The 144,179-nt window shown below is 39.8% G+C and overlaps 2 protein-coding genes across 3 annotated transcripts in view; one reads left to right on the top strand and one right to left on the bottom strand.

Annotated features, from left to right (window-relative positions):
• The first annotated feature begins 737 nt into the window (after window positions 1-737).
• Window positions 738-63,504, top strand: LOC117427012 (uncharacterized). Of its 2 annotated transcripts, XM_034045347.3 has the most exons (15): window positions 738-1,018; window positions 1,408-1,429; window positions 5,843-5,914; window positions 6,677-6,807; window positions 7,239-7,341; window positions 28,182-28,297; window positions 39,907-39,985; window positions 42,164-42,322; window positions 48,618-48,713; window positions 49,656-49,698; window positions 51,033-51,097; window positions 52,001-52,111; window positions 60,438-60,525; window positions 62,461-62,542; window positions 63,154-63,504. In XM_034045347.3, the coding sequence occupies exons 1-15, from the start codon at window positions 960-962 to the stop codon at window positions 63,215-63,217; spliced, it is 1,290 nt and encodes a 429-aa protein (XP_033901238.3). In that variant the 5' UTR covers window positions 738-959; the 3' UTR covers window positions 63,218-63,504. The 2 variants fall into 2 exon arrangements, with proteins under 2 accessions (XP_033901238.3, XP_033901239.3); XM_034045348.3 differs by lacking the exon at window positions 52,001-52,111.
• Window positions 63,505-73,906: 10,402 nt separating this feature from the next.
• LOC117427011 (receptor tyrosine-protein kinase erbB-4-like) overlaps window positions 73,907-144,179 on the bottom strand; it is a 278,434-nt gene continuing 208,161 nt past the window's right edge. Inside the window, exons 10-28 of the mRNA XM_059034039.1 lie at window positions 142,789-142,862; window positions 142,226-142,316; window positions 139,412-139,611; window positions 138,188-138,320; window positions 134,687-134,780; window positions 132,183-132,337; window positions 129,239-129,313; window positions 122,693-122,825; window positions 119,772-119,894; window positions 119,340-119,438; window positions 115,894-116,079; window positions 91,059-91,214; window positions 89,714-89,789; window positions 89,253-89,399; window positions 86,429-86,526; window positions 85,382-85,552; window positions 82,972-83,019; window positions 81,789-82,089; window positions 73,907-81,346 (exon numbers count right to left, since the gene is read on the bottom strand). Coding sequence (XP_058890022.1) covers window positions 80,883-81,346; window positions 81,789-82,089; window positions 82,972-83,019; window positions 85,382-85,552; window positions 86,429-86,526; window positions 89,253-89,399; window positions 89,714-89,789; window positions 91,059-91,214; window positions 115,894-116,079; window positions 119,340-119,438; window positions 119,772-119,894; window positions 122,693-122,825; window positions 129,239-129,313; window positions 132,183-132,337; window positions 134,687-134,780; window positions 138,188-138,320; window positions 139,412-139,611; window positions 142,226-142,316; window positions 142,789-142,862 — 2,824 coding nt within the window. The 3' untranslated portion in view covers window positions 73,907-80,882. The remainder of the gene's footprint in view (window positions 81,347-81,788; window positions 82,090-82,971; window positions 83,020-85,381; window positions 85,553-86,428; window positions 86,527-89,252; window positions 89,400-89,713; window positions 89,790-91,058; window positions 91,215-115,893; window positions 116,080-119,339; window positions 119,439-119,771; window positions 119,895-122,692; window positions 122,826-129,238; window positions 129,314-132,182; window positions 132,338-134,686; window positions 134,781-138,187; window positions 138,321-139,411; window positions 139,612-142,225; window positions 142,317-142,788; window positions 142,863-144,179) is intronic.

Below are 144,179 nucleotides of genomic sequence, written 5' to 3' on the forward strand. Positions count from 1 at the left end.
ATTTTCCCAAGGTTATACTATGCATTTATCATTGTTTACTATGGTTTGCCATGCTGTTTTAATATGCTTTACCATACCTACATCTCTGGACTTTACAATGCACTGGACTTTACAATGCGTTATTACACTTTGCTGTGCATTTACTACGGTAAACTTTAGGGGTTGTTGTTAGTGATGAGGCTCAGGCGTTACAAACAGGGAGCTGTTGCTAACAACTGCACTGCATGGAATCTTGTTCAGTCAGTTAGAAAAGGCACAAAGTAATTGAACGCATGTCTATTTTCTGTCTGATATTTGCCAGACTGCAGTATTTACAGAATTTTCTTGTGTGTGCTATGGGAGTGTTTGAGCTGAATGTTGATGTCAGCATCTTGAATTTACTCAAACCAGTCTGATAGATCCAGGTCAGGACTGAAAAGGAAGGCGGGTACTGGGTGTAGGAAAACCAGTATCTCATAGTCATTTGTTTTTTGAGTCCAGGAGTTTTATACATTTAAATTACCAAGTTCTCCTGCCTTGTGTGTTCTTGAAATCTCTCTTTAAAACAAGAACCGTCAGATCATGCAGAGAATTGTTGCCAATAGGAGTGATACATTCCTAACACATAATTACGTGATAACATATGTAAAGACGTGCAACTAACACGTGATTACTTCATACGGTTGATGTATTATTTATTTCTCCACATGTGGCAGGAATGCGCTTCCGTAGTTGTCCCATAGTGACAGGACATAACAAAACAGCTTGCACAACAACAGAGCTTCACAGCACAAAACAGACCGCTGCACCTTAGAGACAAATTGAGATTTAATTAATTTTTAAAGAACCAAGGAATAAGAAAGCATTCTTTAATTGTAAAAGAGAGAGAGAGAGAGAGAGAGAGAGAGAGAGAGAGAGAGAGAGAGAGAGAGAGAATACCGTTTATTGTAAACTTTACGCTCAGAGGTGATATATTAAAAATGACGCACCAGTGTAGCTATCCCCAGCACTCCAGATATTACACATGGCTTGATTTAAGGTGAGGCATAAAAGAATGATGTTATTATTATTTTTTTTTACGCGTTTATTTTAATGGTTCCCTTAAGTCATTCGAAATAACATGCACAAGTTAACTGCTTTATTTCAATTCGTTTTTTTTCTTTCAGTTTTGATCTTGTAGCAGATGCAGCACAGATTCCCGTTGCTTTTTATTTATTTATTTTTTTACATCCATTTACAGGTTGTTGCTGCTCGTGCAGTTGTGTGTTCCATTCTACAGTAGTTTATTACCAACTTAAAAAACAAACAAACAAACAAAACAAACAAAAACACGGTTAGCGTTACAAAATAATGAAGTTATTTTTTTTACTTTGATGAAAAATAATAATAATATAAAATAAAATAAACAATTGCATTTTTTTCTTTCAGAATGTTGTCAAGAGCTCTCGGGGTAAGTAAATAATGGAATGTAGTGTTGGGACCGAGTGTTGTTCTGTGTATAGATCAAGGGTATTCCTACCGAAGCCTGGAATGCTGTCGACAGAGATAGGGACATGATCCGCTGGAACCAGCTATGCAATTGACTTAAATTAAGGCCATTGCACACTGGATCCGTACCGTCATTAATCATCCGTCATCTGAAAAAGTCATGCGTCAGTCAATTGCACACTAGATGCGTTAATATCGTACTTCAGAGCGCTGATGTGCAATGGAGGCTTTGTAGTAAATATACCTAGTTTTCAGTATTTTAATAAAAAATACAATTCTGTTGTACATAACTTTGAACACAAAAAAATGTCAAATGTACTACAAACTTAATAATCAGCAAACTACTAGATCTATAATAATGTTGTTACGCACTACATAATAACAAAAAATTAAAAAAAAATTAAATTGTTCAAATACTCGCTCCTGTAATAAATATATCTGAAGGTTGGGAAGCTAGCAATGAGCTACCGAAAGTACTTTACAACAATGACCTTCGACTACTCTGTGTATGGAGCCAGAAATACCAGCACTTTCATGTACTGCCCCTCTTTTCTGACTGTTAAGCCCTGACCGCTCTTGCTTGTCCTGTCACGCTTCTTTCTCTGTGTCTCCAGTTAGGCTATTGTTTCTTTACTTCCTCGACTACAATTGAAATAAAAAGTATATGCTTGTAATAACCTGTATGTTGTCAGTTCATAATTTCATGTTTTATAATACATATCATTCATGCCCAAGTCCGCGGCAATATATATTTTTTTCAAAGTCTTTGTAATCTTTGTTGGATTTATCATAAAGTAATTTTTGTTTGGCGACACACACAATTAGATTTTCCATTTTGTTCAGGGAACTGCAAGAATCCACAGGTCTTCCCAGTCTTTTCATTGGTCAGTGTAATTGTTAACGCACGTCAAATCGGATCAAATCGATTCCAAAATTGACGCATCACTGTCTACGACAAATACATTCTTTACTGCACCAATCAAGGTGCAATAGGGAATGCACATGATCGTTTTTTCTTAGACGCGTGTTAAAATCGGATGCATGATCGGATCCAGTGTGCAATGGCCTTTACACATCATTTTCTGCAGCCCACAACCAAACACATCCTTTGCAACTTTTTCATCAACCTGATTTTACGTTTTCAAAAATCTTAACATAACTGCTGTCACTTTCCCTTCCCAAAATCTAAGAACAATACAATGTAAACATTTTTCTTTCTTCGACTCTGACGTTGATCCATGCTGTTTCACACACTCCATATTATTTATTTATTTATTACTTTTTAAAATGAAATTTAGTAGTTGGCAATTGATTTTACCCCATTTTTCTCCCAATTTGAAATATCCAATTGTATTTTTAGGCTTAGCTCACCGCTACCACCCCTGTGCTGACTCGGGAGCGGCAAAGACGAACAGACGCTGTCCTCCGATGTGTGTGCCATCAGCCGACCGCTTCTTTTCACCAGGGCTACAGTGTCGGAGGACAACGCAGCTCTGGGCAGCTTACAGGCAAGCCCACAGGCGCCTGACCAGTCTACAGGGGTCTCTGGTGCGCGGTGAGCCGAGGACACCCTGGCTGACCTAAGCCCCCCCCCTCCGGGCGCCGCTCGGCCAATTGTGCGCCGCCCCATGGTCGGCAGTGGAATAGCCTTGACCTCCAGGCTATAGGGCGCATCCTGCACTCCACGCGGAGCGCCTTTACTGGATACGCCACATGGGAGCCCTCCACACTCCATATTTTAACCTTTATACAGTCAGCACTCACATATCCGACCCTGTAAAATTGACTTCAGTGACGGTTAAACGTGTGTGACGCATATCTGATTATTTCATTTTGGCCCGTTCCAACCCTTGTCCGTTTTTCAGGGAACACAAAAAAGATACAATATCAAAAATACATATCTGAAGACAGTGTTTTAAAATAAGTGGGCTTCCATGTTTGTTGGTATAGTACTATATTTTCAACAGAAGAAGTATTTTAATTGAGAACGATATGATTCCTGGATTGTAATACAGTACATACTTTTAAATCTGATACATATTGTAGCAGTATGTAGAATTCCCAGTTAACGACCCAGCAGCAGAATGAAATAACAATGTTACCCATGCACAGAATTGAATACAACATAAAAGGTAATGCAATTTAGCAAAAGATTTAAAATAAATAAACAACAATGCAGTTTCCAGAATTAAAACAGTATCCAAAGTCAGTATTCGAAATTGCACAATATAGTTCTCAAACAACTAAAGGTCACAGATTTAACAGAAATACATCACAGTATCTAAAACTGCTTAATTATTAACTGTTACATTACCCTAGCTTGTCTCTTTGCTTTGTTTTGGCTGCATTTTCGTCAGGTGAAACTGGAGGAAGCGCTGTGTAACTGCACAGGGGTCTCACTATTTACTGCAACCCCCCCAAAAAAATAAATAAATAAATAAATTTTAAAAAATGCAAACAGTAAAATATAAAGCAAATTACAGTAAAATACAATAAAGGTATAATTAAAGATAAAATATAAAGAAATTGCCACTGTCATGCATATTCATGAGCAGTCAAGACAGGGGCGTGGTTTGGTAGCGGGTAGGTTTATTGTCTATATCTATTGATTAATAGCAACTGTTTCAGACTAACATTGCAGAGATGGGCTTTGTATCATTAAACTGGTGAAGGGAAAGTGCATTCATTTGTTACATATATATATATATATAATGGGGATTGATTTTATTCTTATTACAAGGGTGGTAAAACGCGACTGGCGTGTATCTGGGTAACGGATATCCGAGTGCTGACTGTGTGTGTGTATACATATATATATATATATATATATTTTTTTTTTACAGCTTTGTACATACTTTTCCATGCTTTTGTAAGGTTGAATAGCGTCATTGTTTGCTTGCCGGCCTCTCAGACAAGTAGTGACTCAGGCCATGTTTTAGATCAATGTAATAGACCCCGCAGTATCCATGGTGTGGAGTTCTCTAGAATTAGGATGACAGTACACAGTTTCAATATTGTACAAACAATGCAAACCTACAATTCCCTTGACTGTATGACTCAGGCTGCACATAAAGAATCTCCTTAACCAGGTGATCCCTCAGGAATCATATTTCAGCCATTTCTTTGGGTAATTACTTCATTTGAAACTTGTGGATTGGATATGGCCATATAATAAGCAGCTGGTGAACTATTAAACCATAGTTTACTGTAGTCTTCCCCCAACATTGAATAGATTCTACTGAAACACGTATTGATTTTAATTATCTTTTTTTAAATGGTTTTTGAAACAGAAGCCCTAGTCTACTTGCTTGGTGTTTTTTTTTCTCTTTTTTTTAAATTGAAATCATTTGCTTTCACTGTAATTACTGCTGTTTAAAAGAACATGTTTTTCTTTTAATTTTTTTTAATTAGCGGGTACATGAAAAGAAGTCTCATTAAAGAAAACGTTTAGTCTTTTTTAAAAAGAAAAAGAAAGCTTAAATGTGTTTAAAATGATATAATTTCTATTAGCATAACAAAAGCCTTTACCAGTCTTATCAATTTCCTTTTTTAACAAAGCAACAGTTAGCTCTGATAGAAAATCTGTTTTGAAATTCAAGTGATGGATCTCGTTCCACCATCCAGTCTTATAAATTGATAAATCTGTGATACTACTTTTTAAAGGGATATTATCTACATGTGTTTTACTGTGTAATTGCTTCACTGTCTGCAATCCTATTTTGTGTTCTGTATAGTTCATGAATGTGGTTTCTGTTGAGACTATAGCATTGGCATGCTTGCTATTCCAGCAAAGGCAGGTTTTCTGAGGTGCGGTGGGGAAGCATGTTTGTGTTGCATGGGCTTGCTTCACCTATGGGTTTCACTGCACAGTGCTACGTTGTTAAGCTTCTCCTTTCTGGAGCAATTTTTGCTGAAATATTAAGCAAGCATGGCAAACAATGACCTAAGCAGAAACAGCAATAGATAATTGTACAGAACACACACAATAGGATATGAAAACAGGTAAGAAATCCATTATTCATTGATATTTTATAATCTTCGCATACAGTGTATTATTGTCATAAGAACCTTTTTCCCTTATAAAAGTTTCCCATAGTAAAAACATAGCCAAGTGAGTGTAATAAAGCACAGTGAAAGCATGGTAAAGCAAGCATTGTAAAGAATAGTGAGCTATGGTAAAGTGTATTAATAAAACATGGCAAACCAGGGTAAACTATGATAAAAGCATAGTATAACCATGGGAAAACTGCAAAAATAACACTGTAAACTTCTATAAGGGTTGCTACCGATTGTTCATTATTTACATGCAGTAGTAAAAGTTTGTAGTGCAGGTTTTTATCTTGTAAAGTGTTTTCGTGTGGTTCTCTGTGCTCAGTTTCCCAGTGATCTGCTCGTTGATTGCCTGCCGGCTGACACAGTTAAGAGAGCGGCGGGACTCTGCACTCAGGTAATTTGGGAGAGATTGCTGTTCTCGTAGGGTGCAGGCTACACATGGCTGTGCTCCCAGAGGTTACCATTGACAGCACTGACTGCTGTACTATTCATTTAAACTAAAAAGAAGCTCTGTTATAAAAATGTGTGTTTGCTTTATCAATACTTCTTGTTGATGTGTCTGTCTTATTTTAGTTTTCAGTTTAGATTTAGTGAATATCTTGAGAATCTAGGGCAGGGGGTTCCACTCCAGATTTAACTGGCGAAATGATCTAATTAACTACGCCAGGGTCTGGGTAAGGGTTTAATTGGTTCAATTAAACATTTTAGAACATGGTTGGTACAAAGACCAGGAGTGGAAGTGCCAACTTTGGACACCCAAGGCTGACCATCTCAGATTTCCTTCCCTTCCGAAGCATTAACCGCTAAAGGGAAAGTATTACCTACTCTAGCACCTGAGTGAAGAGTAATGGGTCAAAATGAACAACTGAGAAGATGGTTGGGTCAAATCTATATCGGAAGGTCCTGTTTTACCCATCCCAGTTCTCATTCTCTCTGCATGTTTTAGAGCCTTTTATTTTGGAACGTTTTATATAATATGTTTTTGACCTTTGTTTTAAAAACAAAACAACCACCAACAACGACAACAGAGTTACAAGTGAGGTGACAGTAATTATCACAAGAACTTATGAGATAAATAAATGCAATTAGAAATAAAAATATACTGTATGCATATGCAATTAATAGTATGCCATGCTGACGTCTCATTTTCCAATAGGATTTGCTGAAACGGATTGATTCTGGCTATTTCACTGCTGAACTGAATTTCTCCTATAACATGAAAAGTGGTCTCTACAATATTAAAGTCTTGAAGAAGAGTATCAGTCTATTAGACAGGCAGTTTCTTAGGTAAGTTATGATTAAAATTACTTTTATTAATTTATCTTGGTAGTGTTAAACATGATATAAAAATCATATTGCTACCTTCACATGCTTGCCACTACTTGTGTCAAGGAGATTTATGGCATTGTTCCACAAATAGTAGTCAATATTATTTGAATGAGGGGGTTCCATTATTACAGAGGAACACTCCACAGCAATGCCATTGTCATTATTCTACTACAAAGATATTTATTTATTTACCTTTCTTTTTCTGAAACAACCATTGACTGAAATGGCTCGAGCATCCGTGTGAAACGCTTCATCAGTAAGCAGTGGCATCTCTCAGCCGTGCTTTATTCACAGTAATAACAGAACGGCGCTCCTCCGTAGAAAGCAATGGGTGAGCAGTGGGTGTTGTATAATTGATCATGAATGATCATTCTGTTTTGATTTTCCAGTTTTGATGAGATTAAGGAGGTGAGGCTGTCGTTCTCTACCTATGAGGACCAGGATCAGAGAGGCATGCGGATCAACCAGCGGACCCTATTGAGGGCCCTCAAGGTAAGGGGCCCAGCTTAGCACAGTAAGCAGATTTGTATTGAACGCAACAGTTTTAATATCACAGACTGCTGCATCCTCCTTCAGTAAGCCTCACTGATCTACTTTCCATTGTGAGCTGCTGCCAACACAACATTTTGAAATTATCTACCTATATATATACCTTTTAAGACATGAAATTCAAATTGTGTGATACTATTTGTTATCAGTCTCCCCTTTGGTTAAAACAGGGGATTGACTCAAGCGGCTCTAGTTTAAACTTGTGAGTTTGAGAATGGGGGCAACAGCAAGATAAGACCATTATAAATAAATTAATACATAAATGTATTTGCTTACGATTGTAAGTCGCCCTGGATAAGGGCGTCTGCTAAGAAATAAATAATAATAATAATAATAATTAATGAATTAAAAGAAAGTTACCGCTGGTACACAGTAATGACATGCTTCTGTTATCTTATTTACCTTCTTTACATTATCACAGACCTACCTTTATATATTATCATAAAAATACCCTACAGTCCATTGGAATTGATTCATATCAGTCGCTCCTCTCCTTACTATCAGTATCACAAACTTCTACAGGTTTGCTTTCCCTGTCATCTGGAGAGAAAGAAAAAAAAAACTTGCTATCAAACTAGTACCTGTCTGCAAACCAACTCAAGAGGAATTAAAACTAAACAAACAAACCAGGTGTTTCCTTAAGATGCCATATGTTTGAGATTGAATATTTTGAAAAGGCAATGTGTTAAAGTGATAGAGGTGAGCATTAGAAGTCACAGCAACATTAACAGTCTGAGCCTGTTCGTTCTTGTTTTCTTTTCCACAAGTGGCTCCCAGTCTTTGATTTGTACAGTATAACCAATGTCTTTGATTAGTACAGTACAGTAATCCATTGCATATCCGACTGCAGTGGGACCAGAGTTAGGGCAGATATGTATAATGTCGAATTAATGAATCCTGTTTTAAATACTATTAAACAGAGCTGTAACAATTGCTATTATCACACAATTGAGATTCAGCTTTTATTAGGGAGCGCCCCTAAATCCCTTGTTTAGAAAGATTCAGGGTATTAATACTCGTGACAGAGTAGCCGTCTGCCGTGTGGGTGCGTGCATTTGCTGCTGAGTGACAGGCAGGAGATCAAGACGGAGGGTGAAGTTGATACGCCCCACCGGCAAACAGGATTTATTTACATATCAACACACTGAACAGCTCACGTGACACTACCAGCAATGGCAGTGCACAGAGAACATACAACACAGTGTACGAAAACTTTGGTAGGATCTTCTCCATTCAGTAATAAACTAACGTTGCTGAAGAGGTTGATCAAGATGGATAAACGGTTAGGGCAGACACGCGATGGATTATTGTATAGCCAATGTCTTCGATTAGTACAGTATAGCCAATTACAGGGAGAACAGTAAAGCGCTTGTAATGAAAAATGCGTTTCAGCAAACTCAAGTGTCTCCAGCAATGCTTATGTATACCTGCGAGATTGAAGTCAGCGACAGCATGCAAAGGGTTAAAACCACTTAGTCCAAGTGTCAGTGTCTGTGTTTGATAAGCCTGCGTCAGCAATGCGGTCAGCGGCTGGGCACTGGTAGATGTGGGTTGACACTGTAAATTTAAGGTGACGGATGAAAGTAGTCTATTTTCTGCTGTCTTTAAAGAATGCTGTAGCTTGTTTGATATGTGTCCTCTGTTAAACAAAAAAAAAGATGTTTATTACAGCCGGGGAAGAGGGGAAGAAAAGAGAATCGATAAATTGTTAGCTGCTGCCACCAAAGGGGGAATAAATGAGGGCTGCAAATATAATAGGGCTTGGGATTAACCCAGGTCAGGGCTGAGAATAAAATTGTAAAATACGTTTCCATCATGCCTGTACAGCTTTGTATTGTGCTGCAGTGTTCATTGATTTCCCTCAGAGGTCACTCTTTATATACATTTAGTGCCATCATGTTGCTGAATTCTTTCTTGCCTGCTTACAGTTGTATATTCACAAAAGAAGTATTAATTTTTTTGTATGGTTTGTAAGAGTGTTAGGGTACTATTAATGCAATTAGCATATTCAATTCAAGGTGCTCAGTATAATCCTATCCTTAATAGTTACTGAGTGTAATACATAATTAAAAATCACTGAAATCCAGTGGGTCCTTTGTAAAAATAACACAAAGGTTCTCATTTGCATTTTTTATTGATCGATTCCTGTTTAACGTGAAGTGTACCATTCTATGATTAAGCATTTATGAAATTATGGATGGGCAGTCTCATTTTATAATTTTGAAAGTTTCTTTTTAGTGAGACTGAACATGCTGTAGCTTCCATCAACACTTCCATCAGAAGGTCAAATAAAACACAGCTGAGAAAATGGTACTAATTAGTGACTGTTCTAAAAACAATGCTTCACACAAACAAAGATAACTAAACAAATAAATAACTTGAAATGGTTGTAGTTTCGTAGTGGTAATGACATTGCTGTGGCGTGTTCCTCGGTAATAACGGAACTTCCACATTCAAATAATGACTCTTCCATTATTACCTCATACCTTGTATAGGCCTTAATTAACGTGCTGACGTCAACACTGGATGCATTCAAAACAGGCAACTAGAACAAAGAGCAACTCCTGAAGACATTGTTAGTTAATAACACAGACTTAACAAAATGTGCAATTACAAGTAAGGAAACACAATTTAATGCTACCTACTCTTGAACAGCATGTTTGTAAAATATGGACATGTACAAGTCATGGATTCATTTAGAAAAGGCCCCCTGAAGGTGGTAAAGTGCCATGTTGTGATGTTAGGAACCTTACACAGCAGACATGGCCAGTGAATGTGAATGACATTCTGATCCCAAGTAAAGCGTGTGTTGCTTGGGTTCTGTTACATCCCATCCCATCTGTGACATGCTGCTTCTTTGTTTCCACTGGTGCCGGAAAAACAAAACACATAATACATTTCAGCGGTACTGAATGGTAGGTTCTTTGCGGTGCACTGGGAGAGTTTGCTGGTGTCAGCCTGGTCCCCTGTGGGATGGTTGTTCACATCTCAAAGCTGCAATGCAAGTCAGCATAAGCCTGTGATAGTGTAATAGTTATTGGGCCTTCACATTGCATGACAGGCGAGATACAAATATTTAAAAAAAAAAAAAACAATTAGCCTATTACTGCTATAATGGTCCTTTAGTTGCCACAAGCACTAAATACACCCCGTCCCCCACCCCCCCAGCCCCATATCCCTGCCTGCCCTGTATTCGCTAGTGGTCACATCCCTGGTGCTGTTGACCCCTCATCTTTATGTTCCAGCACCTGGCCCGTCTCTAATTGCCTGGCACTTCGAAGTGCAGATAGGGACAGGGCATGAAGTTAAGGTCATGAAGGTCATAACACCGAATTACAAAACAGCAAAGGTCATTGAAATGTCTATATAAATTAGCAATTTGTATATACTGAAGACATGAAAGGAGTTAGAACATGTATTCTACCATTGCATTTTAAAGTATTGCAATTGTAAGCCCGTTCTGTCACAATTCAATTTAATTCTGTCTAATCTCATCCTTTCTGCAGTACTGTACTTGACAACTTAAGTTCACATTATTAATAATAATAATAATAATAATAATAATAATAATAATAATAATAATAATAATAATACACGTGTGATTGAAAATATCTGGAAGCATGGTCATATGGAGCTCAGTCTAACAGCATCCCCCCCTCTGTTTGTCCGTCATTAACCAATGCTACAGTAAGTCTTTCCTGTGGCTTAGTGCTGGGAGGTGCACAGTAAAAGGCAACAATAATACATTATGATACTAACTCATTTTCTCGCAGGGTGAGATTAGACAAAATTCAATTAAATTGTGACAGAATGGTGACAGAAAGTTTGTGAATGGTTTGTAGATCAGATGTGTTGGTGCTGAGGGACACCAACGGCAATGACGGACAGGCTTGAGAGGTGTTACGGCAAGCAGCTTGGGCACTGCGGCAATTGCCGCCTGTGCCGTTGGTTGTTTTGCACCCTGTAGGGAGCACCAGGGGGGCACAGCAGAGATAAAGCGCTGACCAGAGCACTGGGAGCTGACGTATTAATATTTATAGTGATACAATTTGTTTTTAGCACAGCCAGCGAGCAGCCAAGAAAGAGATGCTTGTGAAATATGAGTTCGATTGTGGCGCTCAGTCAAGCAGAAAGTGAAATAGGCCATAATACTCCCTTTGAGTTATGAGCACTTTCATGGTCTCGGGCTGTTTACAGTTGTTCTATAATGCTGAAGGATAGCATTAGTGAAGCATTGAGATTTGGATTACCCCCTCCCCTCTCTCTCCCCAAACTCTCCCTCCCCACCAAACACTCCCTTCCCTTACCTGGCCCAATGCATTTCTATAGAGAGAATATGATGGCATCACAAAAGCACCATCCCTGACACACACACAGTATAATGCATTAGGTGGGTATATGAAAAAGATGATTTTTTATCTATTGTACAATCAGTGCACTAGCCTTTTGTTCTGAATTGTGATGAGTTTAGTGCCCATGAAAGAAGATGGATTGACGGCCCTGGAGATTGGAGTGCTGAACAGAAGCAGAGCCAGCTTCCCCAGTCCTCAGCCCTGCCCTGAGTGCTTGAGGAGTAGTTCTGTTCCCTCGCCTATTCCTCCTGTTCCAGTTGGCGATCCTGGGAAAATGTCATAAATCTTCTTGTCGCTTGGGTTTAGCTGGAAAAGCAGTGAGGATTTTACATGTCCTTATCCCATACAGTACAAACTGCACAAAAATAAGATATTAAAAGGGTTCCCTCGTTACACCTTGGTCTATATAATTCTATTGTAGGGTCATCATCGCATTTAGCATATTTGATTGACATCATCATAGATGTAATATAGACTCCTAACTTTTTTGGGGGGTGCCAGAGAATAAAAATGCAATACCGAACCGACAGCTAGCAGCATAGTCTCCAGTCTTGCTGAGTTATCGTTTTGTAGACGGCTTTAGACACAAATTTTACTTTTAATTTTACACAGTGTAGCTATAACGAACATTAACATTTATTACACTGCAGCCAGAAAGCATAAAGTCTAGCATCCTTGACAGCGCAGTTGGCAGAAGCTAATTCGGTTGAAGAGAAATGATTGCTGTTTGGAATAGGTGCAGTCTATCCAAGATGAAATACATACCTTTAATAATGGCTCAGAAGAACACATTGATTATGCAATGAAACAATATGGATGAGCAGCACCAGGTCTCTGTGCTTCCCTTGCAGTTTTTTATTTTATTTCGTATTTAGCTGCAGTGAATGAAAAAGATATCCGGGGAAAAAACTCCCAATCAGGCACTGTACTCTAAGCATAGCGACACTTCAGAAATCCTCATAGTCCACAAACAGTTTGCAGGTAACAGGTTCTAAATATAATCCAAGTAGTTTAGCTTTTTCATAGATACAATGTTTGAGAGCAATGTTTTCTACCATGTCAGTCCTATTAAACAAGCTTTTTTTTTGTTTTGTGTGTGTCAGAAGGGAGGGAGTCTGTATATTGTCACGACCACATAAACTGGCTGACTTCATATGTGGTAAAATTTGCAAATGGTTTCCCTGACTTGTATTCTGTGTGAATAGCTCACATCTTCCTCGCCGTCTGTATCAAAGTGAGTGTTGATTTCCCTGTACAATAATGCAGGAATCTGCACAGCGTTCAGGTGGTCAGCATTATTTAACTGACGGGGCATTGTGGTAGGAGATCCTTTGACCTTTACCAAACCAATTAAAAATTCCATTCGCTGCCACTGCCATCCATCACCATTATTACTATTTATTTCTTAGCAGACGCCCTTATCCAGGGTGACTTACAATTGTTACAAGATATCACATTATTTTTACATACAATGACATTATTTTTTTGCACATTATTTTACATACAATTACCCATTTATACAGTTGGGTTTTTACTGGAGTAATCCAGGTAAAGTACCTTGCTCAGGGGTACAGCAGCAATGTCCCTCACCTGGGATTGAACCCACGACCCTCTGGTCAAGAGTCCAGAGTGCTAACCACTACTCCACACTGCTGCCCCATGAAGAGAGCTTAAAAATTAAGTAAAACAGAAAAGGGAGTCTTTATTTCTAACGCATGGAGGGACCCTTTTATTAGGAAGATGTATACATTAAATTTCTCGAGCCAAGACAAATGGCATTCTGCGGCTTTAAATATAGGAACCATAGCTTCCTTTTCTGGAAATAATGCTTGATGACTTAACTCTACTTAAAAATAAATCTAGTTTTATCTCATAAGCAGCATGCGCAACTAACTGATCAATTGCTGACCAACCTAATTTCACTGCTGCCTCAATCCAATCCATCTCTGTCCAGCACCCTGTCACTGCAGCGCCTGACAGTAATAAAGAGCCCGGGAGACTCCTTTTACTCAGCAAACAAATGTGCTTCATAAGGCAAAGAAGAACGGAGTACTAAAATATAAGCTGGAGAGAATTCCTATTTGTTGCCAGGACCCAAGACAGCTCAGCCTTCACCCCACTCCCTTATTTATTTATTTGTTGGCAGCGCTGGTGAGCAGAGAATAGAGTGGTGATGACCCCTGAAACACTAGGCTTAAGTGCACAACCCTTTTGCACTGTGAGGAATCATTCCAGCATTAATGCCTGACATCCTGTATTCATCCACAGACCAGTCACACCCCTGACAAGAGCAATAGGAGGTCCTCTTCACTGTACCCCACCGGTATACCTCATTCCTGCCCTAGAGGAAACACTCTCTCAAAGAAAGAGAGGTTAGATCAGTGTCTCTTCATTCAGGATTTACAGTATTCAACTAGTAATATGTCTTGTTACATTGAATTACAGGCAGGAAAATACATTTTGGTCACTATTCGAGAGCAGACGCAGCATGATTGTTTTATTAACACATTTTCAAAAGTTATAAAGCAAACTAGACTGGGTGCAGGACAAGTGAATTCTGCCAGGATCCATAGTTAAAAACAGCTAGCAGATCTACAGGAGTTATGTTTGCTGCCTGACTGGGTTTGAAACAGCGATCTAGAGATGTTTCATATGCCACTGCAGTGGAACTTTGAGTTTAAACTTTCTGCTTGCTTTTTAGAAGTAAAGGCGTGAGATGCAGCTACAGCAGGCATCATTTGTTGGGGTGCCAGACAGGTAACATTCAAGACGTAAAAGTACAAGCTGGTCTGTGTGTTCATACGGTATGCTGTCTTCTAATGACAGCCAAGTAGACAGACATAAAAGAGAGGTCTCTCTCTCTCCTCTCCTCTCATATGTTGTTTTTTTTTCTATTCATTTCTGCAAACACTCCTGCTCTTCCCTGCTGAAGCAAGGACCGTGTTAATGAATGAACTAGCTTTTCAAATAGGTATTATCCCCTGCTGGGGAAGCATATGTCACTAGAGAACCACTTGTCTAGAGAACCACTTCTGCATTTTGAGATGCAACTTGCTAATGTTGCATCAGAACCTCGGGGTACATGAAGGTGACTGTCTCTGTCAGAATGTGCAGGAATAAGACGACATCTTTCCATGTCAAACTTTTAACGTGGGTGTTCGGTCACGCTAATCTAATTCTTCACGTTATTGGTGACTTATACATATTTCTTCTAGCTGCAGTGTCAGTTTATACAACAGTGTATTTTGTTCTTTTTATGAACAGCACAAGCCTTAAGGTTGATTTATACTTCTCTCGCAGACAAAAGCTATATGTCAGCTGCAGACACTAATACGGGTGCGCCAGAAGGACTGAAGCACCCCGGGGTTTGCAGACTTTTTGACGCAGCAAAATGGTCTTAGCTGTCGGTCATACTTTCAGCCAGTCTGTGTTACTGCCGGTGTCGACTTGTGACTAGGGTTGCCAACAGGCTCCACAATCCCACGACACTTTGAGACAGGATTTTAAAATTGCCCGTTTAATTTGATTCAGTTTAGAGGCAAGTTTAAAATCCTGTTCTGTTGTTCATGTTTATTTGGCTTCCTCAAAAACGTCCTCTATCGTGCTTCACTGGCTCTTTTTTCCATAGCAATCCCTTTCCTACAGGAGGGGATTAGCTGCTGAATTCTCTTATTAGCTGCTCCAGTTAACTGAACCCGAAAACGAGTGATCAATAGTTAAGCAGCATCATTACCAGGGCCTGTGTCTCCCTGCTACCTGCAGTTGTCTTGTCAGCTTGCTTTCTGGTTGCTCAGATTGTGAACCTGCCTGCAAAGGGAGACTGCAGCTAATCAATGAGCCAATGTGGACAACCCTCGAAGATACTTAATTAGGAACAAACAGAACTTTTATTAGATGTATATTTTTCTTGGGAGGGGGCTAATTTTAGGGCTTTCCATGCTCATAAAAGTTGTATTGTTTTCTAATCAATCGTTGTGTTGCAAAACTCATTACTAGGGCTCTAGTCCTGCTTCCCAAGTTAGTTACCCAGTGAAACCGCCACAAAACTGAACATATGTCTACTGAGCGCCAACCTGTAGACTGCCTCAAAAGGGCAGAGATGTCCCTCCAGAGCGGCAGGATTAAGGCATAATTCAAAGGCGATTTGTGGGTGGGGGGAAGCTTACACTGCCCTAGACAGCAAATAAGCAGATTCAGGAGTACTAAAATTCATATCACGCACTCACTTAAACACAATAAAACAAAATAAAAAGGAAACTTCGAGTGGATGATGTGTTTATTTGTGGCCAGTCAAGTCTCATGAAAAATGTATACAAGCATAGTTGGATAAAAAGCTATTTTCACTTGGAAGCCTTTTATCAGCGATAGTGGCTTGGACAGCCAAACAGGGACGATTGATTACATTGATTTTTTAAAAAAGAATAGGCACTTTCCTGCTGGAAAAGAAAACAACAATAACAACAACAGAGAACAAGGAAGGAAATCCATAAATCTTCTATAGCTTCTCTCCTGCATCATTGCAGCCCTTTTGTTTTGTGAAAGTCAAGAGCAATTCTTAATTGTTACATGAATTCCAAGCCCCCCGTAGGGGATTTGGCATCGGAATCCTTAGAAGCAGCGTTTTTTGGGCGTTTAGGCTTTTATAGGTATTTGGGAAAAGTGAGGCGTGTATTTAAATTAAACATGACTTTTAATTAGTTTCTTGCACTGTAATGTTCTTGCCGATGGCTGTGAATAGTGTGTTGGCAGTGCATAAGCAGTTTTTGAGCATGTGATGGATTTTTGGAGTTCCGGAATTCCAGTCACATACACATTCTGATCAGAGGGGGTGCCGTTCACACCATCATTTACATGGAGAGAGGAGATTGAAACTTCATTTTGGTAAAGAAAAACAAACGATCTAACAATAAATAAAAATGAAATGACATTTGAACCTACTTTCCCTTTAAGAAGCAACTTGGTGTTGGTGGGGAAAATCTTGAGTTATCCTAACTGATGTATTGTTCTTGTTGTTGATTTGTACGGTGTATCTTGAGTTATCCTAACTGATGTATTGTTCTTGTTGTTGATTTGCACGGTGTATCTTGAGTTATCCTAACTGATGTATTGTTCTTGTTGTTGATTTGTACGGTGTATCATTTTCATTTTTTCATCACATGCTGCTGACTTTTGAAACCCCTGTAGCCACAATTGAGCTCTCAATAGAGCTCTCAGAATTGTGTCTAAATAGATTTGGAGGCAAATGTGTTATTTCTTACATCCACTGGAGTGTTGCAGAGGGACAGGTTGCACTCTGGTGTACCAGATATACTCGGAGGTGAGACATGGTTTTGAGCTATGCTGAGGCTACAGGAGTGTGTTCAGACTTCATTAGGCTGTGATAACCGGACATGGGAATGCTACAAAAGAAGAATACTTGAGTGAAGATTACAGCAGCCATATTAACTTGGTCTTTATTAGTGTGTCATACCACAGCACAGACCACCCATGCACAGTAGAAACAGCATCATTACTTACTCACAGTGAACTTCCATAATAACAACTTTCTTAACTAATGCACAGACAGACTTACTGTTGAACACAGTCATGATCACTTCAGTACTGTACAATCTTCAGGAAGCTGATCAAAATTCAGAATCCCTTCTGTCAGTTGCTTGAGCAGCAGATTTTTCTCCTGTGAGTTTTTTAAAACTGTTTGAGGAGAAGGTATTTTTAAGTTTCCAAGATCAAACTGATGTTCAACGATTCAGATCATGGACAGATTCCCCATTAAGTTTTGAATCCAAAAGGCACTTCTGCTGTCTTTAAATTGAAAATTAGCATCTTATTTACAGATAACTTGTAGTTGTTCAGTAATTAGGTCCTTGGCATTGAGCGCTGATTCAGTGGAGCAGACTTTATGAAAGAGATTTATTAATGGACGACGTGAGAGAGGTTGCTAAACCGATAGAGGAGCTGGATCAGGAAATGGGCAGCCAAAATAGAGCTCATCAGCAAAAACGCTGCTGCAGAGGGTGAAATCAGGACAGTACACTGATTGAGAGGGTGGAAACCATGAACAAATTCCTTGAGTTCCTTGTGCTGTAAAAAATGTTGTCTCACTGCTTGAGAAATTGTTTAAATTAATATAAAATAATTCTGAATTGAAAGGGATTATGGGGTGTTTTGCACGAGGAGCAGGATAGATGACTCCGGGAAGCAGAGTGCTCCAATTGCTTTTACAACAAACCCACACCAGGTGTAGCAAAAAAAACTTACGGAACTTACTATTGTGAATGAGTTCACCAAGCAGAGCATTCTCTGTCCCTGACATGGAATCCAGAGCAAACCCCAGAAGAGGGGGCAGAGGGTGGCTACTGTACATTACCAGAACAGATTTCATGAAGCAGAAGTTTCCTATTTAAGGATCCACATTTGGTTTCTGCCTGCCTCTGCCTGTCTACTAGTGTACAAGTCCCTCTACGCGTCTTCATATAGGCTGCTGCGGTCATCCTATATTATATCTGCCTGCCTGCACAGGGAATGTCATTAATGTTTTCACCTTCATCTTAATTAGAAAGTATTAAAGCCCCCCCCCCGCTTGCAGCTCTAATTAATAGGTCTGGTCCAAGGGACAGCCCGATGCCTTTAGGATGCTCAATTGTTGACTGATTGGAGCTGACTGTTTGGGATGAGATGTGACAGGCTCTCTCCCCTGTTGCAATCAGATCTAAAGACTTACCCTGACAGCAATTAGAAACCGCCACACGCAGACGCTCAGAAATCATTGCGGTTCCCCTGATGAAATTTGTCAAGCTGTCCGCGGCTGTTTCATGACTTGGGCTGAGTAGTTTCATGTCAGCCTACCCTCTCTCTCTCTCTCTCTCTCTCTCTCTCTCTCTCTCTCTCTCTCTCTCTCTCTCTCTCTCTCTCTCTCTCTCTCTCTCTCTCTCTCTCTCTCCCCCCCTCCCCCTCCTCTCTCACAGAGCCATTTGATTCTGTTGGATCCGCTTAGAGACTGACCTAAACTAGCAAAGTTTAGTTATGTGAACACCAGTCCATTAGCAGCTGGGTTGAATTTAATTTCCCCACATAGTTGAATATTCCTGTTAAAAAATAAATGAATACATTTGTATTGCATGCTTGGAGCACTGTACCAAATTCTTTCCATTAAAATCTATGCAAAGAGAAGCTATACTGTTTACTGAACTTTACTGAGCACCAACTGATTTTGTGTGTGTGTGTGTGTGTGTGTTTATATATATATATATATATATATATATATATATATATATATATATATATATGGAATCACTTACAAATACTTCAAACAGCAGGGTAGTTTACCTCCTTTCCCAGGCAAAACATTTGCATGCACACGCACACAAGACTCCAGACTCTAAACTTGCAAGGCACACTTCATTGTACTTATTCATTCAAGGGATTAAATGGAAGATGCTCATTGAGATCAAACTGAAGCTATCCAGTGAGGTGTACTGTTGCGTGTAAATCAAGAAGGAGCTGATTTGCTCATAAATGATAAACCCTGAGGTCCCGGGAATGCAAAGCATCACCCCTCTATACATGTAAACGAGGAAGGGAGAGCCACTCCGCTCCAGAACGGCATGACAGTCTCATCCCTCTCTGTCTCCCTCCATCCATCTCACACTCCCTTGACAGGGCTAGCAAAGCAGAACGCTGCCCGCCAGGCAGGTAATTGATATTCACTACCTGCACCCTGCGATAGCGGGGGAAAAAAACAGATTGACTTTAATTTATAAAAAAGAAAGTTGTTTTATTTTGCACCTGGCAGTAAAGGCTAGTTCACTTATTGTATTTACTTTTTTAATGATTTTCATTGTGAGCGCAGAATACTGGCTTTGTAGCTACATCGATTTTAGAATGGAGCCTGATCAATTCAGTTAAAGTCTTCCCCTCTAAAGCAGCACAAGGCATTCTTCTGGCCTGGCACTGTTGGGAATTAAAGAAGGTGAATAGGGACTGTCTGACTCAATCTGTAGTTATTTAGAATGGAGGAAACACCACACACACACACAGGTCCCACTTAGCAGCACAATAAAGATGCATTAAAGAGATGCCGTTCCTTTCTCTTCTCATTAATTGGGGATCAAAGAAGCACTATCTTTCCCTGATCTTTGTTTACTCTGGTGGAATACACAATCACGCAAGCTAATTTATTTGTATACACATGTAGAATGTGAGATAAAGACCTTGGAACAAGCTCAGGGACTGATGCATTCACTGACCCAACACGAAGGGGGTCATTCGTCATTATGGGTTGGTTTGGGGAGTAAAAGGTTCAAGTCACTCTAAGAGACCTAAACCAAGTGATTTTTATATACGGTAAATATGCAAAAATGTTCACATTCCTGGGACCTTGGGGTTTATCATTTATGAACAAAGCCATTCTCTCTAAATTTACATGCAACGCACTTCGCTTGATAGCCGAGTTTTGTTTCAATAATCATTTTCTATTTAATCTCCCAAATTAATAACTATAGCTAAATGTGCCGTGCAGGTTTAAAGCCAGAAGCCTTTGTATTGTGTGGAGCACTGTTCTGCTATCTGAAATCCATCTACCCTAAAGTTTAGCATTAGTTATGTAAGCTAGTCATAACTGTTCACCCCAAAGAAGCTGACATAATTACAAATAGATTTTTAAAACGTTACCAATATTTAGTTTTGGCCTGAAAGCGAGCTGTGTTTTAAAAATCCTTTATCAGTTTATGTAATTGTGAAAGTAAATCCAGTGTGAGAAATGAGAAGTTCAGCCTGTGTGTACTCAAAGTGTAGATAATTTCCATCAGGTATATAAAGACTTTCAAGCTGCAACTCCCATAATGATCCAACAAAGCAACCATGAAGACGAAGGAGCTTTCGACACAAGTCAGGGATAAAGTGGTAGAGAGGCACAAAGCAGGAGAAGGGCACAAGAAAATTTCAAAGGCGCTGATGATCCCTCTCAGCACAGTGAAGTCCATCATTAAGAAGTGGAAGATGCATCATACCACCCAGACACTACACCGATCAGGTCACCCTCCCAAACTGAGCAGCTGGGCAAGCAGGAAACTGGTTTGGGATGTCACTCTGAAGCCAACAATGATCCTGAGAGATCTGCAAAGTTCTGTGTCTGAGATGGGAGTCAGTGTTCACACATCAACAATAAGCTGATCCCTACACAAAGCTGGCCTGTATGTACGGGTGGCAAGAAAGAAGCCATTACTCAAAAAGCCTCATCTTAAAACATGTATGGAGTTTGCAAAAAAGCATGTAGATGATACTGCAGACATGTGGAAAAAGGTTTTGTGGTCAGACGAGACAAAAATTGAACTTTTCGGTCTAAATTCCAAGCGTTACGTCTGGTGCAAGCCCAACACTGCACATCACCCAGTCAACGCCATCCCAACTGTCAAGCATTGTGGTGGCAGTATCATGCTATGGGGATGCTTCTCTTCAGCAGGGACTGGGAAGCTTGTCAGGATAGAGGGGAGAATGGATGGTGCAAAGTACAGGCGAATCCTTGAGGAAAACCTGTTTGAGTCAGCCAAGACTCTGAAACTGGGGAGGAAATTCAATACATTAAAACTGGTAAAACAAAAAAGAAACACATAGCTATCTATTTATATGAAATAAAATGCTCTGTCACAAAAGGAAACAAAGAAATACATAGCATTTGAATACAAAAACTAGTAACTAGTAAAATTACAGTCATAGCAGAGAGTTTCTACAGTGCTCGCTTCCTGATTCCTCTCTGTCCACAACAAGGCAGTCTGTCTCTGCCTCCTCTACACTCCCACTGGCCAGAATCACCGCTGTCTCAACTGCAATTGGCCAGGCAGCGTTTCTGCAGCCTGTTCTGAAGCCTGTAGTACAATGTCAGTTTTCCCTGCTTGCTAAGTCATTTATTTCATGTTTTTGTCCGTTGTAAGCTACTCATTTCAAGCTTGTATCACGATGAACGGTACACAAAGGTGTATCATATCGTGTTGGTAAAGTATCGCAATACATCGATACACGATGAATCATCTCACCCCTAATATATATATATATATATGTTTGGGTTGGGGTATTTTTTTTATTCCCAAAACCAAATGATCTAGTTTCTCAGTGGTTAATACCCCCTGTAGCTGCCCACCTCTGTTGGGCAACAGATTGGCTTCATAGTTTTTTTTTTTATTTCCTTGCTGTCATCATGCAACCTCTTTTGGCAGTCTGCGTGTAGCATGTGGCGTCGCTGACAATGTTCACATGTTACAGATATGTTGCCAGATTGTGTTTCTGCTCCCCTGTGGCAATCCCAGTGTGGTGCTGCTACCACTGCCCTTCATTTTCCGAGCATTTCAGAAATGCTCCTCTGCCCCTCTGCAGAAACCAAGGGGGAAATCGCTTCAAACGACATTACATTTTTTTGTATATGTTAATATGTCATTGTTTTCTCCAAATAAAAACATATTATCAATTCATTATAAACAACAAATATGTATTTCATAAAGTTTCACAAATATCATAGTCATCAGATACATAGACAAGCCGTGGTACAATCAAGTGGTTAACTTTGAAGACATTTTTATACCTCGTATCCCAGTTTAAAAACTATGACTATAGCATGATTCACATGGGACTAAAAACCAGGGCAAAAGCAGAGCACATCTAGTAACCTCCCAGACGTGGATTCGTTTTTGTCAAGTTGGTAAATTCAAAATGAAATGCGATGTTGTGGCCAGAGAAGGCGCTGTTGTGCATGTGAACAATGAAGCGGGTGTAAATAACTCATTTCGTTGTACCTTCTTTTTAAAAGGATTGAATATCCATTTCATCCTTTGGGTGACATGTATCTTCAAGTGCACCGTTGAAAACAGTTATGTCTCCAGTTATGTTTTGTATTTTCGCCTGTCCCCAGTTTGGTTCTGCACTATAGTAGTGGTTTAATGAACTGTCGATTCTCAGGACAGATCGTATTGTATGATGGTCATTGTGAGGCTGGTATTGCTGTGAGGCGAATACTCCGGAAATGCTGTATCGATTCTAACATAACACTGACATGGTCGACACAGGCCGCTTGAGTTTGACATCTGGGATAAAAAAATAAATAAATAATGCACAGGCTCGAATTTCACAGATGACGGTCACCATTTATGTGGCGATTGTTAGTCCTGTGCAAATCGAGATTTAGACTGAAGCACGGCCAGAGAAAAATTCGAAACATAATCCAGATGAACAGCCTTAATTAACATGAATTAGCTACTCATTACAATTCTAGAGAAAAAAAAAATTGAGACTATAGTTTGATGACATAATTAGAATAATTCAAGTGTTTGTCAAAACTGAAATCTGTATGTAAATTAATTTTATTTTCAGGTGTTCTGGTGCTCCTACACTGTCTGAACCATTTCAACAGAAGAGGGGGGTTTGTTTATTATTATTATTATTATTATTATTATTATTATTATTATTATTATTATTATTATTATTGACAGACTCATCAGAGTAGAGCGTTTGTTGGCATTGTTAGTGGAAATTTACCAAAATTATATTTAAACCCTGGGAAGCATATTGAATAAAGGAAAGTAGATTCCTGATGTAAAGACCCCTGCTGTTCATTAAACCTCTGCACGCCCTTCAAAACCGATTAACCAATAACACACAAAAAAAACCAAACACTTGTTCTGAAACGTTCTTCACTCTGTTCTGTGTTGAATCCATGGCTCTGCTTCAGAGTTATGGGCTGGGGCTCTCCCTTTTACAGCACTGTGGATCAGTCCGCAATGTTTGTATCTCAGTACTAAGACCTTCAAGAGTCTTGCTGTACACATCCCAGTATCTTCAGCAACAGAATGATTTTAATTAATGCCTGAAATTCTCTTGCAATCTGGGTGATGATGCAGTTACCAGTTGGGTCAGTCTGGCTGTTAGTCCGCAAGTTGAGGATGGCCTCAGTCTCACTGAGTCTCATTGAGTGGCGGGTAGCTGGGGTACACACACTTACTGACAACCTCAATTCCAAGTGTTGGTAACTGTTTAATACCATTTTTTTTTTTATCATAATATAACGGGCGCACACTGGGATACCTGGTAATTAGATTGTGCTACAGGCAGGCTGCTATATACATGCTACCAGCAAGGGGAGCCCTCGCACCTGTTACAACCAGCAATTGAATAACGTACTGTATATCAGGGGTAGGCAACCCTGGTCCTGGAGTGCCACAGACATTTAGGTTTTTGTTTTACCCTAGCCCTAATCCAATGATTGGCTTAATTGGTCAGAATTACCATGTGTTCCAGGTATTTAGCAATTGATGATTAAGAGATACCTACAAAACCTGCAGGATTGTGGCACTCCAGGCCCAGGATTGCCTACCCCTGCTGTAGATCACCACCTCTTTTAGCAAACCACTGTTATCCAAGCTGTGTGCCAGGATGTTTTATTCATTTACTTATTCATTGTAGACTTTGAGACCTGAGGGCCTTTAGTCAGCACAGATCGACAACGGGAGGTATTACATGGGTTTGCATAAGAAAGGTAATGTAAGTAAATGTGTGTGTAGGTCGTACATTTTTCCTATTCTGTGAGTGTGTAAATATCTATATATCTATATCTGTATGTGTGTATATATATATATATATATATATATATATATATATATATATATATATATATATATATATATATATATATATATACACATACAGATATAAGTTATAAGGATATATACGGATATATATATATATATATATATATATATATATATATGGATATATATATTCTGTATATATAGCTGGATCTATCTGTCGATCTGTCTATAGAGAGAGGTATGATTCTTTAAGCAATGCTAGCAGAATTGCTGATACTAAGGTGTAAAAGTTGCATCCTCCTGTTTGCAGGTCCGTTTCAGCTTCCCTTAAGGAACTGAAGAGGAATACAAACAGTGTGCCGACATTTCACATTCAGTAATTTGTTCTGAGAGAAATGATACCCAGGACTAAACTTTGATTTGAAATGAAACGCTGCAGGCCTTTCCCAGCTCCTGGTCGTGATCGCCCCGCAGTGTAAACACAGGACCGTGCAACCCATTCAGTGTAGCTTATTCTCTGTGGAGGACGATCCAGCTCTTCCGCACTTAGCATTTATATTACAGTTGAACTTGTACGTTTGCATTCTTTTAAAAAAAGAAAGTGGCGCGTACACAGTGGGGTGAGTTGGTCAGGGGATTCAGAGGAAGAAACACTGTAAGTAAGATAAATATTATCTACCGTTGTGATATATCAGCGCTCCCGAGAGGCGCATCCAGTAAAGGCACTCGTGTAGAGTGCAGGATGCGCCCTATAGTCTGGACGTCAACGGTTAGAGTCCAGGCTATTCCTTTGCCAACCGAGGACGGGAGCTCCCAGGGGGGCGGCACACAATTGGCCGAGTGCCGCCTGGGGGGAGGGAGGGTTAGGTCGGCCAGGGTGTTCTTGGCTCACTGTGCACTAGCGACCCCTGTAGTCTGGCCGGCCGCCTGAGGGATTGCCTGTAACCTGCCCAGAACTGTGTTGTCCTCCGACACTGTAGCTCTGGGTGGCTGCATGGTGAGTCTGCAGTGTGAAAAAAAGCGGTTGGCTGACGGCACACGCTTCGAAGGACAACGTGTGCTCGTCTTCACCGCTCCCGAGTCAGCGCGGGGGTGGTAGCGGTGAGCTGAGCTAAACAAAAATAATTGGACACTATTAAATTGGGGAGAAAACAACAAAAAAAACTAATTGGCGACTACGAAATTAAAAAAAAATAGTAATAATAAAAAAAAGTGATTGTGGGAAGGGGGGTATTGCATTAAATGAATGCTATGTTCAATACCAGAACTGTAGTTTGCTTTCATTGCACCACTAAGGTGGCTGTACTCCGAGGACAGAAATTCAGGGAAGGATTCAATAAAAGTGCCTGTTGAAATTCATACTTTCCAAGTATCATCATATTAAAATAAAGATATTAAAAAAAGATATTTAAAGAAAAAAACTGTAGTTACTTTCTAATCATATAGAATAGTACTTGCACAAAAATTAAAGTTATGCTGCATATTTAGCAAATAATTACACAATCTCATGACATACATACCAAAATAGAGGACTGTCAAAATTACTTTTGCAGCTACATTATATTTACTAGGCAGTTGCAGGCGCATTAACAATACATGTGTATGGAGTCCCACTCAAAATAACCCTAATACCTGACTGGTATGACTCACATACTGTAGAAGTTTGTAAAGAAACAGGGACTGTTAAATCCAGCTCCTGCCTGTCTGCTTTGCAGATTAAGCCAAACCGATTTGATATGCGACTACATGCGCATGCCTCAGGCAATTACAAAAATGAGCTGATGAATTATAAAATGTTTCCAGCTTGTAATCGGCTCGTCCCCGGTCCTTTTCCTAAATCTCTAAGACGTTCAAATTGAAAGCGACTGAGATGAATGAACAGCTCTGATTGACTGACACACTGTGATTGACAACTCACTCTTAAACTGCTTCTAGCTGATAGCTGCTTCCAGTCGAGGGACAGGAAAGTCTTTTACCTTTTCATGCCTTACTTTCCGGTAGTCTGTGGCTGTTTTGCTTCCTAGGTTGTTTCCCCTCTGTAGTGTATTTAGAGCCTTTGGCTGTAAATCATGTCAGTCAGTAGGGGATGCAGCTGGTTGTTAATGACAGGAAAGAAGGCGTTGCTTACTTTGAGGTGCAGACTACCTCAAAGTAAGACATGCAAACATAGCTTACTTACTACCAGTATAAGTTTAATATACTGGTAGTATATGTACAGCTATGGCCAAAACTTTTGCAATGGTATGATTGTGGTAGATGAGTGATATGTTTTACAAATGTATTGTGGTTTGATTTTTTTTACTATGTACTGTACAGTGCTTTGACATACTTCTGTATAAAAATGCAACTAAATAAATAAAGCATCATTAGCTTCCTGAGGAATTCGAAAATAAGCTTTTACAATTTCAGCATTTTGTTATTAGGCTCAGTTCTAATCAGACCTCTGTATTTTTCTACTTGCTGAGCAATACCATAGTTCAGAAAAAGAGAAAAACGTGAGTAATCACAACTGGAAATGAGAAGCAGCACATCACTGTAATACTGTGTGTGACAGCAGACTGGAAATGAGAAGCAGCTCATAACTGTAATACTGTGTGTGACAGCAGACTGGAAATGAGAAGCAGCTCATAACTGTAATGCTCTGTGTGACAGCAGACTGGAAATGAGAAGCAACACATAACTGTAATGCTCTGTGTGACAGCAGACTGGAAATGAGAACCCCTGGGACAGGGAGTAAATGTGCATGTGTGTTTTAATATTGTAGTTTCTCTGTTTACACGAGGACAGTATCAAATGCAGGTGGATCTGTTTTAACAGCCCACTTATTGTAACTTCAGCTTTACCTGATAAACTACACCATGCGTGCATGTGGAATGCAAACAGGTAAAATGCTGTACGGTAGATGTGTAATGTTATATACTGTAATCAGATCACTTGCTTCTATTTCACATCTGCATACTGAATGCTGTTGCTTTAGAGCAGCACAGCACAGCCCCTCCAGCTGGCAGGATACCGGTCCTTCACAATGCCAGTCCCCAGTTGGCATTAAGATATTTCCCACCCTAGTGACTGACTGCTAATGTTGGTGTTTCACGGGTTTTGAATTGCATGCTGATGATTGCAATAGATAGTGATTAGCTTAAGTGGAGTTTTTTTCAATTAATCGTAACACCCTTAAGTACAAAAAACACCCTAAAAGACCGTCTGCAGCAGATACTTTCTAAATCTTGAAGCATGGCCCCGTTTTCGTGATCTGAAAAGCAACAGCAATTCTATACACTGCCAGCTGCTCTGCCCCAGCCCAGTTATCCTGTAATGCAGTGCTGCACAAACTATTCCAGTGCCTAACCACCCAGATTAAACTGAACATTGTTAGAGACAAGAGGAAGTGGCTTCAACTGGCAGGACCCTTATACAGTAAAGGTTTAGCATGGCATTTCTGCAGTGTATTTTCTGCACTTTTACCATCCTTTCCCCATAGTTTAGCCTGGTTTGCCATGTTTTTTTTTTAATATGATTTACCATACCTCTCTGTCTAACAGTGATCTTTATAGAGAGATGTACTGTACACAAGATGATTTAGCATAGGAAAGAATATACGGTATACAACATGCAATCTCTCTCTGTCTCTCTCTCTCTCTCGACTGGGACTGATTACAAACAGCGTTTTTAAAAAAAGAACGTTTTTTGTTTTCACGGTCTGCAGGTTGCTGTCCTGTTTCAGTTATCAGTTGGATGGAAATTGCTATGTTAACAGTGTCTCTTTTCTTATTTTTGGGTTAAGCAGTGCAATAATAAGCAGGGCAAGGTGTATCAGAATTTCAATCCCAGTATTAATTGGCCTGTCCGTCTCTTTCAGATGTGCGGAAGAGTGATCGCTCCACTGAAGCTTGCGCACAGAATTAAGCACCTGAAAAGCGGCTTTATTGAGACGGGCCGCGTTCAGCTCTATGAGTTCCTGGACCTGCTTCCTCTGTGAGTCATCCCAGCCCTATTCATCCTTCATTCAAATGGAATCCTTTTTACCTTTCCGTCTTACTGACGTTAAACACTCTATTGCTTTAACTCTTGACTGTTTAACTTACTGTGACACTTTAAACTTATTTTGAGATGATTCTGTTTCCTAATTAAAACTCAGAAAAAGATGTTAATTACAAAACAATGTCACTTGTTTTTACCTTCATATCTTGACTGAGTCTGATTCTGTTTTGCTTAATTTTTATTTCAAACAGACGTGACAGATGACGTTAATTGCCCATCGCTGATCCTAATTGCATTTCATTCTTGGAGTTGCCTAGTTTATCGTTGTGCTTTTGCTATTTTCACTCGTTTAACAGAGCTGTCCTGACAAATTTTCATTTCAGCATAAAATACCCAGTACTGAGTGTACACCAATAGCAAGTCCATCATTTAAAATCTCCTTGATATTGTAGCAAAGAAAAACACATTTTAAATGCAGTGTTTAATTTGTAGATTTCTCTTTATTAGGCTGCAGAGACAGCTTAACAACGACTCATTAACATTTAAAGGGAGGTAGAGATTTGGAAAATAAAACCCGAGTCCAAGCCCTAGCACTGAGTGACCTCTTCACACCTGTAGTTGTTATTCTCCTGCACTGTGCTCTTTTGGTCAATGCACTCTGTAGTGGTAAAGAATCTCATAGAAAGTAACACAGCCCACCTTAACTTATTAAGCATTAACCTATCCCCCCGCACTTAGAGCACATGTTGGGTTATATTTTTTACATCCTCTAGGGCAGGGGGACAAGTTAATGGCAACACTCTGGTGTATCTGATGTGAATTTAAACATGACTCTTGAGAGCTCCATTGAGTTCCCCAGAGGTGTGATGAGTGAAACAAGAAACGATTCACTGTGAATCTAAACAACAAGAATAGTTAACTCTGATGTTTCCTACCCCTATCAAGTTTTATTGTACTATAAGGCTTTGTTCTGATGCATTAAAAAAAAAAGCTTTCAAAAGCTGGTTAGCAATTAAAACCAATGTGGATATATGCATGGGATTAGTAATGGGTGTGAATGGTACCTCAGACAAAGAGTTTCAGAGCTTTTTGTTCTGCAAGTTGCCTGCTGATTTAAGCTGGCATACTATTGTATTGAGGTCTTCGAAACATGGTATATCTTTGATTCAAACAGAATGCAATATACCAGTCTTCTCTTACAAGTGGAATAAGCAGGTCCTGGTAATAGGATTGCTTCATTTGGCAGGAGCCAGGTACGGTGAAGCCCCAGCTAAACGTTGATGAAAATTACACTTCAAAATACTGTACCTGCATTTTGAGATGCTTTGTTTTAAATTCCTGATGGGTAGAAAATCACATTCTATGCCCGAAGCAAAATATTAAAAACACACGCTTGGCGGTAAATATTTATCTGCGGACAGGAATTAATTTTAACAGATACAACCTTGCACGCATTTTTTTTTCAAGGGCAGGAGGTGTATGTTATATAGTGTTTGTTTTGTCATTTCCCTGAGTAAATGAGAATAGTTGTGATTGTCAAGTCTGAAATGGAAATTCCCAAGGCAGAGTGGCTTTCATTGAGAGATACTGCACTGTATCGAGTAACGCTGCAATGCTATATATTTGGAATTAAGACGCAATTACATTTCTTTTGTAAAGACAGGGAAAAGGCTTATCCATGTTTATTTTTTGCCAACTTCGTGTCTAATTTGAGTGCAAACAAAATATGACTTCTAATCCTTTTAAATATATTGCATTCCTGTGACAAAAGGCAGTTTGTTGAAATGCAGCACAGCTTTTGAAAGAAAGCTCCCTTATCAAGTGGGTTTGCGAGCTTGCCATTGCACTGCTTCTTTGTTCGTATTCTGTGCTTCGATGTATTGGAACCAGTCTGTGAAAATGAAAAGGCAGTGTTGTATTGTACTCAAGGGGTGGTGTTGTTTGGAAAAGTCCTACGAGATTGCGTAAATAACACCAAACAGAGTAAAAACATATGCCCACCGAAACTTTACATAGACTAGGTGGTCACACCTAGGAATACTGCAGGTCACACAGGTTCATGAATGCTCTTTGAAATACCGTATCATTTAAATATGTCTTCCTGGAGACAAAGCCTGGGGAATGCCATGCAAGCCAAGCTCGCATTACCTGTGGGGGAATCCAGCAGATTCTGTTTTAAACCCATTCAGTCAGTTCCTTGCAAAACAAATTCAAATTCAAATTCAAATTGGCATGACAATAAAAATAATTTTTCCAAGGCGACTTACAGAGACTAGGGTGTGTGAACTATGCATCAGCTGCAGAGTCACTTATAAATACGTCTCACACAAAAGACGGAGCACAAGGAGGTTAAGTGACTTGCGCAGGGTCACACAATGAGTCAGTGGCGGAGGTGGGATTTGAACCGGGGACCTCCTGGTTATAAGCCCTTTTCTTTAACCACTGTTCCACACAGCCTCCTTGATACTAAACAGTACCCCTCCTCCCTCTATATTAAACAGTACCCCCCTCCCTCCCTCTAAAAAAAACCTGTGTTGTTCCTGGCGTGAGAGTGTAGCAGCGAGGCATCTGTCGTTGCTAAATTAAACAGAGCCAGCTTCTGCACAGCCATGATGACAACTTCATGTTAAATAGATGTGTTCATTTGTAAGCTGTAGCAGTGATGTATGATGGGAGGGATGGTGCTCAGCGGTATTGAAGAAAAAGCAACAGTACAGAAGATGCCATGAAATACAGAGCCTCTTCACTGGTACGCCTCTAATGAAAAGGTGTTGTTGAGATTACGATAAGGAGCTGACGACCAAGACGGAACATTGCAGAGTAAATACATGGACTTTACCTAGCAGGGTCTACTGAATGTATTTTAAACAATGGCATAGCAGTCAGTAAAAGCATGTGTCCAGGAAGGGGCGCTATTCTTATCATCAAAGCCATGGCTGTATTTGATCCGTTACCCTGTTTTTTAAATAAATAAATTAATGTCATAAAACATTTGAAGTCCTTTAGTAATCTAAAGCTCAGATGAATTGTTAGGTTTATTGGAAGCAAAGTAATAGCATCCATCCTTTCGGTTTTGTAAACAAATGAATGTGACCTGTGGCAATGTGCCCCGCCCCTGTGTGCATTTGTGTGTTATGTGTTGTATGGTGCGTGTGTTAATGTTGGTGTATAGATTGGTACACGGGATATAAACGGGTCTGTGTTTCACGTGGTATTTAAATTGTATAATTATATTTAGGCACAGGATTGCACATCACTTCACGTGCATTTAAAGTATGTAATAATATGTGAGCACGGGGTTGCACGTAATGAATTCACGTGCTGGGATTCAAGTGAATAATTAATTAGTAATTGAATCCCAGCACAACAGTATATATAGAGACACGTAGCACTCACTCGGGGTTGGGTGTTCGAGAGTGGAGAACGGGAGAGAGAGAAAGGAGAAATACAGTTAAGATGAAATAACAATTGATACAGCGTGCTGGAAGTGCCAGCACGGTACTTGTTTAACGTTCGTCCACTTGTTTTGTGTGTTAGTACGTTTTGTTCGTCTATTTATTTTGGCCTCAAGTGCCGTGTCCTGTTTTTGTGTTCTGTTTAAACCTTTTATTTTGTTTAATAAAGGCTGAATGCCACCATTGCACTCAGCATTACTCATCACCACCGTCTGTCTGTGTATTCCTTTCTGGTCTGACGCCACCCACTCCAGCCGTCTTTGTGACAGACCTTAGCCGAGGAAACGAGGTATTAGTAAAGCGGTATTAGTAGACTCTCTGTCTCTCTGAGTTTGAGGGCACCCTTGCATGTTACACCACTGCTGTGATGCATACATTGGGCCAAATATTCAAACGCCTTGTGTGTGTTGCAAGGGGAGTTGTAGAGATTTTTTTCCGCAAATCCTTTTTGTGAAAAAAGTTGCGCTTCTGATAGAGATTCAAAATATGTTCTGCGTTGGAAAAAATGGCTTTGTGAGTTGTTCTCTCGCAGGTGCTGTTCCCTCAAATCTGGGGGAGGTGTCATGAATAATCTTGCAAGTTCACCAGCACAAGCTAAATTGAAAAGTGAACTTGCTCGCAAATCACTATGTTGCATGGGAATCACTTAAGACTGGTTCCACTCTTTATTATTTTGCAGGAAGTATTTCAGGACAATCTGCGTTTCTAGTTAAAGAGTGAACATGGCTTTCAGACAGCTATATTAGCAAATTCTAGCAGAGCAACAGAAAAAGAGGAAATATCGTGTGGGCGGAATATACAGACAACGTATAACATTCCTTGACTTGTCTACTGAAGAAGTCCTTAGTCGATTTATACTTTGATTAAACATAATAACATTTTGGTTTGTTTCCAATTCAAACATTTGATTTATTTGTAGTTTATTTTAAACAATACTAATCACCAGTGCTTAATTTGGAAAGAAAGAGGTGCCGGGGCGCAAGCAATGACAATAATACTGTTCTTAAGAACCGCACATTCAAAATCATAACATGTTTATTTGAAAGGGTATTGTAGGGGAGACCAGGGCTAGTTGAGACCATAGACATACTGTATATAGAACTAGACCCACCGATGGCTGACTTCTCAGTGCAGTCGAACAAGATTTCGCTCCGCCATCTTGAGTGCTTCTAGGTCTGCCGCTGAGAGCACTGTAACCAATGTAAACAGGCAGATACACGCAGCATTTTTCAGGGTTTAATTTATAGTTTATTTAGCTTCAATAAAATTGTATTTTTAAACTTGAATATTAAACTATTAAATTATTCTCCAACTCTTGCTATGTCTAGTTCATGTGTCTGTTTAGTTGCAAAAGCAAAAATCAAGATATACTCATAGCCTACAAGACATAGCCCCCCTAGGCCATATATGTAGCTAAGGCTGTTAACTTACTCTTCGATATCTTTCTGTTTCTATCTGCAGACTGTATCCTTCAATGCTGTAATAAATCTCCTTTCATTTATAAAAAAATGTTTTTGCTGCATATCTCTAAACCATAGACAACAGAAATGAATGCTTACTGGAATAATACATTTTTATACATTTACATGAAATGTATGTAATTAAACCGGACATTTCGAGACAGGACAGGATCTTAAATGAAATACACATTGTTAATCCGTATCAGTTTCTAAATGAAATGGCGGATATTTGACAACGAGTGAAACTTTTATTATGAATGCTTTCAAGTATTCCTTTATAGCCTATACATTACAATGTTACAATAGTACATAATAAATTACCGGTATATAATTACATATATATATATATATATATATATATATATATATATATATATATATATATAATATAATTAATACATATTATATAATGTACATAACATATATAATACAAATAATGTAATACATCATATAATATCTCATATAATATATATATATATAAGAGAACTAATATATTATAAAATCCATAACATATAATACAAGTAATACATCATATAATACATTTGGGTCATTTTAGGGTTACCAGAAGTCCTGCCTCCCTCGATACCTTACTATCTACCTCATGGCAAGCGGCATGGGCACACTCTCTCCCTCCTCTGAATCCTTCCATTTTTGAATTATAATTCTGCATTTGAAAATGCTGAAGAGGTTTCAAGGTTAAAAATGATGACTTCCTAACCTCAGAAACTATGCCGGCATGCGCCAACAAATGGCACTAGTCGTTAACATTTAAACTTTTACATTACATTTACAGTTAAATACAGGGATATGTAAATATAATGTAAATGCAACGGGTCAGTCCTAACATTGAAATCTTAAATATATAGACCTGTAGATCTCATTTTAATATAATTATGACTGAACTATAATCCTAAATATTAAATGATTAGACCTAACTAACATTCACCTAAGGTAACAGTAATCTCCCCTCATATAATCAAACGATATTATTAATTGTTATGGTAATGTACTGAATCATGTTGGTTTTATTTGTTTTCCAGAACATTTAATTAAAAAATAAAAAGGCTATTTAAGCCAGTTAAATATTAATATAAATATCAATATATTAATATCTTTGTTAATATCGTGTTATAAACATCCAAGATGGCAGATGGAAATCTCACTCAAAGTCAGTCGTTGGCGGGTCTAGTTCTATATATGTTTGAGACACTGGGTAAGTTGAGATACCACCCATAACTTCCTGTCACATGATGCCATGTTTCCTTGACAACAGTTGCACTAGCATAGTGATTAACCCATCCCCAGTGTTTGGAACCTTTCAATGTATGTCATTTCTACTTGTCAGACTTTTATTGTTTTTCACATCCTTTCACACCCTCAAGTAAGTTTTGAGGAATTGGATATTTTGACTCATATCCAAAGAAATAAAGCACATACTAAGTGAACTGCTGTGTTTCTGTACAGTGTAATTTGTTTATAAAAAGGTAAAATCTGTTTTTACCTTCAAAGGTTTTTTCGCCCTACAAAAATAACTAAAATTATGGGGGAGGGGTAACAGGGGTAAGTTGAGACATTGTTATTGGGGTAATCTATTCCTGTGTTGTTGTTTTTGTTAGTATTATAGCGATCTCGGTTAACGCAGGCAGGTGCATCACACGGCGAGGCAATCCACACACAGGCGGAGGGCGGGCATGAACCCAGGACCTCCGACACTAAAGCATAGCGCCGATACCACTGTACCAAAGAGCTGGCTCTTTACGATTTAATGCAAAACATTCGCAACGCAAGCACAGCTGCGAGAAAGATGAGAACATTTGATCTTTGAATATTTGCTCCATTGTTTTTTTTTTATTTATTAGTGATGTATTTGGACTACTCCCTTATTCCTTATCCAAACATACTGATCCCTTTAATTAGGCAAAAAAAGTCTGTTTTCTATTTAAGGGGTTAAGAACCTAGAAAATCAGCAAAAAAAAAAGCTTGTTGAAATATGAAGCTGATCAAACTGCTGTCCTTACTCTGACACAAGCTATTCTGGTGAAACAAGAAAATCACTGGAACTTTTTATTCTCCTTCAAAGGAATGCATACGTCTTGTAGCGTTAAACTCCAACCAAGCCTCCTGCATTACACAGTTTTGTACAGATTAGTAACGATGTGTAATCAACTCAAGCAGAGAACCTAATCTTTTTAATTGCGCTGAAGAAGGCATAAACCAAAATGTTTGTCTAATTATACTAATGAAACCATCTTCCCTCTTCTACTTTACTAATATATACAAAGTGGTTATGCAGCAGTAGTGAAGAAGGTATCCGTCACATTTAAATTTGGTAGATTGACTTGTTGCGCTATGTGCTCCATGTTGTCATGTGACCTGTAGGGGGTGCTATTTTCCATCAATCACAGTTGTAAATAAGGGTCACACATGTACAACAGCGACCTCTAGAGGCTTCATAGGGCAGTTTTACCTATTTCTGGGACAGATTACTTTTATTCTACCATTGCTGATCAGTTAGTTCTAAATATTGCATATCAATGAACAAATTAATATGACTATTACCGTTAAATCAATTTTCAAACATATTAATTTGTGATTTCCAGATATTTATTACACCAGTGCAGTTCGACTTTTCTCTTTCCTGTGTGTGGGATCCTCTACAGGTTTAGCAAAGTGTGCCATACTTTCCTTAAAGCACTAGATTTGTCTGATTTCCAATAGCTTAGAATTATCGGTTTGAATGCAATTTCTTCGTTACGCATTCCTGTGTTGGTGGAAGCCAGCAACATTACTGAAAGGACGCTGTGATATGAAATCATTAGTGCAGCGAATTATTCACCCAATTCTCTGATTTATTAAAAAATGCATTTTCCAGGTAATATGTTAACATGCTGTAATTCAGCCTCCCGACAGTAGAAGGCATCAAACCAACTCGGGACGTCCCTTACCAAGGTCTCGTGACCATGACGAAAGTCATCTTTATGAGGGGCGTCACCTTGGTGAGGGGAGGAAGTGCGAGTATGTAAATTTCGGCCACTGGAGTCAAGTGAGTTGTAAGGACACTTGTCAGTTTGGGATTGGTGTTCCACTGAGTACTGTGTTCGGGGTTGGTCCTGAAAAGCATAGGCGGGGTGAATAGGCCTGAGGGAGACACTAAGCGTTGGCTTGTTTTGTTTATATTTTGTTAGCACGGGGGCGGAATAAACATTAAAGTTTTCTTTTCTGTTTTATCCCTTTTATGTCTGGGGATATCGTGAAGAGGACTAAGGAGTATCCAAACCCTTCTTTTTATTATTATTCCAGCACCCCCTCCCTCACGCCATTCTTTTTTCGTTTTCTTTTATTTTATCGTGTAACTAATAATATTAATAAAACAACTTTTATTTGGTTGCATGTAAATTACTGTCTGGACATTCCATTATTACTCACACGCCTCACATATGCATATAACAGTTAGGCAATGTTTCATTCATGCATGCAGCCAGCAGAATCATAATGCAGCAGTACAAGGCTGGAGCACAAGGAGAGCCACATTATTGGTTTCTGTCACAAATGGTGAAATTATGCAGGTATTCATCTGGAAGCAATGCAGAATCTAATCTCCTATCAGGAATATTCTGTTACCCGAAAGCCTCTTAGCAGGAGTGCATCATAATGTAATATTCTGAAGAGAAATCGCCTGGATTTTATAGATAATACTGTAACTTAGATTTGACTAATATACTGCAATGTTTTCATCCAATTTAACTACTTAAACTTAAATTCAATGACAAATGTTTCGACATTGAAAAAGACGTTTGTCATTGAATTTAAATTTCTTTTAGTATTTCTAATGTACTCTTTTGTATTTTTCTTGTCCCTGCTTTGTACAGAACAGTTTCCTTACCAAGGCATCAATAAACATTTTACAACATGGTGCCCTGTAGAACATTAGACTCTACGTAATATTAACGACAGGCAGGGAGGGATTTTATTAAACTCTTTACCATTGACATCAGCTGGCCAAGGAACCCACTGCACAGAGGAAGAAAGGCTGTGACCAGACTGCCACTGGGCTCTGTTCTGATGATCTAAGCCATCAATTGGAATACTGACACCCTTTCCCTCCTGCGGTGTGTTTGTGACCCACTCTAAGCATCTCAGAATAGTATTAAAAAACACTGTGGAAGGAAGTTCATGTTAGTGGCTTAGCCAGATTTTCAATGGGACACTGCAACTTTACATTGTATGTAGCATTGAGCTGCAGTGCAGTTAATCTGTAGTTTAACCAATGTATTGCATTCTCACTGCAGCTGTGTTTTGTTAGGGTTCCTCCAAAGTCAGTCATGTAGGTAACCCACAGTACTGCTGCGAATGGCACTCAGCAGTATATGGATGGGTGAATATCTCAGCAGTAGGTCGATTTGCTTTTGCAATGTCTAGAAATTGTCTTTGTGTTTAAAGCTTAATGGATGTTGCAACTGCAGTTCAGGTTAGTGTTTTTTATTGCAGTGCACAGTGGCACCAGTAGAGGGTACTGCAGATGTTAACACTATGTCAGTGACTTTTGCCTTTTTATCATCTTCATGCTGTCTCATACAAATACAAGGAAATGCAGGACTCGTTTTATTAAATGTTTATTATCCCAACTTGAACTGCTGAACTATTTACACTGTTCTCTTAACCAGGGCTTTGAGAGAATGTGATCTACCCTCAGGTTTGGCCTCCTCAGCTCTTCTTAATCCCTGGGTTTGTCCTTTCACAGAAATGAATAAGGCAGATAGTCTGTCACACTTACTTTTGCAAGCTTACTTTCTTCTGCAACATGGTTCACCATCAGCAATGCTGTTTCAGCTTTGTTTCAGTACTTGATCACTGAGGTCTGCTCTTATGATATTGCACCAAATTGCATTTCCTTTCATAAGCTACACCAGGGGGTCTTGTAAATTTGAACATGCAAAGATCAGTAAATTACGGCTTCAGGGAAATAGACGTTACTGTAGGCGAAGGGATTTTAAAATGGGAATACGGCTGATCTGTACGCTGTGTAACGGCTGGGTGTTGATTGCAGTCTGCAGTTTTAAAGAGGTAAAGGTTTGTTTCATGGTCCAGATTGAAAGGTGGCATTAAGTGTCCTATAGTGTATGAACCCAGTGCACCAGAGTCTCTTTAGTGCAGTAGTGTCTGCACGACTGTTTCAATAATAGTATTTACAGATAACTAACTGCCAGTTCTTTGAGATGCTAAACGCTTAACTGCAGTTTCTGGTTTTACCAAATCCTCATGGTTTGCTTTACTTTCTTTTTTTTTAAGCAGTAAAAATGATTTAAATCAGTGTGTGTGTATGTGTGTGGGCAGGTATTACTGTCAATGTGCGGACAAAATTTGAGAAAATTTCCCCACAAAGATAGTAACTCCTGAAAAAACGATGTTGTGGGGACGTCCCCACTTTGTAAAACACCTTTTTAAGAATTAAATATGCCTTCAAATTTTTTTTTTTTTAAAGTGCCAAAAATATTTTGTTTGTTGTCGACTTTCACCCTGTGTGGAGTTTTGTTTGACTGGAGTTAGAAATAGTAAATACAAATATAGTGAGAGTCAATGAGAAGTCCTCACAAATATAGGAATGCAAATGTGTGTGTGTGTGTGTGTGTGTGTGTGTGTGTGTGTGTGTGTGTGTGTTTAAAACAATGATTTCTAAGACCTAAATCAAGTAGCAAACGCGTTTGTTATTTTTGTCCCTTTTTGAAAGCCGTGCTGTACGGTACACTGATACACTTCACTGCATCCCCTGTAAAAGAAAAGGAGATGGCTGCTGTAGCAGTGAGGGGGCTGAAGCACAACACTGCCCAGGAATGACACCTGCTGGGGGACAGCTGCTGGATCACCCACCCAGCTGTCTGTGTGCAGGCAGGCCTGCTTCAGCAGCGAGCTAGGTTAACTGTGCTGGGCTATCGCACTTTCCAGCATTTCCACCAGGGAGACGAGGCAGCAGAGGGTCAGCTCACTGGGGAATGGTGCTGTGAGCCAGCCTGTCAGAGAGTTATTTTTAATTTGTATTCTTTGAAGTATATATAGCTGACTTGAATTCAAGAACATCATAAATACAAAGTTGCAAAAAATGCCAAATTACATGGTCAGTGGTATGGATTTGAAAAGATGTAATTTTTATAATGAATGAATGAATGAATGAATTAAATCAATCAATCAATAAATAAATAAAATAAAAGGAAAATGCATCCAATATATATTTTTCTAAACTAAATATTCCCATTGCTTTTGCCTTTCATTGGGTATGCACTGACCCTTTTAAAGTCTAGAATTATTAAGATTTACCATTATTAAAGCGCTGTAACACTCCAGTTCGATTCTGCTCACATTTCCATCTCAAGCAATAACTTTTTCTTTTTCTTTTTTTAGCTGTCTCATAAAGGCTGAATCACTACAGAAGGACCCTCTAGGACTCAAAGAAAGTAGTTTTATCAGCCAGCATTCTGTTCTCAAACCCTCCATTATAAAGTTGAAAGCAATGCGATCATGTTTTGATTTGTTTTTATTTTTTTGTCCTTCTCCAGCCGCACAGTCCCTCACTGCTATCCCATCTGCGCTGGGTATTCTGATCGCTGGCGGCTGGTATCAAAGCATCGGTTCTGCCACGGTGGCGAGTTTGCAGATGGGTTTTAAGACATTCTCCTTTTGTTTTCATTCCCAGCTGTGAGTTACGAGACAAGATCACGGTTCAGGACGACAGCGTTCAACCCACGGCCAAAAGTTTGAGGAATATCTACAAGGTGAAGTCTCACCTTCCTCCCTTGTGTCTTTTTTTTTTCAGTTTTCTGCTATTGTTACCGTGTTTTGTGATGTGAATTAATTTCATATTTAAAAGCTCCCATCAGCTCCAAGTGCTGTAAAATGCAGTTGGAGCTAACAGAATTATGTCATAAATCTTACCTGCTGTGTACTTTACTTCCGTATATAAGTCTCGAAAGTGCAGTCCATGTTTTATCAAAGACATGATTCTTTCGAAACCACACATTTGAGACCTGTATAGAGAATGGTTCTATGTGACAGGTGAGATTTATTTGTTAACTACGATCACTTTAAATACGATTAACTATGTCAGGCACAAACAGTAAATTCATATAGTGGGGGAGGGGGGGGGGAGTGGCACACCATCAGTATTGGTGGTGAAAATTGTCAGATTGCTGCCCTTGTTCAAGCAAACGCATCTGAGTGTACCTGAGTCATGAGCATTGAACTCTTTCATCTGAGTGTACCTGAGCCCTGAGCATTGAACTCTTTCATCTGAGTGTACCTGAGTCCTGAGCATTGAACTCTTTCATCTGAGTGTACCTGAGTCCTGAGCATTGAACTCTTTCATCTGAGTGTACCTGAGTCCTGAGCATTGAACTCTTTCATCTGAGTGTACCTGAGTCCTGAGCATTGAACTCTTTCATCTGAGTGTACCCGAGCCGTGAGCATTGAACTCTTTCATCTGAGTGTACCTGAGTCATGAGCATTGAACTCTTTCATCTGAGTGTACCCGAGTCATGAGCATTGAACTCTTTCATCTGAGTGTACCTGAGTCCTGAGCATTGAACTCTTTCATCTGAGTGTACCTGTCATGAGCATTGAACTCTTTCATCTGAGTGTACCTGAGTCATGAGCATTGAACTCTTTCATCTGAGTGTACCTGTCATGAGCATTGAACTCTTTCATCTGAGTGTACCTGAGTCCTGAGCATTGAACTCTTTCATCTGAGTGTACCCGAGTCATGAGCATTGAACTCTTTCATCTGAGTGTACCTGAGTCCTGAGCATTGAACTCTTTCATCTGAGTGTACCTGTCATGAGCATTGAACTCTTTCATCTGAGTGTACCTGAGTCATGAGCATTGAACTCTTTCATCTGAGTGTACCTGTCATGAGCATTGAACTCTTTCATCTGAGTGTACCTGAGTCCTGAGCATTGAACTCTTTCATCTGAGTGTACCTGTCATGAGCATTGAACTCTTTCATCTGAGTGTACCTGAGTCCTGAGCATTGAACTCTTTCATCTGAGTGTACCTGAGTCATGAGCATTGAACTCTTTCATCTGAGTGTACCTGAGTCCTGAGCATTGAACTCTTTCATCTGAGTGTACCTGAGTCCTGAGCCCTGAGCATTGAACTCTTTCATCTGAGTGTACCTGTCATGAGCATTGAACTCTTTCATCTGAGTGTACCTGAGTCATGAGCATTGAACTCTTTCATCTGAGTGTACCTGAGTCCTGAGCCCTGAGCATTGAACTCTTTCATCTGAGTGTACCTGTCATGAGCATTGAACTCTTTCATCTGAGTGTACCTGAGTCCTGAGCATTGAACTCTTTCATCTGAGTGTACCTGAGTCCTGAGCATTGAACTCTTTCATCTGAGTGTACCTGAGTCCTGAGCATTGAACTCTTTCATCTGAGTGTACCTGAGTCCTGAGCATTGAACTCTTTCATCTGAGTGTACCTGAGTCATGAGCATTGAACTCTTTCATCTGAGTGTACCTGAGTCCTGAGCCCTGAGCATTGAACTCTTTCATCTGAGTGTACCTGTCATGAGCATTGAACTCTTTCATCTGAGTGTACCTGAGTCCTGAGCATTGAACTCTTTCATCTGAGTGTACCTGAGTCCTGAGCATTGAACTCTTTCATCTGAGTGTACCTGAGTCATGAGCATTGAACTCTTTCATCTGAGTGTACCTGTCATGAGCATTGAACTCTTTCATCTGAGTGTACTTGAGTCCTGAGCATTGAACTCTTTCTAACTTTGCAGGTGTTCCACAATACGTTCATGCACCTAACAAGATAACAAAAACATAAATACTGTATTATTACTTGTGTGTACAGCAGAGGTGATTTCTGCAGGCATGTATTTGGTCTGCATATTTAGAGTCCCAAATTGTAAAGGTTTTAATGAAATTCATCAGTGATTGTGCCTTTCAGCTAGATGACAGGAGCTCCCTGTTGGGAACAGGAGATGAGAAAGTGGCAAGACATCTTAACGAGCGATTTCAGCTAGAAGAGAGGGATTATGGGACAGTCACCATGGCGAGCAAGAGGCTGATGGAGCCACCAGTGCTGTCGTCCCACAGAACACAGCAGGTGAGACCACCCTGATGTATACATGGGACAAGCTCTGGCCTAGAGCTCTGTGATAGCACAGCGAGCAAAACAAGAAATTAAAACAAAGGAACGAGGTGGAAACGTCAAGCTTCATGGTCCTTAACCCAGACTGTATGCAATTCTGAGTCCTGTCAGCATGTCTGGATCGACTTGTAAAGGTTGGTAAAAAGAAAAGAATCTGAAAGAGTAAGTTGCTTTTCCACTTCCCTTACTATTTAATGGTGTCTGCTGTCAGTCCGAGAGGATCTAGGGCTGTATTTTTATCAGTATGTGCCTTTACCTTGAATTAGGGCTGCAACGAAGGGTACATTTTGACCTTCGAAGGTTCGGAACACATTACCGAAGGAAGGTTCGAACCTTCAATGGTAAGAATTTGCATAATTCACTGGTGACGTCGCCATAGCTACTTGTTTATATTTGATTAAAAATCCTATTATTTTACAGGTAAGCCATATAAATGGAATAAAACATTCATATGTAGTTTAAAATACATTACATAGAACTGTAATCATGTTTTTATAATTTCAATAAAAATAAAAATACACGTAGTTTATTTACATGTAATTGATGCTGCTCGCGCATAAGCTTGCATTGCAGCAGCACTAACTGCAGCATACTTAGGCAAAACAAACTTAATTTAACAGTCACCGTTCAGGTTATCAGTCAGTCACATTTTACTACTACTAAAATAATAATAATAATAATAATAATAATAATAATAATAATAATAATAATAATATGAACTTACGATTGTAAAGTGACCCCAGAGATTGGATGTGCCTCCGTGATACATCAACAGTCGCTTGCACAGTTTGCATTCAACTTTTCTTTTGGTTGTCTGGGCATTTAACAAAAAAAATCCCAAACAGCAGAGGGGTTTTGGGACATTTCTTTCAATACAGTTTACGCTATATAGTGCTTTGCAGTCGAGATGGTGAATGAAGAAATTAAAGGTTTGCTTCTGGATAACACGAGCTGGAGAGGGGAGGGACAGACGGTGCTCAGTTTTTTAGTTATTAGTGTTATCATATTTTGTATGTTTCAAACATATTCTACCATATCACTTATCTTACACTGTCTTGTACACAAGGTATTCAGTACATATTTTAAAAAGCATGTGTGTGCTCCGGCAATTTAATTAAGTCCAGTAGTAGCAGTATTTTAGACAGCTACTGCACAGGACAGCAGTACTCATAAACACCACTGTATGTGTGATTCTAATTAATTCCAGTTAGCAGTGTTCTCCATTCACGACAAAATCAACCGAAAGTAAATCGTTTTCGAAGTACTTTTACGTTAATTAGCCTGTATCTAGTGGTTTAGATTGTCATTTCCTGAAATAAACATAGAAGAAGAGCACTCACCAGTCACTGAAACACCTCCTCATCGTTCTGCAGCGAATGGAGAAAATCATGATGGAATTAGAGGTGCACTGCAGCTATGCAATTTAAGGATTCTAATTTTTGTTTAACGTTCAAACCGTTGAACTTTCACCTGTATCAATTTATATAATCATATAATATTCTTGCATAGCAGAGTGACAGTGTATTTTGATAAAGAACGATAGCCTCATACAATGGCAATATTCTTTAAAAAAGGCAAGCTTAAAATGAGCAGAGTGTAGTGGAGAGGATTCTTTGTCCCCAGGCTGGGTTTGCACAATGCTTCCACAGTTCCCTACTTCTTTCTGTGTCCCCAGGCTGGGTCTGCACAATGCTTCCAGAGTTCTCTACCTCTTTCCCTGTTCCCTGTGACTGGTTGGCTAATTGATCATGAAGTTTGCTGACTTTATGAGAACGGAAGCACAGCATGCCTAACAGTATGAGGTGAAAGGTGGGGGGGCTGCACTTGTGTTGGTGCCTAAACTAATAAAACCGGCCCTAGATTGAAGCAGAGAACATATCTATCAGTTTTATTATAAAATCTGCACAGCTTTCAAATGTTTAAGAGTGCTAGGAGATGTGCAGTACAGTCCAGTTTAAAATGCCTAACGACTTCATTTACAGCAGGTAAGCAGGTGAGGGCTCCGCTTTCCAAGTAAAGTGTGCTTTATTATTGGTCGTTGTCATTGAGTGACAGGGAATAACGACAATGAAAACAGACCTGGTACCATGAATCTGCTTGTTTTTGATTGGAGGGTATAAGTGCAACCCCCACAGGGTGCGTGTTCTATTCATAATAATACTGTGCACTAATGAACCTGGCAGTCCCGCACTAATGGAGTGGCCCTTGTTATTAATTCATCAATTCATGAAATGAATGAAGGTGCTGTTATTATTGGGATAGATCCCAGTTCTGGAGCTGATTAAGTGAAGAGCCTTTTCCAGTTGTTCTTGTTGCCTGCCTGTGGTTCCACAGTTCTCGTTATTATGCTCTTAGTGTTTTGTGTGCACTCAAGCCTCTTTGCTGAGCGACTCTTGTTTGTTTATGGAGTGATCTCACTGTGAGACTGTGGCTGATCTGACAGCCTTATCTTATTCAAACCTGACATCTTCTTCCCTCGCCTCCCTTCGTAATGAAATTACCTGGACTGCAGTAACATGAACCAAAGCAATAAAGCATGGATACCTTTGAGTATGTCACTGCTGAAATTACTCTCGGTCACGAATTCTGACATACAAAAAGAAAAAGAAAGTAGGGAAATGTTTCAGGCTTGTGCCTTCATCGGTGTAATTGTGCCTCTTCCCAAGGTCTGACACATCCTACCCATGTCTTCTCTTCACTTCTCTTCTGTTTTTCATTTTTGTTTGTACTGCACTTGTGCTAGAATGCACATGGTGCACATTTGTTTTACTGAAATAAAAAAAGTTAAAGTATATTCTGTCAGCATCTAATTCTAGTTGATTCCTCTAGTAGTAATGAAACAATATAAATGGCTTTTTCCATTATAGGTTTAATTCCCCACAGGTGTTTAGTACAGTTATTTTAAACTTTATTATGTTGTCTATCCTATACAGTATAATTTATAAATACTTCAATGCAACACCTCTTGACGTTAGGAATGTATTTTTTTTCACAGCAGCGTTGCAAAATGGTCTACTGATTATAACCACCCTGTGTGTAATGCTTTTTGTGTGTTCAGATACATTAACAGTCTCTCTCTCTCACTCTCTCTCTCTCTCTCTCTCTCTCTCTCTCTCTCTCTCTCTCTCTCTCTCGTTCTCTCTCGCTCTCTCTCGCTTTCTTTCTCTCTCTGCAGATAGTCCAAGCTCTGTGATCCCCGACAGACTCTGGCACTGAATCTGTAGAAAGCAAAAGTTTCTTTAGGCATTGTTTATCTTTTTATCTAGCAGCAGTGTTTACTGCCAGTAATTAGACCATTAATCAAGTTAATGGAACAGCCCCAAATGAAATCACTTTCTCTATTCCTCCGCGACTCCTCCGCGACTCCTCTGTGACTCCTCCAGCGCGGTCTGCTCTCCCAGTCCACGGTGTGGCTCCGGCGGGGTGGGCAGGGACAATGTGCCACACCCCGTTCCCAAAAATGCTGGTCTCACACTGGGATACATTTATTTTGAGTTGCGATCATGTTTCAGCTGAACTGGAAGAAAACACAATATTTTAACAGCTAGTGCTCCATTTTGATGGCCTTAAAACCATATTAAACAGGACATCAGTTTACAGCGGAATATATTGATCAAACTATTTAGCTCAAGACAAGAGCCGCTGTGCTTTCATTCGCTTTTCTATCAGCATGCCAGATGCCAGACCTGCCACTGCAAATCTACTGAGATGTAAAGAGAACTCTATATCTTGTTTTGTAACAAGTGTCATCGTACATAGCTCCGCCACGGTGATGCGGCAAAGTGTCCGCGTAGCTTCTCCTCCAGCTCTTCCGGGAAGAAGAAGGAAAGCATCCTTCACAACTTTCACAACCGTTCAGTCTTGGAATGCCGACGAGCCCGTGCCCTCTTCTGCGTGCAGAGTCGTGTCGGCTCCAGGCCCTCTCCTTTGTGCCTCGTTGCAGGTCTGGCATTAAAGAGAACACATGAGACAATCCTTCATAAACCAAACCCCATCAATCCATGAGAGAGGTCACTGCAGAGAGCCCAACAAACTACCATTTACGTTATAAGAGTGAAGTGTGACCAGATAACTTCCTCTAGCCCTCCAGCAATGAGGGAAGTTATGAAAGGTTATTCCTAAAGAGAGATATGAGGTAGACGTGGTTGATTGTAGCCATGCAGTGGACATGCAGTGACCTGCTGTATCATACGTTTTTTTATGTTTGGTTGACTTAAAATTGATTTATTATTTATTATAAACTAATATGGTACAACAGCCTTTTTTTTTCAAATTGTGATACAGTTGGTAACCAGGCAACAAGCATAACCAAATGATGAGGTTCAGGTAGAACGGACATGCTGTGTAACAGGATTAGACGTTAAATCAAACAATTCTCAGGATCAGAAGTTATACAATATAATCAGTTTTGAACCAGAACCTAGATCCGACTTTCTTAGTTTGACTGTGATGACTCTTCGACCGCAGTATAACAGATTGATTATGTGGAATTTACATCATCTTGTGTTGAAGGAATTCATTAAACAATTGGCAATAACGGGCTACAGACAGATGCTTCTGCTCGTGCATGCAAGAGCCGTCAAAATCATTCTCATGGTAGCAGGCAGCTGTCAGGAATTTGCATTGGAGTGGCAGGGTTCAATAGAAATCAGAACTTAAGAAAGTTTATTATGCTCTTTACCAGGCTTATACCATATATTTCACACCATTTCTCAAAATAAACCGTACATTTTTACCATGAGTTTACTGTAGGAAATAGATGCTGGCTCGCTGTGCTGCTGACTGATCCTGCACCAGTAGACTGAGGTGCCTGCTCTAAACATGAGCCGATTAGATGACCACCATGTTGTAGTATCTAATTATGTACTCTGAATTCTCCCCACATCGCGCCAGAGTGAACGCCATTGTACAGTCAGTGTTTCATTAACATGCCATGACGGTATGCCCAGTGCTGCAGCCCCCTCGCTGAGCCTCTCGCTCTGTTTAGAAATGGAACCACAGCAGTAAGAAGCAGAGGGGGCTGGCAGTGCAGCTGATGGGGATGCTGCCCGAGTGAGCCTGCGTGTGGTAGCCTGGTGCGGGCGCTAATGTGTTTGTTTATGGCTAATTGGGTGTTTCTGTCTCGCTTGGTGGAAGTGCACAGGGCGGCCTGCAAGCTGTTGCAGAATCCCCAGGAGGCTTCCCACTTTCAGGTAAAGCCCTCTCACACTCCATTATCTCTCCCATACACATTATCTGGGGTAATGAATTGGTAATTTCGTTTGCCTTAAAAACATACTCAAAGTATAGTATTTCAAGTTGCTGGGGGTGTTTTGTTTATAAAGTTAGTTAGTTCCCATTTGCACGGTTTTGCACCCCATGGTAATACTGTGCATTTACCATAGTTTGCTGTTTTTTTTTTTTAATATGCTCTCTGGGCTTTACAATGCTTTCACTATACCTTATTACACTTTGCTATGCTATGCTACGGCAAACTTCTTTAAGGTTTAGTCAGTTAGTTTGTTCCTAGTCTTCTGTAGTGCCTTTAAACCCGTTAATCTCCAATTCCATTTTCCTGTCCGAAAACAAGTAATAAAAATTAAATTCATTGACCACATTCCATGTCAATGGTTTGATTGTGCAGTCTTCGGCTTGCAGCTAACCCTTCTCTTAATTTCTTAACTCGGCAGAGACTTGGGAGATCTGCTTTCAAAAATGATCTGTATAAAAATGTGCTAACAACTTGTTGGAAACATTTCTCTATCCTCACAATGGCCTTCAAAAACCAAGAGATTGGAACTACAGATTCTAATATTATATTGTATTTACCTTTTTTATTTTAGATAACCAGCCAGACAATCCTAATGTCTATAGGGCAGTAATAAAAAAAAAGGCCCAGGGTCTGTCAGAGATGGTTTGTTGTAAATTGACGATGGCTTTGATACTGACAGGGAGGAAGCCCCATGTGCAGTAGAAGAAGGATCTCTGAAGTGGCCCGAGGCACAGCGACTCGGATTGTTTGAAGGAGTAGCTGCAGGACTCATCAGTCATTTATCTCTTCAAACATTTATACAGGCCTGAAAGCAACAGCGTGACCTTTACTACCCCGCGGGCTCACCCAGTCCCTCTCTTCATGCAGTAGATACTGGTTTATTGTATAGCTTCACAGAGGAAGGGATCTGCATCTGGGATGGGGAGCCATTGCCAGTTGTAATAAATCACATATATGCATGCCCTGAAATGACCAACCTGATGAATCTCATTGCTGCAGGTGAAAGAGGCCCAACTTGGAGAATGCCAGTCAAACCCATCTGGTATGGGTCAGTATAGAGATCACTTCAGATCCACAAGCGTCCCTAGATCAAAGGTCAGTATGAGCATGAACATGGGCTTGCATAGTCTATCCATCTGACTGTCCGTCCATCTGCTATCCTACCAGTGTTAAAACCTCATCGAGTGTTGCAAGTTTTGGAGTACATGTCATACTGTTACCAGCGTTTAAAAGCCAACATCTGTATATGGCTTATTTTCTCTTTTAATTTATATGAAAATTAAAACAAAACAAAACAAACAAACAACTGAAAATTGGTGCAAATAATTTATTTCCCAGTTTTCCAGGTTCATAAACAGTAGGAAGAGTTTTGAACTTCTGGATGTATTTAAACTGTGCTTTTTGGGGGTTTCCGCCAGCTTGTAACAGGTTGGGCAGGAGTAAAAAAAACAAACAAATGGAGATGCACAAAGCAATACTAACGGTTCCTGCTGTTACAGATGAACACTGTGTGTCCCTTTGACAAAGTCTATTAATTAGACAAGAACATTAGCTTGTAGATCATGGGGATTCGTGTGTAATTCCACTCTCATCCCTTGAGGTCTATTTATTAGAAGCCCATAACGATGGCGGTAGTCTGCAATATCAATTCCTTCAATAGAAATTCCAGTCCATTGAGAACGCCAAGACCAGTATTCATTTTTTTACATCCCCTATCCCCAGTAACCTTTCCAAGGGCAGTATTGTATCCCTGCTCTGTTCGTTAAGATAGGCTTAATGGATTTTTTCTGTGAAAAAAAAATCTTATTTTACAAAAGAGCTGGAAAAAAATGAATGTACCACATCTTTACACTGATAAAGCAGGTAGTGAGAATTTAAATGACTGGAAGATAATCATTTTTCATTAAATGACTGGAAGATAATCATTTTTCATTAATAAATATGAATAAGCGAATTGAAATATGTTGGCATTTGGCCAGGCTTTTTCTCTTTGAGTAAAATATATGGGGTTTTTTAAGCTTCTTTGTTTCTTTTTAGCTTTCTTCTGTTGAAAAAGCAAGAGCTCAAACAGCAAATAGTGGTAAGTGCTGTCCGTTTTTATTCCAATATACTGTAAGGTCAAGCTCCTTGTCGAGCAGCTGAGTGGTTCTGACTCCTCCAACTGTGTGCAGCTGAAGAATGTATTATAAATCACAAAATCCAAGGTTATACAACAGTGTTGTGTTTACTTTACAGCTGAGCTGTATGTTCAGCTCTCACGGGATTGATTCTGCAGACAAGAACTTTACACATTTTCAAAAGAAAGACATAACTCAAAGTTTTGTGTCAAAATGCACATTTTTGCTTTATAGCAAGGGGCTCAGCTTGCCACAATGTGCTCATTTTGTAAGCCTTTCAAATCTTACTCCAGCCATGACTTACCACTCCTTGTCTATCAACAGTAACTACAGTATTCACTAAAAGCCAGATACAGTTTCCATCAAGCATAAGAAATTTCATTTCCCTACTGGTACCTTTTCTTTAAATTGGTTTCCATGGAAACTTTTTATTTTCTTTTCTGCACAGCAGGATACAAAAAGACACCCACAACGACGAAATAAATTCTCAAAATGCGGGTAGCATGCTAAAAACACAGGCCTGCAGTACTTGTTATGTGTAGAAATACAAACTCAACAACGAGCAAATAGCTTAACTGAGAATGCATTTGGAAGTACACAGAGTCATAGACCCCAAAAGCGCATTTCCCAAACGTTTAGTTCGTATGCAGTATGTGCACCACATTAATAAATAGATACAGTATGTCATCCTACTTTTTTTTCCCCTTATATCATCTAGATTTTCCCAATGCCTAAGCACTTTAGTATGCTATCATTGTTTTCTAAAGTAAGTTTGGGAAGCATATTCATGCTGCACAGGCTTCGGTGCACAATGCTTCAACCTGTGGGTTTCAGTGCACACAGTGCAACGCTAATATGCGTCTCCCAGTCTTTTTTCAGAAGCTTTTCTTTTTTTTGCTGGAATAGTTACTGGCTAAGTTAATTAATGACCGAAGCAGAAAAAAACAACAGAGCATTATACCGAACACACATAATCGGATATAAGGAAGGAAAGCAATGAAATACTAGGAAAATGCATCTGATAGAAAATATCCCTTTACAGAGCTTTGTTCCGTGTAGGAAAAGAGGTGCACATCAGACTCTTGGGCAAAAAGCTTTGAAGATCCAATTAGTGTTATAGTTGAGGGAAGTGTTATACAAAAGCTGGCCGTACAATATAAAATCTGCAAAGACATGAAAAGGGATTACTTTGAAAAATGAACAAGGTCAAATTTTACTCTGTCGATAACTTCAGCGTAGTGGAAAAATGAGTTGGGTTTTTAGTATTTCGATGTGTTGATGAGTATTTGATCTGTAGGTTGTGCTGCACAGTTTGGACAAGCTAAGGCTGACAGCTGGACATGGGTGGTCCCTGTGCCGCAGGTGAGTTATTGTTTTTCTGCTTCTCGTCTGCCGCGTCTTGCCTTGAACCCCACAGGAAACAACTGAACCCCCATAAATTCAACAGAATGCAGTAGACCTTGTATGAACCTATGGATGCAGCGGCAGATCAGTCTGATTGCTGAGAAGCATCAGTCAATGCACACAGTAACCCAAACACTGAACGCAGGGAGAGAGCTATGCATATCTACCAGGAATGTTTTAGGTAGCATGGACCCCAGCCTTTCATGAATGAACAGTAAACCTGCCAATGTTACAAAACCAGCGAGAAACACAGTCTTAGAGCTGTTATTTCTCCATGCAGCATGACAAATTTTCACTCCCACAGTGCCTATAAATGAATCGGCTCCTGACAAATGGTTTGGTCAAAGTCATTTGTACTCATTTCGCTGAAAAATCCTGCTCATTGTTGGATGAATATTTTTTCCAATTCTTAAAAACAAATTCAATGTAGATCTTGTTTTGGTAGAGGTGCCGTTTCCGTCAGATTAATGATTTACTGTGGCCTCTCAGATATGTACAACGCCTTGAGGTGCTTCTGCATAAATTCATCGATTTTCGTTGTAAACGCTGCTAATTTTGTTTCCCGAAATGCTGTCATCCTTTTTTCCCTTTTCAATAAATTCATGCATGCAGGGCATACTTTATTAGAAGCTAAAGCAAGCTCTATAAACAGTGCTTCAGTATCACAGATATTAAAAACAGAGAGCGCATTTTAAAAAGCCGGAATGTACTCAATTGATAAAAATTCTGCACTGTAAATTAAAGATTGAAAGCACAATAGTTTGATGAAGATAAGGCACTTCTTTATGGTTTTGTCAGTGCTTTGTGTAAATGTTGTGTTTGACATCTTCGCTAACCTCTTTCATGTTGCTTTTTATCCAGCTGAGAAGTGACGATTATACAACAACCAGGCTTGAGCCAATTGTGACAGAAGAAGAGCTGCAGGCAGCAGAGACAGCAAGACTAGCCCTTGAGTATGACATTAGCACCATGGCAAGTACTGCTGTCTGGTAATTCAGTTAGGTTCTGTACTTGTTTGGGGTGAATGCTCAGTGTTTCATCAATAGATGACAGTTTATTTGTTGTGTATATCTTGCTGTTCAATGGACAATGGTCCAACAAACTCAAATTTACCTGATTAAAATTATCATTGCTACCCCTGCCCCTTACATGGTTAGGAGTCACCTAAACAAATATTTCTTGTAACAAAGCTGTACAGAGGCAGCTGGTTTTGTAGAAAGCATCAAACTGTCAGTCCGTTTGAATAAACAAAGGTATTCATTTATTTACTCCTTCACATAAAATAATCAAAACATAAATATAAAAAAGATCAGAAAATAATAAATATTTTCATAGCTGTAAGTAAAGCTCAGATTCTGTAAAAAGAATGAATATATATATATATATATATATATATATATATATATATATATATATATATATATATATATATATAACAGACAATGCAGCAGGATTTCAATACATTTTTAAAAATACAAATAATTACCAAACCATAGTCCTCTCTTTCCTGTTTCAATCAATATATAATCTGCTTGACGATGCAAACCCAAAACCTATACCTTGTAAAACACCTTTTAAGAACTAAGCATGCCTTCAAAAAAATAAATAAAAGTGCCAAAATGTTTAGTTTGTTGTTGACTTTCACCCTGTGTGGAGTTTTGTAGAAATAGTAAATAAAAATATAGTGAGAGTCTATGAGAAGTCCCCACAAATATAGGAATACAAACGTGTGTGCTGTGCTGTGCTGTGCTGTGCTGTGCTAGAGCCTTGTGGATCTGGCATTAGTTCAATTCCCCAAAGTGGCATTCGTTTTGTAATGTGCACAGAGCCTGAGTTAGTCAGATTTGATATTAACCACCATCACATTAGAACAGGGCAACTTTGGAAATAAACATGATGCCTGATTAAATGTCTGATCTACAAATACCTGCAGTCTGTAGAAAAACAAGGGGCTTGTCGTCAGCCTTTACTTTTTCACCTTTCTTCTGCAATAAGTAAAAGCCTGTCCTGCTGTACATTTCAAATATTACATTCCGTGATGGGCGGTGAAGGGGCAGCGTGCATTTCAAATATTACATTCCGTGATGGGCGGTGAAGGGGCAGCGTGCATTTCAAATATTACATTCCGTGATGGGCGGTGAAGGGGCAGCGTACATTTCAAATATTACATTCCGTGATGGGCGGTGAAGGGGCAGCGTACATTTCAAATATTACATTCCGTGATGGGCGGTGAAGGGGCAGCGTGCATTTCAAATATTACATTCCGTGATGGGCGGTGAAGGGGCAGCGCACATTTCAAATATTACATTCCGTGATGGGCGGTGAAGGGGCAGCGTACATTTCAAATATTACATTCCGTGATGGGCGGTGAAGGGGCAGCGTACATTTCAAATATTACATTCCGTGATGGGCGGTGAAGGGGCAGCGCACATTTCAAATATTACATTCCGTGATGGGCGGTGAAGGGGCAGCGTGCATTTCAAATATTACATTCCGTGATGGGCGGTGAAGGGGCAGCGTACATTTCAAATATTACATTCCGTGATGGGCGGTGAAGGGGCAGCGTGCATTTCAAATATTACATTCCGTGATGGGCGGTGAAGGGGCAGCGTACATTTCAAATATTACATTCCGTGATGGGCGGTGAAGGGGCAGCGTACATTTCAAATATTACATTCCGTGATGGGCGGTGAAGGGGCAGCGTGCCGCTATGAAGCGATATGTCATGAACTGTGATTGAATCAGGTGCAGTAAAAGATACATTAATGTATCTTTAATAAGACAGGCTGTCCCTTAACCGGCTTTGGGAGATTGGTCAATTAGGCAAACTTATTCCAGGGCAAGGATGATTTGGATTTGCAGTCTTGGAACAAATAGCCTGCACATTGTTGAGGTGAGCAAAAGCGCCTTTGGGATCACTGTGCAGCTGCAACGATTTATGCTTATTTGGTACCTGTCACAGAGAAGCATCCTAGAGAAGTACTGTGTGAATCTGGAAGGAATTCCAGTACAGCACCATTACGTGGTCATTCTCTCTGTACAAGCTCCTCTACACTGGTATGTTGGTATGACGGCTATAATTTGGGAATCACGTGCCTGAATTAACTGATTCAAGTTTATGGGATTGTGTTAAGGCTGTGACTGGAGGTACTGACATCTGTAATCTGTAATTCATATCCCTGGTGTAAAAATAAATAAGTCCTCTTGAAAAGTGTCAGACTGACAATCTTCTATTTACCAGCTGATTGGGTACAGTGCAGCACATATAATGAGACGTGGCATGTTAATTAGGATCCAAGATAAACAATAGACATAGCCTAGTGTCTGACTTCAGGATTCTGTTAACCCATGGTTTCGTGTTTTGTGCATTGTGACAGAGTTCTGTGCTGTGGAATCTCTTTGCACACGTTAGCACTGCTCGTGATTAGCCTAGTGAAGCGAGCGTTGAGGTCAATAAAGCAGACTATCACAAATTGAGACCCGGGTCTCCGCTCCATTCCTGCAAGGAAGGTTAAATGGCACGGATAATCCCCATTGAAACCAATTAAACCTGGAGGAGCCGCAAACCATGACAATGGGAGTCATTTATAAAAATGTAGGCTGTAGCTGTCCGGTGACTGTAGCAGGCACATATAACCGCAGGAAGGAATAAGGGTCTGGGGGTTTATCTCTGGTGTGGACCTTATTTTACAACAGGATAGATTCACTGTTTACCATGACATGTGTCTGCATTAAAATAATAGCAACTACAGCAACAAAAACACCTTAGGTGTAGGGGTGCCTTAAACCATCCAAAGTTCTATAGAAGTAGGCTTGCTACTTTTTTATTTTAATTGTTAAAGCTTGTTAAACGTCGAATTCCCCAAAAATATGAATTTGACTGAAATAAATTTATATTGGATAAACGTCGGTAAAACCACTCTCTTTTTTTTTCTAATTTAGGAATAATCTCTAGTCTGTAGTTTTTATACTTGCTGTCTGTCCCGTCTCCGTTCCGCTCTGAATGGGTAGGGGGTGCTGTCAGTCAACTCAGTGGTCCCTTAATAGGCTAGTGTAGTTTCACTGTCAATCATTTCATCCTGTTATGACAGATCTCGTTGGCTGAAGCAGCGTTAGAATGCTCTTGTCCGTTGAAATGACTGTCAATCATCAAGGCCGACTGGGCACTTTCATTTGCCAGCTACAGCGCCTGTCATTCAAAGCGCCTACTTTGAAATTAGCGGGTTAAGATGTAGGTAAGCTTTTGCTATTATAGGTATATACAGTGGCAGTTACTAGTTTTGATTTGAAAATGGGGCAGAAGAGGAAAACATTTAATGAGTATTGCACAGAATACCCTGATGGACGGCTGAAGTCTCCGAGGCAGGACAAAGCGGGCCAGTCTGCCTTGCCTCTAGTGAGTCCAGCTGTGCTGAAGCAGGAGAGGGGCAGAGCTCAGAATAATAAGTGCAAGTTAGTTCTGTTCAACTATCTCATATTTTGTTCTATGCATATTATTTTTACTTGTAAATGTATGCTATAAAAGTCTGTAATACATTTTATATGCTGCGTTTTCTACGGTTTATTTGAGACAATTTTGTAATTTGTGTAGGAACTTTAGCTTTACAAGGTATAGCTTCGCTGTGACCAAACGTTATTTCAATTAGAATGTTGGTAACCATGGTTTTGTTGCATGTTGAATATGATAAAGGGGTTTCTCAAAGGCATATTTTTTTAAGCATAAAGGTTGATTTCACCCATGCTCTGCTTGAATTGAAAAATAGATAGAAAAAAAAACATTAATTCTTTCAAAAATAAACATTGATATTAATCGTTGATTTGGCACAAAAAAAAGAATAGTAGCAAGGCTATATATAAGCTTCAAACCATCTAAAGTTATTTCTCAATTGCAGTACACAGGTCACAAATATTAGATCAGTAAATTGGTGCAACTGCGAAGAAAAATGGAAATTAAGCACTGTGTCCAGAATGTAAGAACATTGCAATGCAGGAATGAAAAAAGAGTGTCCTTGGTAAATTCCTCTTACAGCAGATCGTCAAATCTCGAAGGAGTCTTCTATTCTCTGACTCGTATTGTGTGGGTGCAGGGCACCACTGGACAAGGTTAAAGTATCTTCTCACCTTCCAAGAACCAGACCCTCTAGTGTTGTGTTAAGGTACTGGTGATTGGGGTGTGTTGTGTTAAGGTACTGGATTGGGGTGTGTTGTGTTAAGAGCCTGGAGATTGAGGTGTGTTGTGTTAAGGTACTGGAGATTGGGGTGTGTTTTGTTAAGGTACTGGATTGGGGTGTGTTGTGTTAAGGTACTGGAGATTGTGGTGTGTTGTGTTAAGGTACTGGAGATTGTGGTGTGTTGTGTTAAGGTACTGGAGATTTGGGTGTGTTGTGTTAAGGTACTGGAGATTGGGGTGTGTTGTGTTAAGGTACTGGAGATTGTGGTGTGTTGTGTTAAGGTACTGGAGATTGGGGTGTGTTGTGTTAAGGGCCTGGAGATTGGGGTGTGTTGTGTTAAGGTACTGGAGATTGAGGTGTGTTGTGTTAAGGTACTGGAGATTGTGGTGTGTTGTGTTAAGGTACTGGAGATTGGGGTGTGTTGTGTTAAGGTACTGGAGATTTGGGTGTGTTGTGTTAAGGTACTGGAGATTGTGGTGTGTTGTGTTAAGGTACTGGAGATTGTGGTGTGTTGTGTTAAGGTACTGGAGATTTGGGTGTGTTGTGTTAAGGTCCTGGAGATTTGGGTGTGTTGTGTTAAGGTACTGGAGATTGTGGTGTGTTGTGTTAAGGTACTGGAGATTTGGGTGTGTTGTGTTAAGGTACTGGAGATTGTGGTGTGTTGTGTTAAGGTACTGGAGATTGTGGTGTGTTGTGTTAAGGTACTGGAGATTTGGGTGTGTTGTGTTAAGGTCCTGGAGATTTGGGTGTGTTGTGTTAAGGTACTGGAGATTGTGGTGTGTTGTGTTAAGGTACTGGAGATTTGGGTGTGTTGTGTTAAGGTACTGGAGATTGTGGTGTGTTGTGTTAAGGTACTGGAGATTGTGGTGTGTTGTGTTAAGGTACTGGAGATTGTGGTGTGTTGTGTTAAGGTACTGGAGATTGTGGTGTGTTGTGTTAAGGTACTGGAGATTTGGGTGTGTTGTGTTAAGGTACTGGAGATTGTGGTGTGTTGTGTTAAGGTACTGGAGATTGTGGTGTGTTGTGTTAAGGTACTGGAGATTGTGGTGTGTTGTGTTGAGGACGCTTGCTAACGATGCTGCTTTCTGCTGGTGATACAGATTAGATCAGTTTGTACTGTGGTTAAAGCACTTGCTTGCAGCCCCAGTAGTTGCATGTGGACTGCAGCCCTTGTTACGTGTGCATTTTTGTGTATGACTGCAGCTCTTTGTTGATATACAGAGACGTTTAGCCTTAAGTGCTGTCAAATCTGTTTTCTTTACAAGAGTACAACATTCCCCACAAAATTCTTTAAGAAATTTGAAAAAGCCTTAAAGAGACTGCCAAGCATCCCTGCAGTTCTTTTTGTGAAACCTTGACTTTCAGCACTTGAATTGAAAATAACAATGATTCTCTTCTCACTGGAAGATATTGAAATGTGCCTGTGAATGAGATTGATTTGGATTCTCTGTTGTATCATGTAAATAGCCTGGATGATTTCTCTGCTCAGGGAGATTTCCTGTGTAATTAAAAATCAAATACAAGTCATACATTCCTCCACCACTGGTCCCAATGCTGAAGTGATTTCAGATATCTGCTTTCAAAACCCTGCAAAATGACATGCTTTCAATTTCTTCACATTATGGTAATGAATATTATTTGTGTATTTATTTCAAACAATTTTAATTGGTATGAATAACACTAGAAGCCCCTTATCGAAAAACTCCCTTATTCTGCGCTGGGCAAGCTCTCACATTACTGCCAATTACTGTTGTCCGCTGTGTTGGCCTTTATCTTCCTTGGCCAGCACAGTCTCCAGATATCAATCCAATTGAACAAAATGTGGGGTGAATGTGAACTGTGCATTGATGGTAGCAGTCCACTGAGTACCTCATTGACCCTGTTACTGGCTGAGCCGCAGTCATGCAAGACACCTCCAGGCACCTTGTTGACTCCATGCCTTGCGGACTGTCCAGTGTGGGATGGACATGATATTACTATAGGTGGGTGGGAGGCAGTCCTAATGAAGTGTCGGTGAGTTTGATATGTTCTGTCACCTCAGTAGGGGTGTACGTTTCCCATTTCATTCCCTAAACGTTTAGACTACTGTGTTAACACTAAAGCTAACACCTATTTTTGGTATGCATATTTTAACGGGGGTGGGGGGGGTGGGGGGTCTTTGTCATGTATACACCATCTCTGCTGCTGCTTGCTAGGGGTTTTAATAGAGCTAATAGGATTTCTCGATTCTGTTTTCTAATTAGCGAAACAGATCTCCTATTAGCAATCCCCTGCTAATGGAGCTGCCTACAGCTCGGGCTGCCCTTCAACCTGACTGACAAGGAGTTATTACAGTCCATCTCTCGCTGCCTGTCGCCCTCCTCAGCAATTTACCAGCACTTAATGAGCAAGGGTCACTTCCGTTGACTAGGGAGAAAGCACAGTGACAGCCCGTTCAGATGAGCACAAACACTTGAATATTAATACACACTGCACAAATTGCTAACTGTCTTGACTTTTAGCAATGCAGTCAGTCCCTGTAGGAAAGATGGGGAAAGGGGGTAATTTTTCATTCATTTTTCAAAAGCAGAAAGTGTTGGGCATCTACTAAAGAAGTAAAGCATCTGCATTGAGAATGAACCTGGTCCTGAAGGAAATTAAAATGCCACTCAGCTCCAATGACAAGTCCTAACAGAACAGACACGAAACAGGTAATAGCTGGTGTTGCACAATTAAAGGACCACAGTGTACTTCACTAAATATAGTTCAGTGAGTAAAGTTCACAAGGGTTAATGGAATCAATGTTCATTGTACAAGCGTTTCAGATGCAATTTGATCCACTGCTTAAAGCAAAGGTCTTACTGTTGAGATCCTGAGTTCCATTCCCAGCGCAGCCAATCCATAACAAATTGTTAAAAGAGTATTGGAGCATATCAGCAGGGCTGTGAGGGGGCTGCAAAACGAGTAGAAGATATGTTGAAGAAAGCATGACCTTAGAGGACATCAGAGACATGACGTCTCAGACTGTAACTGCGACCTGGGAGATTAAAGCCCACTGTTTATGACACAAGGGGCAAACGGCCCAATAGTGCAGAACCCCTCCTACACTATGCTGGGACACTGGTTGAGTTTGGAGCTGATGAGGGCAGTTTCTCCTGCTGAGCGTCCTTCAGCAGACCTGTTGGTGTTCCACAGACTCAGCCTTGGATCATAGCATGACTGCAAGCTTGAGCAGAGAGCATGGGTTTAATCTGCGTGACACCTGTCTCTAAGAGACTAGTTAGAGACCCTTCTTTTGCAAACACCTACTGTACTGTGCTTCATGACAAAGTAAAAATGAATGTGGTCTGTTTTAATGATCTAAGCAGCAGCAGCAGATTTAAATAACAGGGCAGCAGTGTGGAGTAGTGGTTAGTGCTTTGGACTCTTGACTGGAGGGTTGTGGGTTCAATCCCCGGTGGAGGACACTGCTGCTGTACCCTTGAGCAAGGTACTTTACCTAGATTGCTCCAGAGAAAACCCACCTGTATAAATGGGTAATTGTATGTAGAAATAATGTGATATCTTGTAACAATTGTAAGTCACTCTGGATAAGGGCGTCTGCTAAGAAATAAATAATAATAACACTGCCCATGACCTCACATTCCTGTTCTAACATGGGGAAAGCTAAAGGGTGTTTAGATCACAATATACTGTAGGAATATTAAATAATACAGACAGCAATTCATTCTGAACACTGTGCTTCAATTCTAGTACCTGCCTACCAGCTTAGGTTTCTACTGTTTTTTTCTGTGTCTTATTGCTCCCTGAATTTGTCATTTTTTTATTGTATTACTCATGTACTTGGTCACAAAGTTCTCATGAAATGTCTCCAGAGTGGTAAAAGTAAACCCTGACACACATCGTTTGCCTGTTCTGGAGGAGCAGTAGAGTGTGCTTCATGACCCCCTTTACTGTGCTTGAGAGAGACTCAGATAGGACTGAGCCGCACTTGCTCACTTACAGGGCTTTGAGGGGGAAGCTCTGATGGGCATGTGCCAGTGTCATTGACCCTAAACTTTCTTTCGTAAGCACCAAGGTAAAGCCGTGAACCAAACGGTCTTCCCCATTACCTAATTCGCTCGCTTCACTCTTATGTGCCTTTCCAGGAAAAACGGTCTCAATGGGAGTTGGACTGGAAGATGGATTACTACATTCCCGGCTATCGAGAGGCGAACAGGGAAAGACCTCAATCAGGTGGGGGATGCTGTCTCTGTAGATACTGCGCGAGGCAGAGGCAGAGATTGAGAGTTAAGAAACATTAAACGGCTCTAAAGTATGCTGTTTTCTCCCCGGGATAGGAATAATCACAGAAAAATGCCTGAAATTAATTAAATGATGTCATGCTTGATTTTATCTGATCTGGAAGTCATTTATCACTGTTTTGCTGCTTCTATTAGCCATCGGATCAGATAATAATTCGTCTTTACACAGGGGCTCAAGGGTAATTTATGGATGGAAGGCTAATTCCTCGACGTGTTAATGTCTGTAATTGGAACTGTTTTCCCAGTGAGTGACAAATGTTACAGAATTATGACTCAATGCAATTGCCTCGGAAGACAACAGACAGAGTCAAAGTATCTGGGGCTTGTTTTGCAATTATTATTAGCTAGTTCTTTAGAATGGTCTCTAACCCCCCCCCCCCCCCCCCAATTCAATTCAATTCAATTCAATTCAATTCAATTCAATTCAATGATGCGTTATTGGCATGAGAAACATCAGCAGTATTGCCAAAGCAATTACAGTACATATCATATGAACAATAGATTTACAAGAACAATAACAACAAAAATAATAACAATGATAATATTTATGGGAAGTGTGGGAGGAAAATAGTATTTTTTTACAGGAATTTGTCCCTTGTTTGGGAGTATTTCTCACAGTGTAGAAGAAAGTGCATCTCTGTCTCGACCTCTCCTGTCTCACAGTGACCACAGAGCCTGTTCTCTCTGGCCAGCCGGTCTGTTTCTGTCAACCTTTTTCAATGGCCAGGCTGTTGTCACTGAGTTTATTTGGGGGTTTTGTTTCTTTGTCCCAATATTACAAGTAGGGGCTTTTGATTTGTTTTACAATTTGGTTGACTCTAATTGGCAGTGTTTTAGTAGTGTTGTCCTGAAGCTGGTTAGTGTTAGTGTGTGTTAGTGTAGTGCGCTTCAGGACCAGCTGGCTGAGGGGACTCTTTTCTGGGCTGAGCTCTTGGGTTAGCAGGGCCTTGCACTGGAGGGAGTCTGGCTCACTTTTGTTTAGATGCATCAAGAATTGTAGTGCTCTTTTTTGCATGTTGGTGAGCGGTGGATAGCGGCCTAATTTTCTTCTCTCTCTCTCTCTCTCTCTCTCTCTCTCTCTCTCTCTCTCTCTCTCTCTCTCTCTCTCTCTCTCTCTCTCTCTCTCTCTCTGTTTGCATATCTAATTCTATGAGCATCTTTAATGAACTTCCCTGAGTATTAGTCTCCTCTTTATGAAAACATTACATAAATCTCTTACTCTATAAAACCAAGTGCACCTTTCTGATAAATCTACAATTTATCAGAATAATATACATGTATATGTAATGGTGATGTGTAGCCAGTAGTAACCGCTTGCTACTTTATTGGCTTTGTTTTGAGTAACAGCTTTACTAGAATCCATAGCAGCACTTTGAAAGCGGGATTGGAACATGTGCTTTAGAACTCATTCTTGGCATCTGTTCTGGCTTAATTATTCTTTGAAATACTGAATGTTATTAAGGCATGTGTAACTCTTGATATTCTTTGTTGGCACATGCTGTGCCTATGTGCTGTAAACCGTTGGGGGTAAACCTTTTATGCGTGAAACTTTAATTTCACTAAGTTCTTTTACACAATAACTTAAATGGCTGTACACTGTGCGGCAACAACAGGATTAAACCATGGCTGGATTCATAATTGATTAATAGAGTGCTAAACTAAGGAAGAGCCCATGCAATCCATCTGCAGTTTCCCAGCCCCATGGTTAATTGTATAGTAAAGTGCGCTCCCTGCAGTTTGTGATTGGTAATTGTATTCTTCCATAGTTCTGTGCAGTGTTCCAGCACACATGCTTTCTCCTTTCTTGAAGCCTTCGTTTGCCCATTTTTGAAATGCTGCTGCAGTGCTTTACCTGTTTAAATTGCAGTGCCTGTGGTGGAGGTCAAGCCAGTCAGGAAGAGAGCAGATGCACCTAATGTGTTCAAGAGGCTGTCGTCCTGCACGAAAAGGTCAGAGGGTTTTAGATTCACCTTCTCCTTTGAAAGTATTACCAGGCTGAGCTGGGGGAAATAAATTGGGTGATGAGAACAATTAAACGCCCAGGACTCCCGATTTGAGAGCACTGCTACCACACCTCTCTCAGACATTTTCACTGAGCTCTGCATTTCTATTGTAGGTACTATTTTAAATAGATTTGGTTGGGCATATCAGTGTTTCAGACTTAGGGCTTTCAGTGACGCACAGTACAATACTAATATACTTTCCCACTTCACTTCAAGTGGTCATGGTCACAAGGTCATGCTTTGTTTGTTGTTGTCCATTTTAAAATTATTGTTATTCGTCGGGGCCTGGTTGTGTGACATCATCCTGAAAATAAACGTTGATAAAAATCGGAATATATGCTGAAAAATAAATGTCGATTTTATCCGTCGAAACTGAAAAAAAATTAAAATCGAATCCTGGCACGCTTAATCATAAGTTAGTAAATAATGAGCAGCAACCGCTGCAGAGAATCTTTAAGAACAGGCAGAATATGATATTAGACAAAACATATTGTATATTAGAAGAATATTAAATGATATAAAATAACCCTTATTGCTGTTGCTGTTTTTGTCTTAAGGGGACCATCGCCATGCCATGCAGCAGCATGCAATGCCTTCACACTAGGAATAGCAGTCCTGTAGCAAAGTGTTCAACCTGAGATCCACAGCGCACACTCCCCAAAGAACCAAGTGAGAAAGCCTGCAAGTGTCCTTGGTATATTAATACAGTGCAAACAAGAGTTTATTAACATCATGTACTTCTGAGGATGGTTTGTTATATGCCTTTTTAAAATAATAATATGGGTACATACCTAATTGTAATATTGAATACATGGTTTTTATAGATTAATAATTAACCCTTGTACAGTGTAGAACAACCAACACTGATTGCTTGAAATTTATTTTCCAATATTTTTTTTTTACTGTAAAACATGTACTGATATATATATATATATATATATATATATATATATATATATATATATATATATATAATGATCAATATACTGTTTTATAAAATGTTTTTTGCCTAATTATATAAAAACAGTTTACATGAAACCTGATGTTTATGTTTATTTATGTATTTAAATTATTATGGCGATGCTGAGGTTGTGAAATTGTGAATTTGCAGATGCTGAAGATCTTGACACACTCTAACTTAAATCTGAATGCCACAGTTCATGAATACACATCACAAAGCAGGTAGAAAACCCCAGTCAGGGTTCTCTGCACACATTGCATAGGCAGGGGATAGTAGATGCAGATGCAGTGATTACAGCAGGCTAGCACACTGCAGCTACTGCACTTGCTGTCGCACACATATTCAAGGGCTAGTCCAGTTTGTGTGCCAGTTGTGATTGTGAAGTAGGCTTAGAACGCAATTCATGGCATGGTCTGGCTGGATTCATCCCAGGAGGATGCTTCCCAGGCTGGGACCCTGACCTCCAGCATTCAGTACCTTAGCAGCACGGTGGGGGAAGCGATGATTGATTTGACGGCCGTGACAGGTTTGCCGTTCAGTTCTCCTGATTGGCATGTGGGTTACAGCTCTGGCAGGCCACATTCAAATTGGCTAAAAAAAAACGGGGGTAAATTAATCCAAAAAGAAGTGATAATAACATTTCAGTCAGGGAACTCAAGCGATAGATCAAATATTTATTACAGATTAGACACAATGACACTTTTATGCATATTATACATTTTAGGATAACACATTTAACATACATTTGGCCTCACCTCGGGGAACCCCTGCCCATACATTTTTCCTCTGATAAGTGGAGAGAGGCTGACTGTAGGAAAGCCATGGGCAGGGGGCAGGATAGCTGCCCCACCCTTAGACGAAGCCAAAAAACAGGTGGAGGCAAACTCTAACTCGCAGCAGGGAGGTAATGGATCAGGTAAGATTTGAATCCCTTCCCTGATGATCATTGGACAGTAATTACGTTGTTAGCGATCAGGTACTGCTATTTCCATTGACAATTGTCTGGTTATCAGTGCTTAATAAGCTTGATTTGATTGACTGATTAAAAGTGAGTTCCCTGTCTGAACCACCGCTTTGTTTAATTTCTGCATCTTCAGCATGCTACAACAACTACCACTGGCAAAGCCTTTAGAACTGGCGAGTGGCATAGCTTGTTAATGTTACATATAGCTGCCCCAGGGTTATGCACTGGTTGACATTTGCAGTTGCCAGGTCATGAGAGGGTCATGGGGACAGATTGAAATGCCTGGAGGTGTGTCTTTGGGTCTCAGCTGGAGGTAACCATCCCTGACCTTGACAAACCTCTCCCTTGAGGATGCTTCACACTGTTTGCTAAGTAAATGACTAACCTGTGCAAGTGTCTTCAATTACAGTGCGTTCCCACCCCCAAATCGTAAAAAAAATCCACTTAATCAGGCAGCAGTGGGTAGCTGTGAACAGGCTGGCTGTAGGGGTGACGTCAGGCCAGAAAGAAACACACACAGACAGTACTGGCAGGTGAAACTGAGACGCTGCGGCTCTCAGTGCGCTTAATTGTAAAAATCAAAGGTTTAAACAAAAACAGCACACGGCACTTGAGGCCAAAATAAACAGACAAACAAAATGGACAAACACTAACAAACGGTGGACGAACGCTAAACAAACACATTGAGTCAAAAACAAACAAACAAATAGCAATTGTTATCAATTCTTTTAAATTTACTTTACTCTCCTTCTCTCTCCCGTTCTCTACTCACCAAACATCCAATCCCGAGTGAGTAAAACGTGCATCTATATATACTGTTGTGCCGGGATTCAATTACTAATTAATTCACTTGAATCCCAGAACGTGAACTAATTTGTGCAATCCTGTGCTCACGTACTATAGCTGCACGTGAAGTGATTATGCAATCCCTGTGCCTAAATACAACAATTTATTTTAAATCACTCGTGCTACACAGACCCATTTATATCCCATGCACCAATACCTATACACCAACATTAACACACCACACGCAACACATAACACATAATCCACACATGGGCGGGGCACACTGCCACAGTAGCGTTTAAATGAAAGCACTTTGTCTTTGTCTTCAGTCCATGTTGTTCCCGGACATTATTTCTATTGCCTCTCTGTGTAGGAAGTGTCCACCTTACTCGCCCAACCATGGGAATTTGTGGAGGATTTAATCAGCCTTTTGAGGGACAGCCTGGGGAACCCTTCCTGCTCACTGTTCATTACCCTAATCGCTGAGGATATTGTGGGGAAAATGTGCTTTTTACATGGTCCGAATACTTGAACATTATTATTATATCTTAGCAACCTTCCAACAGCCTTAAACAAATTCACCATATAGCCAGAGAAATGGAGCATGTTAATATCCTTTGAATGTAGTTTTGTATTTAAAAAAGAAAAGAAAACAGCCCAGGTGAGTGAGCTTCAATCCCAGGGTGCTGCTGCTCTGTCTTTTAAGTTTAAACTGCTGCGGCACTCTGCCGTCTGTCACAACAAAGTGACTCTTGTTAGAAGGATGTTGCTGCATCTTGGTATGTTTGGACCTCAAAGGTTGTTTTTTTTAACTGTATTATGCAATTTGCTCTGTATTATGTGAAAATCAGTGCACTGCAAATTTCTTTTTTCTTTCTTATTTTTTCTTCCTGCACTTCTGAAGTACTTTGCAAACACAATTCAAACTGTTTCAACTCCACTGACAGCTGACAGCTGTTTAGTGTTAGCTGATTGATGTTATTCATAAAGCAATGCAAAGGTTAACTAGACTGTTTCAAGGAAAATGTATCTGCAGAGGGATAACAAATCCGATGTGATTGTAATACTGTTTCACACAAACGTGTTCTGTGATGTTGAAAACCATGAATGCAGACGAGCAATTGCATTGTGGTAAAGGTGCTTGCTTGCAGGTCGCCCGGTTTGCAACCAGCCTCCGTCCTGTTACACATGTATGTTACACTCTGGAGTTTTACATGTATCCAGAGAGACCTTAAGAAAGTGTGTTACGGTTTTTGAGAGTATAAGATACATGACGGGACCCTGTCTGTCAATATGTACAGTACATGTTTATATGTACAAACAGCAGATGACTGTCGCAAGAGACCAAATAGACAAGAGATTAAGTTGTCCAACTTTTTAAAGACTTCACAGTTTCTCCCTGTTTTCTATTCTTTCCCTGACACCACAGAGTGTATCCTGGCAATTGACCCCTGCATTTAACAGACATGAAATATTAATATAAGTGCTGCAGTAGGGAGCTGGATTATGAAGCAGCTCACTGACATTGCTGAGAAGGAGCCGCCACCTCCTCTTGAGGGGTAATGGCACATTTTTTCGAATGAAAGAAAGCTGTATTAAGTTACTTTTTACTTGTTCATAACAATCCAGCATTCTCGGTGGCACACATAACTGCTTTTAGGTTACAATGAAATTGAAAAGAAATTTGCATGTAATTGCCGCACATTGTAAAGGAAACACGTGAATACCCTGTTTCAATCGTGTACTTCATTTTCTATTGAATATTCCTAATGATAGATCATTTCAACACCTTTTGTGTAACGGCCTGTTCTTCTTTTAGCTTCTTTGTTTTATTGCTGGCAGCTCCACAACTGCCTGTCATTGATAGGCACTTCACCTGAGGGGTACTGCTATTAAAATAATACAGGTAGCTGGTTGTGTTGTTTATTCTTTATGTAAGATGAACTCGAATGGTGTTTTAATTAACAACATTGCTTACATACAGATTGCTTTTGTTTATTTATTTTTGTATTTATTTATTCAAAGTTTTACTTCTAAATAACTTATACAACAATTTGTTTTGTATAAGGAGGCTGTGTGGTCCAGTGGTTAAAGAAAAGGGCTTTTAACCAGAAGGTCCCCGGTTCAAAGCCCACCTCAGCCACTGACTGAGCAAGTCACTCAACCTCCTTGTGCTCCGTCTTTCGGGTGAGACGTAGTTGTAAGTGACTCTGCAGCTGATGCATAGTTCACACACCCTAGTCTTTGTAAGTCGCCTTGGATAAAGGCTTCTGCTAAATAAACAAATAATATAATAATAATAATAATATGTATAAACAACTCAAAAAAGTTGTATTTGTGGCCTGCTAGATAAATTGTACAAAAAAAAACCCAATATAAAACAACCACTAAAAATATCAGTTTTACTTCTCCTATCTGCACATAGCTGTGCTTCTGTGCCATTGATTTCATAAGTAGAACAGTAGCATGATTATATTAGACTATATAAAACGTTTTTGCTGAAAAGAGCCACTTCCTGACCTTTTGGTGTGTTAAACATACCTTTGTCAAGGGAAAGTGTGCTTGAGTGGAGGTGAAAATAGTGTGTCAAGAATGGAACAGGTTGTCCGTTCGTGTTTTTGAATAAAATAAATGAAATAACAAAGCAAAGTGTGCGGCAGGAGTTCCCTGTTTTGTTATATTTTATGCAGGTATAGCTGCTGATTCAGTACAGTTAAAACACAGACACATTGATAGAAATTCACCCGCATGACCTCTTTGCCTGTTTTTCAATGGGGGCTGACTGCTTTTGTTATTACATTTAGTTTTGTGCTCATGTGAAAAAATAACCTTTCAAATCAGAACTGCGTAAAATGTATTCATTATTTATGTTAAATACCAATTTGAAATGTCAAAAAAAAAAATCTATATATTTTTTCATCAATACAGCAACCTCTCCCAAACAATGCATGAAGCCGACCTCCAGTTCAAACTGAAAACCTTCAAGAAGGTGGTTGAAATGTGTGCTGCAGTTACATTATGTTAGGTTAAATACATTTTTGGTTAAAATGCATACGTTGCACAACAATTAAATGATTTACCAAAGCTGTAGAAAACTGTTTTGAGATGAATCCCTGCTTCTAACATGCATGTTCTTCCACACAAGGCGTAAACTCTACTTCAGTGCGTGCTTTTCTTATGAAAACAGTTTGAATTTCATGAAAGTGTTGCTAGCTACTTTTGTGAACATTTGATGTTGTCACTGTTTTAGTAAAGAACACTTCATAAACCAGCACAGCCTATGTGCAGGACTAAAAAACAGAAATGGATTTTCACCGTGAGAACGTATAATTCAAATCCATAAAAAAAAAATAGGAACAACCATTGAGAGAAACAATGGTTAAATTAATCTGAAAATATTAATTAAAAATAATAATGCAGACAGACTGAGTGATATCAATAAACATTGAAGGTGAAATGCTCAGCAGATGGTCTGAATTAAAAAAAAAAAAAATGCTGGAAGTGCTCAGATTCAATCAGAGCAAAATGCGATGTTAAGATTTTGGGGATGCAATCACAGCATAATTAGATCACAGAGCACTTCCACTTGGATGAGCCATTATAACTGAAGCCTTGTATTTCTAGTGTGCCGTGATGCTAGCATCACAGAACTAGAGAGAAACTTATAATGGAGACACACTGCAGTTATACACCTATTGTATCCAAACAATGAAGTCCCATTTCTGTATCGCACACTGGATGAAAAGAGCAGGATAATTACATGACTCGTGTTTTGTAAACTGTGAAGGGAAATAAAAAATCTGTATGTGGTAGACCTGAAATTACTGGTGCACGCCCTTCCTAGTGGTCACATTATAAACTACCTCGCTTCAGAAATTTTGCTTTTTAGAAGTGGTTACGAAAAGGACGCTGCTATATGTTCATAAGCATGGATAATTCATGTCCAAGCAGAATCCACAACTGAGAGCACACATAATAGGATATTCGGTACAGTATTATGGAAATATAGATGATGTAAAGTATGCCTTTAGGTGCTAATAATTATACATAAGCAGCTTTGTAAGTACATAACTCTTGCTAGTATACTAATATGTAAGTGCTATGTGTTATTTATAGGTCCCTGGGTTTCTAACCAGCACTCGTTATTCTGTTCATTATGACTAATTCTTGGCTGTCCGTTCTTCCTTTTCCTTGCATTAGTGAAACACTGGGATGCAGTTGTTTAAAATGATACTAACTCAATACGTTGTTGTTACTGCTAGTAGCACTTGGGTTGCTGTAACAGTGATGGTTCCTACAATGAACACATCATTTAGAAAAAGGACATTCAGGCTTTTATTTTTTACCGTGGTCTTAGAAAAGACTTTAAAACAAGTTCAAATGCAGTGCCTTCATGTGTATTGTCACTGTTTCCAGTAATAGTGTTAAAACATGATATGCTGTGGTTAGCATGGAGGTTCAGGGGTCTGTAGAAATGCTATGTTCAAGATTGTACAAGTCAAGCTGAATTCCACATTGCTTTCTACCTGGTTCTCTGACTCTAGGGCACAAAGACTCTACAATATGCAGAGATGCAGAACAAATACTGTTTTGTATTTTTAAATTGAGTCTCTAAATTAACCTTTCTATGTCCCATCTGTGCAGTAAAAAATATGTTTACTGACAGCACTGGCTCCAGGGGGTGAAGCCCATTGCCAAATATCTGTTACCATAATCCACAGATGCTGCAGTTGATATATGTCTGATTTATTATTGTTATATTTTTGTATATTTTTAGCTGGAAGTACAGTATGCAATCAACCATGCTTACAATGCAACCAGAATCCAGTTTTAAAAAGTGCAAGGTTAACTTACTGAAATAATATTTGCCCATGTATAGTACAGTTTTAAAACCTTTCAACCCATAACAATATGAATATTGCATTACTGTGCTGTATCCTTTTATTATTCACCAGATTGAGGCTGTAGATAGCAGGTGTACACATGTATTAAAAGCATAGAAAACTGATTTTCAGAGTTACAAACATTTCAAACTTACGAACAACCAAGGTGTTATTTTATTATTATTATTATTATTATTATTATTATTATTATTATTTATTTCTTAGCAGACGCCCTTATCCAGGGCGACTTACAATCGTAAGCAAATACATTTCAAGTATTACAGTACAAGTAATAATACAATTAAGAGCAAGATAAATACAATGACTTTGGTTCAAGCAAGTACAAGTGTGACAAAATACAATTCAATAATACAGCAGATAACAGTGTCAGTGATAGTTACATCAGGATATGATTAAATACAAAATACTACAGATTAAACACTTGGCAGATTACAGTACTCTGAAGTACAGGATTAAATGCAGTAAAATAGGGGGCAGATAAGAGCAAGTAAAGCGCATTTAAGGAAGGGTGATAAGTGTCCCAGGGGGAAAACAGAGGAGTTCTACAGGTGTTGTCTGAAGAGGTGAGTCTTAAGGAGGCGCCGGAATGTGGTCAGGGACTGGGCAGTCCTGACATCTGTAGGAAGGTCATTCCACCACTGCGGAGCGAGGGTGGAGAAGGAGCGGTAAAATACATTTTACAGGAGACAGGAAAACATGTTTACTTGTTTTTTAGGGATTGTTTTACAAAAGGTTATGGACAAGTAATTAGAGTTTCAAAATGCATGGTGACGGGTCATATTTCTCTATTGTTGTGGCTGTGTAATTACTGTTGGATTTGCCTATTACTGACACCCCCAGCATTAGGAACCCTTTGTTCCTCATCCTGAACACTGATTTATTTGAAACCACTATAACCAATGCATGCAGGCAAGAATCTGTGAAGCCCACTGTTTGTTTTAAATGTAGTATACCAACATCTGGTTGTGGTTACTTTGTTCTGGATAGACAATTTAAGGAGTTAATCCTGGTGTTATTAGCCAGTTTAATTCAATATAAGGTAAGGCTATCTGCTATTTTTGTTCGCCCCGTAGCTCCAGGGAAAAAAAATAATTTTTTTTTGTGTCGGATTGAGTCATTCTTACAGGGTTTCCTCCTAAATTGGTCCCTGTGACCTGAAGTCAGAAATGTACATAGAGGCCGTCAGCCAATCAGAAAGCAGGCTTCCTGGACGTAGATATACTGCAGAGGGGCTGTGGCAGAAGTGTTCCACTGTATCGTGATTCGTGTCAGGTGTTCAGCTCTTAGATTCACATTCAATTAGACCAGGTCAGTGCAACCTCCTGGCTGTTCTGGGGCTCCCTGTGTGACTTCAGAGACTGAACTGGAATTTCAGTAGGAGTCGCAAAAAAGAGTGAACACGTGTTCAATATAAATTTCAATATCTAAGGCTTAAAAAGAAGCTAACATGAAACTCCCTGTTCTCCATTGTTTAAAAATAGAGTTCTATTGGGTGTACCATGTAGACCTCTCTCTTAGCACTATAGCTCCACATTTCCACTGAACCTCCAATACCAATTGAATTCATAACATTTTATTCAGCTTAATAATAATTCATATTAAAAAAGGGCTGGATAAAATTTGACAATGCTACAACCATTTTGACTGACTTTGTATTTAAATGTGTTAATACATTGTGTGCTGTTAAATTAAATCTAGATATTTTGTTTATACTGGTACACTTGTAACAAACAAGGGAAATAAAAAGGTTCATTTTAACACTGTTACATGACCATGCTTTTTATTTTCTTTTTCTAAGCACACACGCCACTCAACATGGATTGATCAAAAGGAATCTGAGCTGCTACATTATAAAATAATGAATCCATCAGTCATATATAGCAGAATGCAGTCTTCTTAAAGACTGTCATGTTGCCCCTCAAACCTAGACTGAAACATCGAAACACCACAATGTAATTTAACAGCAGAGCACATCAGATACAATATTATAAGTCATTGCATCGTTCTGGGTGGCTAATGTTGCCTTTGATTTGTTTACCTGCTCATTTGATTGATATTATTTAAATCTCTTGTTTCTTTTTATTGTTTTATCTTAACTGCTTGCATGCTGTTGTTCAGTGAATGGTTCGCTATGTTGTTCAGTGAATGGTTCGCTATGTTGTTCAGTGAATGGTTCGCTATGTTGTTCAGTGAATGGTTCGCTATGCTGTTGTTCAGTGAATGGTTCGCTATGCTGTTGTTCAGTGAATGGTTCGCTATGTTGTTCAGTGAATGGTTCGCTATACTGTTGTTCAGTGAATGGTTCGCTATGCTGATGTTCAGTGAATGGTTCGCTATGCTGTTGTTCAGTGAATGGTTCGCTATGCTGTTGTTCAGTGAATGGTTCGCTATGCTGATGTTCAGTGAATGGTTCGCTATGCTGTTGTTCAGTGAATGGTTCGCTATGCTGTTGTTCAGTGAATGGTTCGCTATGCTGATGTTCAGTGAATGGTTCGCTATGCTGTTGTTCAGTGAATGGTTCGCTATGTTGTTCAGTGAATGGTTCGCTATGCTGTTGTTCAGTGAATGGTTCGCTATGCTGTTGTTCAGTGAATGGTTCGCTATGCTGTTGTTCAGTGAATGGTTCGCTATGCTGTTGTTCAGTGAATGGTTCGCTATGCTGTTGTTCAGTGAATGGTTCGCTATGCTGATGTTCAGTGAATGGTTCGCTATGCTGTTGTTCAGTGAATGGTTCGCTATGCTGTTGTTCAGTGAATGGTTCGCTATGTTGTTCAGTGAATGGTTCGCTATGTTGTTCAGTGAATGGTTCGCTATGCTGTTGTTCAGTGAATGGTTCGCTATGCTGTTGTTCAGTGAATGGTTCGCTATGCTGTTGTTCAGTGAATGGTTCGCTATGCTGTTGTTCAGTGAATGGTTCGCTATGCTGTTGTTCAGTGAATGGTTCGCTATGCTGATGTTCAGTGAATGGTTCGCTATGTTGTTCAGTGAATGGTTCGCTATGCTGTTGTTCAGTGAATGGTTCGCTATGTTGTTCAGTGAATGGTTCGCTATGCTGTTGTTCAGTGAATGGTTCGCTATGCTGTTGTTCAGTGAATGGTTCGCTATGTTGTTCAGTGAATGGTTTGCTTTGCTGTTGTTCAGTGAATGGTTCGCTATGCTGTTGTTCAGTGAATGGTTCGCTATGTTGTTCAGTGAATGGTTCGCTATGCTGTTGTTCAGTGAATGGTTCGCTATGCTGTTGTTCAGTGAATGGTTCGCTATGCTGTTGTTCAGTGAATGGTTCGCTATGCTGATGTTCAGTGAATGGTTCGCTATGTTGTTCAGTGAATGGTTCGCTATGCTGTTGTTCAGTGAATGGTTTGCTTTGCTGTTGTTCAGTGAATGGTTCGCTATGCTGTTGTTCAGTGAATGGTTCGCTGTTGCTGCTGATGTTGTTTTCCAATCAGTTATTCAGTTAAATCAGACCATGGTGTTTATTTAATAGATTAAAAACAAAAACAAACACACACAAAGAGTTTTTTTTTAATATATTTTATTGATCTTTATTTATATTAAATTAAAAATATATTTTTGACAGATTAATGTAACAAAAATGCAGGATTTTTTTTATTTTTTATTAAATGCTATTGCCTGGGGATAGTGAAACGTTTGCTGAAAATTAAAAGCAGTTACCAGCGCTGCCAACATCGGGGTGGGGGGGTGGGGGTTGATTTCCCTTTATTTCAGTTGCTTTAGAAATCTGTCTTTATACCAATCTGGGAGGCACTGGTCGCTGAATTTGTAATGATAAGATGCTCTCCTTCCAATTTAAAAGCTATGGTAGATTGAAAAGGTATTCCTCAAAATTACCTTCCTACTTTAATGAAATATCCTTACTTTACCTCTTTTCTACCCATCCCCTAAAATCCACTAGCTCAATTCTTACTTTATTATCTCCTTACTTGAGCCCCATGACATGAGGTCCATGTTTCCTGAATATCTCCAGCCCTGCTTACAGCCCATAATCTCTTATGATACATTAACACCGGGCTAACCCACTGCTTCGAGTCTCCTTATTCTTATTTGACCCACCTAAGCCGGTTCTGTCACCCTTGCATTGATTCCTGAAATTGGATTCATGTGCACCACATTCCTTGAGATCAAACTGGCCTGTCCATTAACATGGTCTGCCACCCTAGTCCTCCTCTTGCATTCATTTAAACCTGACAGCCACTTGCAACCAACTGCGAAGGACCTGCCTAAACACTGCACAGGTGTGCTGCCAGCTTCTGCATGCAACATTATTGTTATGTTTTATGCAGGAGCATTGCAGTAATGAAACATTACCAGTGGAAAGATTCATGTCATGATTGAATGAGATTATATTATTTACTGTAGTGCCCGATTTAAATTTTATAAACCTGTTTTGCTATTGCCTGTTGTTGTTTTTAACAACCGTGGAAGCCGTTAATAACACATCTATAACACACTTATAACATATCTGTAAACTACACTGTTACCTGTTTTTGCTTAGGCTACCAATTTGGTGGACCCTAATTCATGTGATCACAAGGGTATTAAATGAAAACATGTAAATAGAGATCCAACTAAAAAGACAAAACCCTGAACCCACTCACTCTGGTTTTTATTACAAGTTAATGCATTTATTTTCATAAACTGTGTTGGCAACACTGGCTGGAGCTTTTTACTGCGGTCAGTATTACAGTTAGCACTCAACCCAAGGATCAAAAGGCAGAACTCGGGAGGGTTCACAGTAACAATGCCCAACAGCACCACACAGACAGAGAGAGAGAAAGAGAAAGAGAGACAAACAGAACACAGGGTCTTAAAGGAAGAAGAACTCAAGAAAACCCAAAGACCCTGTCCTAGAATACAGGGCTACTGAGAGAGAGAGATAATTACAATTATCAGGATTGCAGCAGGGCACCATTGTATCCTGTAACAGCGGGACTGACAAAAGAAAAGAAAGGAAGCGAATAAGAAGTAACAGTACATCGAACAGTAAAAGCAGCTCCTACAACATGAGCAAGTGCAGAAGTTAAAACACATTCACGATTTGTGCTAAATACGAATCACAATTAAATGCCTCAATTTATGAGCTCCCGAAATAAAAATTCACAATCCAAATTACACATATATACACAAAGAAAACAATAATAATAATAATAATAATAATAATAATAATAATAATAATAATAATAATAATAATAATATTAACCCTAAAGACAATTATGTTCAACAGAAACTGATCCCATGGAGGGGGAAAAAAACAATTCTGAAAACAACAATTTCCCCTTATTTACAAATGCACCTGGCCAATTCTTCAGCAGTCTATAAAAATACTATTCACATTTTTCAATTAACATACAGTAGTAAATCTTAAGGAACAACTATTCCAACATGTCATATTTTCATCCCTTCATTCTTAATTGTGTAGACAGCTCCCTCTACAGCTATGGACAAAAGTTTTGTATCACGTAGAATTTTAGGATTGAGACAAAACTATATGACATCATTTAGATATTTTATTTAACATCATGTAATCAAGGAAACTACAAAATGATATCGTAACAGTCTACCGGAAGCCATTATATTAGTACAGTATTTCATGTTAGATTTCAAAATGTTACATTTTTCATTTTTTGTAAGTATATGGGAAACTAGAAAGAGGTATGTAATTCAATATGTTAACGTAACATTATTCAGCAGCTTTCATTAGATTTTATGAAGCAAAATTAGTTAATTCTACAGGGTGATGCTACTTTTGTCCACAGCTATATACTTTGAGACATGTAAGTCAGAATTGACTAAACCTTAGCCAGAACTTAAGCTAGGACCATGAAACAAACATTCAGTGGCCGCTTTCGATCTTTTAAAATACCATGTTTTTTCATTTCCCAGAATCTGGAAAACAAGAGGATTACCAGTAAAACAATAAGGAAATGTTCTTACGGAACAAACACTTTCTTTTTTTTTTTTACCACGTTTAATTTGCTTGGCCTTGTAAACTATTTCACCGTCAAGGTCACATTTCTGAACCAGTTCTTTGACTGGCAATTTTGGGTCCTGATGAACTTGGACATGATTTTTTTTTAAAATCAAGGCCAAACTATGAAAGTCTGATTGCTGAATCAGAAACCCCACAAAAAAGTAAATAATTTTACTAGAAAGTCCAAACAGTTAAAAAAAAAATACTCATTTGTGTCATTCGTAGATTTCCTCAATTAGGATTTTAGCTCACAACTAAAAGGGGCCCCTAACATGTTCCTTCTCCTCTAGCTTTAGCCACAGAGGCTTCCTGTTACATGCATGACATCATGGGGGAGCCTTATGGTTCTTAGTAATAACCCACTTGTCTTTTGTTTTATCCTGCTATTCGCACTATAAAATAAGTTTCAGTTCTGTGTTACAAAACACATTTGGGTTTTGGTTTAGTTGTTCCTCAACAGCTGCTCATTTTGTAAATTAAAAATCGACCCATATAATGCCAGTAACAGTGTATGCTACATATTCCTTCAAGAGAAGACATAGAACAATTTCCATGTCTTCGGCTACCATCTGTACACTGTGACTGTGTCTTGGGCATCCCAATCGCCTTTGTACGATTTGAACTTTCATGTAGATGTGTGTGTGTGTGTATATATATATATATATATACAGTGCCTATAGAAAATCTACACCCCCTTTCAAAATGTTCACCTATTGTTGCCTTATAGTCTGGAATTAAAATACATTAAAATAGTTTTTTTTTTCATTTATCTACACATCCTACCCCACAACTTCCAAGTGAAAAAAATATTCTAGAAATTTGTAGAAAGTTAATTAAAAATAAAAACTGAAATAGCTTGGTTGGATAAGTGTCCACCCCCCTTGTAATAGCAATCCTAAATTAGCTCAGGTGTAACCAATCGCCTTCAAAATCACACACCAAGTTAAGTGGCCTCCACCTGTGTTAAATTGTAGTGATTCACATGATTTCAGGATAAATTCAGCAGTTCCTGGAGGTTCCCTCTGCTGGGTAGTGCATTTCAAAGCAAAGACTCAACCATGAGCACCAAGGCGCTTTCAAAAGAACTCCGGGACAAAGTTGTTGAAAGGCACAGATCAGGGGATGGGTATAACAAATATCAAAGGCCTTGAATATCCCTTGGAGCACGGTCAAGACGATTATTAAGAAGTGGAAGGTGTATGGCACCACCAAGACCCTGCCTAGATCTGGCCGTCCCTCCAAACTGGATGACCGAGCAAGAAGGAGACTGATCAGAGAGGCTACCAAGAGGCCAATGGCAACTTTGCAAGAGCTACAGGCTTTTATGGCCAAGACTGGTTAAAGTGTGCATGTGACAAGAATATCCCAAGCACTCCACAACTCTGGCCTGTATGGTAGGGTGGCAAGAAGGAAGCCATTACTCAAGAAAGCCCACCTTGAATCCCGTTTGAAGTGTGCAAAAAAACACTCAGGAGATTCTGTAGCCATGTGGCAAAAAGTTTTGTGGTCTGACGAAACTAAAATTGAACTTTTTGGCCTAAATGCAAAGCGTTATGTTTGGCGCAAACCCATCACAGCACATCACCCAAAGAACACCATCCCTACTGTGAAGCATGTTGGTGGCAGCATCATGTTATGGGGATGTTTCTCATCGGCAGGGACTGGGGCACTTGTCAGGATAGAAAGGAAAATGAATGGAGCAAAGTACAGAGAAGTCCTTGAGCAAAAGCTGCTGCCCTCTGCAAGAAAGCTGAGACTGGGACAGAAGTTCACCTTTCAGCATGATAACGACCCAAAGCACACAGCCAAAGCTACACTGGAGTGGCTAAGGAACAAAAAGGTAAATGTCCTGGAGTGGCCCAGTCAGAGCCCCGACCTAAATCCAATCAGAAATATGTGGCATGACTTGAAGATTGCTGTCCATCAACACTCCCCAAGGAACTTGACAGAGCTTGAACAGTTTTGTAAGGAATGGTCAAATACTGCCAAATCTAGGTGTGCAAAGTTGGTAGAGACCTATCCCAACAGACTCACAGCTGTAATTGCTGCCAAAGGTGCTTCCACCAAGTATTAACTCAGGGGGGTGGAGACTTATCCAATTATGATCTTTCAGTTTTGTATTTTTAATGTATTTTTTTTTTCTCAATAAAAACATTTTTCCCCTTAACAGTGTGGAGTATGGTGTGTAGATAAGTGGAAAAAAAATCCTCATTTAAATACATGAAACTCTGAGGCACTGACACAAAATGTAAAGAAAGTTCAAGGGGGTGTAGACTTTCTATAGGCACTGTGTATATATATATATATAGAGAGAGAGAAATGGTAATGTCTTTGCTTTTATATGGAGAACCAAGTTCTGTTCCAATCAGATACATCTCAGCAATTGTCAGACACTGCTTTCCAATCTATTATGCAGACATTACCATTGCATTTCCATTCTATGAAAGCATGTTTAAGTTCAAAAAATATGAAAACAAACAACAAAATAGCTCAGTTACTACCTGAAGGTCTGGTACAGCCAGAATCTAGATTGATCTGTTGAACCTTAAATATATACCTCAAAATACACAAGTCCAGTGTTTTCTTTCCACTTCACCCACATGTGTGTGCCTTCTGAAATAAACCATGGGTGGTGGAACTCGAAGTGCACACCACAGGAGGAGACGTGCTGATATGTCTATGGTTGCACTTCATTCTACTGGGATACACACGGCAAGCAAAATCATTTTGTTATATTTAGCAGCATGCAACACATACTGCCACTAGTAAAAACCACTTGCACAGTTTTAAAGTACTTTTTCTCCATTATCCATGTCCTGAATTTAGTTTAAAAGAAAAACACAATTTGCAGTAATCCCATTCTTGGCACGTTCTGCAGCTGAACAATTGTGTTTGGCTTTCTTTTTGGGGATTGTGTTACCCCCCTGTGCTCTGAACCTAATAGCATGTGGAGGACAATATAGAGAATTTGAAGAAATAGACAGGAAACAAACTTGTTCAATTGTCTAACTTTGTTCTGAATCAGATAGAACATTGTATTGTGCAGTGACAAAATAATAATGTTGATTTGTGCAAATGCACAATATTTCTAAACAGCTGGTTTCTTTTCCCCCACAAGCCATTAGATTGAGAGAGAGACCCATTAAAAAAACAAGCCATCTTTTATTAGCTTTCTGAAAGCTAATAAAAGTGCTAAAACAGAGCATTAAGTGCTCTTACATTTAAAAAACAAAAAACACAAGTCAATGCAGAATGATTTCGGATGCTGGCGTTATTTTTAGCAGCAAAGGATGCTTCTGGCAGTGTTAACAGTAACACACAGCGGTAGCGATCAGTAGAAATTATTGTTGTCTACAGGTCTTTTATATAAAAGATCGGCTTAACCTTTTCAATTATGGAACTCACTTTTTAAAACTAAATATCCAACTAAATTTACTAAAAACATTTTGGCACAGTTTTTTTCCATTAAAGTGGATTCTGCCACAGTTAATTCTTTAAGTATAAAATAAAGAACCGCTTAGTATTATTTTCAAGTTTTAAGACTTATTTCTATGTCTGTTAGTAAAGGTTAAGGGCATGCCTCACCAATAACTTTTCTATGAAAAACAAACAAAAAAAAACAAAAAAAAAAAACAGATGATGTATTCTGATACTCTTATTTGCAGCTTATGTTTATTGTTCATAGGCAAGGATTTCCGAGTCCCAGTCCATCTGGCTACACCTGCAGGATTCAACCACCTATGGAATGGTGGTTACATTGTGTGGACCCCCCCCTTTCCACATTCAAACTGAAACCAATTAAGAAGTAACAACATCTGTCTTGTTGCCTTGGAAGCCACATATCATTTCATCCTTATGATACACATTTGGGAAACACTTTCCCAAAAACTGTGGCCTTTCAAACAGATTTTTTATAAATTGTGCAAATTCACCCTATTGAACCGTACCAGACCAACCAGTATGTATTCATTTCAACTTTAATGTATTCCAGTTTCATGGACTGTAGATCCCAGGTAAACAGAAGCTCTGTGAAAATACCCTCTTGTAAAAACAAACAAACAAACAAACAGCAAACAACAACAAGAATATCCATAATCGATATGTGTCAGTTCACCATCCCAAGATGTCTGTTTCCATCAGAAACAGTTGCTCTTGTTGGTGTTCCTTCATTAGTGTCCCTCAGAATTGGAAGTATGTAAAACCAAATCCAAAGTACTTGGTTTTCTTCAAAGAACATCCTTCATGTCACGTGGCTGATATGTTGCCTCCATATTGCTTTGAACTACATCCCAACAAATGAAGATGGGGAAAGAAATGAATGATCAAAGAGAAACAGAACACCCATCCTTCCCAACAATTTTTTGTTCATCGTCGCTCCTACTGATTTCAGAGAGTGGGGACGTCACTAAAGATACATTCTTTAAAACTGCAGAAGGCTTTTTCACCACAGAACACCATGGGATAGGGAAAACAACTGCTAGAGGTTGAAAGGTTCATCAATGCTCCTTGGGGTTTGTACGTGGCAAAAGTGTTGATGCTTTTTCCAGTGAAGGTCCTAACAGATTTATTGTGTTACTGTTCTGAGGAATCAAAAGTCTGGTCTTTTCGGGGTGTCGCACAGGGAAACAGTTCTGCAGACAGATCAATCTCCCTGTTTACACCTGATTATAATACTGTAGACATTACACCACTGTGTTCCTCTGCCTGTAAGGAGGTGGGGGAGGCACAGTCCCTGGTTTCAGGGAGAACTCAGACAGGTACTCTGGGTTCTCCGCTTCCACAGGCCGGATGCGTCCATTCTGTTTGTAGAAAAACTTGGTGTTACACTCTTGTAGGTATTCAGGGTTGTGGAGCGTTGCCTTTGGGGGAAGACTGTGGTGCCAGTACTCTGGATTGTCGAAGGTCTTCTTGGGTTTCTTGTCGCTGACAGTGTTGGTGAGGTGTGGAGCCCCATTGTTCTTCAGGTATCCGGTATTCTCTGCTGTGTTATGGAAGGTGTTGAGGTACAGGGGCTCGTTGACGTACTCGTCTTCCACCTTGGGTTGCCCGTTGGGGGCGCTGTGGTATGCTGGGTTATCCAGAGCATGGATGTCTACATTCTTCCGGCGTGTGACAAAAGGGTTTTCCTCAACTGGGTTAAGATAGTCTGCAAAAAGAAGAGTTAGACTTTATTTTTAATTCAATATTTGAGGATATTTACAGATACAACAACTATTGAGAAGCAGCATTTAATTTCCAGGGATTCCTGTTGAAGTGGATTAAGGAATTGAAGTAATGTATATAATTGCAAAGGCAGGGGGGTTATGAATGTTATCTACAATTTCCATAATAGCAGAGGATGCAACTACAGCATCCATGTAAAGTAAAAGGGGACTAATGTTGCCTCAATGTTGGTTAAATGAACGCCTGGCTGTCAACTCAGCCTTTCAGATAAGAACAGTGCTTTATGAGTTTTTGTATTTCTTATTTCTTGACCATATCTTGCTGTGCTTTACCATGATTACCTATACTTTATCATGCTTTCCTATTCTTTACTACACTAGACAATGCTTTTATAAGGTGCCAGTGTGGTTTCCAATGTCCCTTGCCTGTGGGCTGCTTTTCTTGCATGGGTGTCATGTATCCGTCCTCGTCCATCTCCCCCCGGGGCCCACGCTCTGCCAGGAAGACAGTGGGATCTGCACTGTAGCGCTGAGCACTGCTGTCCTCCACGGCCCGTGGAGACACCTGCTTTCTCAGAGTTCCGTTACAGCGGGTGTCTTCGAATGCCTCCGGAGCTGCCCCCTGCCCCGCCGGTGTCTCTGGGGCGGCACACGGCTGCAGTGCCCGTCCCAGAGACGGAATCAAATCCTCAGTGCTGAAGCCCCCATCCCGGTATACAAACTGGTTCTGAAAAACAAGGGAGAGCAGGATACAGTCAGTGTGACTGAAGAGGGGATGGCAGTGATACTGCACGCTGTTACCGTCATTGCGTTGCACCAAAAACGCTTCCAGACTTTGAGATATTAAGATTTGCATTGCAAGTTTTTCCGCTTTTTGGGAAGGAAGATTTGTTGTTGTTGTTGTTGTTGAATTATACACTACAAATGCATATATTTCAGCTTCACGTATACAGTAAGATTTATAGCACTTGGCCATCGATTAGCTTTTCATTTCACTCAATCCCTAATTTTACTTAAAGGCACAGGCCACTGACACTAACATGGGCAGTTTCTTTTAAGGTACAGAGTGGTAGCCATTATGGACATTCAATAATGCAAATATTATCAATGTCTTTCTATATTTAAACCCTAAGAAATAAATTCTTCAAGCGAGTTCAGTCCAGTAGAAGAGTTATTAGTGTTAATTAGCTGTCAGTGATAATAAGTGAAAGTCGGTAGAGATATGAGCTTTTTTTTAAGTTGAAATTAACTTCTACATGTCTCCATGCACCCAGGTAATGCAGATAACAAAGGCACACAGGTTGTGTAAGTAATTCAAATCTAATTACTTACAAATGAACACTTGTTTTCCTCCTGGTTTCAGTTTCAGTTCAATGTGAAGTTAGTATTTACAGTATTCATGACACATTTCACACTTGTTCATACAGTATTAAACCCTTCATGTAAACAGGCACTTTTTTTGAAGATGTGAGTCTTGTTACAATGTCAAGCACAGCCACCCTAACCTCCCCCCCCCCCCCTCCCCTGTCCCCCCAGGATTTGCACTGGGTGACCAACTAACCTGCTTACTGCTAGGTAGTTGAAGCTCAGGTAAGACCAGGATACTTACCCCAGACATTGGGGTGTAGGCTGGAGGAGGGCTGTGTCCATTTTGACTCTGTTTGGAAAGATGGAATGATGGTCATGAAGAAGGAAAGGATTTGAATGGAGCAGTGAGATCTAAGGTCAAGGAGCAATGTCTTGGGACAAGCAGGAATCCTGACTGAGAGGGGAGGGAATGGGAAAGCCAACTCTCGAATGGCATACGGATATATACATAATGTCTCTAACCACATTGAAATTACACTGTACCACAACCACACATGTAAATACAGTGTAATTGAACAATACGTTAGCAACATCTTTTCATTTTGTAATAAAGAATTATGTTGTTGCATTGTAACTGAATAACCATGTGTGTAATTACTGTGTTTCTGGATATTTACCATGTACTTAGTAGTAAGTAAAGAGTTACCAAATCGTACCATTTTTACTGAGCAAACAAAAATAATTTTACTAAGAAATACCTTTTCTGGTTGCTGTAGTATGTTGTTTGATAGTGTCTATGCTATAGAGTAGAAGTGCAGAACCCCAACATAAGTATTTGTACAGTACCTATATTAAGTAGCCACTATACTTTTTGAAAGTTATTGCACCTATTTGGTGGTCAGGTGATTCACTGACCCTTGCGATGAAGACGTGCTAATGGTATATATTGTTTGTAACTACCTGTGATTAGGGATCTGACCCTTTTGGTACAGTGGTTCAGGAGATATCTTGGGGATTGTGAGGAGACTGTGAAGCCTCTAGTTTGCTTAAATTGAACAAGCACTTTGCTACAGCACACACAAATGATACAAGATCAGAAATACCCACTAAGGTGTCTGGAGCCCTCCATTTTGTAAAGTACACAGAACTGCTTTAGAAAGTGCCCTTGATAGGCACACAAGTCTCCTATGGCCACCCACTTGTAATCTACATTTGAGAAGCCTAAAGGGGATGAAATCCTTATATGAAAAGGCAGATGGGCTGGAAAAGAAAAAAATATAACAAGTGAATGATGGGCCATACTTTCTATTCCGTAGTTTGTTGTGTGTGTCATTCAGAAACCCGACCCTCACTTCTGCCCAATAAATTTCCCCAATAGTGGGGCAATTAAAAAGTATTAAAAAAAGGGCTGGCAACTGTACCTACTGTATTACCCAGGAACTGGTAGACAGGCCTTTCCCTTTAAATGAACAGGCAAAACTAAGCAAACGCTTTGGTGCCTTGATCAGTGCAACCTTTAAATTGATAGTCTCGAGTTCTGTACTGGGCCCCCATCTCCAGCCTCCCTCAAGGACGGTGCCTGGAATGTGCACACATGAATAATAAGACATGCAAGAACACGTCTGGTCACCCAGACAGCCAACAGCAGGCCTATCCCATCATCCTTGAGTCAACAGCGCTCCCCTTTTAGTGAAGACACTGCTATTTACAAACGATAAGAGCAGTAATGAAAGCTGTCCCCAGGAGGAAGAGGCTAAAAGAACCATGGCCTTTACGTGTTACACTTGGATACAAGGCAAACCGTTTTTTTTTTAGGTGCGCAGGGGCTCAGTTTTGCTATGAGCTTGGACACAAGGGGTGCTGTTCATCCATAAACCAGGTACAGCACAGGTATCTCTCACTGACTGGTTTCCCGCTTACCTGTGACGAAGGGACTGACTTGTATAAAGCTTAGAGAATGGAGAATGCTGACCCATATTAGCTTTTGCTGCACACAGCCCCGGATTCATTGCCGACCGCAGATGCCTGCCCTCCATGGGGTAATACAGACAGTAGTCTCATTTGCATTACTAATGCCAGCTCCCTGCAGGTTTGATGCACGTACATGCAATGAGGTGGTACCTCTGTGTTGTTTAACAGTTTGTACAGTGTCTGTCACAGCCCTAAAACACAAACTGTGTCTTAACGCATTTAGCCACCTTTGTTAATCAGTCCTAGCAGTGCCTGTAAGACACAGATGTCCATTACTGCTAGTTGGTACTATGAAACTTGCCCTTAAGAATACCAATTTCAAAAAATAGCACAGTGCATCAATATCACCCTTCAAAATAAGTGCCTGTTGATGATGGCCTGGGAACTGTATGAAATGTACACATATGAATTCAACAAGAAATTATATGCTAGTCCTGCTGGTTCATATGTACATTAATTACATCTCAATCCATGCAGTGGACTTAACATTTTTTATTCACTTAAAAGGACTCTGGTACTTTGCATCCAAGATGCTTGCTTGATTTATCCAATTTATTAGGAAGATCTTTGCAGACAAACCTTAAGAGAAAGTCTCGAAAAGGTTTCTTGTACTAGTCTCTATTTGGAAGTTTGTAGTATGAAAAAATGGTGACTTCAAATAAGGTAGAGAATCCTGGGCTGAACACGACTAGTGCCGCCGTGTGAGAGGATGAGGATCCAGGCTGCAGGGCAGCACTTACCCGGTTGGAGTCAATCCTGGGTCGCGAGGTGTAGATGGGGGGAGGGATGTTGAAGGCCTGGGGCACCAGGTACTCCTCTGCATCAACCATGTCCTCCAGCTCCTCCTCGTCCAGCAGGCTCAGGCAGAACTTGCTGTCACTGGGGCTGGGGAGCTTCATGCGGTCATCGCCCTGCAACCAAGAGGACACAGCTGCATGAGGACACAGTGGGCTTTGCTAGGCATTCACTTCACTTCTTTGTATTGTAATGTACATCCCCTAACATGACTGTAAATACATGTACTAAGATCCCATGTCAATAGTGGCTAAGCGGCTCTCTAACTATCTGTTACAATCAAATCTGTGAACGTATACGTATATCTGCCTCCACTATACCTATCACTGTTGCCCTAACTTGAAATTGATACATTTTAGTTCCCTTTTTCCTACCTTATTTAATCTTTCAATCAGCATTCTGTTATTAACCGTGAAACAACTCATACAAGCACCCAAATGCAGTCTGAGGAAGCATTTAACTCCATCATCTGTTATAGGACTGATATATAGTGTTGTATCTTTTAAAGTGAAGTAAACATGAGAATTTAAATGTTTGACTGCAATGATTAGTCAGCACATGGGGGATTTAGCCTGTGATAGGATTTAGCCTGTGATTTTCTCTGCAGTATAGTTCCATGTGGATGTTAAATGTTCACAGAGTAGACAGGACCTGGGTTGAATGCCTCTATTGATGAAGGGCAGTACCTCATCTGGCACAGTGCCCCCTAACACTCTAATTGGGGGTCATGAGCTGGCATGGCTGTTGCTGCTGGTGTATCCGTATTTAATAGTTTCAGTGGCATGGTGGAAACGCGTATGTGGAATCAGGAAGATTTGCTGTTGCTTGTGTCAACATATTGGTACCGTACCTGTTTGATTACGGTACGCCTAGCGCCAGATAATGAGAAGTTTTGAAATGGGACAAGCAGAAAGAAGAGAACTCACCTAGATTGCCAGGTAGCTCACCTGAATGACCAGGTAGCACGTAACAGATGCAAGAAGAGAACTCACCTGGATAACCAGGTAGCGCTGGGGATCCCGGGCCATTCTGCAGAATTCGGCTGCCAGCTCTTTGAACTTGGGTCTGCTGTCTGCATCGATCATCCAGCCTGCGATTCAGAGAACACACAGTCATTATATGTACAGCCTGCTGTCACAGTTATAAAGGGCTTGAAAAGGAATAAAACTAGTCTTGGAAATGTCAGCAATTCACATTAGGGGAATCAAGCATTTGCATATCAGATATGAGAATTGTAAAAAAGAACCAGCTGTCTATAATGATGATGAATAGCCTTCTGTTTTTTATTTTAAATGACAGGTCTATAGCATTACAATTTCAATTGAGCACATTGTTTTTGGTTTTTTTAAATCTGGAATCAGCAATTTTTTTACCCCCGATTTTCTCCCAATTTGGAATGCCCAATTATTCAACCCAGCAACCCCCGCAACTAAATCGGGAGAGATGAAGACGAGCACTTGCGTCCTCCGAAACGTGTGCAGTCAGCCACCCCCTTTTTTTACACTGCAAGCCCGCCATGAAGCCATTACAGAACTACAGTGTCGGAGGGCCACGCAGTTCTGAATTGCACACAAGCAGACCTGCAGGCGCCCGGCCAGCCACAGGGGTCGCTGGTGTACGGTGAGCCAAGGTTTCCCCAGCCAACCTAACCCTCTCCACCCAGGCAGCGCTTGGCCAATTGTGCGCCGCCCCCTGGGAACTCCCGGCCTGGATTTGAACTGGCGATCTCCAAGCTATAGGGCGCATCCTTCACTCTGGGCAGAGTGCCTTTACTAGATGCGCCACTCGGGAGACCACTAGCCCATTGTTTTTAAACATAGTAGCAGTACAAATGTTGCTCTTGTGGAAAAGCTTGTTCTGTTCCTTTATTTCCTAGGGGTCAAGGCAGACGTTTTTTGTATCTCTTGTACAAGTCAGTAAAGGTCAAGGTAGAGACAAATTAAGAGAGGAAAGCAACGTTGTATGTGTGAGAACTGTTTTTGATCTCCTGCTGCTCAGTCCAAATTCTACTTTGATCTCCTCAAGCAAATCAGTTACTGCCACAGGTGCCAGTCTGTATTGCTTTACAGACATCTCTGAAGTCTAATGAAAGCATTTGAAACCCCTTTGTATCCCATTGTTTCTACAGAAGAGGGATGGAATTGAGCCACTGATGCCCCTATACTACTGTAAACTCAAATATTTTTTTTTCAAATGTTTAGCAATTAATTCAAGTTGAGTTTAGACATGCAGTATTGCTTTCAATTATTTGCCTATTTCATACATCAGCAATTTAAACTCAACTGCATTTTGCATTCTGGGCACATACAATTTGCACAGGAAAAACATAATTAACGTTAATTATTGCAACAACAAATGAATGGAATTAATGCAAAGCTCAGAACAAACATAAAACAAACACTCCCACAGCTTGTGTATAAGCAGAGTGTGGTTTCCGAATAACTTTGCTTATTTTTTTATCAATCTGCTGCTCGTGAAAAATGTTAGTGTAGGACACTAGCAATGCAGAGTATATTGCATGCGCCCCTGTAGTAACAGCTGTCATAGAACAGTGGCTTCGGTATTTATTTGCATGGCAGAGAGATTCCACTTATATAAAAAGGGATTATTTGGATTATTTGATTATTAATACAGTGTAATGAATCTAATTATTATGTTATTGTTTTATTTTAGGGTAACAATATTAGCTTTAAGTTAAAGGAGACATGCTGATACAATGTATCAATGCTAACCATGTAACTAGAAAATGAATATAAAACACTCTTTCAAATGTTAGTTCTATGAAATCCTATTGCAGTTCAAGTGAATTTTCAACTGTGCAACCGATAAATGTAATAAAACACACAGCTGGCTTTCCTTGTGGTGCCCGTTGATCTCAGGCAATTGAAGCTTACACAAGTTCTGTCAACACCCCAGTAGTGAACTATGCTCCGAATAGTAGTCCACTATTTTGTTCTGGGCTATAGCAGCACAATTGGTGCTGGAGGGGGCCTTGGAACCAGCCTGGCTATTCTGCTATCAGCTCAAGTTTGCAAGACAGTGGAGCGCCTTCATCCCCCCTCTGGTATTGCAGTCATTTAAATGAACACAATAAAATACATCTCACTAATCTAATTCTGAGCTTCTGACCCCAAGTCCGCTCACTTTGACTGAAATACAAGAGGAACAGATTGATGCTTGGGTGTATTTCTCTTATGTGCTTATTTCAAAGTTACCAGAAGGATATATTAGCTCCCTTAGAAAGTGCTGCAAGAAAACTATCAGCTGTTTGCAGCTGCATGACAGTACAGAGCTGTTTTCAGGGGTTTCTTCGCAGTGCAGGCACCGCCTGTAAACATCAATTCATTTGCTGATTATAGCAACCTGCTAATATTGAGTGCTAACTGGGGTTTTCTTAAGATGTTGATCGACAAGGAAGAGGCAAAGAGAAGTCTGCTGGGTATAAAATGGGTTCCTTTAAAATGTAACTTTAGGTGGACTGTAATCTACTGTGACTGAAATTAAGAAATGAGAGGTGACATTGTCAAAGCTTTCTCCTCTAAATCATTATTGCCATGAAAAAAAAACACACACACCTATTGCAATACTAAAACTAATAAGAAACATCTTAAAGGAATTCCTTATATCCTCTGAATGTGCATACTATCTTAGATGTGCTCTTAATCATCATTTATTACTGTTTCTGTACTCTTGGATATGTGGCATATTTAATACAATCAACAGCATATTTTACCATTGGGACAGTCTGTCACTGTTAAGGGGAAGGGTTCAGACAGCGATGTCACCGACAGTGGAAGACATGCAAAGTGTCCTTACATTTCACCATGACCATGTAGACGTCGATGGTGCAGATTGGTGGCTGTGGCAGGCGCTCCCCTTTTTCCAGAAGATCTGGGATTTCCCGGGTAGGAATTCCATCGTAGGGCTTCCCACCGAACGTCATGAGCTCCCAGATTGTAACACCTGCAGAATGTGAAGCACGGTCTGCTTTTACTAATGGCATTATTATCACACACTACCATGTTAAACTAGTTTGAGCTTTAGGATGTTTGTGATAAATCATGTGATTGTGTGTCACATTGCTATACACAGTCTGCTTGTTATCTGTGTATAGTCTAGTCTAGGAGTGCAATGTGAAAAGATAATGACACACAATAAACAGTCCAGGGTTTTATTGGGAAGGCTTGTATTTTGAAAAGGGGTGAGGGGTGAGACCCTGGCCTACACTCACTATATTTCAAAAGGGAATATCTGAGACAAGGTCAAGAATGGCTTACCGTAGCTCCACACGTCACTCTGGTGGGTGAATTTCCTGTAGTGGATACATTCCAGGGCCATCCATTTTATTGGCATCTGAAAATCAATCAATACAATAAATACAATACAATACAATACCATACCGTACACTACACCGTGTCACACATGACTCCTGTACAATTTGATTACTGCAAGCCAGTGTCAATATCAGAGACGCTATTGCTTCTAGATAGAATTGCAGGACAAAGCGATGTGGAATAACACAGCGAAGACTTAACCATTAATCCATACATGCAGCACCATCTGTTGTACTTTGAATGGGGTTTTTGCATAACATACTGTGCCATACAGTGATGAAAGTCATCTTTTCTGCAGCCCTCTATTCTCTATAAGACAGTGAAGAGCACTGAGATTTCTTTCTTTTAGGCACACATTGTAATGACAAATGATGCAAGCACCACATCACTTGCTGATTCTCTCTGCTTTTGTTAGTTGGGGACCCCAGCTGTACAAACAACCCTAGCTAACAAACAAATCTCACTGTAGGCTAAAATGATTAGCATAACACTAACTAATGACTGTATATATTTAACTGACTGATGTAATTTGGTCTCTCCAGATCCCAGATGACACATTCAGTTATATAGTCAGTTTAACATCTTAAATGCTTCATTCTGAGTTACTGTAATGACTCATGCCCATTTGTGAATAAGTGTGTAGTGTTTTTACAATCAGCAGCTCTGGTGATCATACAGAAATCCTTACGTAGAAAGTCAGCATTCTTAATCCCATTGAATGCCTTGGGGCAATAGTCTCCTTTTATTATTTACAGATTTTTAAAGCAGACTCAACTTGTCCCTTATTTTTCAAAACAGAAATAAGTGCAATGCTTTCATCTCAGTTCTAGTACTGTATAACCTGCAGAGTTTCACAAATAAAAAGCCATTTAAAAACTATTATATATACTTGTGAACAGAAAACACAAGACCTTGTCTGCATCTTTACTGCATTTTACTGCATTTAATCCTGTACTTCAGAATACTGTAATCTGCCAAGTGTTTAACCTGTAGTACTTTGTATTTAATCATATCCTGATGTAACTATCACTATTTAATCATATCTTGATGTCACTATCACTATTATCTGCTGTGTTATTGAATTGTGGTTTGTCACACTTGTACTTTGCTTGAACAAAAGTTATTGTATTTCTTGCTCTTATTGTATTACTTGTATTGTAACACTTGAAATGTATTTGCTTACGATTGTAAGTCGCCCTGGATAAGGGCGTCTGCTAAGAAATAAATAATAATAATAATAATAATCTTTGTACTATCCTCAGACTACTTCTACTAAAAGTACACAGACCTTGCCCCCATCAGCATTGTACTCCTTCTCATCACCGTCCAGCAGGCGGGCCAGCCCGAAGTCTGTGATCTTGATGTGGTTGGGCGACTTGACCAGGACGTTCCGGGCGGCCAGGTCTCTGTGCACCAGCCGTCTCTCCTCCAGGTACATCATTCCCTGCCAGACACAATCAATCACACCACATTCAGAGGCAGGCACAGTGCAGTACACCTTAATTTAACCAATGAGAGCCTATTGAGACTTTATAGGGGCTGGGTGACAGGGAAGCATGCATACCCTTACAACAAGTTTACCATAGTAAAAAGCACAGCAAAGTGTAATCAAGCATAGTGTAAACATGGTAAAGCATAGGTAAGCATGGTAAAGAAAAGCGAGATATGGTAAAGTGTATAAATAAACATAGCAAACTATGGTTAACTATGGTAAATGCATAGTAAAAACCCAGCAAGTGCCCACTGCACAGAATTTGCCATAGTACAGTACAATAGCAACAATTAACTGATGACTGTAATTTCCTATCAGCATTTCTGATGGCCGTCTATATAAAATAACATCTCACAGCTGCCCATTATGTATTTCCCTTTTGCAGGGAATGCAGGTATAACCTTACTACAGGCCATATAATTAGATACTGTAACACTCCCATAAGAGCCGGCTTGGTACAGCATATACAGTATAAGGCTGCTTTAAAACTCAGCCAGTTCTGAAAGTGGTATAAACTCTCAGGGCCCTTGAGAATGCAGCACTTTAATTATTTCAGCTCCAGACTATGGTGGGCTGGAGTGTTCTGTTACTAGGCAATTTCAGGAAAGCAAATGCTAGTTTCCAGTCTGATCTCATAGCTGCCACTTTGGGAGGGGAGAGAGAGAGAGACAGAGAGAGAGAGTTTATGTGTGTGTGTGTCCGTGTGTCTCTCTCCGTTTGTATGTGTGTGTGTGTCTCTCTGTTTGTATGTGTGTGTGCGTGTGTCTCTCTCTAATTCTAACTTACAACAACAGCTGATGTAACAGGGCTGGCTGTAGCTGGATGCAGAACGACATCTGCACCCCCCCTGCAATGCGGGGGTGTAAACCACTGTACAGATGTGCATCGCACTTCAACACTAACGGCTACACTAGCATTCTGTATATCTGCTCTATCAGAACAGTTTGATACATTACTCGCCAGACTTGGATTAATACTTCTGTGAAACATTGCTGACTGTGTGTGGTCCAAAGAGTAAAGATATCAACACAAGGGTTATTTTTTATTCTTGCATTGAATACCTGGTGATTCTTCTCTTGGTTTTTGTATTCCTTAATATCAGGATTATGTAGTATGACTATCTATCTATCTATCTATCTATCTATATAGTATATACTGTATATATATATATATATATATATATATATGTGTGTTTGTGTGTATATATATATATGTTTGTGTTTGTGTGTATATATATATATATATATATATATATATATATATATATATATATATATATATATATACTGTATATATATATATAAAAAATCTGCAACCAGATCATGTGATCTTCAACACAGTAAGGAAGTATATTTTTTGGTCGCGTTCTACTTGAAATATATGTATGTCCCGAATTCTCTGTAAGTGAAATGAAAGAAGCAGAAGATCCAAAAGATTGCCATCCTGCTGAAAAAGTGGAGCAGTGATGAGTGGCTCGTGTAAGGAAACTGGTTTTAAAGCTGTGCTTATCACTCCTTTAATGGACAGAATTTAACCAGAAGCAGAGCTTTGTTTTTTCAGCATTTCCCCATCTTTATGTTCTGTATCTCAGTAGCCATCCACTAAACTGGCTCCCGACTGCTGAGCTGGGAGACACGTGCCTTCCAAGATAGAGACATGAGCTGTGTCTATCAGCCAGGCCGCAGGACCGCGCTGCATTATCCAGACACAGCTTCCGAAAATGGAACAAAAACAAGGTGCAAATTGGCTTGCTGGTGAGTGTGACATCTTCAGGACGACTCTTCTAATAGACAGGAGCGCTGGCAGCGCACACTTTGTGATTACAATAACAGGTTGCTGTTTGTCTGCTGTCTGTTATTCAGGATTTCAAAAGCCATGGTGCTGGTGAAAAATTGGTGTATTGTATATAATTCAGAATGCAAAGCAGTCAGGTCCTGTGCTTTGAATTTATCAACCTATTGCATCTGTGACAATTGGATTTATGTTATTTGTTAAAAGCAAACTTAAAAATAAATGCTTGGGGAAGGCCCTGGTCGGAATACAGTCAGGACTGGAATATCCTGAGGCAAAGGCTAATGGCAAGTGACCATTATTCTGAACACATGGCAACTCACCATTATTCTGAGCACATGGCATAGACATTCTCAGCAATGCTGATAGGGCAACAGGAAGACATACAAGTACCCTTGAAAAGGTATGATGTACGTGTCGATCATGACAATCAATCGTCTTCTCATCCTTTTCCCCGCCAGGCATGCACAGTGGAGACCTGCTTGTATTTTATAAAACAGATGAAGTTAACTGAGGTCCTGTCTCGTTAGATCCCATGTTGGGCGTTTACCTCTTGATTTCCCTGACAATTAATCATCAGGCCCAGGAAGAAAATGAGAAGAAGAAGAAGAAAAAGAAGAAGAAAAAAAAACTATCCCTACAAGCGAGCCAGTAGAATTCACCGGCTCATATCGTGATGTGTGCTTTCCAAAAGGGACCTATTTAAATAGTAGTTTACAAAGAGCAGTGGTGCTAAATCAGCGCGCAATCTCTTATTTATTTAATTTATTTATTTAAATTATGTATTAAAAAGCAATTACAAGACGTTTAGAGAAACTGGACAAAAAAGCAATTCCCTAGGACGTCCTGTGAAGACGACCCTCAGAGGGGCCTGTTCAATGGAGTAAGAACACGATGGGTTTGGTGTCTGTTGTGTTGCTAAGCACCTCTATTAAATCAGAGTACTTGTTCTTGCACACTGTGGCAAAATAATTAAAAAAAAATTCAAGACAATTAGATAGGGAGAAAATTGATGGCTTGCAAATGCTCGCATGTTAATTAAGACAGTCATTAGCATAATTGTAAATGTAAAGCACCTTTATATTTGAACACTTCACCTCCTCTATTTGTCTGTTTTTTCTAATATGCTCCCTTGGATATGAAATGCAGCATCTCACTTCCTGGGGGTCCCAGAGCCTTGGCAATACGATCAGCAACAGCTTCTAAGGAACAGTAACAGGACTACCGGTACATCTGGGCTACCGGAAATAAAATGCTCACTACAGAGGTGTGCTCCTTCTGTCAGATCCCAGTTTAAAATGCTCACTACAGAGGTGTGCTCCTTCTGTCGGATCCCAGTTTAAAATGCTCACTACAGAGGTGTGCTCCTTCTGTCGGATCCCAGTTTAAAATGCTCACTACAGAGGTGTGCTCCTTCTGTCGGATCCCAGTTTGAAATGCTCACTACAGAGGTGTGCTCCTTCTGTCGGATCCCAGTTTAAAATGCTCACTACAGAGGTGTGCTCCTTCTGTCGGATCCCAGTTTAAAATGCTCACTACAGAGGTGTGCTCCTTCTGTCGGATCCCAGTTTTCGATGTTGAATTGCTTGTTTCCAAAAGTCAAGTTTAACATAAAAGTCTTTTTAGGGACCTGATAGAGCCACACTGCATGTCAACTATCAAAACACACAAGAGCTTGATGGATGCATTGTCTGAACTTCTATCAATCTCCCAGTGGTGTCTGTCTTGCCTTACACTACCCCTTGGATACACAGTCTCCTGGTGGGATGAAGGCCCAAAATGCAAAGTGTCTATGGTATTATAATTGCATAAGTTACTATGGAAGATCACTTAAGAAACTGAAAAAATGGGATCAATAATGTAAGGAATTCAGCTGAAGACGTGCTGAACCTAATGGCATTTTCTTGTATGTAAAATATTCTCATGTTGTTACGAACAGTCTTTTGTTCAAACACGATGGATAACGAAGTGTAAAGTGCTTTACTGTAGGATGCAGTCATCATACTCTAATGCTGCTTTAATCTGAAGATCCACAGCGTCTACTTCTGTGCATTGGCCAAGATATTCCTGCAGTAGATTCATAGATGTGTAAATAATTAAGACTAACGTACCGAATCTTTGTAGCTCTTAAAGGGGAAAAAAACAAAAGAGAAAAAAGCAGCAGAAGGGGGTCCTGGAGGAAAGTAATGTTTTAAAATATCTTTATTAATTTAGTACCTCTGCCTTTTGGCTGAACCACTGGCATAATTCTGCAATCAGTACAATACATATTGAGATACACCATGATTCAGCAGCCGTGTGTGTATGCTTTTCATGATTTATATAGTGGCATTGTAATCATACAGATGCTAGCTGAATCCTCAAATGAGTTTAAATGTATTTTTTTCCAAAACCGTTTCACAAATTAAAAACAAAAGTGAAAATCAATCAATATAACAGCAGACGTATTGCACAACATACACAACTCCAGATGTCATGCGTCTCTTTCATTCAAACCGTCCATTATGAAGCCTGCATACTTTGTGTAGAAAGTCAAAGCTATGAAGCTATGTACTTGTCATTGCTTATTTAACTACCAATAAGAAGTCAGGCAGACAAAGCCCTCGTAGCTGCTTAAAGGGTGATATGCCTGCTAGTTTCTTGTGGATGGGCTACCTTTGGCATTGCAAGGTCCACTCAACACGAGAAGAAACAATTCACTGGACATGATCGAGGGCTGCGTAGAGGAAGAGACCTCAGGAATTGATAATAGAAGATATGTGCTTATGACTTAGAGAAGAGTAAGAAGATACCCCTTGGCTCGCGGAGAGCCGTCCTCATGGTGGTGGACAGCCGAATAGAAGAGGAACCGTAGTGGGAGAAGAGGGGAGGATGGTGGAAAAACCAAAAACAAAACGCAAGACAGAGAGCAAACTCAAGGCTTGGGGTGTAAATAGGGGATTAGCAGATGTTATTGGTAGGGGGGAAGTAGGGGGAGGAGCCCTCGTTCATGCCCCCTGAATAACACAGTTACAGAGTTTACAGATATATATATATATATATATATATATATATATATATATATATATATATATATATATATACACACACAATTTGTACCTCTCTTATCTATGAATTTGTGTATATCTTATTATAAAAAACAGACAGTTTAAAACAAATAAAGCAACAACAGCTATAGCCAAAAGTTTTGCATCACCCTATAGAATTACAAAATTTTGCTTCATAAAGTTGAATGAAACCTGCTGAACATATTGTATTACACAGTGCTTTGTAGTTTTCCATATACTTAATGAAAAACTGACAAATTGAAAAATGTGGCATTTCAAAATCTAACATGAAATACTGTACTACTATTATGGCTTCCAGTTGACTTTTGCGATACCATTTTCTTTGATTACATGATGTTAAATAAAAGATATAAATGATCTTGTAGTTTTTTTTTTATGACTCAATCCTAAAATTCTAGGTGATGCAGAACTTTAGTCCACAGCTGTATATTAAGCTTGCATCTCCTCCTCCCGTGGCCAGTTGAATGCTAAATACTTGAATACTTGCAGTAGCTTTACATGGCCCCCTGCCAATACAATTGCAATGGAAAGGAACAGGTCTGTGAGTGCACACTCTTGAAAGCGTATTTAAAATGGATTACATCTGGCTCTCAGGCAGGCGATCAATAGAGATGTTGATTACAATAAGCCTTGAGATGCTCGCCCAACGTAATATTTATCCTTTGTGTCTACTTAAAAATAATTAGAAATCGATGTAATATATAGTCCATTAATATAGCAGATTTTACAGTGATAAGGGAAGAAACATGAAAAGGCTGCGGTGTAATTTGGGCTGCTGGCGGTGATGCACTTCACAGCAACGGCAAAGGCTCTGGTAATATTGTAAAAGCAGACACGCTACAATGGGATTAGCTCTCCCTACAATCTCAAACTGCTTCTGGCACTTCTGTCGTGCTCGAGCTGCTGCATTAAATGACAAAAGCGCTACAATAGGAGTGGTCTATTGTAAACGTAATGGAACAAGCCTGGTGTCAGCTGTAACCCTGAGAAAAACGCAGCTATTTGCAGTGACTTGTTACCATAAAATCAACATTGCACAAGCACTGAACTTTGCTACAGTATGAATCATATACATGGCAGTCAGGTTCCAATTGTGCGTGCTCTTAAAGTGTTAAAGGCAGCCAAATAGACAAATACATTTCATCAGGTTCCAATATACCATGGTACATATTTAGTGGTAAAGCACAGTAAAATGTTTGTGAACAGCGTGGTAAAACATAGATAAATGTGGTTGACCACATAAAAAGGTACAGCGTTGTTAAAACAATGGTATAAACTGCTATAACCTTGCTTAGCTTCTGAGTTCAGCTGCAGTGCAATGCAGTACAGCTTTAGTATTTGCAAATGGAAGTCTGAGGTCCAGTTTAATTTAGTGTGACGCAGGAACTGGGCTATCGATTTCACCATCTCATACCAGATTGTGGCCAGGCTCTCACAGGAAATTGAAATGCAAACTATTTAATCCAAGCTAATAAGTTTCATGATCCCTTATCTCTGAATCCATCAATGTCACAGGCTCAGTTTTACATTTCAGTTTATGAATGAGGGAAGCAAATGTGGATTTTACTTAATTTCAAAAGTGAAGCCGTCGCAACACTAGCAGGCTAGGTTTACCTCTGCTGTACCCATGTAATCTCAACCTCCTTTAGTGAAAAATCCCCCAAAAAGAATACAGAACTTCCTAGTTTCTGCCCTTTCAAATAGAAAAGTAACTGCCGCTCTCCATTTTCATTGAGCAGATTTATGATGCCTCTCCATTTTCCAGTGTAGCTGTTAGTCCTTTGATCCTTTCAAAGAACTCTTCTTTATCTTATCATATTTTCTAGGTTGTTCTTGTCCAGTGTTCTAAGACAAAAATGTTGACCATGGCAACCGAAAACAACTGATCTAGCTTGAAAGCTTTATAATGTTCTCACCAGAGGTTTGACAGTGGAATACATTCTATTCAATTTCTACACAGTGACTGGTGATCCTCTCTTCTGGTGACACACTGCATTTTCTTTAAAGCAGGATAATTCCTACAACATGCTGTTATTATTAAAACAAAAACAAAAAAATCCCTTTTTTCATGAGCAGAAAATCAGCAGGCAATCGGCTATTGAATCCTTTTTCTTAACGTGCTAGTGTACAGTGCTAGTCCTAATAAATAATGAGTATTCATTGCATGCTTTTTTTTTTTTTATAGACGTCAAGTGTGATTTAAAGAAAAAAAAAATAATAATAAAAAATAATATATATTATATATGTAATCTGTCAATTTGTGTTCCCCCATGTACTTTAAGCATTTGATTATTGGGTAGCTATTAGTTATAACCCATTAAGAATTACATTAATATCTAATATATTCTTATTACATAGATCAGTCCCCCCATAGGACCAGTCCCTGCACTGATGAAAACTGAAAAAATACCCTTTAATACTGAAGTTCCTATTTGTTATAATATGCTTATTAAATCTTTAATACAAGTCGAAATTCTGTATAAAATACAGTTTTGAAAACTAAAATATATCCTGGCACGGATTTAGGGTGTTTATTTTAAGGCTATGACACGGTTATTTTATCTGGGAACCCTTCTGTGAAGTCTTGAAAATTGACTGGAAACAAATGTGTTTAATTCTGGATAGCCTTGGTAAAACTCTGAATCCGTACAACAATGAGCAGGATTTTGTAATCCTATATTTTGTGATTACTTTTATCTGGATCGTTTTTTCTGAAAATGTCACTGCTGGATTACATTTATCCAGATTACAAATAATTACGATTATGAAATCCAGTTTTTGAAGTAGTTCTAATAATTTATGGCCTATTTCGCTGGTCTATAGTAGTATAAGCATGCAACATAATTCTAACCTGCATTGTTTTTCACTATATCGCTAACAATCGCAATGTACCAGCCACTGAAGGTGAGTATTTGAGCGCCGACCTGCTGGATCCTCAGGCAGGGCACCATGATGTACCTTTACAGAACCACAACAGGATTGACTTGCCGGATGGGCAGTGAGGGATGCCATTATAAAGAACTACTTCTAGAAGGATCCTGCATTGACGTTTCACATTAAAGATATGTCATTTTCCACACATCTTTATATACACAGCACACACAGACGTTTAAAAAAAACAAAACAATAATAATAATTTTAAATGCGTGTTGGACATCATGTAAATAAATGGAAAACAAAGCTGTACTTGATAAAGCTATACCACTACATGCGTTTTTTCTTTGATCAGACACACGTTATTAATTTGCCATCTTGGATACAAAACTTAAATAACTATGTGAAACATGTATTATAATACTCTATTGGACATATAGTGTGTGTGTTTCTACTAAAATTCAAACAAAATATCTGTTCTATGATTATTTAAAAGTTAAATCCACCTTCGCAGTAGGATCAAAATGATCCTGATATTTTGGTTAAAAGCAATCCTGATATCTTTAAACTCTGTAAAACCCAATTACAACATTTAAATTGCGATTAAAAGTGCGATCTGATTACTAAAGTGAAATCTGGACCACAGTAAACCCGATCGCAAAAATCCAATTTCACAATATAACCTTGATCAAATGCGGAAATCGGATTACCAAAGTTTTAAAAAACCAGCCCCTGGAGATGACCTGGGGGCAATGAGGTAGAAGTCACAGCGTAATAAGCCAATACATAGCGGTACTCAAAGCAATGCTGGCTTAGTAGAGCAATATTATCCAGTGGCTGGTCTGCAGATTAATTGAAGACTGGATTGCCTAGTCCTTCCATGGATATGCACACTTTAGACTATAAAAGTGAAGACCGCATTTGTGACCCATTACAACAATTTTCAATTGTGCTCCTGAAGGCCTGTAAGGTTGGCAAAAAGACAAGAATATAATTAAAGTTAACACAGCGTGCCCACGCAGTTGAGACCTATTTTCCAAAGTGCACCCCCCTGCCCACCTCCCTCGCTATGCCTAAAAAGCAATAAGGCTTTTATTATTTCACAGACAGCACAGAGCAATTTATCCTGAAAGAAATGTTTACAAACAGCTGGTGTTTTGGTGGGTACAGACACCACAATGCCTTTTCTCGTCTGGTTATTTTGTTTTCAGGTTGGAGTAGCCCCCGGGAGATGCTTCACAGTGGTTCTTTAATGGACACGGCTCCTGTAATCACCATTCCTATTAGGGAGCAGGAGATAACTGCCAGCTTTGATTTGGCTTGTCAGATAGCCCCCCTGTCCCTGCACTGTTCATCTCTTTCTCACAACATGCCCGCTGTCACAGGCTTTCCCCCTGTGCGCTCGCCTGCAGGATGAACTGGGAAGGGACTGTAACAGAACGTTCTGGAACCAGCTTGTCCTCTCTAGCTGCTTGGCAGCTGCACTCTGCCTTCCCGATGACTGGGTTTGTGGTGAGGAGGCTCACACAGAGTGCGTTCTAGCTACAGAATCCATGTCTGTCAGAATGCATAGTGCACACACGATTCTGCGTGGTGGCAAAATAAACAGTGTGGCTTCACTGTGAATGGATCTGGAGTCATGGGTCAAGCAATGAATCAATACTATACACATTCACCAAGGGGTGTTTACTGGCCGGTGTGGTCCAGTGATTAAAGGAAAGGGCTTGTAACCAGGAGGTCCCGGTTCTGACTCATTGTGTGACCCAGAGCAAGTCACTTAACCTCCTTGTGCTCCGTCTTTCGGGTGAGACGTTGTTGTAAGTGACTCTGCAGCTTATGCATAGTTCACACACCCTAGTCTCTGTAAGTCGCCTTGGATAAAGACGGCTGCTAAATAAACAAATAATAATAATACTGGGGCCCATACTTCTAGCTGTCAAGTGGATTGAAGCCCTTGTCTGGGAAGGTATCTCTTCTACAGAAAGTAAAATAAATAGTTTAAACAAGCCTTCGCTTCGCTATCCTAATCAAAATTATGTGTGCTGTGCTGTTACACGTGTGTGTGAGGAAACAGATCCTGTGCGCCATTTGATTGGCTATTTTACTACCTCTGTGAGCTGTGATTGGCTTAATGGGAATGTCACTCATACAATGCAGACTGCACATGTTGAATACATGTGACATATTAACATATTAAAGATACGGGTTGAGAAGAATTCCAAAACGATACAATACGTCAATGCAATGTTAGAAACTAATGGGCCATATGTTTGACACCCCTGGTTTAGACAATTAGAACACAGGCCCAGTATAATCACCGCTTGTTTAATAGCTTGAGTATATACCATATCATTCCTTCAATGCAGAACCAGTGCAGTGTCCTTCAATTACAGCACACACAGAGCGTGAGGTACTGTATCCCCATAGGATAGAGCTCTAGGGATTCAGAAGAGATGCCAGCGCTGGCCACCCTAGACCCCCAGCGTATCGACACTGACACTCTGCCGTCAGTGATGGACTGCAGCAGCAGCACACGGCTACATGAATGTATTCAACAGGGGTGGCTACTCTGAAAACGTTCCAGTTTCCAAATAGGAATGATCCACTGAGATGCAACATCACATTTTTATGGGTGTCCAGTTATTATTCATAAATGCAGAAAAGATTAAGCCTTATTTTTTCTTTAACAACAGTCAGGTGGGAGGATCTACCAGCCCAAAGGCTCAAGTAAAAAAAGAAAAATGACCATTAAAGATCCCTTAGCAGTAGAAAGACTGTAATGACCACAAAGCTTGGTCTCATCTAAGAACCTCCAACAGCCAGGCTCCCCTCCCGTACACCATGCTGGAACATTTTATTTATTTATTATTTATTAATTTTATTATTTTATTTATTTCATTTATATAGCACCTTACGTCATAGACCCCAAGGTGCTTTACAGAAAACATAAAACACACAGCATAATAAAACATTAAAATAGCATAAAGATTATAATAAAAAGACTATTTTAAAAAAAGTAAATATATTTCCAATCATGTATATTTAAAAAAACAAAACAAAAAAAAAAACACTAATAACAAAAAGACTATAATTAAAAGGCCTGTGTATATAAATAAGTCTTCAATCTTAAAAACAGCAAGACTCCTAGCTTCTCTGACAAAAAAAGGCAGAGTGTTCCATCATGTAAGAGCCTTATAAGAAACGGCTCTTCCTCCCTGTAACAGGGAGAGATCTGGACTGGCCGTCTGACGCAGGCACGATGCTGCAGGGAGGGGGCGGCAGTCCCGTGGGCTCGGCCTGTCAGTCATGGCGGTGACACGGACAGGTGGGGAGGAGGGTGTGTGCGCTTCCCCCTCTCTGAGTGGCTGGTAGGCGGGCTTTAATGGGATTGTTTGCCCTATAAAAATAATACTCTGCTGTTTCCTCAGCTCTGCCCTTTTAAAGAATAAAACGAAATACGTACTGGGAAGTACGGGAGCCGGGACCGAGCGAGAACCGGGACCAAAAAGAAAAAACGAACGAAGTACCGAAAAAGACAAAGAACGGAGAACTTAGCGGTAGTGAGGAACCCGTGAGCAGACCCCTTGTGTAGTGTAAGGGTAGGCTGAGGAGACCCGGGCCGTGCGGCTAGCGGCGGCTGGGGTAACGCTGCCGAGGTGCAGCACCTTTTCTTTTGTAGTTTTGTTACTGTGTTTTATTTTTCTGTTTTCTTTCACCTTTGGTTTTGGAATTATTGTTTGAGCACTCGAACCGTATCGTATTGGTATGTCCGTGGTTCTGTGTTACCATAGTTGGTACGCAGACCACGGTGCACAGCGCCCTCTGCGGGCTGAAAATAAAAAGTACACCCGGCACAATAAAACTGGGCACCTGTGCGGTGCTTCAAGTACACCTGCTGTTTCTTGTGTGTCAGTGAATCACCCACCACCCTCCCACACTCCCATACTATTGTTATTTATTATTATTTATTTCTCAGCAGACACCCTTATCCAGGGCAACTTACAATTATTACAAGATATCACATTTTACATACAATTACATTATTTTTTATACATTATTTTTACATACAATTACCCATTATACAGTTGGGTTTTTACTGGAGCAATCTAGGTAAAGTACCTTGCTCAAGGGTACAGCAGCAGTGTCCCCCACCTGGGATTGAACCCACAACCCTCTGGTCAAGAGTCCAGAGTCCTAACCACTACTCCACACTGCTGCCTTTGGAATAGCCAAGAACCCTGCATTCTGAGATCTAATATTCCGTTCAGAAATGTATGGGATCAACAGCTCTTGTAAATAACTGGGTGCTAATCCAGTAAGGGCTTCATAAGTTAAAAATAAAATCTTCAAATCAATTTGAAACTGCACAGGAAGCCAGTGTAAGGAGGCTAAGACAGGAGTAGTATGTTCACCTTTTCTGTTTTTAGTTAGAATTCTTGCAGCAGCATTCTGAATAAGCTGCAAGCGAGACACCAAATACTTTGGAATCCCAGAAAAAAAGTGCATTACAATAGTCGATTCTTGATTAAACAAAGGCATGCATTAGCCTCTCAACATCAGATACAGAAATAATAGTTTAGATATATTTCTCAAATCATAAAAATATGCTTTAGTGATTTTCCTAATATGGGACTGTAACAGGGCGAGCAGCCCTGTACATTGTCTTGTTTATTTTTAGAACAAGGGTTCCCCCTCCGCCCCTGTGTTATTTTGTGTTTGTTTATTTTGATTGTTGTATGCATGACGGTGAGCGCCGTATGTTTGTTATTGTTTTGTTTATTTTTAAAACATGTCCTGGCAGAGGCGAGATCGGTGCTCGTCCTCTGCCAGGTGTAATGAAAAAAACTCGTGCAGAAGGTGGCCATCTCCCGAATTAATTAAGTGATTAATTTTGTTGCTAATCGGGAGATGGTCACCTGAATATAAAAAGCCTGCAGCTCTCTAGCTCGGTGTGGGGTGTTGGAAGGAGAGAGCGAGAACGAGAGGAGAGAAACAAAACGAAACAAAACGAAACGAAACAAAACAAAACATAAAGATTCCAGGAACAGTGACAGCAACTGCCCAGCCTGACCTGGGATCGTATTATTTATTGTTTATTTTGTGTTCGTGATTTGTTTTTGTTTAACCTTTTATTTTGCTCTGTGAGCGAGTGTTTATTTTTGTTTAAATATTTTATTTATTTTTGGATTCTTTAAATAAAACGTCGCCCGCGCCACTGCACCGTACCTTTTGTTTTTGTTGTCCTTTCTGCCGTGACGTCACCACTCAGCCATTCCTGTCACAGGGACTCAAATGATAGAACAGGATCACAAATGACCCCCATATTTCTTCCTTCAAGTTTTAGTTCTGAGGAAAGGCTGCTAAGATCTATTTGATATAAATCAACATTTTTTAATTGGTGCTGTGAACCCACAAGCATGACCTCCGTTTTATCAGAATTCAACATCAGAAAATTCTGTGACATCCAGCACTTTATGTCCGCAAAGCAAGCAGCTAATAGCGCCCCAGTAGAGGGATTGTCTCGACTGAAAGACAAGTACAATGGAAATTCATAGAGAGCCCCTGTTAAAGCCATCAACAACCATGTGTCACCTATCTATTGATTGAGTCCAAGTCTGCTTAGTTTCTGGGATCACTTTTGAGAAATATTGCTGATGAGATTCTGGGATTTAGAGCTGGGGTAGCCCAACTATTCTAAAACCCCTGTCCACACACGCACACACAGACACAGACATAGACAAAGACACTCTCTGGGAGTCGGGACAGGCTCTGGGGTGCTGAGGGCCAGGCTGGGAGGCACAGGCGCGGAACGCCACAGCCCTGATCCTGCATGTAATGTGAGGAGGTAAACTTCACCAGCAGCCAAAGCACTACGATGCCAGATATTAGGGGATATAGCATTACGTGTCTCTCTTAACAACAAAGCATACACTGACTCCAGTTTCTAGCATAAAACCTTGCCCATTACTCTTGTCTTGTATGACCTGCCTTTGATTTGCATATCAAGTGGCACTTAGGGGGTACAGACAGATGCCCTCCACTTGAGTTGCCCTGGTGAGTACAGCATGCCAGCTGGACTGGAAAACACATTCATGGTTTCTGAAGCTAACATGTACCAACATATGACCTTGTCATAGAGCAAGATTTGGCAACCTCCAGTTGCCAGATGGGCTGGCTAATGTGTTTTGCACTAGAGTGGCATGATGCGTAGGGCCTAGGACCAAGAGGAGCCCAGGATCCTGCTATACCACCAAGTGGCAAACTCATTACCTGAACCATAGGGGTGTATTACTGCAGCTGGGCAAGGCATATTGGACAGAGCAATGAATGAAATAGAGGTGTTCCGAGTGGTCTTTTCAAGAAAGGAAGAAAGGGCTAGTAACAACAGACAAAGGGGATTGTATAAAATCAATATATTAATGAATTAATGAAATGCATATATGCCTCCATAGAGCATATGAATCAAGGTGTTTTCAGTGTCAGGACTTCAGTGTCTTTATTTTAAATGAATGAATACATGAGTAGAATTGTGGCGACATGCACATTCACAGCAGCGTATACTTCTATCAAGGTAATGGGGTATTACAAGTTTCTGTTTAAAATACACAAGTAACCTGGGGGCAAAAATAATTGCTGGAAAAAACTGGAACGAAAACAAGACCTTTCTTGGTGCTTTTGCAAATGGTTCTTGCAGAAATGTCACCGGCTAAGCTCACGCGAGAAAATAATAAAAAAAAAAACATTGAACACAATGCTGATAGATGGGGATTAGTCCAGGAGAACAGACAGCCGCACAATAGCTGCAATGTAAAAAGAGAGCGATTCCGCAAACTAATGACGTCAATCAAGTAAAACACATTTCATTATTACATGTTTACCCTTGTCTGTAAATGAAAGTGTCTCTGTCTGCACAGCTAATTGGCTCGTTTGATTTTCCAAATTATTTCTCAATTGAGCTGGAAGCAAATATTTGCCTGATTGGGTTGGGGTGCTAATGACTGAAGAAAACCCTGCCTTGGCTGGAACAAAATATTCACCCTTTAGTTTCTTGATCTACTATTCAGATTATAAAAGAAAAACAGAATGCATTTAGTTGCATGTTAGACCACTGTGTTGCCATAGCTTGTTATTATATTACAGTATATTATCGTATTACAAGCTGTAAAACCACTAGGTTCAACCAGCTCAATTCTACTTACTGGATTTTCCAGCAGGCAACACAAATAAGGGAAAGCATTAGAAATGTTCTATACTGATTAATGATGAAGATTCTATGTCATTTATTATAAACACAAAGCAAAATAAGCTCCTCCTTATTTATAGTATGTTATTTATAGTATGTTACCACACTGGATGCATAGTATATAAATAGCAACAGTACTGCATAATATATAAACTAACTCTGAACAAAATATAAATAAAATATATCCTACAATTTTCCCAAACCAGCTGTATTTAGTAGAGAACGATCATTCAGTGGCATATCAAATGTTTTTTTCAATGCATTCTCTGCACACACATGCACACACACACAAAACAAAGCACATATTACTTTGCTGGATTGCACGCATGCACCAAGGGCCCCCCAGTGTCCAGAGTGAGCCTGTTTCATTTTGTTTTAATTCTTGAACTGCTTTAGTTCAGACTGGGGCAATTTGTTTCGTTTTTGTTTGGCTTTCGAAAGCACCCCCCTCAGTGTTTTGCAAGTGAATAGTTTCAAGCAATCCATTTTTTATCACAGCCTTCATTTCCCCGCAAGCATTGAATCATTCCCTAGTATTGATGGCTTCACACAGAAATAGTTTTCATTTTCATATTTTGAAACGCCAATAGTGTTACAAGGGTATTAACTGTTCCAGAGGCATTGTACCATGACAATACCCTGCCAGTGTGATACAGAATCAGAACCCCAGTGCAATTGTTTTTTTTGTTTCTAATTCCTTACATGAGTTGGTTCAGGCATGTTTAAACTATTAAAATAAAACTGGTATGCCAATGTGCTCTTTTTCAAGGGTGTCATCAATGAACAATGTGCTATATAATTACTATCTGAATGGATTCAGTACAAACCTAAACATTATTGTGTCAATGAATATGTCATCAAAGACAATGAGCTGTCAGAGATGTTACATGCGTCTAATTTCTTAGGTATTGAATAATCAAGGTAGGTTAATAATAAACTCACTCTCATTCAAAATTCCTTTTTTAGATTCAGCAGATAGTGACACTGAGCAAATATTCCTTGAAGAATTGCTTGCTGTGTCTGCATATGTGTATTTTTATTTCACACTAGTATCCGTGTGTGTCTCTGCATGTGTATATTTTCTATTGCACTCTTGTCATTCTCTAAATAGAACATGTTCTATTTCGACCTTTGACATTTCTAGGAACCAGAAAGGTAAAAAAATGTCTTCCTACAGTTGCTCCAACCACCAGTATGAATGACAAAAAATATATTTTCATGTGGGTATACTCATTTACAATGACACACAGACACATATCTAACAGCCCTGACTTCACTATCAGTGCAAGATCTAAACAGCGGCTGCCACTGTTAAAATAATTTTTAAAAAGGCATTTTATTTGAATATTGAGATAACATACTGTATACACAATTCTAAGCATTCGCATAAAATGTAATTTTTAACAACTAAATCTAAAAAAGTTAATGTTAAAAGAAGAATGTTACTCTAGAGCCTCTTGATAGTCTTCAGGTGTTGTTGCTAGATCTGTAACATTACCAGCAACTTTGGTCCTATTTTAATAATTTAAACAACAGTATTTCTCACCCAATAGACCTTGCTGTGCACTGTGTAGCTGTATAGTTTATAACTGTATGCAACATGGCTTCCAGCTCCGACTTAAGAGTGATTAGAGCCATTTCAGAATTAAAGCTGTAAGAATTGCATTCTCTGAAGTGTAATTTTCTGCCTGCCGGCTTTATTATGTAAAGGAGCTGCTGTATTTTCTATGTATATCAGAGACAGCCTGGGAAATGCAGGGATCGCCTTCATTCCCACTCAAGTGGAAGATGGGACTGATAAGAGAGAAGCGACGTACAAGAAAAGCAGGGACTCTGTGATTCTGACACCAGGGCACCGTCATTTACATTTTAATAAGCAGGCAGACTGAAGAGCTGCGCCCCGGCTTGTCTCGTCTAGTTGTTCCAAATAAAAACTTAACAGAACAATTCAGATTGATGGATGGAAAACTCAAGTGCCTGCTAAAGGCTGCGTGCCCCATGATTTAGAGATTCAGGTGGGTGTCGGCCAGTGCAGTGAAGCTGTAGGAAATGCAGAGGGGAATTGCATCAGCACGTGTGTGTGTGTGTGTGTGTGTGTGTGTATGTGTGTGTGTGTGTGTGTGTTTGGTCCAGGTACTGTAAACACAGACAGATAAAAAAAACAGGCTAGGCGGATCCATCCCACATTTACAGCAACAGAACTTGTAACACAGAATTGAACATTAGCATGGCGTTACTACAGTAAAGTTTGCATGAGAAACTACCATGAGTAATAACTTCTACAATTAGAAGTCCATTGTTAAATACATTCTTCACCTAGAAGCCCATTGTTAAATACATTCTTCACCTAGAAGCCCATTGTTAAATACATTCTTCACCTAGAAGCCCATTGTTAAATACATTCTACACCTAGAAGCCCATTGTTAAATACATTCTACACCTAGAAGCCCGTTGGAGATTGTCTAATGGCTACTTTTACATCCAATGGGAGTGTCAACGAACCTGAATAAATACCATATTACACTGACAATGACAGCAAACCTTTTATTGTGGCTTTGCTACTATTTTTAGCAGATATTTCAGGACAGAACAAATCCCAGAGATAAATATCATGATCATGAACTCAAACAACGGTACAGACTGACTCGAAATGTAATGCTACAATTATGTGACATTTTGAGACCAGTTCTTGAATACCAAACAATGAGAATCCACGACTGTTTGTGATTCACATGATATTAGTAAGATCAGTACAGCTGTTTCCCGCAGCCTTGTCAAGAGACCAATTCTTAGTCCTGTAACACTAGCAATCAAAAATAGAAAACACAAGAAGGGCTGATGTACAATTGAAAGATGTTTGGGGCTAAGGAAGTGGCCAAGTAATTTAGGATGAGCTGTGAGCTGGTTGTTGCTGCAGCTGTGCTGCACAATATTTGTATTGACGTGTCTTTTGATGAACATGATATTAGGTCATACATAGAAAACAAAGACCAAGCCCCCTCCCTGCCCCACCCCCCATGCCATCCTGTGTGTCCTGGATCCCCTAATTCACCACACACCCATCACCATCACAGCAGCGCCAGGGACAGAATGAGGTTAGCTGTCAGTGAAGTTCACCCCAGGTCAATGCCATTAAAATCTGCCTTGTCGTCAGTTGAATTTGACAAGCGGATAATTGAAAAGGAATTAAAACTATAACATTGACCTTACCTCTTCATTTTAAGTTGCCATAATCACTTAATGTATTATAAATCCGTTCGCACATTTCAAATGTTCGTCTTCTTAATACTTAACTGTTTGAAACAACCCACAAATTGTACCGAGTACCCTACAGTATACCATTGTGTTGTAATAGCATTGTTATAACACATGTTATTAATTCAAACATGTTGTAATGTCCTTGTTAGAACACATGTCATTAATACAATCTTGTTGTACTAGCGATGTTAGAACGTGTTATTAATACAAGCTTCTTGTAAGCCTTGTTAGAACACACATTTTAATACCAGTTGGTTGTAATACCTATGTTATAACACATGTTATTAATACAATCATGTCATGATAGCTTGTTATAACACTATGTACTATGCACTGTTTAGTCTGTTACAGAGTTAACCTCCTATAGCAACACTAACATACTCTTGCTCCACCAAGCTGCAGTATGTGAATTACTAACTCCCTTCTTAATATCACTAAATGGAACACATATATAGTGGAAAACTAAGGGGTATCATGATCTGCAATGTTTAAATCATTCAAATAAATCTGACAAGATAATAGGGAAGAGTTAAATGTTGTTCAATATTAGTGATATACACTGTTGCTCTGTGACTTCAAAAAAAAGAAAAAAACAATTAAAACGTATTTAACGTAAGGGATTAATGTTTTTAGTTCAATATAATCAACCTATTTGAATAAATAATAACAAATATATTATAAAAAGCCGATTTGCCTTGCTGGGGTATTAAGCACCGCATGCGACTTGTTATGAATTTCTGAAGATTATCTCATATCCCCAGCCTGCTTATTAATTTCAATCACTGTCAGTTTTGGAGGTCCTGCTGTATACAATTAATTTCAGGGAGTCTGTTTAGATGGGATAAAGTGCTCCGATATTCTGTCGCTCGCTGTGGGATGGAGACAGATTATAACAAGCGGATTTAAACGACATGTACCACAGACTGATTCTCTACTGAACCCCTCTCCTGGGAAACAGAGCCTTTGAAACTTTACCTTATGACGTTTAATTACAAGAAACGGTATACCATACAAGGCCAGGCAGGCAGAGACATGCTTAGCACAGAATGCAATTGCAGCGAGGGATTATAGATGGAGCTAGAAGGATATTCTCCAATAAAAGAACACAGGGAGGTATGGCTGGATCTCTGCTTTGAGTTGTGCGAAGAACCTCCAATATTATTACCCTACAGCTGGACCCAATTTAGTAGGCTTCGTGTTGCCTGCTTGCAATCCTTTTCATGGAAAGGGTGCGACACAATCGACTGTGTCATGGAGGGGCTTATCACTTTACAAAGAGCAGGTTAATGTCTTTCTCCTGCTTTGTCTCCAATGCTTCATTCGTAAGTTGTAATTTTGGCTGACAAAGGGCTTCTGAAGCATCAGAGTGGACCTGTGCTGTGTTTTACAACACAGTTTCACTCTGCTGATTGGAACGCTGAACAGTGTAAGAAACCAAGCTGTGCAAAGAAGATCAGAATTCAAAGAGGCTGGTACAGAGGCAGGTTTTGTTTCTTGATCCTGACACTTTGAGTTCTCTGAAGACTTTCTAACAGGGAGTGGCAGCATAAAGTATATTCAAAAGTAAAGAGCTGAAGCAAATAGCAGTTTAAACAGAGCGCTGGAGTGTTAGGAGATTAGGATTGAATTATACCTCTTTAATGTCGCTTAAATGTGCTGGGTGTCACATGGCTATGTGTCATTATTCAGCATTGTCCCCTCAGTCCCACCTCTCATCTATTCTCTGTCCTATCTATAAACACGAGCTGCCCTGAAGGTAAGTCCTTGCCTATTTATATATATTCTGTAACTTGCTAGGTGAGAGATGGAGCGGCCTCTCTTTTTGTTATTAATTCTCCTCTCTGCTCGGGATGATAAAATGCCACCAGTGGTTTTCCTGTTGTTAGGTCAGTGGGGGCAGCCTGGGCCTGTCAGGCTGATGGATAGGAGCACAAATCGACGCTTCATACAAACCCTCTTTTCGAAGTTTCAACGTCCAGTTATCACAAGGCAACCTCATTACCTTGCTGCTGAACTTCAGCGTTATTAGATTATTCAGAATGCTGACTGCCGGAAGACACCGGGGGGAAAGGAGGGAGGGTGACAGTACTTGTGTTTAATACCAGAGACACACATGAGCCAGCTGGCTGGTCATCATGTAGAGAAGACAGACTGTAAAACACAAAGCGTTTGCATTAATATGTGATGCAGTTGACTTTACTCTAGCTGGAACGTTTCCGATGAAGTCAGTCGTCTACGTACTAATCACGCCTGACCCCCTCAGGGTTCTGCAACGTAATGACAGAATGTGTGTGTGTGTGTGTGTGTGTTTGTGTGCGTGAGTGGTTACTAGTGTCAGAAGGTGTTTATTTTACTGCTGGAGGCCTAGGTTCAAATCTGCTGTGAGCAAAATGAGGTTTGGTAGTCTCTCCCTGGCCAATGCGTTGTGTTAAAAAAATAAAGAGTTTCAACAAAATGTATACACCTTCTTGGAGTGGTTTCACGGTTCCATATTCTTTTTAAATCCGGAGTTTACATCCAGAACTTTAAACTCAAAGTCATGTTGACAAAGGTTTCGGATCAGATGAAGTCACATGACTGAAATTCTTCTTGAATTGATTTTTGTTTATTTGATCTGAAACCTGAGTGAGGGAAACAGTCTATTACAAGGGCCAGCTTGCTTCAAAGAAAATGAAACCTTCAGGACTGGGTAGCTGACTAGGAGTTTTAGGCACAGATATAATGGCTAAATCACTAGGTTGATCATAGCCCACCTCTGTGAATGATCCTGTTCAGTATTTGTGAATCCTGATCTATTTTAAATCTCTATGGTTATAGTTTTTTTTTTCTGATTGGACACCAAAACCCCCATTCTCTATCCAAAACCATTGGAGCATTAAAAAGAGTATGGGAGCCCCTGTTAACTATTGATAGGCACTACACCCAGATAATCATACAATGTGTTTTCTTTTCATGGCTCACCCATGAACTAACCTGGTCAACCCTCATTTGTCACTCATTTATTATGGTAAACCACAGCCAGGCATATGGCACCACTGCCAAACCATGTTAATTTTATGCCCATTACATTTTGGCTGAACACTAAATACAGAAGGTGTGTAAAATGTATATGCAACTACCCAGAAGGAAAATCCTCTTCTTCTGGAAAATGCTAAGTGCAATGAAAGCAAGTAAGGCCTGGCACAGCAGCTAATGACTCGAGGAAATATGTGTTTGCTCAGCGAGGAAACTGATTTGCACAAGGAAATGAGCCGGCAGGTAAATTAAACCATTACAGATTAGAAATCCATTACAAAATATTGTATTTGGAGGCGAATAATCTTATCTATATATTAAAAAAAAAAAAAAAAAAAAAAAACATGGAATGCAGCCATTTCAACAACCCAGCTTTTGCTATCCCTTACATAAAATATAAAAAAGGAATTGTCTTTTTTCATCTCCAAATCCTTGCACCCTTTTCCACAGTAGGGGCACTGCATTGTACAGCGTTGCAGCTCAGCTAAGGATAAGGTTGGTTTTGCAGCATGCCATTGTTGGAATTACAAGCGTAGTCTCTAAAAGCTAAGCAGTTGGTTCTGGTCAGTATATGCATGGGAGAACTCCAGGGAAATTGATGTTCTGCTGGAGATGTTATTGTGGACTCAGTATAGGGCACTTTTCACTCTAGGCCATACCTCAACTTCTTCCCATAAAGTACGCCAGAAAGTTATTATCCAGTATAAGCAAATGTTACATATTGCATGGACTGGCCAGCCTGCTCTAATGTGGATTTCAGACAATGGTGAGTAAAATACACTTGAAGTGATCATTAAAAATCAATAGTGGGATCATTATAGGGCAGCAGTGTGGAGTAGTGGTTAGGGCTCTGGACTCTTGACTGGAGGGTCATGGGTTCAATCCCCAGTGGGGACACTGCTGCTGTACCCTTGAGCAAGGTACTTTACCTAGATTGCTCCAATAAAAACCCAACTGTATAAATGGGTAATTGTATGTAAAAAAATAATGTAATTAAATGTAAAAAATAATGTGATATCTTGTAACAATTGTAAGTCACCCTGGATAAGGGTGTCTCCTAAGAAAATAATAATAATAATAATTATTCAGTTGCCATGAATTGCCTATTAGAACAGAAGTATTTGACTGTGGTGAAAAAGATGTGTAAGCTGGCATTGGATCATAAGGTACTTGTATTTCAAGATCATTGATTTTGTTTTATTTTTAGAGATGACAATAGAGCTGCCTTATTTCATAAACAGTAGGAGAACAAAGAGCCAAGCTGAATTCATGTCAGCCTTAGATAGATAAGAGAGCTCTTCCACAAGGACCATTAAAAGGTAGGTGGATAGTGTTTTAGAGACATTGACGAGACAGACAGAATAAGTATGGAATGTACAGCACAGCTGTCTTCTATCTGGGGCAGCTTTAGAACAGAGAACTGGATAAGCCTTCCAACCAACAAAGAGGACTGAGGGAAGGGATAGCTGATGAAACAGAGTGTTGTGACAGAGATCCTTAGACTGGCAGGGCAGTTCAGAGTGGATTCAAGCCAAGCTGCACTAAGGGGAAAAGTTTGCAAACGTGCACCGTCAACTTCTTGTTTTTTTTTTTGTTAATTTGTCAACAAGTGCATTACGGAGGGCTGTTCATGACAAGTGCATTATATTGTAATGGTGGCATTTTCTATATATCTACCTGTGGCACATCTACCTATGAATACTATGCTTCACTACATCTTGACATACTTTTACCATAGTAAACTGCAGTAAACTTTTAAATTACCTAAATTATCTGTAAGGGCAGAGTTACATTTTCTGTCAACCCTCTTGGTGAGATGAGATGAGATTAAAAGATCTAAACCATGAATGCACATGATCCCGGCTCTTTTGCAGAGTGATTTAAATGCTCCCTTGCAGTGCGCGGGGTCGTTGGTTTGCAGCCACCCTTCCTGTTACACATCCCCATGCTTGTAAGAGCACAAATCAACTTTAAGAGACCTAATTGCAGGTTCTACCTGGAGTAAAGTTACTCAGGTTTAATTAAGCGAGAACAGAAAGAGTAGGATGAGTCGTCATTGAGAATGAGTGGTAAGCGGACACCACTCTGCTCCCTCGAGCGATGGGGACTTGATTAATTGCTGTCATTAAACAAACGCTCTGTCCACACCATGATGAAGAGGAGCTGCCTGATTTCAGCGTGGAACAAATACATTTCAAGTAGGCAGCTTTGACATCTGACTCCAGTGAGCTCAGGCGACTACGATCGGATCAGGAAAGCGGTCTGACATTCAGTCGGTTTGTTTACTCTAACATTAAAGAGGTACTGAACGGATATGAGAGTCTGCCTCTGGTAATGCTGGACAGATGAGCTCCCCTGCCAAGCAGGAATCCCTTCACAAATTAGCCTATTGTCACACGGGCCCAAGCACTGTGACACGGCCGCTGTGTTAAGGATTGTTCTTGCACACGTTTAACCTGCTCTACAATATGAGGCAGCCCTCTGTTACAATGTCAGCACACGCATTAATAATACATGCCATGCTCTCTGCTGAAAAAAAAAAAGCTAGATTGCTCCACTTAATGATAAGGCAATGTCTGTTCATATTACTTACTGTCATTCCCCTTTATTAAATTTACTTAAATAAATGAAATTTTACAGAACTAAACAAATGCTTCACTGAAGAATGCAGGGACCGCCGTGTGTGTCTACTTGCCTTTCTTATAGTTTTGTCTCAGATTTCTGAGTATTTTGAAGTTCTGGAAGTCTTATATACTGCACAGGAGATTAAGTGACAACTCACAAGGCTCAGCTTCTACAGATAGAAGTGTATGCACTGTATAACTCATACAGTCTGCTTTCCAACAGTATGTAACTTAACTGCACATTTCAAAACAGACTGCAAGTTCAGTTCATGTATTGAATAATTTAAGAGAAGATCCATTGAAGGTTTTTAAGAACACGATATGTAATTTTATTTATTATTATTATTATTATTATTATTATTATTATTATTATTATTATTATTATTATACAGGACTGTATGTGGTAGTTAATAAACTCATAAGGCAGAGACTGAATCCTGTTCTGTGGTATGGATTCGCTGCAAGGCATCATCAGGGACACCAACAGCAAACCAACAGAGAAATCAATAACTTCTGAGAAAAAACAAAAAACTAGGCTTGCACAAGATTAGAAAAAAATCTAATTTTAGTCGGTTTCTCAATTTATCAGAAAATAAAATACATAAAGCTTGTATATATAAACTTTTTAAAAATACAAACAAAGTATGTGGTGGCCAAGGTTCCCCACGGAGCACAGACTCCAGGGAATCATTTGATTTATAGATCTAGAAGCTGTGGATGGTCTCCCACAGGCTGAAGAAGGAAGCTGACTCTCCTACCTTAGCGATCTGGACACACCAGTTGAGCAGGAGCTGGGAGCCGATGTTGTCCTTGTGTTCGTGGACGTAGTCCAGCAGGCAGCCGTGGGGCATCAGCTGGGTGACCAGCTGAATCGTGGGGCTGAGGCAGACCCCCAGCAGTCGTACCAGATGGGGGTGGTCCATACTGGCCATGATCAGGGCCTCCTGCAAGTGAAGGAAACAGAGCGCAAGACACATGATGCAGCTTCGAAGCCAAGACTCGGGACCTTACTGTAGAAAGGGGTATTTACCTGAATCAAAGCATTTACAGTACAGCACAGTCAATACATTAAAGTTATCCTATACAGCATGGTGTGAGCTTCAATGCACAGGGAAACACTAATATGCTTCCCCAACCTCACTTGAGAAAGCCAGCCTTGAAGTCCATTCAGAATTTGTGCTGGAATAGTTTGTAAGCATGGGGAATAACAAATTAAACAAATGACAGTTGTGACAATGTCTTACAGGCAAGTAAAATTAAATATTAAGAAAATGTGGATGCAATTAAGTAATTGAGCCTAGATGGCGGAAGACTGGTACCAGTGTCTGAGAATAGATAGATAGATAGATATATAGTAGAAAGATTTAGCATATATAATTTACAAAATAACACAAATAAACATACATATGAATGATCAGGATGACTGTTGTATGCAGGGAAATCAATAAATAAGTGAAACCATTTTGTTGTGCTTTGCCTGTTGGTATTGTTTCGCACCAGGGAGCTAGGGCTGTGTGTTTAAAACGCTATGATAGGAAGAGTGCCTGACAGTGCAATGATCGGCTACAGCTAAAAATCACTATTAACACTTTCCTTTATTTAGTGGCAAAAAAGAACTGCCGAAAATAAGACGCGATCTGTGTGTTTATTGCATTGCTCCATATTAAAATCAAACTAATTCTCCACTAGCCTCGTAGCAGGGGGAGTCTCAGAAGCAGGAGGCCCTTTGTTATTGTGCTTTACATTGTCTTGTCACCTAATCACTTTCTTAAAAACAACAGCAGTGAGGCTCTGCAAGCAGTCAACAGCTTTCATGGAAACAACTTGCTGCGAATTACAGACTAACAGCACCCCTCCAGCATCCTTAAAAAAGAACATTTTAAATGAAGTGCTTGTGGAAGATAATGCTACTAGAGATCAAGGTGGATTTGGGGGAGTCCCTCTGTAAGATTATTTTATACTGAACAATAAAGGGTCTATATAAAAATCCATAAGACTTGGATTTTTGTATCAATTTCTTATTCTTGTGTGTCGGGGGTGAGTGCAGTTTTGACAATGTCTATTCTGAGCTTACTGTTGGGGGCATGAGATAAGCAGAGGCAGAATTCCACAGAATCTCACAGAAACCCAGAACACCGGCGAAAACGTATCGTGCAGGGCGTAAACAACTGGAGCCATGACGTCCTGTCTTCCATTCTCACGGTATATTATCTGCAAATTATCTGCTTAATAATAACATATTTCTGAGAGCTACACGTGGAGAAATTAATTAAACTACTTATTAACAACCATATCTGGACATTGTTTGTATTTGAAATGCTGCGCATGTCTTGTGCTTGAGCGGATGAAACTCATTTATGTATAAAGGATGATGCAACCTTTGCATTCTATTACTACAATAAACCAGACCTTATCTTAATACCTTTACGTGTTAGTGGTGTGTGTTTTCTTACACCACCTACAGTAAGAAGACAACCGCTATCAAATGTGACTCCTACAGTATTTGCCAATACCTATAATAATTCAGACAATCCTACATTTATACATGAAATAAAAATGTAAACCTTCTTACACTCCCCCCCCCCCCCCCCCCCCCACCAAAACCACCCAGTTAAAAATCCCAGTGATGCCTCAGCACGTAGCCCAAACCCTGGCTCATTCTAAGGGAGTGGGGCGTGGGGTATTCCCGATTGCCCCCACAAGCTCAGCTGCCTGGGAATGCTGATGTCTCTTTCCTCTGGGAAAGCTGCCTACATGCTGATGCAGGTGCCCTCCTCAGCCCCCTGCTGTTGTCTCCATTGTTAACCCACATGGACCCCAGCTGTGGTTAAACAGCAGTAGGAATGCATTTAATCAGTTCACATGACAGCAGGTTCTACACTGGGGGCTAGCTGAACTGCAGCATCACTGTAACACACATACCATTTGACTTTCACTTACCCTTTAAAGACTGGAGTGCTGTTTGTGGTAAGGGGTTGTAACTGCCTGTGTGGGTGTGTGTGTGTGTGTGTGGTGTAGTATAGTGATACATGAGGCTGGTTGGCAATGGTTTGCAATGGTCACTCTTCTTCTAGTGACAAAGAGGGTGAAAGCCAGCATAACCAGCTGTTAACAAACCAGCACAACTGTCATCTCTGACAGTATCAACCAGTGCTGGTCTTTGCGGAAATGTCCATCAGGGGTTTAAGTATTTTTTTCATGACAGAATGTTGATATTTTTTGTGACCTGACTTTTTTCTGGCTTTGACCAAGATTTAGTTTTTCTTCTGTGTATGCCTTCCAGACAGCAGGGTGGTCCATATTATTATTAATATTAAATAAACTAAACACATAATAATAATAATAATAATAATAATAATAATAATAATAATAATAATAATAATAATAATAATAATAATAAAACCATTTTCTCCCTGTATGAAACTGAAAACAAATAACAGCCGAGTGCTGTGAAAGAAATCTCCAGTGTTATGAGTTTAATTTCTCCCCGGTTAACGCTCACAGTGAGCTAAGCTGATCGCTATTATTAGCTCTGGCCCCATGATTTTACCCACAACACCTGACAAGCATTCGTCAAGCTGTCTTCTGAACAATAAGCACTGGGATTTGCGGGATCTGGGGAAGGGAGTGGAGGTCTGCTGTCACTTTATAAACTCACTTCCCTCCCTGCAAAACAATGACCTTGAGAGACCACTGCTGGCGGTGGGATGATGTAACGGCTGAGGTTTTAATAGGGGCCGGCGCTGGACAATGCAGATCTCTCGAACTACATTTTACCAACAACAACACATTACATTATAGTTACATTGTTTTCTAGCTCATTTCAGAGCTGTTTCATTATGCTTCTTGTACAACGCTATCCTACCACTATTAGAGAAGAATGAAAACAGACCATGCCTCTACTGTGAGTTCCACGTGAGAGACCCGTGGGGAATACTGTAGTGTGGCCATATGTTTGTCTGTTACAGTGCAGCAGCATAAAGAGGATACCACATGGCAGTGAGTCCAGTACTCAGGGAAAATGTACAATCATGTACATGTAGAATAAATAGGAATTACAGTGAAAGACCATTATCGCAGTAGCAGGTGTAGTGCAGTATTTCAATTGTTTTAATTTCAGTCAACATTGAACTTTGGATTACAAGAAAACTAGCTCTCCAGGATCTCAAGGAAATCCAGAGCCCTAGACAGTCCAGTAACTTACATCCATAAACTCGACATTAGCCTTGGGTCCTGTTGCCTCGTTAAGGATCTTTATGGCCACAGGAATTTTCACTGTCTCTCCCTCTGGAACCCAGATACCCTGAAAAAAAAAAAACAGACCATGCACATGTGGCTACTGAAGCACTGCAGGTTCCAAATCACTGACAGGGGACTCTTGTTGACTATTAAAATATTAAAGAAGCGATATTGTTGCAGACCACTGCATTGGTTTGCCGCTCGGACCCCACGCCCTCCCTCCCACCCTCCCCTAAGGAAGCATGTTGAATCCGCACCTCTTTCTTTTAGGCAGTAAAGTGGAAAGAGGCAGCTGTGGAGACAGGGAGAATTACAAGCCTGATTAAGCGTGATGGTATTAATGGGAGCCGTGCAGCGATGGGGAGCCTTTCTGATTGAGGGAAATGGCACCACTTACCTTGTAGACTGTCCCGAAGGCGCCTGAGCCGAGCACTTTGACTCGCTTCAGCTCTGTTTCCTTCAGGATGCGCAGCTGGGCCTGATTGGGCGCTGTGCCGCTGGGGGTGAGGGGTTCCACAAGCTGCAGAAACACAACCACATATTAGACAGATCTATGTACCTGGCTACCCGCTGTGGGTAAAAGACAAGAGCTCCAATCAGAATCATGAGTGGCCATGTTAGTATAAAAACAGAGTGCATTTTTGCATTGGATGAATAGCAAATTGTTTTGTTTTAATTATATATTATTACTACTATGTGGTTGATTCTATTAACCATTGATTCTATCGCACTGTAGTTTCACTGTAAAGTGACAGTAGGTAACATATTTATAACAGAAATACACAAAATAGCAACTACCCCCTTTGTGTTGTGTTCTCTTGCTGTAATGATTACCGCTGATGGGCATGTGCATAAAGTCGGAACCATGACCCCTAACCCTGCCGAATTGCATTCAGGGTGTTTAAGTGAAATGTTTAATAATGGAACTCTTTATCAGTATTATGGCTGAACTGTATTATTAAATGGCATCAACCAATGCTTCTTATATTTAAGGAATAGTCTTATAATATAAATCATTTCCCTAGTTATAGTTCCATAGTCTGGTACAGAGACCAATCTATCTAGCTAAACTTCTGGCTGTATCGATGAAGGGAGATAGTCTCCAGCGCTATGAATCTCGCACCTTATAGAAATGCAAATTAAATAATGCAGAATATAGTAGGTCAGTAGCTTTAAAATAACGCTGTCTGGAGCCCCATTCAAATGAGTACCTCAGCGGGAAGTCTTGTCTGTATTGTTTAATAAGAATGTATCAGGCTGCAGCTAATGCATAAAGCACATACATATTTTATGGTTTGCACTGAACAATCTAAAAGGGAGTTGATAAAGAGATAGATATTTTTGTACGTTATTGAAAACAATACAAGGTCAAAGTTTGCAAGTCTGTTTGATATTTTTGAATAAATGATTGGCTTGTGAAAGAAAAAGTCTGAGGTCTTCAGTGGATCTTGTTGCAGCGAGCCTGAGAGCAGATAGGTCTGCCCTGGTCTGGTTACTGCACTGAGCTGGCACTCAATTATATTTAGCAGTATAATTCTGTTTCAAATGCCAGAGCTGAATTTACAATAAGAGCAATTATATTTTCATCAAGTGATCCCAGGAGAGGAACCCAAACCACAGCTATACACGGGAGCCGCTGCGGTTGCCTCATTTAATATTTATGTTAAACTTTCATCCCACAAAGAGGTTACCATCGCATTTGCTGTGGAGAAATGTAACAGCACATGAATCTAATACAAAGAAAAATCAAGTTGCAGTTTTTTTTTTTTTTTACTGCTACAGAAGGTCATTCGGTCCAATTGAGATGGCAGTTAGACCCCAGTTAAACTGGCACTGTATATTATTATAGGGCTTGAGCAGCACTTTCAGTGCAAATCTAACAATGCTAAACTGCACTGAGTACTAGGATTGGTGCAGCAGTGTTGGGAGCCGTTCTTTCCCGTGAGATAGAACTCAACGAAAGATCCCACAATGCTGTTTCATGGCCAAATCCCAATAGAGGTCACAATAAACTCCTGACCTGTAGTTTTGTGCCGTTTTGACCGCACCCTTTATTATTGGGCAGTTAAACATTATGTTTCTAATACGTTACATTCCTGAAGGTTCAGCACAGAGAGAGAGAGAAAGTCAGTTTACTGTTAGGACATCCTGCTGTACTGAAGCTGTGGGGCGTGGGGGTGACAGCGAATACTTTCTTTGACAGGCAACAATGAGGTACACTAATATGACAGAGAAGAGGGCACAAATGAAGAAATCTTATTCGAAAAAATGGCCACACAATGGCAAGGAAGCTGTAAAAAAAAAAGTATTAAAGCAGCAAAGGTTAAGGGTAGTATTTTATTTGAAAACCTGAGTGAAGCAGCAGTCCTTCTTTTCTGCATCCAACTATTTACCACTTTTTGAACAGGCTTCAAACATCTCTTCTAAGACAGGAATATTTAAAACACAACTGTATTCCACCCCACTTGGTGAATGTCACAGTGTGTTCGCACAGGAAGTCCATGTGGAAATAATGTATGCCAGTACTCTCCAATCAGCCCTTGGTTCCTATAAACATGTGTTTTAAGCATGACAGCATGGTATCCTTCTCATGCATTAATACTATAATGTCACAGTCAGCAAGTAGTAGTAGTAGTACTGATCGGTAGGTTGTAGCATTTCATATGTCAGTGCATTCTATGCCCAAGGCAGCATTTAAAAAAAAAAAAGCCATATATATATATTATGTGCATTAATATACAGTATATATTGCTGTAAGAATCTGATAGCATACTTAGCACTCTTTCACTTGTATTGATAGCTCCTACACGTGTTTCTGGTATTCCTCTGCACTAGGCTACAGATTGATTTTTATACAGTAAGTACGTTGATCACTGACTGACAGCTGTCTATAACAGAAAGAAACCCTGGCAGAAATGACTTTCCATTTAGCTGAACTAACTGTAAACCTTGAAGGAATTAGATTAGTATAATATATTGCCTGCCATCTATCATTGCAGGAGCCAGTATCTCTGGTGGTCTGGAGGGGAGTCTAATCACAGTGCACAACCGGCGATTAAAAAGATGTTGATATACAGTACCATGACAACATTACAGTCTGACAGCATCATAAAACTGAAAATATTATTTTCTTCTTCTTCTTCTTCATGATTTATGTATTTAAATACATAAACCATGTATCTAGAATGCATGGTTGCATAGTGCTATAGAACAGTGTTTCAGCAAAGATGCTGTAATTGACAATTTAAACTTATTCCAGCAGACAAAGAAAAAAAAAGAGTTCAGCACAACATTCCTAGACTGAACAAACGGTCTTACCTCCGTCTCCAGGAATCTCCTCAGCGCTCTTTTCTTTTTGATGCTCTTTCGCCGGACATAAACCGCCACACTCAGCACCACGATGACCACAACGAAGAGCACGCCAATGACTCCTGCAGCGATCAGTGGAGTTCTAGCAGCCAGAGGGAGAGACCACATGAGGGAGAGGGTGGAGCACAGTAGTGAGCGCTGATGGCAGCCATGTTTCGAGTGGCCAATTAAGGTGAACTGGAGCGACTTTTATCTTGCTCTGATGTTTTCCATTACATTTTGAACTTTTTAGACTTTTTTTGGAATTGTAGTATCGTCCAATAGCCTTTCTCCAATGCACTCACTCGCCTGTCATGATCTGTCATGACGGCCTCAGTTGGTTCTGTTCTGAAAATGTCATCAGTCATTGCATCTCTTTTACTTATTTTGAGGGTTGAAAGGGCAGTGTCTATCCTTTTTGGCAGGTTTATTTTAACAGTAGACCAAATAAACAGAAACTACAGCACTTCAGAGCCAATTTAGATTACTAGGTGGACATATTTACCTAAGAACCCTAAGATACAAATAACTAGGCCCCATTCATGGTTGAATATCTTCATACTGAATGTAAGCTAATTCAGAAGATTGATTTCATTGGTATATATATTTTTTTGTTTAAACTAAATGTCTAGCATTGACAGGATATGGGGACTTCTTTAACACATTATCGTTCCATTTCGTTCCTTCAAATCTAGTTCAACACACCCTTCTTGCCCAATTTGGTCCCTCTATTTGTCCCCCCGGTGTACTCACCTGAGATGGCTTTCGTACATGGCTGCCATTATAAAATAAAGCTTTGCAAAAGAGTCAAAAGCAGTGGCAGAATACATAGCTAGCTTTCACAATCAACCCTTCTGTTTCCAAGAGCTAACATTTGCAAATCAAACCACACTAATGCCCCCCAATATGATGGGATGCCTTTGAAGATTTTGGAGATCAAATTAAAAATACCATACCATCCCATACCATACCAATTGTATTTGTATAGCGTCCTTTATGTGCAAACATCCCAGGCTGCTTTACCAAAAAAAAAAAAAAAAACAACAAGCCAAAAGAGCTCTAAACTGCTCATGAGTGAAAGGCCAAATCAAAGAGATATGTTTTGAGCTTAGATTTCAAAATGTTGACAGACTCAGCATTCCAGATAAGATCTGGAAGTGAGTTCTAAAGTGAAGGAGCTTGAAAACAAAAGCCCTTGAGCTACAGATCTTTAATTGAGTTGTTGGAATAACAAAGAGGGGAGCTGTCCCTCTGACTAATTTGTTTTGCAAATGGAATCCTTTACATGTATTCTGCAATACAGAAAAGCTTAATCTCCCATTTGCAAGTGAGTTTCAGTAATGATAGGCAAGACAGCAGACTTGGAAAACCCGTGCTGGAACTTGGAAACGGAGGAGTTCATTATTTGGAAAGCATGTTAAACAGCCTCAGCGCACAAAACACAGACAGACAGACAGTGAAATAAGAGTAAGAGACCTGTAGTGTGCTACCTAGGATTTGTACAGTCATGTTAGGAGTGGTTTCAATGGGGGCGGTCTTGTCATTTTTGGGTTTGAAGAAAGCGCAGCAGTCAGGCTACACAGAATGGAAGCACAGGGTTACAGGGAGCAATGGGACTCAGGGCACAGAGGATTGGGAAGGTAATTCCCTTCCTAAGGTTTAACTATTAATGAAAGAGAGAAGTCGTAAGAAATCAGTCGGTGGGTATATGTGTCTATGTGTCAGGCGTTGGTGGTTAAGGGCATTATCAGTTGAGTGTAAGATTTAAATAATAATAATAATAATAATAATAATAATAATAATAACAAATATAAATAAAACCACTAATCCTGAAGAGACCTTTACATGAATAGCTTCTTCACGGTTCTTTAATTCCATTCCTATATCTTTGAATAATATCTATTCTAAGGATCCTCAGGAACTGATCACCTCATGAACCCTCTAGTTTTTGGAATAGAAAAAAAAAATTGGCATCCAATGCAAAAAGACCTACGTCATCCTCTGTCATTGTCAAGTCATGAAGAAGTGATGAGGATCAGAAGACAACAGCCTTTGAGGTTTTTCAGTAAAAAGAGGTGGCAGGGATGTATTGTGATACCTTTAGAATAAATGTAGGTTTCAAGTGGAATTACACAAGCTTTCAAGGCCACTTACTGACAAAATCAGAGTAAATAAGCGGATACAGCATGCTGAAACAGAAATAGAAGGTCTGCACAGCTGACAAAGGAATTCATTTAAAGTCAAAAATACACATGTTATCTGTCTGTGCTTGTTATACTGTGTGTTTTTATTTACACATCATGGGTAATTTACATGGTATATGTGCATGCGTGTCACGTGTGTATTCATACATATTTGTAAAAACTGATATAACTATATATATATATATATATACTTGTTATATTCTGGTGTATTTTATTTGTGTTAGATTGCAGCAAAGTTCCAATTGAAAACCATTACTGTAAATATCTAAAAACTAATAATAATAATAATAATAATAATAATAATAATAATAATAATAATAATAAAGGTACCATTTTCCTGTCATCGATTGTTAAATTAGCTTCCTCGGAGACATGTAACTATAAAGTTAATAATATATTGATCTGAAGGCCAGCTGACAGAAGCTGTAAAACCCCAGGACCAAAGGGCTTTGTGATAAAGCCTCCATGCTGTATAGCTCATCAGTCTCACAATGGATTGATTTAATGTGACTACTGTCTCCAAGGGCTCTGTTTGCAGTTCCAGCGTTAATTCTTATGCTTGTTTGTAAACTGTGGGCAGCCTTTTCTGTGGTTTCTTTCTTTACTGTTAAAACTATTAAGTGTTAAGTACAACAGGCCCTGTTTTAAAGCAAGCACAGAGGAACATTTTCAGAGGAATAAAATGACTGTAATGGAATGGTATCAATATAGCAAAACATTAACGACTCAGAGCGGTAATTGAACTGCTCCCTTCTGCAAACCAAGTTGTTTCAGTATTGTCACAACTGTTTGATTGCACTCTGGAGATTTACCTCTCACTGATTTTGCACCTGCTTTAAAACACCTTAAAAATAAAAGGACGGCAGTTCATTCCTTTGACTTATAGTACAAAAAGCAGACACTTTTGCAAACCTTTTTCACATTTATGCATCTGGAGCTGGTGGGGGTAAAAATGGGGGCTTTTTTTTACTGATCTCCATGTCATCCTATAAATAAACTGCAAACTCTCTGAATTGGAACCTTTGACAAGCACTAAAACCATGGCCAGAAAGTGCAAATAACAAGTGAGCAAAAAAGTTAATGCAGGTTTGGATTTTCAGATAAGGAACGCTTAGACCATTCATTGAAATGCATAGGAGGCTGTGTGGTCCAGTGGTTAAAGAAACAGGCTTGTAACCAGGAGGTCCCCGGTTCAAATTCCACCTCAGCCACTGCCTCATTGTGTGACCCTGAGCAAGTCACTTAACCTCCTTGTGCTCCGTCTTTCAGGTGAGATGTAAGTGACTCTGCAGCTGATGCATAGTTCACACACCCTAGTCTCTGTAAGTCGCCTTGGATAAAGGCGTCTGCTAAATAAACAAATAATAAAAGGGTGGCTAGCACTAGGGTGACATGTGATTGTTTTTCTGATGCCGGGAACATCAGGCAGGAAGCAGTGTGATGCACATTAAAAGTGACGCTCTTTACTTGCTAGTGACAGGTAGATAGAGGGGGAGGGGAGTGAATCATTTATTTAGTGGAATTTGCATGGCTTGACTAGTTAAAGGTCATTTGTTTGGTTGAATGAGAGGCTATGGCAAGTTAATTAAGACCCCCCCCCCCCCCCCCCCCTTACTCCCGCCTCACAATACAGGCACTATCAGCAGGGGCCTCAATCTTTTTTTTCAGAGATGAAATGCCAGCTTCTTAAATGGCATCGCCTTCTGATTTTTTATTTAATTCCAATCAGGCAGCTGCGCCTGTGTAAATTCCAGACACCAACCGTTTGTGCTCAAGTGCTCAAGATCAATTAGCCAAACACGGTGGATTTTCAACAAAAGTTATTTCCCCCCAAATGACTTTCGACTCAAGGTTGCTAACAATATTAAGAGCTCCTTCAGGGACCAACAGCCCAGTGCGGCTTGTTACTCTATTAAATGAAGGCCAAGATGTGTCATTTTTGCTATTCGGGGAACAGAAAAGTAATGGAAAACCTTCAAAACATTCATGTTGAGATGCGGTCCGGCAGTCTAATGGGTAGAAACACCTAGCAGGACCTCAATGAAAATGAGCTCTGGATCCTATTACTGTAAGGACCTTTACATGCACAGGCACATGACTATGACATTCATCGCCTCCTATTGAAGACACTGCTGACCTCTTCTATGGATGGGTGTAGACTAAAGTTTGCAACTGAAGGACATTTTTCCAGAACTAATCCAGCATTTCTACATACAGTGAGTATATAGGGTTGGTCCAGCATCTCTCAGCTAAATGTAACTCAATACATTTATAGTGAGAAAGTGTGCATTGTACTACAATGCAAGCTACAGTATATAGCTTGTTTAACTATGGCTGCAAGATATTACAATATCAAATCCTTGGATTGGGTTTTAATGATCTAATCAGCAGCTGATATGCAGTAAAGACCATCACATTTTAACTGTATTGATCCCGATGTTTCCCCTGAGGTGTGTGCTACTTCCTCTCTTATTAACATCACAAAAGACATTATAAATACAGGGGAAGGAGGTCTGTGAAAGAGCAGATTTACAGGAGTTTTATGGCAGAGATATTAAGATAATGCACACCACATTCTGTTAGGAGCTACTGCTGGGATAATAATAATAAAAATAATAATAAAAATAATAATAATAATAATAATAATAATAATAATAATAATAATAATAATAATAATAATAATATGAAGTAGCATGTTTAATACCAATCTTAAAAACCTAAGAGTATGAAAAAGAGGATAATTTATGGGAATATATGAAGCAGTCTCATGGATTTTAATTTTGAAGGCATTCAACTGATTAGGACTCATCAGAATCTCATATTCAAGACAGGATGATGAGTAGGGGAATATGATTAGTAGCAAATAAAAAAATAAAAATACAAAGCCAGCAAGCTCGTTCATTAAGTCCTGATTCAGTCGTGTGTGGATGGGAGAAGAGGACTCAAGCCCCTCCTGGCAACGCTGAAGCATATCCTTGCTAACTTCTTAGTAGCATTAATACTCAGGGTTTAATAAATGTGCACACAACAATGCTTTTAATATTAAACAATAGCAACTGAACTGTGGTAAGGGAATGTTTCTCCTCCAGCACAGAAACTATAAATCCAGCTGAACAAAAATCGAAAACTTGACATATTCCCTCTCTCCCTATGAAGATGCCAGTTCAATTTTTATAAAACCTCCTTTCCTGAAAATCCACCACCATTCTCTGCCCATAGCCATTGTCTAATCAATGCTTTTAAAACCACTTCAGTCTCCTTCTAAGGCTTTCTGCTCCAAACCCTTAATACGAGGCTGTACGAGGAACACTGCACTCTTGCACAATCACTCTAAGGCTCAATTTGGCAACTATTACTGATAAAAAAAAACCCTGTCCATTTACACATAAAGGAACAATATCTCTGGAAAAAAACAGTTTTTAACACCACAGCATGATGACACAGTTGGGCTTCAGCTACATAAAACCACTTTCATTTTAACATTAAATTCCAGGCTTCTAGGGACACATTGCACATAAAAAAACACATACAATGTCAAAATGCTCCTTCCCTCTCTTAAAACCGTCTGTTTTATAAGACACACATATTTCATTGCATGACCCTGCTGATTATACTGAAGACTACATGCACACACACATTGATTGTTTTGTGCGAGTCTTACATTGATACTTGCTTATCAAGAGCAGGTCTCGACAATGCCTGGCTTGACCTTTATGATTAGAGAGCATGAACCTTAATGCAGGGGAGCAGAGTGCGATCACTTTATATTCCTAAGCTATACCATAGAAACTGTAGAGAAGTCAAGATGCCTGCTGTTGGAGTGAGTGGTTGTCAGAGAAACGGTACATAGGTGCTGATACAGCAGTGCAATTTCCAAGTGTGGACAAAAGAAGGCTCAGACCTCACCAGTACACTGCTTGCCCAAGGTCAGTTGAATGAGTGTTTTAGCTTCTCAAGTTTACAGTACATTCTACCTGTTGACATTACCTGTTCAGCTCTTAACTCTTAGAATAGCCTTTGTCCTTCAACCTCAAAAAGTGAATAAAATGCCCTCCCAATAGTCTGGCTATTTGGCACTGTAGCCTGTGCTTTCTGCTGAATACGGACTGCATGTTGCAGGGTTGTAGGTTCTTTAGGAAATGTGAACAGACAGTGATCTTTGCTGTTTTTTATATAGTGCTTAAGCTACATGACAGAGCAGTAGTTAGTTTCACATGGCGCTTGTGAGGGGTGGGGTGCGTGGTTGAGGGGGGGGGGGTGGCTAGCATATGAGAGGAGGGAAGATGATGAGTGTGATGGGGGGGTGGGTTACCTAGCATGTTGTGGTAATATGGAATGACCCGTCCAGGGATAGAAAATGCAGTCGGCACTAGTAGGGCCTCTACACCTGTGTATATAATTAGAACAAAAAATAAAAACACACACAAAAATAAAGAACACACACACACACAAATGGCATTTCCCCAAAGCCAGCAAAGCATTCACACCACACCATGGAATAAGAAATAAATAAAGAACTAAAAGGAGGCGGCTGCTACCTATCCATCATGCCCACGCAGTCCTGGATCCGGGGGCCGATGCACCTGTGGGGCACAGCAAAGTTAAAACAGCTCTCTTATTATTCATTCCCTGCTGGAGGGGAGAAAGGCAGCCCATCAGTGACACAGCAGCAGTCCTGGGAGTGGATCACTATTCTTAAATGATAGCTTTCAGCACAGCAGATACACCCTTACCTCTCATGCATACAAACAGACAGCTGCAGCTGCTGGCAAAGCCTTCTCTCTGCCATTAGTCAGCACAAATCTTATTTTAAATACAAACGCTGACAACAAAGTGTATCCATTAGGCTTCTCGGGATGGCTGTTCATACAATACCTTGCGCTTGATTAGTGAGGTCGGTCACTGTAGATTGGAAATGCAGTCAGGGAATTTTTTTTTTTTTTACTAGGTTATACATTTACAAAACCAATAAATAAATAAGTTATGGATAGTAATGGGGTGAATCACACCACTTATGTTCTTTCATGAGAAACTGATGGCATTATTTTGCAAAAGCAATTTCTGAATTTTAAAGAATGCTTTAATAACCATTCCTGTGGATTACTCCAATATATAACATATACCTGATATAGCACTCTACTTTCTGGAGCTACCTGTACAGTACCTACATATGAGACTCTGTGTGGTCTCAACTCATCAAAGAAAATGAATGAGTTAACCCAGATCCCATGCCTATATTAAACACACTGAAGGCATTAAACTGCATTTGAACTATAAACACTATCAGCTCATAAGATTAGTGTTGCATCACACTTCAGGTATCAGCGTTATGAATAAAAGAACAATCGCTAGTGATTCGTTTTCTTAGGATAGGAAGTCGGACACAAAACAATACATTTTAATGCACTAACAGAACAAGAACCGATGAAGGATAAGGATCATAAGCCCTTAGTATAATCCAGTCATCTATAACATGACATGCTCCCCTAAAGCACTATAGCATAGAGTATAGAGCAGGGGTGGCCAACCCTAGTCCTGGGAGTCTCACTCCTGCAGGTTTTCTGGGTATTTTTAAATCATCAATGATTAAAGACCTAGAAAACATGTTAGTGTTCACCAATTAAGAAAATCATTGGTTCAATTAAGTAATTAATAACTCGGGTGGAACCCTGCGGCTCGTCAGGTCCAGGGTTGGCCCACCTAGTATAGTTCCTTTATATGAAACATGAATCGAATTTCTATATATACTGATTCTATGTATATACTGGGGATAAAAATGATCACCCAACTATGCCTTTACTGTAGGCAGCACAAACTGAGATGGCAAAAGTCTATTTGAAACAAACTGTAAAAAACAACAATGTGAACTAACATTATTCTAAACACATTTTATGTAGCATTCTTTATTATCATGACCATTACTAACAGTTTATTAACTAGACAGCAATCCAGCTTTTATGCTCCAACATACTGTGATGACACATTTGATGCAATGATTTGATGAGGTTCAACAAGCCAATGAAGTAGAGCCTGGATGCTCATCAAGCATTGATAACCATTCAGGAGAATCCTGGCTTTCAGGCTGTCCTTCATTGGTCAGTCGAAGCTCATCAACGCTGCAGGAGCGGTCATGCTACCAGAAGCTTTGATAATAACCTTTTTAAGAATAATTAGTGCCAAAGGTCTCTTCTTCATACTGTTTTTCTTTTTCAGCTTACTCAGAAGCGACAGATTGACTGACACCTGCCTCTTTCATTCCCAGTGCTTCACTGATGTGCTTCCAAATGGCTGATATGCAATTAAACAGGTCTGCAAATGGCATTTGTAGTTGACATCAGTTTTAGGCGTTAAATAATTTACTGTTTTAATTTTAGCTGCCGCAGGAGCAGGACACAGTCGTACACAGAATCTCTTTGCAATGCGGCACGATAACATATTTCTCTCATTCACTTCATTGTCCGCCAATTATCTCCTTAGCAGATTTAAATGACTTAAATTAAATTTAAGCCAGGCAATATTTGATGCCTCTTTCTGTTTTGCCGAGTGGCTAATGGTATTACACTGTAGAGAAATTGTGAAATAGCGCTTCTCTAAAATCATATTTTTTGTTAATTTTATTTTTAATTCAACATAGAGAGAAAACTGCCCTCAGCAACAAAAAAAGAGAGAAAAAAGAAATTATTATCACCATGTGCATCACATGTGAAGCACAAGAGTAAGTATCAATGTTTTATTTTTTTAACTCTCCCCTTGCCTGTTTCTGATGTTTGCATTTTTCATTTTTTTTTACTGCATTTAAAAAATCTAATATCATTTACTGCAAATGTACTAAGGGTCAAGTTTATTTCTGTATTGCTTGCAATATACAGGACTGCTGCCCATTATTAAATGTTAACCATCACTTAACACTTGGCTGAAGTTTAAACATTTGAACTCTAAACGCCCCTACGTTATTATTCATTATGAATTTAGTTTCCAGAACACCCAATCCAGACTGCGTTGCAGACTGCATTACCTGCACTGTGAGGGTTAAGGTGCATTTATAGTAATATTACATTTTTCAACATCACATGCCAGCTGGTTATACCAATAATCATTTCTTTCTCCCTCCAAAAATCTATTTCATTTTATAGCCCTAATTTATCACAATGATCTGGAATACCAATCCGCCCCACTCCTTCCCTCCCCACACACTCACATACCATTGACGCACACAACACGGCTTATCCTGCCAACACAACCAGCCTCCACCTTACCCCTGGGTGCAGTTTGAATGGCAGGGATGACACTCATTGTTGGCCTCAGCATATTTGAAAATGAAGCTGTTGGCGCCTTGCAGGCCATCTGGGCATTTCTCTACACAGTTTGGGCCGTCTTTGAAATGAGAACACGTCACGCAGTGGTCTGGGCCCTATAAAAATAAATACATAAATAAAAACAAACAAAACCAAAACAAATAAAGGCAATAACGTAGGGAATATTAAACATCGCTCAACGAACACGAGAAATAAAAGGCATCTGAAATTTATGACTGTAATATGAGCTAAATGCTCCGAGCTGAGAGGCATAAACTGAACAAGAGTTTGTCCTTCAAGGTGCTTCATTCTCTCACTGGGGGACAAGAAAAGTAATGGTCTTGCTTCGTCTTAACAATGTTGACGGGAGTAAGCAGTTGGGAACATGAGATATTTCTAAACATTTTAAACATTAATACACATTGAGTTTTCAGTTTGAATGTTTTTGCTGCCTGATTAAAAGTAAACTTGTATTACTGACATTATACTATGATCTAAAAAATATTGTATTGAGGATGTATTTAATGTGATCACATGCAATGGTGAAAGACAATGAGTAAGTAACTTCAACATACATGTTTTTTAATCCTTCTGAGTAGTTCTTATCACAATGACTCAAGTTGCTCATTTCTAGTTACCTGCCATACACACAGGTAACATTATTCCATGAATTGCAATAAGAATCTCTCTTAATGATCTGAACCATCATAAGCTAAGAGGAGGCAGTAAAAAAGAAAATGTAAATTGAAGCTGCTTACTCTTTAAGATAGATAAAAACACTATGGAACAAATCAATACATGTTTACCAGTATACTGTATGTTTACACCTAGGGGATGTCTTCAATATGTATTAGCAAGAGCTGAGAGCCTGTACAAAGAGGACGTGCTGACACACAGATTAGGAGCAGCAGAGTTCAGAGGGGATGACAGTCGAAGTCACATTTCAGGAGCAAACCTGCACAGCCAGTGAGCCTCACTGTTATTGATTAATTCAATGTGAACTCTGAGCCATGACCTGCTCTTTTAATGCTGTGTAATATATGACTCTTCTTCTTGGCTGGCATCAAAATTATTTCCGCTATTGAATGATGGTATCGGTTGAGGCTGCAAGGTTAACAAGCAAACAAAGGTGCTGTTCTTTGCAGATAAATCATGAATGCATCAAAGTTACTTTTCTCTTTTTGTTTTGTCCGGGGTCAATATTTCTAATACGAAGCACAGGACACAGGTTTTTCTGTATGCAGAACAAAATACAGGACTGAAGGAGATACAATTCCTTGGTGTCTGCTTAATATGTTGAACTTTTTTGAGGTGGAATATATTGTGTAATAATTATTGCAATCAAAAGCATCTATGATGTGTTAATTAAAGCAAAATCAACACTTAACCTCAATCACTCTTATAAATGCCAGCCCGAACGTATAGGTTCACTTCGGCTAAAAAACAGTTATGTGCTCAGATGATGTGGCAGAGGGTTGGACCTGCAGACCACCTCTGGAATTTATGTGGTGCAGTAAAGTGATTCAATTAGGTGTTGATTCCTTTAAAAAGAATGATTCATCTTGATATTCTCAGCAAAACAGAAAGCAACATATGTATAATAAGCATTTGTTTCCCCGTTTCCCATGGTTTAATCTAATTTTTCGGAAAGCATAAGTAAATGATAACTCAATCTCTTGGTCGCAGACAGAACATGCTTTTCATTTTATTTAGGTTTCCCTTGGTTAAACTCAGATATAGGAGAGTGTCGTCTCCACAGCGGAGATTACAAGGCGTACAACAGTATGTGACAGGGCAAACAAAGCATGGCTCAGCTCTCACTGACGATTAAATACACAGCAAGGGGTGGGGAATGGAAGAGGAGGGGCCGTCTTCCACCTACACAGACAGGCTGTTGTTGCACTTGATGTTTTTGCTATTTTTTTAAGGTAACTAAGCATACTAGCGCTGGCCAATGCGCTTGTCTGTGGCACCAGTGGCCTGGCTGTATATGTATACACATTGGACTGCACCTATCACGAGACAATGTCCAATATGGGCTTTCACCATTGCGCCCTGCCCTTAAAAATAATGACATTTATTTTTTGGTAAATGATGGATGGAATTTAGCAACCCTGAATGGTTTCCTCTTGACATATAATTAGCTGGTTTGGGGTGTTAGATGATGTCATGATGCTCAATCAGACAGTCACCCCTGACTGCTAACACAGAATAGGGGAATACAATGGAAGCTAATTACAGAGGGTAGCTTTTCTGTTGTTGTGTGACAAGTATTGTTTGTAGTAAAATAGGGTAATGCTATGTTATATGACAGCAAGAGAAATGACATTTATGGCAAATAATATGTGGTTTGCTAGGTAATTAAACATTACTATATAATATTAAGCAGGTGGCGTGGAAGGAAAATGGTAATGGGGCTGTGAGCTCAGCCTAATAAATATCATACAACAGTGGCAAAGTCTTACCGAGCCGAGGCAGGTGAACATATTATCCTCAGCCTTCTCACACTGGGAGTCACATTCAATGCAGACTGATCCATTGGCAAACTCACGGAAATCCCTGGGTAATTGAAAAATTGAATACAAAAAAAAGAGCAAAATCAATAACGGTATTTTCATGCCCGGCTTTCTCCTTTACAAGTCCGTGTAACTGCGTGCGTGAATGGAAATTGATGTGCGATCGTGCAGGCGTGTGTGCAGTAATATAACTAATTTTACTCCATACTGAGCTGCTGAAGGGCATTCGATGTTAAAACTGGTCAAAGTGAACCCTTACATACAATATTAAGCCTTTTGTAGGAATGCACATTTCAGATCGGGGATCATAGTTTTGAAACAGGCTATTTCTGATGCTAAGGAGAATCACTGGAGGGAACTGGAAACAGACTTTAGAAGCAAAGGGGTTAACATACTTCCATTTGATTTATAGGGCTAGGAGAGATGGGGTACTTCTAGCTAATGGCTCGTGAGTGTTCAGTAATAGTGTGGGCTGTGTTTGACTTCCAGTAACACGTGTACACAGCCACAGGATTTAGTGGGCTTTGGCCAGCATTGTGTGTTGGATTAGTCGACAGCACAGCCTCTTTCACTGATTTTGCTGATGTTGAGACAAAAGGAGAGAAGTATGCCACTGTCACCCAAGCTCAGTCGCAGAATTGTACCCATGCCCCAACCCGTACCATTTTAATCACCACCAATCTGCATATAATACATTGCAGGAGTACAGGCATACATGCAGCACAAGAGTCTGTCTGTCCTAAATGTAATCTGCAGATTTGAAAATCAACTGCAATCACTCCACCACTTGCATAGCTGATGTGCAGAGGAAGAAGTTCTACTGAAAATCTGTATTAAAATAATATAATGCTTGCAAGGTTTCAGGCAGGAAATCGATAGTACAAGTGCCTGGTACACTCATTGGTTAATCTGCAAATTCAAATTAACCTGTAAGGTTTATATATTTTGCAAACTCAGTGTTGTCGTGGTTTCGAATTACCACCTCCTCCCCAACCACCACCAGCCTCGTCCTAAGGGTGATGGGGAGTATACGATGCTCCTCTGCCTCATAATTTTTGTTCACCGGGTTGAACATGTTGCATGGATTTATTATTTAATTGTCTGTTTTTTAGCAGGCGGCACCGGGATGCTCCAAGGAATGAGGCTGTGCTCCAACTACTTTTTATTTTTATTTTTACCCATTGTTTGGATTCAATGTTTTTGGAAGATTTTGGAAGATTTTTTATTATAATAATAGTGTTTATTTAACAAAAGATTATGCTGGCTGAATTGCATATTGCATGTAAAACCCCAGTATTGAAAATTAATGAATATAGTAACAACATTTTTTTTTCACATAGTAAGAAAGCACGTTTATATGCTTATCAGGGAGTGAAACCCAGCAGTACCTCCATAACCTCCTTCTTGTTTAATCTACTCAGCACCAGGAAGTCTGTTCTGAGCCAAGACCCTATCCTGACTGGATAATGGTGTGAAAGGAATCATCATCCACCTTCACCCCAGCATTGTCAACCCTTTGTATCTCCACGAAGGAAGATTAAGTGAAATCTTAGTTCAAATATGGCAGGGCTACTTTTTAATTAAAATGCATTGCCACTCGGGGAGGAAAATTAATTAAAATGAATTACTGTTTATCTGGGCTACACAACAAATGTTAAGACTGCATTTTTGTATCAGCCTTTATCCTGGGAAATTAGGTTTAAAAACCATAAGCACTATTATTTTCTCTCTCCCTCTCGTTTTACTGCTATTTTAAATCCTACCCATGTTTTAACATCCACAATAAATGAGGTTTAGCAGCTAAGGATAGTATGAACACTTTTTGTCATTTCCCGAAGGTTGTTGGACGTGCAGTTAATTGCACTAAAATCACTGCTTTCAAACTACAATATAAGTGCAATCAGAGCGCGAAAGAGGCTTAACAATATGATGTTCAGTGCAGCTGAGCACCAGTTCCAGTACAGGATAAACCCAATCTTCTCACTGCCACTGTGGAACAACAATTAAAAACAGAACCATGCTGAAAACACCAGCTGATGGAAAGCATGGCTCAAGGATTACCAACAAGGTTCACAGAGGCTGCTGCAGCCTTATGCCAAAAAGAGTTTGCTCAATATGGCCACCACGCTCCTTAAAAGGATTAAATTAAATATTACAGAATGCAGCAACCCCTGTTTATACTGCAGATAACATCTTCCTGCAGATTCTCCCACATTAGCAGTAAAACAATTGAACAAGCCCAATAAAATAACCCTCTAGCTATACACAGTGTCTGTTTGTCCTCCCTCTCTCCTGATACCTGCTTCAAAGGTGAAGACGGCTCAAGAGCAAAATGGAATTCGGTATCAGAAGTTGGTTCTTTTAATGGACTAAAACCTTCAACCTAAGCAAAGCAGCATCTCCCATTTGAAAACGATTCTCATTTCCATTCCAATGAGCAATTCTTCGTCTAATGTCATTCTTTTTTGGTGCTCATTTTTGCCAAGTTTAAGGGGAGACAGCATGGGATTTGTGTGAGCCAGGTTATTTACCCACCGCTGTCAGGGAAAAACAGTGTTAAGCCAATCCGCAGGAGTGATTTTTCTGTAATTAAACATTTCGGTCTTTCATCCCGTATAATTGGCTGTATTCCCAGCAGAAGGTTCAAAACAGGTTTGTGCTTGACATTCTTTTTTTTTAACTCCATTCTGCAAACACTTTTCAGAGGGTGAGGCAGTGCACACCTGCATCCCTCCTTGCTGGGACTGGAGAACCCAACGTGTGATTGATGTGATTGGGCAGACCTGTAGATGCTTGGTAAGTCTTACTTATAAGTATGGGGTTATGGAGAACATCAAGATTTATACAATGTGTCTGCAGGTGTAACAGGCAGTGTTGTGTGATAAAACCACAAATGCAGACGAGCCCGGCTTTTGCATTGTGGTTAAGATGCTCTCTTGCGGTATTCAGGGTCACGGGGTCACCGGTTCGCACCCAGCTTCACCCTGTTACATCGGTGTTCCACGGCGTACTTATTTTTCAGATTTTAGTGGCCAGCTTGTAGCAGTATCACAATAACAGCTTCGACAAGCTTTGAATTTCAGAGCAGCCCACAGAAAAGCTAACATTTAATCCATAAAAGAAAAATAAATGACTTAATTAAATATATCATCATATGTAAATTGTTAATCAAGCATGGGATAAACACAAGCATAACTCAGAAATAATTCATTTGTGAGCAAAGATATAAACAAGTGGGTACTTTAGTTATAGATTTACATTTAGGGTTAGGTCTTCCTAGAACAATATGTAGTCTGAAGTAATATGGCGCCTGCCAGTATCTCCTTTAAATTGGGAAATGAGTTCTCATTTGGTTAAGTAAAGGTTGACTATGGACATTATGGGCACCCAGTCCTCAACTCTGAATTCTAGAACCATTCAGAACTAGTGCAAGGGGCTAAACTCACTTACCCTTCATAGAGGTTACAGGACTCAATGCAGGTCCTTCCCCTGCTGAAGAATCTGCAGAACAGGCATTGGTCTGGACCAGGACCCCAGCAACCATGGTCCGAGCACAAGGGGTCACACGTCATCTTCTCAGCAGCTGAAAGCACACAAGCCAAGTGCACTATTTACATGGATGTATTCTGACCACACTTCTGTGACACTGCAGTGGCAATATTGTACAATGACAATGCAATGGTTCTATAGTAAGGGGCAATGGTCCCCCGAAGGCAGCTACCAAGGTACAAACTGTTGGTAGACCAATGGTATCCCAATGGTGTGAACCAACTGAAATAGCATAGTACCATATACCGTAAGAGGTACTGTGCAATAGTCTAGTTCCATAGCAATGCCATGGCTGGTAATGCTTTGGTCTGCTAACGGTTCTGCTGGGGTTTGTTAGGGGAATGCACTGGGATTATAATGGATCATTGGTGGTGTTTTATATGAACACAGGGCAGTCCTTTCAGTATTCACCCTTCCCATATGCTGCGTGAGGCAGAGAAGCAGAGTTGCAGCCCAGCTTGTGACCAATCTGTACTGCTGTGATAAAACTTTTTTTTTTTTATAGCTGTAGCTTTGAAACTGCTATTAAGCCATTACACACATTTAAAATGTACACCTTCTGAAGATGTGAGGAATCAATGCAAAGTCTGAATTCTTAAAGAGTAGCACCTAGCTGCATTTAACAGCAGGTATGCCCTACGGGCTTTTAGTTAGTTCTGACTGTTTGGTTAGCATGCACTGGTCTGGCATTGCTGTTTCCATGTTGGTTCCTGTTGAAACTGCGTCATTTTCCTTTTGTTGCTCTTCTCTCCAGGTGTTTACTTTCTATTGAATAAAACATTGTGAACCAAGCAACCAATTACAACCTAACGGATATGGATGCATTGCCAGCTTGATTGATGGAGTAATTGATTTATTAATAAGCCTAGACACATCCTTGCTGGGTATACACACAGAACATTTTAAAGGGCTCTTAAGTCCCCTAAAGCGCTCATAATGCAAACTGAGAGCAAGTCTAGTGTATCCTGCTTAACTCTCTAGCAATAAAGGTCCTAAAAACTAAATACAGCACAAATATGTGTCACGACCATGCTGCCTTATATCGCCTAGGGATGTAAAGGACTGTAATGCATGATTATAATGTGGAGAAGCTCAATGAGGAATGCTCCGTGTCCCTTGACTCACTGCAGTTGTTGGGGTTGCGGTTGTTGCGGATGATGGTCTTCTGCAAGCTGGTCCTGAAGAGGCTGGTCCAGTTGACGGTGTGGTAGTAGCAGAGGAGGTGGTTGTCGGTGAGGTATATGTTCCCAGCACTGATTTCCTGAAGCGACTGCAGCCGCAGGGAGGAGATCCACTGCTGCTTGAGGATTAGCAAGGAGATACCACTGCAGAAAACACAGGAAGACACAGACTCAGTAAGGAGAGAACTACTAAGTGAATTACAAAGGATCTACGGGATGCTGCTTATAAAATGCTGCTATGACATTACTTAGGTACATTACTGGTTGGTCAGTGGCCTCATGCATTGGGGTACATGGTGCCATCTCTTAAAGCTGGTCGAATGATGAATGAATGAATCGATGAATGAACAACATAACATCTCATATAGAGCCTGAAACACATTTTGCAGTGTTTCAAGTGATTTAAAAATGACAACTGACGTCACTTTGAATTGAACACATTAAGTAGGCTATTCTACCCTTTCAGATTTAATTTTTTTTTTTAAATCTGATCCAGAAATGTGCTTTTTTTTGATACTGTGACATAATGGTTGTGCTTCCTGGAAAATCAGATGAGCTAAATGATGTTCAGAACTAAAGTTCGGGAGGAGGGTCAGACACCAATCTGCATGTCACCAAATTGAATCATTCAATTTACACATTAGCTAATTAAGATTGTTATCACTTCCCTCTCAGTTGCGTCTCAGTTGCGTTTCATCGTAAATGCATGCATCATGATCAACATTCTAGATTATTCAGTTTCAGTGGATGATGATCTGTTTGCTGTTTCCCCGGAGCCGAGATCCACTCAACCAGTTCAACCAGCCCTTCCCGGGGCAACTCCACGACAACTTCGGTCAGCGGTATTTACCACTCCAAACTTCTCTGCCAAGTTGTCTGTTTCTCCAGGACCATCACCAGATCCCTTGCTTTTTCCCTGTTTCCCAGCACAACAACCGTCTCACTCTCCTATCCGCCGCAGCTCCCGCCTGGCCACTCGTTCCTCAGCAACCCCTGACATAAAAGAATGGACAATGCCCAGGCTCCAGCATTATCTTTGTAACAACAACATCCCATTCAAATCTACAGCACGTAAGGAGAATTTGTTTAATTTATTTCTCTCCACTTTGCAGCATCCTTCCCGTCGCAGGCACTATGACGACAGCACAGATCGTCACTTTCCAGCTCACCCCCAGTATTGCCAAGTCTCACGACAAAACAAGCCTAACCCATGTCAGTATGGGTGTTTATACAAATTCCAACCCGCGACTCTCAAAAACAAGCCCGGACTTGACAACACCTCGCCCTGCACCCACTGCATTTCCACAAAGCGCGTCTACATCCAAAAAACACAGAAGGCGGGACCTCCACAGCACCTGTCAATCAAAGGCTCATTCAGCAGTTCCTGAGCATTCTGGATTCAGAGACTGTTTCACAGTCAGGAGCGGCTGCTCCCACGATCCATCCCAGAGTTTCAGCACCCGCCACTGTCGTCCAACAAGCCCCCCCCTTACCTCCACCCGCAATGTTTAAGGTTACCTCTCCTCTCACTGCAGACCACCGAAGTGACCTCCCTGGCCACTATGGGCATCCAGCAGGCCCCCATAGTGGTCCCTTCTGTGTCAAATGATTTTCTTCCTTCTGCCTTTCCAGCTGCGGGCTTCAACAGGGCCCCGCAGCCCCTTTCTATTCCTTACCTCAAATGGTTGCCCAGCAGGGCCCCGCTTTTCCGTCCACTCTTTTGCCCTTTCCAGCAGTCCTCCAACCGTAACCCTTTAGGTTACCCCCCCCCCACTGCAGGCATCCAGTAGGCCCCTGCAGTGACCTCACTGGCCCCCATAGTGGTCTGTGAAATGCTTTTCTTGTTTCGGCTCATCAGCTCCCTCTCGCGGCTTTGGAGGATACTATAAGGGAAAATGGTTTTCTGCTCCATGGCCTGAATAATTCAGCACCATTCCTATACTCGATCAGTCCTCGTCATTGTACGAAATGTATCCGGTCGTTGTAGTTGAATTCCTTTGGGGGTCTTCCTGGGCCCAAAAATCCATTGCTATCCACTCAGATAATTCAGCTACAAGTCCAAATCATTAACAAAGAGATTCAGAGCATTAGCTCCCGAAGCAGACCTCCTGCCAACTCAGATTCCTCCCTCTTCAGACCTGGCATTCTTGTGAGCTACCCGCTGCATTCCCTGGTTCTGCAGGCTCAAGAAACAACTATTTTCAGCATCTCCTACGTGCTGATCATTTGTTAAAGGTTGGCTATATTCAATACTAATCTCGGCGTTGAGACCAGCTTGTTCTTTTTGGGGGGTCTCAGCCTCGTCCAGTCGGCCAGGCAGCGAACCCTCAAACCAAGTTAGGTTTGATGCCAAATTAATGTGTATATACAACATACTTCTCTGTAAAATCACATACTCCACATTCTCCACAATAAATATTTGTACTAAAACATTTTGTGATTGGTGTTTGTCCCAAACTACTGAACTGATAATGGCCAAAATTAAATTACATTTTAGTTCAGGAAAAAAAAATGATTATGGGAAATTTTAAATTTGTGCAATAAACAGAGCGCATGTTGATCCATTTTTATTTTGATTCACCGCTGATGACATGTTAATCAAATCCACACAAACACAGGTCCTTGCTTTGTTTATTGCATGAATTCATATCTCCCATAAATGCTTTTTCCCCTGCTAAAAGATAATTGAATTGGGCCCACTGTCTTCACAGGCGTCTTTATCAAGACTGTAATTCAGGCACAGCTATGGGAAGGTAACCTGTAAAGGACTCTGCCTCCAATAGTCGCCAGGTTGGAGAACACACTGAAGTCAGACATGTTCCGTGGCCAAGATTGGATGTTTAAGTACCCTGAAAAGAAACGAGAGGTCACTTTAGTTGGCTGCTGCATTATTTTTTTTACCTGCCTTACCTTACTGTCCTGTGATGTAGGCTTACGTGGGATTCATACACTGTGCTTTCACAGAGCATATAAAGCAATAGAGAACAATACAGGGACACAGCTTATAGGCTATTAAACACAAGAGATTTCATATTGTGAAAAGGTAGATAATATAAATGATCATTTCAATTGTTGGCTTTAATGGAACCCTTCACTGAACAGAAGGAGGCTACTAATAAAAGCTTACCACTTGCAAATTTGTATGGTAAATCTGCAGCTTTCCCAATATTATAATTTGCATTTACCAATCATTACTATGTTTTTTAAAAATATTCTTTACCATGGTTTCACTGTGCATGCTTTATCACACTGCTATGCTTTTACTACAGGAAACTTGTACACCATGACTCAAGAGGTGTACAGTAAAGAAGTAGATCTCACCTGTAATCTCCCGGACAGTCCTGAACACATTGAGTTTATCAGGATCCAAAGCCTCAATGCTGTGGTAAGCATCCCTATGAATCAGACAGAGAGAGAAAGGCATGAAATAGTGTGTCTTGGCTGGCTGGTCACATCGCTTCCCTGACAGTCTTCTGGGATCAAGGTGGAAAGAAATACATTTCATACTTGCTGACTGTGTGGCCACAAAGTCAGAGCATTGCTTCTGTGTTCAATATTATATCCATCATGGTTTTGCCAAGGGTATATAATGCTAAGTCTTCAAAGTGGATTGAATTAAAGCATTTGCAGTGCTTGTTATTCATCATCTTTATTTCCCTGCTTATGTTGCTATTCAATCAATTTCCCACTTTGCATTAGCAAAAGTGTCGAACGTGAAAAGAGCATTTTAAATTTTAATATCGAAACATAAATCTGACACCATTGAGTCTGCTGATATATACCATGGTGTTAAATAATTACAAGTGGGAGACTAAGAAAACCAACATCTCAAACTGTGTCTCAGGGTCTCTTAAGTGTACTGTTTTCTTTAAAAGTAAGTACAATTACTGGTTTGGTCATTATTAATTTAAAACATAGTGGTATATGTTAAGATTAATTGAATAGACCCATGGATATATATATGTATGTATATATATATATATATATATATATATATATATATATATATATATATATATATCGCATACAGTTCAAGACTCTTGTACTAGCCTACAGATGCCTTGACCAGACTGCACCCAGCTACCTCCAGACCCTCATCTCTCCCTACACCCCCACTCGACCTCTCCGCTCCGCCTGCACTAGAAGACTGGCTCTACCTCCGCTACGCTCCCCTGCCTCCAGAGCCCGCTCTTTCTCCACCCTTGCTCCGCAGTGGTGGAATGACCTTCCTACAGATGTCAGGACTGCCCAGTCCCTGACCACATTCCGGCGCCTCCTTAAGACTCACCTCTTCAAACAGCACCTGTAGAACTCTGTTTGTATCCTGGGACACTATCACCCTTCATTTAAATGTGCTTTATTTTGCTCTTATCTGCCCCCTATTTTACTGCATTTAATCCTGTACTTCAGAATACTGTAATCTGCCAAGTGTTTAACCTGTAGTATTTTGTATTTAATCATATCCTGATGTAACTATCACTATTTAATCATTTCCTGATGTAACTATCACTATTGTCTGCTGTATTATTGAATTGTGGTTTGTCACACTTGAACAAAAGTTATTGTATTTCTTGCTCTTATTGTATTACTTGTATTGTAACACTTGAAATGTATTTGCTTACGATTGTAAGTCGCCCTGGATAAGGGTGTCTGCTAAGAAATAAATAATAATAATAATAATACTATATGCTATAAGTTTCACATTCTGCTAT

Source organism: Acipenser ruthenus, chromosome 11 (genome assembly GCF_902713425.1).
Source record: "Acipenser ruthenus chromosome 11, fAciRut3.2 maternal haplotype, whole genome shotgun sequence".
NCBI lineage: Eukaryota > Metazoa > Chordata > Actinopteri > Acipenseriformes > Acipenseridae > Acipenser > Acipenser ruthenus.

What these genes read in the sequence shown, in the direction of transcription:
- LOC117427012 (XM_034045347.3), top strand. Translation starts at nt 960, where the DNA reads ATGACGCACCAGTGTAGCTATCCCCAGCACTCCAGATATTACACATGG. An exon ending in CAAGCGTCCCTAGATCAAAG is followed by an intron (nt 48,714 to 49,655) that starts GTCAGTATGAGC and finishes GTTTCTTTTTAG; the next exon opens with CTTTCTTCTGTTGAAAAAGC. An exon ending in GGGTGGTCCCTGTGCCGCAG is followed by an intron (nt 51,098 to 52,000) that starts GTGAGTTATTGT and finishes CTTTTTATCCAG; the next exon opens with CTGAGAAGTGACGATTATAC.